This window comes from Schistocerca gregaria, chromosome 5, assembly GCF_023897955.1.
Source record: "Schistocerca gregaria isolate iqSchGreg1 chromosome 5, iqSchGreg1.2, whole genome shotgun sequence".
NCBI classification, from domain to species: Eukaryota; Metazoa; Arthropoda; class Insecta; order Orthoptera; family Acrididae; genus Schistocerca; species Schistocerca gregaria.
In genome coordinates, this window is record NC_064924.1 from 207,586,572 (window position 1) to 207,730,750 (window position 144,179).

A 144,179-nucleotide genomic window follows, 5' to 3' on the forward strand; every position below is an offset into this window, starting at 1 on the left:
GCTATCTTCAGATCTTCATTATCTGGTCTCAGTGTAATGCCTCCATTGGGCGAAGGAGCCCATGATCGCATATGTCTTCTCATAGATCTGACTGAAATTAGTAACCAGTTAAGTGTTCTTGTGTTTACGCACCCAATGTATCTGATCCTAAAACAGTATCCGACCATAGAAAACTGATAGCTTCAAATGCGTTCTCGAGTTGTGGTCTAAGTTTTGTTAATCAATTCCACCGGTGTACGGCACAGACAGTACAGAAGGTATCTATGGACTGTGGTTTGGAGTAAAAGAAGAAAGTGGAAAAGTAGAACGGAGTGTCGAAGAACTACAACAGGCAGGGAAAAAAAAACAGTTCTAACATCAGTGATTCGCTTCCGGATGATACGCTTCCGCATGACGTCGAGATTCTGCCACGACATTCACCTGAATATTATTGAATGGTTGTCAGCTGAAATATCGTTGTAAGATGTCAAGGAGATTCGATGCCATCTGGCTGCAAGACCGAAACCACAAGGAAGTTGAAACACGCTTATCAGAATAAGAGACGGTGTTGTGAAATATGCGCTGAAGCTTCCTGGGCTATTCTGGCAAGAAAGGAAACTTAAGCGAACCTTTCCAGTGACAGTAAAGAGTAGAATCACCAGCGGGAATAAACAAGCCCATCAAGACACTCCGGCATTACACAGAGATGTACACATAAGCGCAGGCCGGAGTACAACTGGCTTTTGCGAAGTAATCAAGCGGCAGGTGGCTACAAGACACTCTTTAACAGTAAGCCGTCTTTAGGAGAGCACTTTCAATTGTTCTGCACGTGTCTGGCCACCTGTTCATCAGCAGAAGCTTTCACAGCACGCAACTTCATATTGGAGCTCGTTATGAGGTTTGCCCCCCCCCCCCCTTGCAGATTTACTAATGACAAAACAATTGCTTGTACATTACTTTACACGGCTGGAGCAAATTTAATAAGTTACATCGTTTCTTCATTCGACTTTCATTTAGAAATTAATGCGAATCGAGTAGCTAGTAGAAGGTTGCGATGATACTACTCTTAATTCATTATAGGTAGAGTTTACTATTTTGATGTATCAAGCTGTATTCTTGCATCAGTCTATTTTCATTTGAAACAATCTATTTCACTTCCAATTAACTGCCGGCCGCAGTGGCCATGCGGTTCTAGGCGATACAGTCTGGAACCCCGCGACCGCTACGATCGCAGGTTCGAATCCTGCCTCGGGCATGGATGTGTGTGATGTCCTTAGGTTAGTTAGATGTACGTAGTTTTAAGTTCTAGGGGACTGATGACCAACGAAGTTACGTCCCATAGTGCTGAGAGCCATTTTTCCAATCCACTCATTTCACCCACTTAAATAAAAGCAGCATTACACGAAAAATATCCTATAAGCGTTCGTTTTTCATACACATGTCATAACCCACATTTCAGTGTTGAATGTATGAATATGTAACAGCATCTACTACCTTCGAATGGAGTAATGTCGTAATTTCACAGATATGAGTTGTATGTCCACAACAGAAAAGTACAGCACATATTAGGTCTAGTCTTCGTATCATTACAGCTAACTTATTACATCAGACAATCAGTGAGTTTCTGTATACGATAACTACGTTGTCTGGATCAGGGTGAGTATTCTTTTACGTAATGACGCAGTAGAGTCGTGAAATAATAGTACACGTAAGAGTAACATCCATTCTTGAGGAAGTTAAACAAAGAAGTACATCGACGTATACTGTAAAATAGTTCTTTTGCGTCCGTGGTGTGGAGAGCAAGATTAGGGTTCGTACCCAGTCATACAGTCATTTTTCCTTCGCTCCACCCATGAATACAGGAGGTCGGTAAGTCCCTAATTTTTGTACACAGTACACGTCACCAAGCACTGGACACCGACTCTCAGTATTGCCAGTGAGTTGCGTAAAACTTCACACCCATTTTGTTTCATAAACGGCTCAAAATACTGAAGCAAAAATACTGGCAGTCAGCGTCCTGACTGTTTTGGGTTCCTTATTGTCCCCAAAAGTCAGGACTCTGAGCCATGATATTCTTATTTTAATAGAAAAAAGAACACTGTAGTAGCTGCACTACTTGACATCTTACGAGCTCTCAAAGAAGAAAGTGAAGGAAGATCAAAATCAGTACACTAGTCTTAGAATAACCTAACATTTTTTTTTTTTTGTGAGCTTCATATAATATGTTATAATTATTATTACATACATTTATACTAGAAGTACATTCTACATTATATCAGGCACTTGCGATCTTCGCTTGTTAGGAAATCAGTGATATTTCTGCGTGGAGGTAAAAATAAGGGGAGACGGCGCTACAGAATTAACCCTGTACGATGTGCTGAAGCCGGCGTCGCCATATTAGATGCTACAAAGTTTTAGCAGACTGTTGCTTACAAAGAAATTGTTTACAATTGCTTTTCGTTCGTAATTTACGTTGTGTGAACGAGACATTTATTTTAAACAGCAAATATTACAGTGCTTCTGCTAATGACATAGTGTGAGGAAGGCATTTTGAACGAAACATATACACAATATGTTTAATGTTCATGTTTACAAAAAGAACTTACTTACTTTTCTTTGTTAGTCCATAAATGTGTGCAATAAGGAAAGAAGTAACCAAGGCATGCTGCCATGACTTGTGGACGTCAACAAAGAGAAAGATTCTTGAATGTCAAACGAAAAGAATTGAATGCAGCTATACCTCCATGCAAAACTAAGGCTTGGTTTTATTAGACTGTCAATGTGTGGAGCAGCAAGGTATATTAATATATGTATAAATCTAGACCCGTGGTCTAGAGGTAGCGTCAATGATTCGAAAACGTCTTCGGTCCCGGGTTCGATCCCCCCCACTGCCTAAATTTTGATAAAATAATCAGCATTGGCGGCCGAAAACGTCCGGCATAAGATGTCAGCCTCATTCTGCCAACGGCCTTATCAAAGAGCGCGGAGGAGCGGATAGAGGTTCAGGGCACTCTCTTGTCCTAGGGGTGGGAAATTGCCCCTAAAGGCGGAAGAATCAGCAATGATCAACGACATGAGGATGCAGATGGCAATGGAAACCACTGCATTAAAAAAAAAAAAAAAAAACGTAACGTGTATCCACAGGACATGTGGCCTGTAATTGAAGAAGTGTCATGATGATCTCTCCATTGGCAAAAGATTCCGGAATAGTCCCCCATTCGGATCTCCGGGAGGGGACTGCCAAGGGGGAGGTTACCATGAGAAAAATATTGAATAATCAACGAAAGGATAACATTCTACGAGTCGGGGCGTGGAATGTCAGAAGCTTGAACGTGGTAGGGAAACTAGAAAATCTCAAAAGGGAAATGCAAAGGCTCAATCTAGATATAGTAGGGGTCAGTGAAGTGAAGTGGAAGGAAGACAAGGATTTCTGGTCAGATGAGTATCGGGTAACATCAACAGCAGCAGAAAACGGTATAACAGGTGTAGGATTCGTTATGAATACGAAGGTAGGGAAGAGGGTCTGTTACTGTGAACAGTTCAGTGACTGGGTTGTTCTAATCAGATTCGACAGCAGACCAACACCGACAACGATAGTTCAGGTATACATGCCGACTTCGCAAGCTGAAGATGAAGAGATAGAGAAAGTGTATGAGGATATTGAAAGGGTAATGCAGTATGTAAAGGGGGACGAAAATCTTATAGTCATGGGTGACTGGAATGCAGTTGTAGGGGAAGAAGTTGAAGAAAAGGTTACAGGAGAATATGGGCTTGGGACAAGGAATGAAAGAGGAAAAAGACTAATTGAGTTATGGAACACGTTTCAGCTAGTAATAGCGAATACCCTGTTCAAGAATCATAAGAGGAGGAGGTATACTTGGAAAAGGCCGGGAGATACGGGAAGATTTCAATTAGATTACATCATGGTCAGACAGAGATTCCGAAATCAGATACTGGATGGTAAGGCGTACCCAGGACCAGATATAGACTCAGATCACAATACAGTAGTGATGAAGAGTAGGCTGAAGTTCAAGCCATTAATCAGGAAGAATCAATACGCTAAGAAGTGGGATACGGAAGTTCTAAGGAATGACGAGATACGTTTGAAGTTCTCTAACGCTATAGATACAGCAATAAGGAATAGCGCAGTAGGCAACACAGTTGAAGAGGAATGGACGTCTCTAAAAAGGGCCATCACAGAAGTTGGGAAGGAAAACATAGGTACAAAGAAGGTAGCTGCGAAGAAACCATTGGTAACAGAAGAAATACTTCACTTGATTGATGAAAGGAGGAAGTACAAACATGTTCCGGGAAAATCAGGAATACAGAAATACAAGTCGCTGAGGAATGAAATAAATAGGAAGTTCAGGGAAGCTAAGACGAAATGGCTGCAGGAAAAATGTGAAGACATCGAATAAGATATGATTGTCGGAAGGACAGACTCAGCATACAGGAAAGTCAAAACAACCTTTGGTGACATTAAAAGCAACGGAGGTAACATTAAGAGTGCAACGGGAATTCCACTGTTAAATGCTGAGGAGAGAGCAGATAGTTGGAAAGAATACATTGAAAGCCTCTATGAGGGTGAAGATTTGTCTGATGTGATAGTAGAAAAAACAGAAGTCGATTTAGAAGAGATAGGGGATCCAGTATTAGAATCAGAATTTAAAAGAGCTTTGGAGGGCTGAAGGGATATATAACATTCCATCAGAATTTCTAAAATCATTAGGGGAAGTGGCAACAAAACGACTATTCACGTTGGTGTGTAGAATATATGAGTCTGGCGACATACCATCTGACTTTCGGAAAAGCATCATCCACACAATTCCGAAAACGGCAAGAGCTAAGTGCGAGAATTATCGCACAATCAGTTTAACAACTCATGCATCGAAGCTGCTTACAAGAATAATATACAGAAGAATGAAAAAGAAAATTGAGAATGCGCTAGGTGACGATTAGTTTGGCTTTAGGAAAAGTAAAGGCACAAGAGAGGCAATTCTGACGTTACGGCTAATAATGGAAGCAAGGCTAAAGAAAAATCAAGACACTTTCATAGGATTTGTCGACCTGGAAAAAGCGTTCGACAATATAAAATGGTGCAAGCTGTTCAAGATTCTGAAAAAAGTAGGGGTAAGCTATAGGGAGAGACGGGTCATATACAGTATGTACAACAACCAAGAGGGAATAATAAGAGTGGACGATCAAGAACGAAGTGCTCGTATTAAGAAGGGAGTAAGACAAGGCTGTAGCCTTTCGCCCCTACTCTTCAATCTGTACATCGAGGAAGCAATGATGGAGATAAAAGAAAGGTTCAGGAGTGGAATTAAAATACAAGGTGAAAGGATATCAATGATACGATTCGCTGATGACATTGCAATCCTGAGTGAAAGTGAAGAAGAATTAAATGATCTGCTGAACGGAATGAACAGTCTAATGAGTATACAGTATGGTTTGAGAGTAAATCGGAGAAAGACGAAGGTAATGAGAAGTAGTAGAAATGAGAACAGCGAGAAACTTAACATCAGGATTGATGGTCACGAAGTCAGTGAAGTTAAGGAATTCTGCTACCTACGCAGTAAAATAACCAATAACGGACGGAGCAAGGAGGACATCAGAAGCAGACTCGCTATGGCAAAAAAGGCAATTATGGCCAAGAGAAGTCTACTAATATCAAATACCGGCCTTAATTTGAGGAAGAAATTTCTGAGGATGTACGTCTGGAGTACAGCATTGTACGGTAGTGAATCATGGACTGTGGGAAAACCGGATTAGAAGAGAATCGAAGCATTCGAAATGTGGTGCTATAGACGATTGTTGAAAATTAGGTGGACTGATAAGGTAAGGAATGAGGAGGTTCTACGCAGAATCGGAGAGGAAAGGACTATGTGGAAAACACTGATAAGGAGAAGGGACACGATGATAAGACATCTGCTAAGGCATGTGGGAATGACTTCCATGGTACTAGAGGGAGCTGTAGAGGGCAAAAACTGTGGAGGAAGACAGAGATTGGAATACATCCAGCAAATAATAGAGGACATATGTTGCAAGTGCTACTCTGAGATGAAGAGGTTAGCACAGGAAAGGAATTCGTGACGGGCCGCATCAAACCAGTCAGTAGACTAATGACCAAAAAAAAAAAAAAAAAGAAGCTTCCCCGTTTACAGGGACATGATAACTATTTTTGTGGTCAGCCAGAAAGCGATGGAAAACACACTGACAATAATTTCCAGTCCACAACTCCACATTTCACTTCATACTCACTCAAAGAAAATGTTCCTACTTACTATTAACTCAGCGGGATCAGAAACTGTGACTATAAATAAAATTTTTGAGTTGTAACTGATTAACATACTCAGTAAAGTTTCACGTGCACAAACGAATAATATTCCTAAAAACAATATTATGTTCCTATTGGAAACAGCACTATTAGTATTTTAGAGGTGACCTCTACAGTAAGTTCCAAGTAAAATGGTCCATCGCCCTGACTTCTAATCACAGAAAGTTAATTACTCGCCGCAGCAGTGGAAAATAATCTCGCCACTTGCCACGCCGTTTGTCAACAATACGGGCAGCACACAGAGAGTTACTTCCATGAGAAGTAAGCTATCCAGAAGAATTTACAGTCCTTACGAGCTCAGTTTCTACTTTTGCCGAAACACTTTTAGTAGCAGCCTGGTTGTGACGTCATCCGAGGCACAGTTTACTCAGGTGTTTGACTCAAGCAGACGGATTAATCTCTCGGTGCGAATTGTCTCCCCTTACTGGCTCTCTAGCTTTCTACATCTAAATTTACGTGGATACTCTACAAATCACATTTGAGTGCCTGGCAGAGGGTTCATCGAACCACCTTCACAATTTTCTATTGTTCCAATCTCGTACGGAAAGAATGAACACTTATATCTTTCCGTACTAACTCTGATTTCCCTTGTTTTATCGTGGTAATCATTTCTCCCTAAGTACTTCGGTGTCAACAAAATATTTTCGCTTTCAGAGGAGAAGGCTGGTGATTGGAATTTCGTGAGAAGATTCCGTTGCAACGAAAACCGCCTTTCTTTTAATTATGTCCAGCCAACATCCTGTATCATTTCTGTGACACTCTCTCTCATATTTCGCGACAATACAAAACATGCTGCCTTTCTTTGAACTTTTTCGATATACTCCGTCAGTGCTATCGGGTAAGCATCCCACACCGTGCAGCAGTATTCTAAAAGAGGACGGACGAGCGTAGAGTAGGCAGTCTTCTTAGTAGGTCTGTTACATTTTCTAAGTGTCCTGCCAATAAAACGCAGTCTTTGGTTAGCCTTCCCCACAACATTTTCTATGTGTTCTTTCCAATTTAAGTTGTTGGTAATTGTAGTACCTAGGTATTTAGGTACTGCCGAATGGAACATCTACTGCCAACCGCCCTAGGCAGCGGTAGCTGCACTTGTCGTGTGTCAGAGTTCAGTTTGCTTCGGACGCAGCAGTGAGGTCCGACAGCGCCAGTACTCGCCGAGGGAGCTGGCGATCCATGAACTGCCCGATGGAAGAATGTGGTGGCGAGAGTGCACGACAACGGCGAGGTCCGGATTCAGCGGGTTTAAGTTGAATGGGTCGTTGTATTCGAGTAGTGCGACTATCACTTGCGTGTGTGTCCGTCCGTCGAAGTGAAGTCATGCCATCAAGCTGTCAGTTGCCGGTTTTATACTCCTGACATGACTGGCAACGACCGATGGTTGGTCGTTCGGTCGGTCGTCTCAGTGGACGACGTGTATCTGCACTTTCGACCGTTTCTGTGTTCTTAGAGTTCATGTCTATGTGCAGTTCGTCTTATTACTGTATAGTGACCGTTTCAACATTGTTTGAGTTGTTTGTAGAATTGTCTTTTGCGGTTCCATGTGCATCTAGTCAGATTCTGAATAGGCAGTTTGGCCTTAACCCTGTCTGCGTACTAGGATTTGGTGGGGCCAAAATGCTTGTCATTTGACGATGTTAACTGTTATTCTATCGCGGTATTGGTTGTCGCATCTTAGGTGGATTTTGCGAGTGTGCTAGTCAGCGTTTAAGCGGTCCCTAGTTTCAGTTGCCATCCTGTTAAGTAAGCATAACTCTGGGCTGCTTGTCTCACCGCTTACGCAACTGTAGGGACTTTTCTCAGGCCGATCATTGGAGCAGTATCTGTGGATCTCTCTGTTCTTTATTTGGTCTGAATGTGTCAACTGTTTAAAAATAATATCTGTTTAAATTATTCCTATTGCTTGTGGCCTTCAGCCGACAAATAATTTGAATTCTTCTTAAAAAGGCCTTCAGATGTCAGAGTGGCTTGTGTTACAATCAATTTTTAAAATGATTGCTTACACATATTCTCATTTTGCAGTCTTAACTATGAAGTGCCATTCAGTGTGAGGCCAATAATAGCAAAAACGACAAATTAATTTTTGAAAGGATGTTCCAGCATTTTTTGAATCAATAATTGTCACCATTACGTAGTTTGAAATCTGATAGTCAAAGAAGGCAGGATTCGGTTACGATTGTGGACGGGGCCGTAATCAGTTACTATTGGTTGCCTTTTACAGTTACACACTATTTATTTTAAACCAGTAATTTCAACTCAACAATAAATAAAAATACCACACGTTTTTAATGAAGAAATAAACAACTGTGTAAATAATAGTGTTTTCAGTGAGTTACAATTTAGCAAATCTCTATTACATACAGATACAGCCGATAATGTTTTGAAAGCAAGCCACTGTGATCTGCCTTACACGCCACGAATGGCAATAATCTAACAATTGTTTAAAACTAGCTGCTATTTACAAATTACAGGAATTGAAATATTAAAGGCAAGTCGCCACAAACACAGGAGAAGGCATCGATCAGGTGTGGCAGTAATAAGATTTTAATGCTTACTGCTACAATACAAATACCAAATTAGAATTTTAGGGGAATGACAAGAATCACGCCTGAAGGCCATACACGTCAGAAACGAAAGTAATATAAAAATATTTAGAAACCTGCTGTAAAACAGCAAATATATTAGCAGAGGAAAACAAGCAACTGATCACCAAACTGGTGAAATAAGATGATGCAAAACTTTGTAACACAACCCTTAACATCCACTGAACACTACACTCGTAGATTTATTCCAGAAGGCGACCAGAACTATTAACTAGACATATATAACCTTTAATTTAGGCATTACAAGGTATTGTAATAAGTAATACAATAATAAAACGCAAGGACCAGTAGATAAGTTCCTTAAAGGGTACTGAGGCAGATTATGCCCACAAAAGGCGTGCACTGAAGGAGCGTTACACTGAACTACTGTCCATCAGACCTCCTTTTAGAACATACATGTCTTAGAAGAACCAAGGGGCCACAGACAGTGCTCCAGGAATCCACGTCTGAGAAGGTCCGGCAACAAACACTTTCGCGATGATGAGATAGGCATCCAAGAGTTGCATTTCCTTCACAATATGGTAACTCAGACAAGTGGCAGTCTAACGAATGACTAATGATAATCTTGCTGAAGCTACCTGACGTCCGATAAACCAAATGCAACGATGGAAGAATATGCTAAAGTCGAAACCGGAGGTCTACCCTAAGTACCCAGAATAGTTGGCTTAGAGCGCCCAGAACGAGAAAGGAGTCACTACCACTAGAGTAGTAGAATCATCTATCGGCCTACAATCAAGAAATCTTTCAAAACTACACGCCTACCCCAGAGCAGGTAACACGGGCGTTGGCGGCCACCAAGCAAGAACAATTACCGCTGGTTGAACTTAACAACTCGAACGCAGTAAATAGTAATAAGAAGTCGAGGAAAGCTAATTCGATCCGCCTTCCCCAAGAACTCCACTCGCTGCTCTTCGCCTCGGCGACACGAACCAAAGTCACTGGAGAATCGCGAGACATCGCAATGGTGGAGGTATCTCTACTCGGATGGAAATACACTCATCTTAAAGCTTGCTGGATCCGGTTTATGACGAGATCGTGCACCCTCGGGACCACAGCCCTTCCATCCAGCAGTGCATGCATGCCGCCAGCGGTCCTGACGTGTTCTCGCTCTGTGCAGACCTGGCTCCTGAGTGCCCAACTAAAGTGGCCCGCTCGCACGACCCGGAGAAAAAACGACGTCGCACCAAATACAGGGCAACAGTTACTACATATCGATAACCGCCGCTGCTGGCACTAACCGACTGGCAACCCTTGCGTAACCGAGTGGCGGCTGTCAACATGATAAGAAGACACACATCCGCAACCACGCCAACTAAACGATACCGTCTGGCCTCCAACAGAGGGTGGAAACCTACAAACAACACCAACGAGAGCCGCAGCACGGCTCATAGTTATGATGATATTTAAACTAGCAACTTCTATTTCTGATAGTGCACAAGACCACATTGTGAATAAAGGAATGGTCTCAAAAACTTGGAACCTGTAAAATGGATATTATTATTCAATAAATACGTAATTAATGTTTTAATAATGATATCCTATCCAATGTAAAGTGTACATTCTTCTTAAACAGGTGTTTCACAAATATTTTAATAGATATTTTATTAATAGCACGTAGTTTCACACTTTGTTTTACACTAAATTATTCTTTCTTTTTAATAATTTTTTATTCGCTTCATTTCCTAGAGCATTTTTTGCCAAGACCTCTCTGAGTCAATTTATCAAAAGTAACCTGCTTCATTTTCTTCTGAATTTCAGCAACTTGCAACAGCCAACATGGATTTTGAGTTGCCCAATAATGCACGTTATTCAAATTAACATTTCCATGGTTTGTGAATGTAGTCTCGTCAGTAAATAAAATTAAAGTAATAAATGTGTCGTTCCTCTGAATCTGAAGTTGAGCCCATCGGCAGAATTCACTGCGACGCATACAATCCGTACCAGTTAATTCTTTGTGGAGACTGATATGGTAAGGACAATATTTATGGCAATGCAGAGCACGAACGACACTACTCTGGCTCATGCCAGATTCCCTAGAAATTTTACGCGAAGTAACACAAGTATCTCGAACCACAGTGGCAATCGTACCAATTTCCGTTCTTCGTTAGTAACTTTCGTTTGGTGGATATGTTTCCGATGTGTTAAAGATCCAGTTGTTCTCAATTTATCATACACATATTTAAATGTAGGACGCATATGGTGAGTACGTTGAGGATATCTTTCAGCGTATAAGTCTATAGCTCTCACTGAATTTCGTTGGCATTCTCCGTAAATGAGAAGCATGTCGACTTGTTATTCAAAGGAACACATCATTCACATTCGCTTGATTCGACGATTTTAGTCTTACCGTTCCTATTAGTGTTGTGTTGCGAAACCGTCGAATGTTGTTTACATGTCAGTAGCAGGTTAGATGGATACTACGTATTCGACGAATATTTACTATTTCCACGATATAAGAGAGAGAATTATCAGAGCATGTGCTTCGATAAGTGCCGAAGTGATAAGGAATACCACTCAATCCATGATAAGGCGATTGCAGCACTGCTTTGATACCAATGGTTATCAGTTCCAACACCTTCTGTAAATGGACGTTCATGCCATCTCTGTGACCTTCGTTGACCTTCAAAGACCTCACTGTTACACATCATTGGATTGTTCTCTACAGCCACTAACAAAAAATAAGTACCAAACTATAGCATCTCATTTAAAAAAACCTCATATCTCTGACACGATCCCAACTAGCAACAAAAACACTAACGTCACATTATTGTTGTCCTTTGCAACATTTGCTCCATAAGCTTTAGGAGTTATTCTAGGTGGCAGTAGTTAGTAACTCACCGTGTATTTTAAATTCATTAAACTCTGAGATAGTTATTACAACGTAATGATTGTGTTTCGTAATATATGGTGTAGCACCCCACCCGTCACTTATCTGGTTTTGGCGTGTGTTCACCCCAGGTAATTGACTAACAGATCAACAGAGAGTGCAAAACTGCCGCAATATCGGATAATGTAAAGAAAGTAATAAGGCCCTGTGACTCCTGATTGAACTGTGGTGGTAATGTTGACATTAATTGATTCAGAATTCATCACTTTTAATTAAAAAAGGGTGCATATTGATGTTATATTCAACTATTGAACACCAGATGCAAATGTTGAACATAAAAGTAAGTTAGAAAGTGACTTGGGATTTCAACTACTTTATTGAAAACAGATGCAGTCGATTATCACAAATTTATTTTAACTCACACCCTTCAATCATCACATTACATGACTCTCCTGCCAGGCAGTGGTAATAAATTGGGTTTGCGTGGAGTAAAACGCGATAACTCAAAAGTAATTCCTATCGACTGACCCAGGCGTAATGCAAAGTGCGAGAAGAATTCTACAATACACAGCCCATGAAACCCTCGTGAAAACTTTGTCGACGTGATCCAACAAATTAATCAGTGGTCAGAGCGGGCGCAATATCATCGAATACAGTGTGGCAGAGTGGCGTCGTTGTGTGGATGTCGGCCGACCTCGTGGTGCTGCAAGGCTGCACTTGTCTATTCACTCCTAGCTATCTTGCTCAGTACATAGCTGAACCAAAACTTCCTATCTCAAAGCTCAATCCTTCCATTTGCTAAGTCCTAAACTGCAGAGATGCTCAGTTTTTTTCAGGCAAGCTGAGTAAAGAACGCCAAATCCGTCTGCACTCTAGGCAAGCTGGGAATGGAATACCTCTACGGGGACATCTCCCAGTCTGCTCTTCGCCGTAGTTTCCCTTCCAGCAAAATCACTTACGCCAATTGCACTGCAAGTCAAGTTATTTATGCATCGCTTCCCAGTGCTGACCACTGCCTGCTCTGGGAAGTGAACAAATTCCCACAAAATATCCCTTCCTCTCAACTTCTAATATTTAGCTCCTCCCAGGCCACCCATCAAGGTTAGCGTCTGCACAAAACACCAAATTTTCCAGAATTCTGACTCCCAGAAGAGTACTTCAAATTCCTTGGTCCTACATTCCCATTGGAGGCCGGCGTATTTCATTCTGTCACTCTTCACCTGATTTACTTCACTCTGCGGACCATGAATCTAGTGTGAAGTTGCTATAATCATGAACACGTATATTTTGGCCTCTGTTGACCGCTCCACTGTAGCTTTGCGCGGCTTTCTCGAATATTTCACTGAAAACGGTATGACACACATTTATCAACAGGTCTACAAATTCTCCGTCTGCTTCCTGGTACACCAGCATGGGGTCAACCACCCACTCACTGTCACTCAACTTAAGGCAGCTGGAGGCCGCGCCCCATTACCGCTTTCTCAGAGCTAGAGCCGCCCTAAGCTGCCTATTGTCGCTTCCCTTCGCCGCTCCCCCGCCAGCCATGCTCAATTCTGAATACTTCCCTGGGATAAACTAGCCTCCAGTAAATCGACGCGTTTCCACAAAGTTTTCATGCTGTGTGAATTACTTTAAAACCATCACTCAACATTAATTATTCCAATAGGTCCATACTATACCCTATACAAGATGCATTGTGCCTTGTCAGTCATTTTTGTTCAGCCCTACTGTTCGCTCAACGTGAGTTAGGTGATCTTTAATTACTTCATGTAAGGGGCATAGTTCTTGCCATCTTACAATGGACTATAAGGAATGGGTTTGCATTATAGAACACAACCACAAGCATTTTTACTTGAAGACACTGAACATCTTGCGTCAGAGCGGGACAAATGTGGTAACAGCTATGGCGCTTTCTTTTATAGCAATAAACTGTTTACTTGCTTCTCTCTGTCGGTCTCGTTTTCATTTGACTGCCACTTATATAATCATACTGACTTCTCTAATGATCAGCTCCACTTGTTAAAGGAACGAAACGGCCGTGGCTGACTCAGGAGAAATCGTCGGTGCCCAGCATTGCCGACAACTTCCCTGCTACCAACGATCCTTATATCCTTGCATGAAATGTAGCTGGTGGCGGCGTAATCTGCTAACATCCCTGCTGGATCAGTAGACTGCCACTGAGGTTTGTTTTTCCAGTGGCATGCTGTGGCACTTTTTTTTGTGACTTATACCAGTACCTTTCAAAAGCTTGTGTCTACGTTCTCTTATATCACACCATATGAAAGGGCGATCACACATTGATCTGCAGATGCCATTGTTTCTGAAATCCCTAAGCGGGTCAAAGTCTTTCATTTCAGTCATTCGCCGACCAGTCTGGTGTGCAATAAAAGGCAGCAAAACGAAAGCTGAAGTTTTAGATTTTGCTTTCAAAAATATCATTTTTGCAGGAGCATCGTACACAATGGTTCAAATAGTTCTAAGCTCTATGGGACATAACATCTGAGGTCATCAGTCCCCTAGACTTAAAACTGCTTAAACCTAACTAACCTAAGGACATCACACACATCCATACCTGAGGCAGGATTCGAACCTGTGACAGTAGCAGCAGCGCGGTTCCAGACTGAAGCACCTAGAACCGCTCGGCCACAGCGGCTGGCATCGTACAGGTGTACCATCCTCTGGCCGTGGTACAAACTCCTGTGTGGAGTACATAGCTGCAGAGATCCGTTGCGTTGAGCAGCAACCGAATCAATGGAAAACAAATCGCCAGGTCCAAACGGAATCTTAGTTCAGTTTTACAGAGAGTAGTCTATGGTACTAGCCCGTTACGTAGCTTGCATTTATGAGCGAATTTCTCTCCCAGCGTATAGTTCCAAGTCACTGGGGAAAAGCGGAGGCGACTCCTGTATATACGTATCGTAAAATTACTGACCAAAATTCTTTCCACATATCAGCACGGATTTAGAAATAATATCTTGTGTGAAGCTCTGATCGCCCTTCTCTCCTACAATGTCCTGAGAACCACAGATGACGGGCAAGATGAAAATTGTATTCGCCTGGATTTCTGTAAACCATATGACACAGAGTTCCATTGCAGCCTGTTAACAAAGGTGCGAGCATACCAAATAGGCTCTCATTCACATGGTCCAGTCACATTAACGTAACCAACGCAAATCTTCGACGTCAAAGTGGAATAACCTCTCTCTGACGGCACGTTGAACCATTAGCAGTGAAGGGAGTATAAGCCGTGTCGGTGGGGTGCGGAAAACAGTGTAGTCGTTGTTGTAATTTGGAAACGGAACGATTTATCTGATGGCATTATCATCGGATTTCCGGCCAAAAGTGGAAGCATTTCAAAAGTGACTAAAGTTGTAAACTGTTGACGTGCCGCTGTGGTTAAAGTATGCTGTGCATGGCAAAATGGCGCTGTCCAAAACCGGCTCTGAGGCAACTGTGGTGCATCGTGGGCCATAGATGATAGGGGTGAAGGACGGCTGTAAAGATCTGTATGGGCGAATAAACGTGAAACTGTTGAACAGCTGTCCACTCCAATGAACCAAGGGGCTCCCTATACCGTCTAATCAACGGCCGTTCAGCGAACGTTGCTGTGCATGGGACTCCGCAGCAGATTCCTGCTGCATGCACCCATCAGCTACGAAGGATGGAATTCGTCCATCATTACCACAACTGGACCCTAACTGAGTGACGATAGGTGGCCTTTTCACAGGAATCACTTTTTATGTCCCATCGGACAGATGAGCGATGGGGTGAGTGGCGTGAAACATCTGAAAGCAAACACGCTGCAACCGTCGTCGGTAGGTTGCAGACTGGAGGAAGGAGCATTAAGGTCTGGCATTCCCTATGTAATCTCGTCATTCTTGAGGACATAGTTAATCAACATAAGTGTACATCTATGCTTATGGACCATGTCAGTCTCCATGTAGAGTCTGTTTCTCCTCGGCACAATGCCGCCTGCCGTGTACGAGCGGTTCTAGGCGCTTCAATCTGGACCCGCGCGACCGCTACGGACGCAGCTTCGAATCCTGCCTCGGGCGTGGATGTGTGTGATCTCCTTAGGTTAGTTAGGTTTAAGTAGTTCTAAGTTCTAGGGGACTGATGATCTCAGATGTTAAGGTCCATAGCGCTCAGAGCTATTTGAATCATTCCTCGGCAAGATGCCATCAATCAACAGGACAATGCCACGCATCACTCAGCTCACCATCTACATGCGTGTTGCGAAGAGCACGATAATAAATTTACCAACCTGACCACCAAACTCCCTGGATTTGAAACCAATGTAGAATCTGTGAGAGCACTTCGATCGGGTTAGTCGCGTGATGGATCCACAACCGACATACATATCACAGTTGGCCACGGCACTTGAGTCGTCATGGCTCCAAATCCCTGTCGGTATCTTCCAGAACCTCATTGTCTCTCTTCTCTCGCGTCTCGCAGTGGTCCGTTATGGCTTTCTGAAGGTGGTTTCAGAGCACGTAAGTGGCTCGACGACATTTCAACACTCCGAGCACTAATTTCTTCGGGGTGAAAGATATTAATGTGAGGTTTAATTACTGTTGTACTTAGAAATAACAATGTGAAAAAACTGTTTCCCAGAGTTTCATTTTACAATGCGGGAGGTTTTGGGACCTACAGGGTTATTCGTAAGAACCTCCAGGGTTTGAGAAACCGACTGGGCAAGAACGACAGGACATACAGAAAACGGACACACATAGATGGCTAGAGCATCTCTCCAAATTTATAACTCACTCTACGGGTGCTCACTCAATACTGACACCATCTCTGACGGGACAAACGTCCATAAGTGTGTGTAGCTCACTGATACGAATTGTCCCGGAAATCGCGACAGGAACCTGCTTTGCTGTGCTGTTTATTCGTTTGCCTATTTGCAGGCACAGTTAATTCGAAGCAACAGTACGAAGCATAGGGTTAACACGGTAATTTAAAGATAGCTCAACCTACAGGTGCAATCTGCAATTATAAGAATTCTGTAAAACATTAGCAGGCTTAGCTTTACTAGTGGGACGCTGACAGAGAGTAATAAACGCAGCAAATTCTCACTGGTTGCTCGATAACCTGTCGTGAGACACTTACGTCCCGATGGTTAAGTAATGGAAACCAGAATACTGTCCCCGACGGTGAATGTTCATCAAAGACAAAGCTCTCATCTAGACCGCTTTGTTCTGTACACGGAGTGGACAGAAACAGTCTGAAAACCTTGTGGGGCTGTCGCAGGGTAGACTGCGAAGAAAAACAATTCGATATGCTGCGCAATTTCCGAACTGATTAGCACTGAAATTAGCTACTCAGGCAGCTATGCGCGCAAATTCAAGAGGCCCGTCAGATACAATTATAGCGGTCGTCACTAGAATACGCATCTCGAGGTCATCTCAGTCTAACAGCGTCGCCAGCTGGCGACAGTTTCAAATGTTTAAAAAAAATATTAGACATATAATTTTTTTACTACATCCTGTTGGCAAGAACAGAAGCTCTGACATAGCCGGACTGAAAAAAATGTGTGAACATTCTCGAAGTTTATATACGCATGTGATACATATTTTCTTGTAAAAACATAGCAGTATTGCGACACAAAAAATAAAGTACTGAGAAATGTGAAACTGTGTCACTTGTACAACATAAAATATCATCGCTGATGAATTTGCGTTTCGTAGATTTTGTAGAAACTTCCAGCGAGAAAGTTGTTATAAACTATGAAATTAGTTTTGGTAACATCTGAAATATCATTACTGTATCGTGTCCCGTATGAACCGATTTTATTTACGAGAAAATTTTTTATTTTATCTGTTACTGACCCTTCGTCACTGCACACATCACTCGAATCGCTGACTACGCTATACAAAAGTAACCGTAGGTAGTTTCAGGCTGCTATTTCCATTTAAGGCGAGCAAAATTTCGAACGAATTTGTGCGAATGATTTTATGAAACTCAAGTTTTATGGAAGCGTACTGTAAAGCTATTGACCTCTAAACGCGATTACTGCACTGAACACAGAACATCGTTCCTGCTGCAGCAATGAGTTTGTATTCCAATGAAAATTTTCTTCTGTCTTTACGCTTTCGGAATCAGAAACCAAGTGAGCGGAGACGACAAAGAACGTAGGTCCCTGAGCCAGAATAATTATTGTTTTCACAGAGATCACCCTGTATTTTTCAAGCTGTCGGACAGTCTGCTCTGTTGTAGTATCCAAGTACAATTCCGCGTACAAACTTTTTGATTTCTGTTCTCATTTATCCACCTTTCTTGGAGAATCAGAACACGTGCTCACATATATAGGTTCTGCCGATGTTACTGCACTATTAATACGGAATGTTGTCGATTGAGAAACATCACCAGATTTTGTTGTCAATTTGAAACTTGTGCAAGTTTTTGCTATTCCTGGTTACTTACTCCCTGCAATAGTTCATGATTCTAGGTCAACTGGAAGTACCCTATATGTTTTCTACGTCTACGTGATTACTCTGCTATTCACAATAAAGTTCAATGAACCACCTTCATGCTGTCTCTCTACCGTTCCACTCTCGAACGGCACGCGGGAAAAACGAGCACTTACATTTTTCCGTGCGAGCCCTGATTTCTCTTATTTTATACTGATGATCATTTCTCCCTATGTAGGTGGGTGCCAACAGAATGTTTTCGCAATAGAAGGAGGAAACTGGTGATTGAAATTTCATGAGAAGATCCCGTCGCAACGAAAAACGCCTTTGTTTTAATAATTGCCACTCCATTTCACGTATCATGTCTGTGACACTACGTCCCCTATTTCGCGATAATACAAAACGAGCTGCCCTTCTTTTTACTTTTTTCGATGTCATCCGTCAGTCCCACCTGATGCGGATCCCACACCGCACAGCAGTACTCCAGAATAGGGGGGACAAGGGTAGTGTAAGCAGTCTCTTTGGTAGACCTGTTGCACCTTCTAAGTGTTCTGCCAACGAATCGCAGTCTTTGGGTTGCTCTACCCACAATATTATCCATGTAATCGTTACAATTTAGGTTATTTGTAATTGTAATCCCTAAGCATTTAGTTCAATTTACAGCCTTCAGATTTGTGTGACTTATCGCGTAATCGAAATTTAGCTGATTTCTTTTAGTACTCATGTGAATAACTACACACTTTTCCTTATTCAGGGTCAATTGCCACTTTTCTAACCACACAGATATTTTATCTAAATCATTTTGCTAGTCGTTTTGATCATCTGATGACTTTACAAGACCGTAAATGACAGCATCATCTGCAAACAATCTAAGACGACGTCTCAGATTGTCTCCTATGTCGTTAATATACCGGGTGATCAAAAAGTCAGTATAAATTTGAAAACTTAATAAACCACGGAATAATGTAGATAGAGACGTAAAAACTGACACACATGCTTGGAATGACATGAGGTTTTATTAGAACAAAAAAAACACCACATATTCCTAGACGAGTGAAAGATCTCTTGCGCGCGTCGTTTGGTAATGATCGTGCGCTCAGCCGCCACTTTCGTCATGCTTGGCCTCCCAGGTCCCCAGACCTCAGTCCGCGCTATTATTGGCTTTGGTGTTACCTGAAGTCGCAAGTGTATCGTGATCGACCGACATCTCTAGGGATGCTGAAAAACAACATCCGACTTCAGTGCCTCACCATAACTCCGGACATGCTTTACAGTGCTGTTCACAACATTATTTCTCGACTTTAGCTATTGTTGAGGAATGATGGTGGACATCTTGAGCATTTCCTATAAAGACCATCATCTTTGCTTTGTCTTACTTTGTTACGCTAATTATTGCTATGCTGATCAGATAAAGCGCCATCTGTCGGACATTTTTTGAACTTTTGTATTCCTTTGGTTCTAATAAAACCCCATTTCATTCCAAGCATGTGTGTCAATTTGTACCTCTCTATCTACATTATTCCGTGATTTATTCAGTTTGTCAAATTTATAGTGACTTTTTGATCATCCGGGAGATTAGGAACAATGAGAGAGTTTGCGAATATCAAAGTATGTGGTATAAATATCCGTATCTTTTGATTGCATTGACCTAGATTATGCAATTTCACCGCCAAGGGACTGTTTACCTCGATATGCGACATAAATTTCAGTTTGATTCATTTACCAGTTCCTGAGAAAAGCGGCTTTAAACAGTGGAACGGACAGACAGGCAGACAACGAAGTATTGCTGTAAGGGTTCCCTTTTAAACGATTAAGCTATGGAACGCTAAAATCTTCTGTAGTACAAGGTACGAACGTGAATAAATCTCGGATTCGTAAGGTATTATGCCACTTATCGAAATAGTCGTCGCGTAGCTAGAGGAGAGATTTTCCAGAGACGGGCAACACGTAGTACATTTCGGACCACAAGGGATCTTTGGAGATGGACGTAGGAGAGGGGGAAACCTGGCGCCCTCGCGGCCTTGTGGGCGATGCCGCCAGCCAGGGTCGGGTGTCGGAGGCGGCGCAGGCGCGCGTCACGCCACGTGACCGTCACCTCCTGGAGGTGCCGTCATGCCTGGAGGGGGCCGAGCTGGCGGAGGGGGCGGCAAATCGCCTTATAAAGGCCTCCCGGAGGCGGCCGCCGCTCCGTCGCTTGGCGAACCACTCTCCCACCCAGCTGTCCAAGTCCTGCGCACTTAGCTGAGGTAAGAAAAGTTTCAGAGCCACCAATACATCCGCGTACTGCTCCGATAGCTAACGTGCAGATCATGTCGCAGGACATACGATATGAGCTACACCTCGCGATTTTAGAACGATGCAGAAACATTTCTCTTGGTGAAATGTTTAAAAATTAGTTAATCTTTAACCCGTTCTAGCAACGATGCCTATCTCCGGAAGGAGTGACATTTTTTCAAGATCTGAATTACCGTTACTAGCATGTCTTGATTACAGTATTTTGTCATTAATAAATGCGTCATCTGCGTCGAGTCTATCACAACTTATGAAAAATAAAGTGATCGTGCAGCATTATTCGCCGCGAGTACCCACATAATACAAATCATTCTACTTCATGCCACTTCGGCTACTTGCACATCGATGATGAAATGATGATGACAACACAAAACCCAGTCTCCGAGCAGAGAAAATATCCGACCCGGCCGGGAATCGAACAAGTGAACTCGGGGCCTAGAGACAGGAACGGTAGCGGCTAGACAACGACCTGTTGACATCACAACTGGTATTAGATTGTAAGTCATTAATATATAGGATTTCTATACATTCCTTTCGTAAAATCTAAGGAACAGCCGACCGAAGTGGCCGAGCGGTTCTAGGCGCTACAGTGTGGAACCGCGCGACCGCTACGACCGCAAGTTCTAATCCTGCCTGGGGCATGGATGTGTGTGATGTCCTTAGGTTAGTTAGGTTTAAGTAGCCAGAATGAGATTTTCAGTCTGCAGCGGAGTGTGCGCTGATATGAAACTTCCTGGCAGATTAAAACTGTGTGCCCGACCGAGACTCGAAGGAAGGTAGGAGACGGATACTGGCAGAAGTAAAGCTGTGAGTGCCGGGCGTGAGTCGTGCTTCGCTAGCTCAGATGGTAGAGCACATGCCCGCGAAAGGCAAAGGTCCCGGTCGGGCACACAGTTTTAATCTGCCAGGAAGTTTCTAGGTTTAAGTAGTTCTAAGTTCTAGGGGACTGATCACCTCAGAAGTTAAGTCCCATAGTGCTCAGAGCCATTTGAACCAACCTAAGGAACAGAGGAACAGGAACGGAGATGAGAAGAGTAAACATATGCTTCCACGTGGGCTCGGGTCTCTCTCATTTTGTCATCATGGGCCTTTCGCGAGATATACGTACATGGCAGGAATTAATACGTTTGTGGCCTCTTCTAGGAACGTACGCACTCATAACTTTAACAACAAACCACACCATTATGCAGAACGCCTCTCTTGGAGCTGAAACTAGAGTTCATTGATCATTACTGGAACGCTTTCGTGCTTACTAAATAAATCCGTAACGAAATGTCCTGTTCTTCCTTGGATATTCACTATTCCCTCTATCCGTCCTACTTGGTACGGTTCCCATACTGACGAGTAATGTTCAAGTATTGGCTGAACACCTGTTTTGAAAGCCACTTCCTTTGTTAATGGACTAAATTTCCTTGCCGGCCGCTATGGCTGAGCGGTTCTAGGCGCTTCATTTTGGAACCACGCAGCTGCAACTGCCGCAGGTTCGAATCCTGCCCGGGCATGGATGTGTGTGATGTCCTTAGGCTAGTTAGGTTTACGTAGTTCTAAGTCTAGGGAACTGATGACCCATAGTGCTTAGAGCCATTAGAACTATTTTTTGACTATATTTCCCTAAGGATTCTTCCCATGAATCTTAGTCTGACTTCCGAATAATCCCCGATTCATTTTATGCGATCATTCAATTTCAAATCGCTCCACATGCATACTCAATATTTTATGGAAGTAACTGCTTCCAATGATTGTTGCACAATCGTGTAATCATGCAATGAAGGGGTTTTCTGTCTATGTATTCGCAGTATATTACATTTCTTTATGTTGACGGTCAATTTTTCACTCCCTGCACCAAGTGTCCATCCTCGGCTGATCTTCCTGCTTTTCGCTAAAATTTTAATGAGTCGCGATTTCTCTGTACATAACAGCATCAACTGCGAAAAGTCTCTTGGAACTTCCAACGTTATGTATTATATATTATTAAAAGTAACGGGTCTATAGCACTCGCCTGGAGCACACCCAGATTTGCATTTGTGCCTGAAGACTTCTTTCCTTTCTAAATGACGTGGTGTTTTGTTTGCTAGAAACTCTTCGATCGAGTCACTAGTATTTTGTTGATTAGGTGGCAGTGTGGGAAAATTACTCAAACAGCCAAAGAAATCATAAATTAAAAACAGGAGAAAAATAATAAAGTAAAACTGTATCGAATGCCTTCCGGAAGTAAAGGAACATAGCAACAACCTGGGCGCCGGCATTTACCGCTTTCCGTGTTCCTTGGACGAACAAAGCGAGCTGGGTTTCAAACGATCGGTGTTTTCGGAACCCATGTTGATTCCTACATAGATTTCCGGCCTCCAGAAATGTGGTAATACGGGAGCATAGAACATATTCGGAAATTTCGCATCTGACTGATGTGAGAGATAAAAGGCAATAATAATTTTGTGCTTCTGTTTGACTCCCCTTCTTGAAAACGGGAGTGACCTGTGCTTGTTTCCAACTGTCGGGAACATTTCGCTCCACCAAAGGCATATGGAACACTGCTGATAGAAGACGGGCGAATTCTATTGTATGCTCTATGTAGAGTCGTACCGGTACCCAGTCAAGTCGAGTGACCTTCCCTGTGTTCAGCGATTTCAGTTGCTTTTCAGTGATAATTTAAAATAAGCGCTACAGTGCGATCTTCCTGTGTGAAAGAGTTTTGGAAAATTACGTTTAATATTTCAGCCTTTTCTCTGTCGTCTTATGTTTCAGTCTCATTATGGTCACATAGTATCTGGACAGACGGCTTCTGTCTTTTTACTGATTTAACGTAATACAAAAGCTTCTTAGGATTTTCTGTCAAGTTGGTAGTCAGAATTTTACTTTCCAATTACCTGAACGCTTCATTCATGGCGCTCCTTTCACTACTATTGGTTTCATTTAGTTTTTGTTTATCTCTGAGACTTTTGCTACGTTTAAGTTTGCAGTGGAGTTCTCTCTGCTTCTTTACCAGTTTTCTAACACAGCTGCCGAACGACGACGGGTCTTTTCCACCCTCACAGCGTTGCTCAGCACATATCTGTCTAACGCATATTGTGCAACACTCTTGAGCTTCATTAATTGATGCTCGGCGTTGTTATTGCTGGAGATGAAATTTTCGTGCTGACCACTCAGGTAATCCTAAATCTGTTTCTTGTCGCCCTTGACAAGCAGAAAAATCTTCCTGCCTTTCTTTGTATTCGTATTTACAGTTATATTCAGCGATGCCTTATGATCACTGATTCCCGGCTCTTACTCGAAAAATTTAAGTCTGTTTATCAGCAGCAGGTCTAATATATTGTCTTCTGAGTCGGTGCTTCCATTAAGTACTGATGGTAATTTTCGGATAAATCACTTAGAACAACTTCACATGTTTCTTTATCCGTACTCCACGTCCTAATCACGTGAGTCTCTATCTGTAGCTGGTAGGTTAGAATCTCCCCCTAAAACTATAAAATGACCAGAACATGTACGTGAAATATTCTCCAAGCTTCCCCTCAACTGTTCCGGCACTGCCATTACTGTGGCGGAGGGTCTATAAAGTATCCGATGACTACGTTTGATCCAGTGCTGAGCAAAATTATCGCACTCCAAATCTGTAATAATCTCACTAGATATTATTGTATTTTTTGTGGTTATAAATACGCTTTCATCACCAGCGTTCAACCAATCTTTGCTACACACATCCCAATCGGAATTTGGAATTTCATTGCTATTTCAACCAGCTTTCTTACCTTAGTACTACGTTGGCATTGTTATCGTTTATAAGCGAGATTGGTTCCAGGACCTAGATGCTCCTGCAGTCAATTAATAGTACATTAATATTTTCTTTCTGCGATGTGTTATGACTAATGCTACGACGAGGACCTGTGACGTGATTTCTCTATCCTAAAACAGCAACATGTGAACGCCACACTTTCTCTGCTACCCTACTATCCGTTGCCTGCTTGTATTGCACGTCTGACCTACTGCTTCACCCGTTAGCGGAAGTCGAAAAAGCTGCCTCCGATTCTGTCGCAGAATCGTTTGAGCCTTTTGTTTAGACCTTTCACCCCACTCCACACCAGAGAACCGCGATAGGAACGATACTGCAAAACGATAGCTCTGCTTCCGCCCTGCGGATGAGGCAATCTGTCTTCACCAAATTAGCCAGCCGTCGGTAGGAAGGTAGGAAGTCCTCTGAACCCCGGCGGCAGGCGTCGTTCGTGCCGACACGAGCCAAGGTTTGCAGTCGGATGTACTCACTGTGCTCAGTCGCTGCCAATAGGCCTTCCTCCACATCTCGTACGAGTCTCCCTGGCAGGCACACAGGCTGGTCACCGACCTAGCACTACATTTGTAAGTAACTAACGCTGTCAAAATATCCAGTATTAATATTACATGAGATGCACAGTATGGTTGTTGTTGTTGTGGTCTTCAGTCCTGAGACTGGTTTAATGCAGCTCTCCATGCTACTCTATCCTGTGCAAGCTTCTTCGTCTCCCAGTACCTATTGCAACCTACATCCTGAATCTCCTTAGTGTATTTATCTCTTGGTCTCCATCTACGATTTTTACCCTCCACGCTGCCCTACAATACTAAACTGGTGATCCCTTCATGCCTCAGAACATGTCCTACCAACCGATCCCTTCTTCTAGTCAAGTTATGCCACAAGTTTCTCTTCTCTCCAGTTCTATTCAATACCTCCTCATTAGTTATGTGATCTACCCATCTAATCTTCAGCATTCTTCTGTAGCACCACATTTCGAAAGCATCTATTATCTTCTTCTCCAAACTATTTACCGTCTATGCTTCACTTCCATACATGACTACACTCCATACAACTACTTTCAGAAACGACTTCCTGACACTTAAATCTATACTCGAGGTTAACAAATTTCTCTTCTTCAGAAAGGCTTTCTTGCCATTGCCAGTCTACGTTTTATAACGTCTCTACTTCGACCATAGTCAGTTATTTTGCTCCCCAAATAGCAAAAGTCCTTTACTACTTTAAGTGTCTCATTTCCCAATCTAATTCCCTCAGCATCACCCGACTTAATTCGACTACATTCCATCATCCTCGTTTTGCTTTTGTTAATGTTTATCTTATATCCTCCTTTCAAGACACTATCCATTCCGTTCATCTTCTCTTCCAAGTCCTTTGCTGTCTCTGGAAGAATTACAATGTTATCGGCGAACCTCAAAGTATGGCATATCACGCTTTAATCTTATTCCTCTGACAGTTGTTATCTCACTCCACTACTGTAGCAGCGATTGACTTTCAATCATTAATGCTAAAATTGGATTGGAAACCGCTTCTTTCAATGTACATTGTGCTGCTATGCTTGCTACTACTTTTATTTTGTACGGAAACTAAGATAATAATTTAAATAAAAAATTGCTGCCTCCCCATTTTGTGTGTGTGTGTGTGTGTGTGTGTGTGTGTGTGTGTGTGTGTGTGTGTGTGTGTGTGTGTATGTGTGTGTCAGAGGACAGTCACACAGAAATTACGTATCATCATTCCCTGTGTTAAGGAGTAGCACCGAGCCAGGTAGATTTAATGCAATACCTTTGAAGCTGTTGTTATTGATGGTCACCAAGATGGCTGTGGGCCGACAGGGGCACAATGATATCTTCGTGGTAGACAGTGATTATGAATAGCCAGGTATTCCAACGTATCTATAGAAATCCCTCACAACTCGCTTGTAAGACGAACATAACTTACCGTATTAACGGCCGTTCATAATGGCAATATAAATGGGTGACTACCCCGACAGCTGTTTTCTTTGTAGCATCGAGATTTCAATTAGGGCCTGGCAGAACAACTCACCCTCGCCTTTGTTGGTGTCCTGGAGCAGTCACTACGTACCGTCCACGTAGTCACTGTTTATCACAGAAAAAACTCGCGAGAGGGACCATGTTGCCGAAAGTCTGTCTTCAAGGCTACACCCAGTTGCAGGAGTACCTAGAGCCCTTTAAAATCGAATTTGACGTCTACTGTTCGTGGTACGTAAGTGAACTCATCGGAAGAAAACCGCCGGCCACCTTCTGCGTAACTTTTAATCGATGCTTGAGCCCATGTGAACCTGATATTGAATACTAGTGCTGTCTTTCCTCTCGGTCTCAGAGCTTAACATTCGTTTTCCTGGTCAAACTTTTTTCAAAATGTATTTCAATTAATGAGTCAGATTTGCATCCTCGCATTGTTATAATTGCGACACGTTTCTTCCTACTAACCTACTTCACGACGAAAAGCTTTGTTTCTTTGTTGTCCAAACCCACAACTTGATTCACACCTGTTAAGTGTGATCGAGTTAGTTGCTTCCAAGGCTTCGAGGCTCAGCAGCAAGTTTTTTATGTACCACTTGGCAGAGGAAGTTATGGGTGCGCGAAGTGTTCCACGACAAGAAGTCCTCATGAAGAGAAAGATGGTCAAAATTCCCTTCTGGCCGTTTGTGATATGCCTAAACGCCGGGATAGATGTCTTTGAACAGGACACGGCTGATTTCTTATCCATATCGAGATCAGAGCATGCTCTCTAATGAGTTTCTCGTCAGTAGGGTATTATCCCTAGGCTTCCTTCCTATTTCCATTAGGAAATGGCGTACACTTTTTCTTGCCTTGTCCAAACAAAGTTTATTGCTAAGTCAGTTTATAGATTTTTATCCGGTTGGAAATACAAAGTGTGTCGGAAACAAACTTCCTTTTTTGGAAACAGTTTTGATTACGAGTGTTCACTAGAGCACAGTGGCAACTGAGAAGTCACGGATTTCCCTTAGCTGACAGCGAACCATAATCGTTTTCTGAAAATACAGTTCATATGAATGCTAAAAGTTTCGATTAAAGGTAGTCTCTCGGGTGCTTCCCTATCGCACAGACACTATGCACTTCTCACACTTTTTTTGCATTTTCGAATAAACGCAAGCAAGAAATAAAGTAAGTATCCTATACAATCAAACGAAAGGTACTGTTATTTGAAAAGATAATGACTGTAACGTCTGAATGTCGCTTACTGTAAAAATTTATTAATTTGGATCGTATTGTGTATGTCAGAGTCTTGGTCACTTGCTACTGTATTAAAACAGAGAACCGGTTTCAGCTTTGCAGCCATCATCAGATCTAAAAAGCACAGCAGCGTCAGCGCAATCAGGTACTGACAACGCACGTACGTCCAGCTGCTGTATTTTTTAGATCCAATGATGGCTGCAAAGCCGAAACCGGTTCTCAATTTTAGTAAGGTAACATGTGATCAAGACTTTTTTTGTGTAATGTACTTGAAGGTGATGGTCACAGCTCTCCTCCGCAGATGTAAAAGGCCTCGTTCTGCGAATTCGGATTGTTTTTAATAAATCCTAATAAACGACCAATAATTCCTTCGAGCATTGCGTTTAAATCATTGAATTATTTTCTCTTTTTATTGAATCTCGACACAAATTGCTTAAAATTTTTCTTCTCGATCAGTCTTGACCCCTAGTCGATTTTCAAGTCTTCGCAATTGAACAACAGGAGCTTCTACATGCGCCAAAGACCAAGTTCGACAAAGTAACAAAGTATTCTCTGCTCAAGTTGGTCTCCTCTGTGTTACAGATGTCTGCAGATGAGATACAGCAGCTGAAGGAGTGGGTGGAGCAGCAGCCGCACCTGCCTCCAGTGCCAGGTACGGACTACCTCACTCTGGTCTCCAGCTACCAGCTGTCACCAGATTCACTGTCTGCGTCATAAAATCCCCCTGCAGTTTCATTAGTCTTCATAACACAAAGGAGTTCTGTAATCACTTTCCAGAGAGGTAACGCTGTGGTTAGCAATCGAATCTCCGTCCAGTTGTCTTGATTTGTTCATCCCTGAGGAAGTAGCATGTGCAACATCTTTTGTGGGTCGTGAAGTGACTAGTAACACCACAGATTGTGGGCATGCATCCCGCGGGTTTCATGTCCATAGTGTGTCCCTTGGAACATTCTGAGATGATGTGGTAACTACAGGGTGATGCATTTTCATTTCGAAGATGGGAGTCGTCTGAAGGGCAAACAAATCAGAGCACATGATCGGTCAGTCGCTTTTTGTTCAACAGACAGACACGTTATCGAATGTATGAATGAATCCGTTTTGTACGTAGACGTCTCCCACACCAGAGTACTTCAACCACCTTTCTGAACACTGCCCTGTTTGTAGTCGGTATCCATTGTCTCTCGTCGTTTGCGACGTGAGTGCACAATACCGTTGGAGTGAACAAATGGCTCGTCAGTACGAGAAACCTTTCCTAATGATAATGGTATTGGTCTACTGCCATGGTAGTGTCTGTAACCTATGACGTGCGATGACCAAAGGCACTTGTGAGGCATTGGTTCCTGTGCTCTATAATGACGGGGTTTCCACATGCTATGGCTACTCCCCAGTTGTTGAACAGCATTGTATTGGCGCGTGTTTTGCTGTGTCATGGCCCTACCAGCTGCTGTTACATGCGATACAACGACCCACCTCGGCAATGCAATGCTACCCACGGTAGTTGACTCCGGCGGTAAATTTCCTATATCGAAGTTCTCACAGCACATCTTTGATACTGTGGGAAATTTGCTGCCTGACAAAAGAGTGAAGCAGCACAAGATATGGTCAGATGTGAATGTAACTTCGTACACGTATAATTTGCAACTCTCTAAGAGGCTGCCAGAGTGAAAGTGCGTTGTTTGCGTTCTGTGTTGTTATTAGATCTCGTAGGGTATACTGTAAAAGGGGTGTGGACAGCGTCTGACGTTGAGTGAGCACTGTGAAGGAGATGAAGACGCCACGTGCGACCCCTCCTAAGAAAGGTCTGCATTTGAGCAGCGTGCCAATTAGTACAGTGTCCAGATTTGTGGGGCGCATCGGATGTGACAGTAGTCCAGCGTTGGACTACATGGGAACGTTCTGATTGACTGCGTCTGACAGCCACGAGGGAAGACCGCCATACTCTGCATCAAACACTACGTAGCCCCTTCAAATCTGCGTCTAGCATCCGATAACTGGCGGAGAAATCCCAGCATCATTGGCTGGAGGCTCGCAGCAACCAAACTAGAGAAATACAGCCCCAAGCGTAGAGTGCCGCTGTAAGATGGCAAGAACTATACCCCTTACATGAAGCCATTAAAGATCACCTAACTCACGTTGAGCGAACAGTAGGGCTGATCAAAAATGACTGACAAGGCACAATGCATCTTGTAGAGGGTATAGTATGGACGTATTGGAATAACTAATGTCAGGTGACGGTTTTAAAGTAATTCACACGACATGAAAACTTTGTGGAAACTTGTTGATTTACTGGAGGCTAGTTTATCCCGGGTAGCGGCGCGCGGCTGGGGAGTGAATAGACGAGCGCAGCCTTGCAGCACCACGAGGTCGGCCGACGTCCACACGACGCCACTCCGCCACGCTGTATTCGGTGATATTGCGCCCGCTCCGGCCACTGATTAATTTGTTGGATCATGTCGGCAAAGTTTCCACGAGGGTTTCATGGGCTGTGTATTGTAGAATTCTTCTCGCACTTCGCATTACGCCTGGGTCAGTAGATAGGAGTTACTTTTGAGTTATCGCGCTTTACTCCACGCAAACGTAATTTATTACCACTGTCTGATAGGACAGTCCTGTAAAGTGATTATTGAAGGTCAGGAGTTAAAATAAATTTTTGCTAATCGACTGCATCTGTTTTCAATCAAGTAGTTGAAATCCCAAGTCACTTTCTTAATTAATTTTATTTTCAACATTTGCATCTGGTGTTCAATAGCTGAATATCACATCAATGTGCAGCCCTTTTTAGTTAAAAGTGATCAATTCTGAATCAATTAATGTCAACACTGTCACCGCAGTTCAATCAGGAGTCACAGGGCCTTATTACTTTTTTTTGCGTTATCCGATATTGCGGCAGTTTTGCACTCTTTGTTGATCTGTTAGTCAATTAGCTGGGGCGAACACACGCAAAAACCAGATAAGTAACGGCTGGGGTGTTACACCGTTAACGCAAAAGAAAACGGCTGCATTTTCAGTGATTCCATGACTGAGGAGCATGGACTGCTGGTGAACGTCGTTGCACTGTGTTCTGCGATGAATCGTGGTGCTGCACTATCCTGGGTGACCATCGTCATCGTTATCGTGTGGCGGCGACCTGGGGAGAGAGCCCATTACTGCAATATTTTGGAGAGGCACTGCGGTTTTGCGCCTGGCGTCATGGTGTGGGGAGCCATCGGATGTAGCTTCCGGTCACGTCTTGTAGTGAGAGTGGGAACTCTGATGTTACAATGGTATGTCATAGACTTCATATGACAGTGACCTGGTGCAATTTTTTAGCAGGCCAACGCTCGTCCACACGTGCCACGTTTCTCTATGAACTGTCGGTATGATGCTGAGGTATTCTCGAGATCTGTCCCTAATGGAACTTGCCTGGGACCACCAGGGCCGCCAACTTTGTCACAATGCCATTGTCTGGGATATCGAGGACCAGTTACAGTGGTTGTGTGTCAGTTTGTCTCAGGAAAGGATACAACCATATTATCAACCTCTACCCAAACGAAATAGTGCACGATTTGAGATCGGAAGGGTTCTAGCGTCATACTGATAAGTAAATTTGATTCGATTTTGTTATCTCTGAAATAATATTACATGCCCTCTCAGGGCCTTGAAACTTCCCTTCTGGGTGCTTCTCAAGCAGTGTAATTAGCGACGTGCCCACACGAGTTCGGAGATGAGGAATCCCAAATGTCTGCCCACAGAAAACTGCCCTAAAATCACCCGTCTTGCCAGTAGAGCGTATGCCCGCGCTGCTGACGTAAGCCGTCACCGTGGCGAGAGGAACGCCGTTCTGCTAACAGGGCGTCTTTCTGTAATTAAATGTTTCATACACCATGTGATCAAAAGTGTCCGTACACCTGGCTCAAAATGACTTACAAGTTCGTTGCACACTCCATCGGTAATGCTGGAATTCAGTATGGTGTTGGCCCACCCGTAGCCTTGATTACAGCTTCCACTCTTGCACGCTTATGTTCAGTCAAGTGCTGCAAGGTTTCTTGGGGAATGGCAGCCCATTCTTCACGGAGTGCTGCACTGAGGAGAGGTATCCATGACGGTCGTTTAGGCCTGGCACGAAGTCGGCTTTCCAAACCATCCCAAAGGTGCTCAGGTCAGGACTCTGTGCAGGTCAGTCCATTACAGGGGCGTTATTGTAGTGTAACCACACCGCCACAGGCCGTGCATTATGAACAGGTGCTCGATCGTGTTGAAACATGCAATTGCCATCCCTGAATTCCTCTAAGAAGGTGCTTAAACCATCAATGTAGGCCTGTGCTGTGATAGCGCCACGCAAAAAACAAGGGGTGCAAGCCCCCTCCATGAAAAACACGACCACACCATAACACCACAGCCTCTGAATTTTACTGTTGGCACTGCACACGCCGGCAGATGACCTTCACCGGGCATTCACCATACCCACACCCTGCCATCGGATCGCCACATTGTGTACCGTGATTCGTCACTCCACACAACGTTTTTCCATTGTTCAATCGTCCAATGTTTACGCTCCTTACACCAAGCGAGGCGTCGTTTGGCATTCACCAGTACGATGTATAGCTTCTAAGCAGCATATCATGCAAGCAACACAAGCACCACTGATCACATTTGCTTTTTGACGTGAGCCGGACGCTGTGGCCGAGCTGTTCTAGGCGCTGCTGCTCCGGTCGCAGGTTCGAAGCCTGCCTCGGGCATGAATGTGTGTGATGTCTTTAGGTTAGTTAGGTGTAAGTAGTTCTATGTCCAGGGGACTGATGACCTCAGATGTTAAGTTCCATAATGCTTAGAGCCATTTAAAACATTCCTTTTTTTTCTGCGTGGAAACATTTTGTAGCTGGGATTTGTAATCGCATTTTAAGTGAATGCATTCTGAATTTCAAAGGCCGATATTCATGCCTCTCCTCTTCGATGTGACGTTGATACTAGACTTGACTATTCATGCCGTGGTAAAATTCGTCCCTTTATACTACAACCAAAGTACCTTACACACATTCTCATTTCATCTCTAAGTACTGTCTCTAAAACTTTTTCTGTGTCATCAGTGTCGTATATCTCTGAAAATATGATTTTTTAATGGTTATTCTATCAGATGTCATTCTCAGAAGTTCACAGAGGTATCATCTTTCGCTGAACGAAACACCCACATATGTTGCGATTATTTCCTCACTGTGAGAAGCCCATTCAACAGACCCCTAAAACAAATATTTTAACATCTACAAAGGAATTAGATACTATAATTTTCATGAACACTGTGCTTAAATGTTTCAGCATCGTATGTTAACTCTTGAGAAGTTATTTGATAGCTATTAACATTCCACATTCAAAAAATGAGAAAGAAGACTCTTTTCTACAGCTGCAAACGTCCTGATGGGTTCTTCACAACAGTTATTGGAGCCGCGATACTTATTCCATAGTATTATGATGTATTCTGCGTTAATTTTTGGTTATGACAGATCTTTTGTTCATGCCAAAGAAAGCCTTTTGTTGCCAAGAGCAGCAGTTCAGTGATGATATGTGGTCACAATTACTTCAGTTCTTCTGTTGATATCTATAAAGCCCTTTCATTCTTGCATTACATTCCTCTGGAAGTTTTCTGTCTCTGTTTATCATTAATTACCAACATTTTTGTTTAATACGAAATTCTGTCTTTTTCACTTACTCGATGGTGAACCGGTCTGAAATAGAATTTGGTATTCTGCGGAAAATACTTCACTTTGAAATTGTAAGGTAACACATTATCTCCTATCTGTGTTCATGAAAGGAATATGAGGTTCTTATTGGCTACCAAACCAAGGACCACTGACTAGAAGTTTGTGTTCCATCCAACAGGCGTAATTATTCGTTGCTTTCTTTGGAAAGAGGATGTATCGCTTATAGTATTTCTAGGTGTTTTTATACTAAATAAGAAATCAATGTTGCATCCTGGGTGCATTCATATTGCCTTGAACTTTTCTTGCAGAGAATGTGAAATTAATAAACAGATTTTGGTCAGAACACCAAGAGCTGATAGTATATCAACATTGCAGTTTCCGATTTGTTGTTGAGGTAGTGTTAAAATTACCAACAAAGAAAGGTATATCTGTAGAGGAAACATTAATTGTGACAATGATTGCTTCCTCTCAGGATCTCCTCGTTTTATAGAGAATAGCAATGATACACTGATGAATTAAGCAAGCTTATTGTGCTTAGTCGATAAAGTAAGTCTTCGAAACCAGCACCACGAATACGATGCCATGCTTTCCCTTCGCGTTTCAAAAGATGGTGTACCCTGCAATATTCTCCGTTTTTCTCAGGCATTTTTGTACAGTTTCGTGAAAATCTCGAGCTTCCTAATTTTTCTATAAATGACGGTGTTTTCCTACGGTAAAAATGACAGTCCCTGCGCACTTGCGGCATACGCATCAGACATGCGGTTATTACGAATTTGGTTTAATGTCGTTGCAAAAATCTATCAAACAATTATATCAAATCTTGTTCAGCTCCACTTCTAGAAATTCTGATGATAATTAGCATAAAATACGTATTCTTATACTTACCTGTTAAGCAACAATCATCAGGTTGAGAATGTTATACTCATTCAAAAAACACTCCTGGAAATGGAAAAAAGAACACATTGACACCGGTGTGTCAGACCCACCATACTTGCTCCGGACACTGCGAGAGGGCTGTACAAGCAATGATCACACGCACGGCACAGCGGACACACCAGGAACCGCGGTGTTGGCCGTCGAATGGCGCTAGCTGCGCAGCATTTGTGCACCGCCGCCGTCAGTGTCAGCCAGTTTGCCGTGGCATACGGAGCTCCATCGCAGTCTTTAACACTGGTAGCATGCCGCGACAGCGTGGACGTGAACCGTATGTGCAGTTGACGGACTTTGAGCGAGGGCTTATAATGGGCATGCGGGAGGCCGGATGGACGTACCGCCCAATTGCTCAACACGTGGGGCGTGAGGTCTCCACAAGTACCTCGATGTTGTCGCCAGTGGTCGGCGGAAGGTGCACGTGCCCGTCCACCTGGAACCGGACCGCAGCGACGCACGGATGCACGCCAAGACCGTAGGATCCTGCCGTAGGGGACCGCACCGCCACTTCCCAGCAAATTAGTGACACTGTTGCTCCTGGGGTATCGGCAAGGACCATTCCCAACCGTCTCCATGAAGCTGGGCTACGGTCCCGCACACCGTTAGGCCGTCTTCCGCTCACGCCCCAACATCGTGCAGCCCGCCTCCTGTGGTGTCGCGACAGTCGTGAATGGAGGGACGAATGGAAACGTGTCGTCTCCAGCGATGAGAGTCGCTTCTGCCTTGGTGCCAATGATAGTCTTATGCGTGTTTGGCGCCGTGCAGGTGAGCGCCACAATCAGGACTGCATACGACCGAGGCACACAGGGCCAACACCCGGCATCATGGTGTGGGGAGCGATCTCCTACACTGGCCATACACCTCTGGTGATCGTCGAGGGGACACTGAATAGTGCACGGTACATCCAAACCGTCATCGAACCCATCGTTCTACCATTCCTAGACCGGCAAGGGAACATGCTGTTCCAACAGGACAATGCACGTCCGCATGTATCCCGTGTCACCCAACGTGCTCTAGAAGGTGTAAGTCAACTACCCTGGCCAGCAAGATCTCCGGATCTGTCCCCCATTGAGCATGTTTGGGACTGGATGAAGCGTCGTCTCACGCGGTCTGCACGTCCAGCACGAACGCTGGTCCAACTGAGGCGCCAGGTGGAAATGGCATGGCAAGCCGTTCCACAGGACTACATCCAGCATCTCTACGATCGTCTCCATGGGAGAATAGCAGCCTGCATTGCTGCGAAAGGTGGATATACACTGTACTAGTGCCTACATTGTGCATGCTCTGTTGCCTGTGTCTATGTGCCTATGGTTCTGTCAGTGTGATCATGTGATGTATCTGACCCCAGGAATGTGTCAATAAATTTTCCCCTTCCTGGGATAATGAATTCAAGGTGTTCTTATTTCAATTTCCAGGAGTGTATGTCATCAGACACTACATTTACGTCTGCGTTCATACTCTGCAAGTCACCATATTGTGTTTGGAGGGTGGTATAACGTACCACCACTAGTCATTTCCTTTGCTATTACACTCTGAGAACAGCGAGAAAGAAGGAACTGCCTATACAAACTCCTAGTTTCTCTTATCTTGCCTATGCAACTTCTCGGTAGTATTCGCGAAAATATTGTCGTCTTCACTCCTGGGACTTCAATTTGAGTTCACGAAGGATCTCAACAATACTCGCGTGTTGATCGAATCTACAGGTAACAAATATAGGAGCACGCTTTTGAACTGCTTCGGATCGTATTTATTGGTAACACAAATACTTCGAACGAATATTATATCTTTTATAAGACAAAATGTTTCCAAAAAATTTGTACACAAAGTGATACTATTGGACTGCGTTTTACGTAAGTTTAAAAAAGAATAAAAAGAATAATAATAACTCAGGCAAACTGCATATGTCAAATCATTTAAAGCGCTTAAGTGACTAGCCGCAGGCAAAATATTCATATAAATCTAAAGCAGTTCGCTTGGCAGAAAAGTCCTGATCTTTTTTTTTTTTTTTAAATTCTTGGTAACGAGGGGATCACACGTGACGCAACAATTGTAATATACTTAAGTAAAAATTGCACAACACAGAAGTCTCTTGTTTTAGTGTGAACGATCGTCAGTGCCTTAACATCATAATAGATCAGTCCAGATGTGTGGTTTAGTACCGGTAATTACGCATAGGACGACTACTCTCTACAATATATCTACTTTCACTTCTGCCCATTCTCAAAGAAAGTCGCGTTCATGTACCCATATAGGACTACGTCTGCATTAACTTGTTATTAACGCTGGTCTGCAGCTCGAAACGGAAGGGGGTCAGGAGCCATAATCCAAATCAAACCGAAGCCCCTGACGGTCGTGAGGCATCCTTACGACTTAGGCCACTAGCAGCTCTTCTCCTGCCGCATTCACTTATTGTTGACGCGCGTACGGCTGCAGCGTCTTAGTGGGTCGTCTTCGCGACTGTCAAAAACAAAGACGCGAGCTGCACAACCGCACAAAACGCTGACAACAACATGGAGATGTTTTCATGAGCTGTAAAGCTGCTAGATAGATGGTCTCCAGACAAGATGAAAAGTCCGAATTTCTTAACCAATTTTGCCGATGTGGAAGACACATTAAAAGCAACAATTATGACAGTCCATTATATTGTACAAAGTAAGACACACCTCCGATGGGAAAGATACTATTTCCGACGGAAGTTGATTTTGTGGTATCACAAGACGGAGGGGGGGGGGGGGGGAAACTGATGGGCCAAGCAGGTTACTATATGGGAATGAATATAATGTGCAAAGATGAGAAAACATACATTCTGGGACAGACAAGGATGGAGACGAGTAATGCTCGTAAAAAGTAAAGTACGGGAGAGGATGATAACTACATGAAGTATGGAGAGAAAGTTTCGATCTAATAGGAGAATATATGTCAGGGCAGATTTCACTATGTGGGAATGGAGGTCTGAAGTTGTTCTGGGATTGGATATAGTGTTAGGTTGATGAAAAGTTGGTCGCGATTGGGGAATCATGTCAGAACTGGAACTAGAGGTGGAATGATGAGTGGTTGGACTAGAGCAAGTGAAATGTACGGAATACGCTGAAGTGTAAAAATCTAGATAACAACAGAAGTATGCAATCTACAGTTGTGTGCTTTCTTTTCCTTATTGATGTTTCTATGTAAGTTGTCTAAGTTATTTTAATTAATTCTACACGACTATCGAAAATGGCACATAGAAGTCGTAAATTTGTTAGTTTTTGTGGTTGTTCTCATAATCTATATCTACATACATATTCCGCAAGTCACCTTACGGTGCGTGGCGGAGGATACCCTGTACCCACTACTAGTCATTCCTTTTCTTATTCCAGTGGCAATTAGAGCGGGGGAAAAAATATCCACACACCTCTGTGCGAGACCTAATTTCTCTTAGCTTCGTGGTCTTTACGGGAAATATACGGTAGCGGCAGTAAATCCGTTCTGCAAGCCGAAATTTTCTTAACGGTGTTCCTCGAAAAGGACTTAGCCTTTTCTCCTGGAATAGCGATTTGAATTTCCACAGCATCTCCATGATATTTGCACGTTGTCCGAGCCACCGTTAACAAATCCAACAGCCCACCACTGTATTAGTACCTATGTACTGTAAATATAGCTTGTAGAAGCACTTGAACTGATCGAAATGGAGCTGAATTTGGAAAAGCTAGTCTGATTTATGCAGCATAGGGTAGAGGATTAAGGTGTGTCATTGTTGTTTAAGCGTACTATTAGTGTAGGAGTCGAGAGTTGAAAATGTCTTCATTGTGACAGATAATGTAGGCTAGGAATTGGAGTTTTGAATGGTGAAAAGGAATGGAAGATTTAATAGGAAAGATACAGTATGTCAAACACAGTTAAATGTCACTATTCAGTCTTGGAGTTTCAAAGTCTAAGATTTGGTACTCGGTCGTAGCGATTGTTGAGTTCAAGAGTTACAAACCTGGTAGACTTCTGGTTACTGAGGATTTTTGTATAGAATATGGTCGAAATACGAGAGTTGATCATTGGAAAACAGGTAGGGGTATAGCCTACACTGGTTTCAGTAACGTTTATGTGCTCTAATATCTTCAGGGAGTGTGGATTCGATGACCATGCTGTACAGTGTGGTAAGGATGGTGGGACGGTAGCAAAAGGGTGGAGGTTTACTTGTTTTAAGAGAAATGATGATATCTTTGGACTTCCAGTCAGGTTTGTACGAAGCCAGTTGGACGTGCCCTTCGCAAAGAAAGTTCTAGCCGTTTTTCTAGACTGATTTAGGGAAATCACATAAACCCCTAACCTGGATGGCTGAACGGGGATTTGAACCCATGTCCAAAGGAATGAGAGTCCAATGTGCTAACCACTGCGCCATCTAGTTCGATGAGACTATGGAAGATGAGTGTACAGTCGATGTCAGACAACGTAGGCTTGACCACGGGAGAAGCGGTACAGGCGATTACAGAACTTGGCGACGATTCGGATGACAAAACTGAAATATTTTCGCTACAGTAGTCACGAACAGTTCCAAGAAATATCGGTGGCAGAATGCGTGCAGTTAGCATTAGGGTTGGCGTTCACGGATGTCGGCTTCCCTTACTCCCCCTCATTTATTTTTCTGTGTCATGATTTGGTCATTTTTCCTTTGTCACAAATTACGCTGTGAAACAAAAAGTACCTCACAACTATGGAGTGACACAAAAATTTGTTGAGATAACTTACAGAATCAATAGGTGCGTCATTCTGTAGCAAACAACCTCAAGTTTGATTCACTCCTCCATTCCTCCACCAGGAGCCCTAACGTAGTACACAATTAAGATGGTTTGTTTCACTAGTAGGGAGCGTGCTCGCTGTGTTTTGGTTTCATGAAACAAACTCTGCAGCAACTGTTCCGCCTAAATTTCACCCCGAATACGCTGATGAACGTCCAAGCAGGCAACAGTTTAGTTTTGGCACAAGAAATTTGGTGAGAAGGGTTGATCGCTGTGAGATGATAAATCAGCAGGTCGCCTGCGTGTTGATGATTCAAGTGTTGTGTATTTGGATATGGTCGAAAACTTTTTAATTTCAGAGGTCGATAAAGAGATGGTTTAATACGAGCAAGACAGTGCACCATCTCATTTCCTCAGGGAAGTTCAAAGTTTCCACGACAATCGTTCCCTATGTCGGTAGATTGGCCATGAAGGACCAACTGCATGGTCAACTCGCTCCCCAGACTTGACGTCACTTTATTTCTTTCCGTGAGGTTCCATTAAAGATCGTTTTTCTGTTCCTCTTCTATCAAACAATTTAGTCGATGTGAAAAGTCGAATCCACGCTGCCAATGCACAAGTTACGCCAATTTGCTGAATCGACTGTAGGAAGAAACTGATTATCGATGAAATACTTACCCCACACAAATGGTACTCATATCGAACCAAAATGACGCCTAACACTAAAAGAATTAGGAACCAGGTTTTAATTTGTAAGACATTTCCAGGGGATGATGTGGACTCTGACCACAATCTATTGGTTATGAACCGTAGTTTAAAACTGAAGAAACTGGAAAAAGGTGGGAATTTAAGGAGATGAGACCTGGATAAACTGACTAAACCAGAGGTTGTACAGAGTTCCCGGGAGAGCATAAGGGAACAATTGACAGGAATGGGGGAAAGAAATACAGTAGAAGATGAACGGGTAGCTCTGAGGGATGAAGTAGTGAAGGCAGCAGAGGATCAAGTAGGTAAAAAGACTAGGGCTAGTAGAAATTCTTGGGTAACAGAAGAAATATTGAATTTAATTGATGAAAGGAGAAAGTATAAAAACGCAGTAAATGAAGCAGGAAAAAAGGAATACAAACGTCTCAAAAATGAGTACGACAGAAAGTGCAAAATGGCTAAGCAGGGATGGCTAGAGGACAAATGTAAGGCTGTAGAGGCATATCTCACTAGGGGTAAGATAAGGTACTGCTTACAGGAAAACTAAAGATACCTTTGGAGGAAAGAGAACCACACGTATGAATAGAGAACCACTTGTATGAAAATTAAGAGCTCGGATGGAAACTCAGTCCTAAGCAAAGAAGGGAAAGCAGAAAGGTGGAAGGGGTATACACAGGTTCTATACAAGTTCCATGTACTTGAGGACAATATTATGGAAATGGAAGGGGATGTAGATGAAGATGAAATAGGAGATACGATACTGCGTGAAGAGTTTGACAGAGCACTGAAAGACCTGAGTCGAAACAAGGCCCCAGGAATAGACAACATTCCATTAGAACTACGGACGTACCTGGGAGAGCCAGTCCTGACAAAACTCTACCATCTGGTGAACAAAATGTGTGAGACAGGTGAAATACCCTCAGACTTCAGGAAGAATATAATAATTCCAATCCCAAAGACAGCAGGTGTTGACGGGTGTGAAAATTACCGAACTATCAGTTTAATAAGTCCCAGCTGCAAAACACTAACGCGAATTCTTTACAGACGAATGGAAAAACTGGTAGAAGACGATCTCTGGAAGATCAGTTTGGATTCCGTATAAATGTTGGAACACATGAGGCAATACTGACGTTCCGACTTATCTTAGAAGCTAGATTAAGGAAAGGCAAACCTACGTTTCTAGCATTTGTAGACTTAGAGAAAGCTTTTGACAGTGTTGACTGGAATACACTCTTTCAAATTCTGAAGGGGGCAGGGATAAAATACAGGGAGCGAAAGGCTATTTATAATTTGTACAGGTACCAAGTGGCAGTTATAAAAGTCGAGGTACATGAAAGGGAAGCAGTGGTTGGGAAGGGAGTGAGACAGGGTTGTAGCCCCTCCTCGATGCTATTCAATCTGTATATTGAGCAAGCAGTGAAGGAAACAAAAGAAAAATTCGGACTAGGTATTAAAATCCAAGGAGAAGATATAAAAACTTTGAGGTTCGCCGATGACATTGTAATTCTGTCAGACACGGCAAAGGACTTGGAAGAGCAGTTGATCGGATTGGACAGTGTCTTGAAAGGAGCATATTAGATGAACATGATCAAAAGCAAAACTAGTATAATGGGATATAGTCGAATTAAGTCGGGTGATGCGGAGGGAATTCAATTAAGAAATGAGACACTTAAAGTAGTAAGCTATTTGGGGAGCAGAATAACTGATGATGGTCGAAGTAGAGAAGACATAAAATGTAGACTGGCAATGGCAAGAAAAGCGTTTCTGAAGAAGAGAAATTTGTTAACGTCGAGTATAAAGTGTCAGGAATTCGTTTTTGAAAGTATTTGTATGGATTTTTGATTGAAAGTATTTGTATGGAGTGTAGCCATGTATGGAAGCGAAACATGAACGATAAATAATTTGGACAAGAAGAGAATAGAAGCTTTCGAAATATGGTGCTACAGAAGACTGCTGAAGATTAGATGGGTAGATCACATAACTAATGAGCTATTGAATAGAATTAGGGAGAAGAGGAGTTTGTGGCACAACTTGACAAGAAGAAGGGACCGGTTGGTAGGACATGTTCTGAAGCATCAAGGGATCACAAATTTAGCATTGGAGGGCAACGTGGAGGGTAAAAATCGTAGATGGAGCCCAAGAGATGAATACACTAAGCAGATTGAGAAGGATGTTGGTTGCAGCAAATACTGGGAGATGAAGAAGCTTGCACAGGATAGAGTAGCATGGAGAGCTGCATCTAACCAGTCTCAGGACTGAAGACAACAACAAAAGCAACAACAAATCGACTTACCATGTTATTTGAAAGTTTTATATTCGGCTTCATCAGAAAGTTTTTCTTTCCATTTTTTACGGTTTCAACACAGATCAGTGTATGAACGAAAGAACTGAACAACAGTGAGTGGCCTAATATACTGTGAATTATCCCCTCACACTTCTTTTTTCCCACTCATCTCACGTTTTCTTTCGTTTACTTTCGGTATCGGTAACAGATGGTTATGCTGATGGATACTAAATCATTTTGAACTTCAGGTAAATTACCAATGTATAAGTTATTTCTCTTGATCGCAGAGTTATAAAAACATAATGGATTTCGACCGATCAGGGAATCATCTTCGGCTGTATAATAGACGGAAGATGGCATTGTTTGTAAGCTGTACTAACTACATACAACACGTACGGCATGTAAAAAGTTGCGGAGAAAAGACCAACTATTCACAGTAGGTAACTCGTCAAATGGAACACAAAACTGCAGTGCATAGTTTATGCTGCTTCGTTACACAAGAGCAAACGCCGATTCGCTAAAGGGCACTAAGATGGATATAGTTACATCACATATTGAATTGTATTAAATGAATGGAAACAGAATATTCAAGAAACGGATGTTGAAAACTGAACTGCACTGAATCATCATAAAATACGAGAAGCTTATTAGAGTAGAACCACAGCATATTCGTAGTCCACATCAGCAGATGGGGGTTTGACAATGAAAGTGTAACTGCCTGAGTCCGCCTACAGTATTTTTGTGAGTCATCAATCTTGAGATTGGTTTGATGGGGCCCGCCTCGGATTCTTCTCCTGCGCCAACCTCTTCATCTCTGATTAGCACTTGTTGCGACCTACATATTCTATTATTTGCAGAATCTATTCCAATTTCTTTCTACAGTTTTTAGTCTCTACAGCTCCCTCTAATCCATCTTAACAGATGTCCTACGATCCTAACCCTTGCTCTTGTCAGTGTTTTCCATATATTCCTTTCCTAGCCGGTTCTACAGAGAATCTCCTCACTGCTTACGTATCAGTAACTTAATTCTCAACGTTCTCCTGGAGCACCACATCTCAAATGCCTCGATTCTCTTCTGTTCCGATTCCCCCCCTCCCAGTACATCTTTAATTGCCTTACAATGCCGCACTACAAACGTGCATTCTCAAATATTTATTCCCTAAATTAAGGCCTATGGTTGATACTAACAGACATCTCTCGGCCAGGAATACCGTCTTTGTCAGTGCTAGTCTGCTTTTTATGTCCTCTTTGCTCGGTCCACCATAGGTTATTTTGCTGCCAAGGTAGCAGCATCCCATAACTTCATCTGCCTCGTAACGATCAGTCCTGATACAAGTTTCTCACTGTTCTCATTTCTGCTACTTCTCATTATTTTCATCTATTTTCTGTTTACTTTCTATCTATATTCTGTACTCATTGGGCTGTTCATTCCATTCAGCAGATCATGTAATTCTTCTTCACTTTCACTGAGAACAGCAATTTCATCAGCCAATCTTCCCATTCGCATAATTTCATCTTGAATTTTAATTTCACTCTTGAACCTTTCTTTTATTTCCGTCATTGCTTCTTTGATGTCTAGATTGAACAGTAGGGACGAGAGATTAGATCCCTGGCTTATACCTTTTCAATCTGAGCAGTTCGTGCTTGGTCTTCCACTCTTTGCTCTTATACATATTGAATATTATCCGTCTTTCCCTAAAGCTTACCCCTTTTTTAACAGAACCACCATTTTACAATATTGAATACTTTTCCCAGTTAGAGAAGAAGTATTAACGTGTCTTGATTTTTCTTTAGTCTTGCTTTCATTATCAACCACAACGTCAAACTACCTCTCTGATGTCTTTACCTTTTCTAAAGCCAAGCTGATCATCTAACAGATTCTCAATTTCCTTTTCTACTCTTCTGTATATTATTCTTGTCAGCAACTTCGATGCATTGCACACACCAACGTGGACAGTCTTTTGTTGCCACATTCCCCAACGGTCTTAGAAATTCTGATGGAATGTTATCAATCCCTTCCATTTTATTTGATCTTTAGTCTTAAAAAGTTCTTCTAAATTCTGATTCTAATACTGAATCCCCAATCTCTTCACTATCGACTCACGTTTCTTCTTCTATCATATTATCAGACTATTCATCCCCTCCTTCCCCCCTCACCCGTACCCCCCCCCCACCCCCCCTCCCCCCACCCCCCACACACACATAGAGGCCTCCAATGTGCTTTTTCCACCTATCAGCTCTCTCCTCTGCATTTAACTCCGGAATTCCCATTGCACTCTTAATTTTACCACCATCATTATTAATTTCACCGAAGGTTGTTTTGACTTTTCTTCAAGCTGAGTCCGTCTCCCCGACAGATCCCTTTTTCGAGTACTTCATATTCTTCATGCACCCGTTTCGTCTTAGTTTCCCTGCAATTTCTTTATTTCATTTCTAAGCGGTCTGTATTTCTGTGTCGCCGAGTTTCTCTGAACCTTTTTGTACTTCATTCTTTCATTGATCGACTAAAGTATTTCTTCTGTAACCCAAGATTTCCTCTCAGTTACCTTCCTTGCTCCTATATTTTTCTTCCTAGCTTGTGTGATTTCGCTTTTTACAGTGGCCCATTTGTCTACAATTAAACTGCATATTGAGTTATTGCTTATCGCAGTATCTATGCCTTAAACAACATCAAGCGTATCTTTTCATTCCTTAGCACTTCCTTGTGCATTAAACTTCAGTCTAATCTTCGTCACTAGTAAATTGTGATCTGGGCCTCCTGCGTATTCCTTAAAATCCAGTATCTGATTTCGGAATCTCTACCTGACTATGATGTAATCTAACTGAAATCCTGAGCAGGGCATTCGTTGTTATTAGCTGAAAGTTATTTCAGAACTCAGTTAGGTTTTTCATCAATCTCATTCGTTGTCCCAAGCCCCTATTCTCCCAACCCTTTCTTCTACTCCTTACCCTACAATCGGAATCCAAATTACTATCACATTTTTATTTCCCTTTACGTACTGGATTACCTATTCAGTATCATCATATAATTTCTCTGCGTCTTCATCTTCAGCTTTCGACGCTGCCATGTAGACCTGAACTATCGTTGTTGGTGTTGGTTTCCTGCCGACTGTAATAATAACTACCTTATCATTAAACTGTTCACTGTAACACACTCTCTGCCCTACCTTACTATTCTTAACGAACCCTCCTCCCGTTATACCATTTTCTGCTACTGCTGATATTATCCTACATTCCTCGCCTATTATTATGCTTCAGTTATCAACCATCAGACTCATGGATAACGTGATTGAGAATATATGGGAAGCCTCGCAACGTGCTGTTCAGAAAAGATCTCCAACCCCTCGTATTCTTACGGATTTACGGACTGATGGCGTCAGTTCCCTCCAGTACTACTTCAGACATTAGTCGAGTCCATGCCACGTTGTGTTGCGGCACTTATGAGTGCTCGTGGGGGCCCTACACGATAATAAGCAGATAACCAGTTTCTTTGGCACTTCAGTATATATGGCCTGTTTTAGCAAACAGATACCAGATTAAGCGGAAAAATCAAATCAGTAACAAACTTGGACAAAATTGTGGAAACGTCTCACACGTTTTATTTCGTTTTGTATCGTAAACAGTCTCGTCTTTCGAGGTAATACGGGCGGGATAAGCTGATTATCATTTTACGTTGTTTTTTTGCGAACATGTTTTCAGAATCTGTTGGTGCAGTAATTGCAACCTCGAGACTACGAGGTAGAAACTAGCTGCCAAGATGGCAGTTTTTACGGTGGACAGTGCAGTTGTGTCGGCACTGAGATTACGTGTGTTGTTGCAGAGGAACAGCTGCCACTGTTTCTGCGGACAGCCGACGGCGACCTGGAGAAGGCAAAGGAGGGCGTCGACCTGTACTACACGGTGCGCACCCACGCCCCAGAGGCGTTCTCCAACAGGGACCCCCAGATGCCCGAGTTAGACAACGTCGCTGCACTCTTGTAAGTATGTACGGCACGCAAGATCATGCTTTGTCAACTGTTGCACTCAGCTGCGTATAAGGTGTTCTTAATGACGAATGCGATAATAGCCTCGCTATTCATTCTGGTGATTGCTTATTTAACTTTTCGTAAAATGTCTTCCCATCACCTTCCAGAATTTATCATGGCATCCATCTGTCCATTTACGAGAGCCACTCCAAAAGAAATGAACAAAATTTTTTTTTGTCCACCTTTTATTCTACATATTTGAAAGTTTTACAGTGTGTAGATACATCCTTTAGGAACAATATTTTCATTTCTCCACATAATTTCCATCCCTTTCAACTGCCATACGCCATCTTGGAACCAGTGCCTGTATACCCGCACGGTAAAATTATGGACCAACCTGTTGGAGCCGCTGTTTGGCAGCGTGCACAAGGGAATCATCATCTTCAAACCTTGTTCCACGAACAGAACCTTTCAGTTTCCCAAAGAGATGACAGTCATATGGAGCCAGGTCAGGAATGTGAGGCGGGTGTTTCAGTGTTGTCCATCCGAGTTTTGTGATCTCTTCCATGGTTTTTTGACTGACATGTGACCGTGGATTGTCGTGCAACAGCAAAACATCCTGCTTATGCCGATGTGGTCGAACACGACTCAGTCGAGCTTTTTAAGTTTCTTCAGTGTCGTCACATATGCATCAGAATTTATGGTGGTTCATTTTGGCATCATGTCCGCAAGCAAGAGTCCTTCGGAATCGAAAAACACCGTAGCCATAATTTTTCCAGCAGAAGGTGTGGTTTTGAATTTTTTTTTTTCTTGCGTGAATTTGTATGATGTCACTCCATTGATTGCCTCTTCGTCTCTGGTGAAAAATGACGGAGTCATGTTTCATCACCTGTCAGAATTCTTCCAAGAAATTCATCTCTACCTTTTTCGTACTGTTCCAAAAGTTCGCTGCATACCGTTTTTCGTGTTTCTTTGTGAGCCACTGCCAACATCCAGGACACCAACGTGGCACAAACCCTTTTTAACGCCAACACATTTTAAGTATTCTGCAAATACTTCCTTCCCCTATCCCAACGTAGCGTGGCAATTCGTTCACTGTGATACCTCTGTCAGCAGTCACCAATTCGTTAACTCTCTGCACATTGTCTGGAGTGTGTGCACTGCGAGGCCTGCCACTGCGAGGATAATCTTCAATATTGCCGTGCCCGCTTCCATCACGTAACCTGTTTGTCCACCGACTAACTGTACTGCATTCGACAGTAGCACCTCCATACACCTTTTTCAACTTCTTGTGGATGTTTCCCACTGTCTCGTTTTCACAGCACAGGAATTATATGATAGCACGTCAAGTATAGCAGCCATCTTGAAGACATGCTGTGACGGCGCCACTCAAGGAAACAAGTTGAACTAAGTTTGAAAACAGGTGGGAAGGATGTATCTGCACACTCTAAAACTTTCACATATGCAGGATGAAAATTATATTTTTACAAAAATAGTGTGCATTTCTTCTGAAGTTACCCTCGTAACTCAGGTGTTGGTTTCATTTTTTTCAGTTAATAAACGTGAGCATGGTCTGTAGTAGGCTGTAATGCGACGTTTACTTAAATCGTACGATTAGCTAAGCGTCATTGTCAAGCACATTTGTGACATCTGCACTTCGAGTTTGACACTGTCGCTTAGTTTAAATTAACTAATAACACGATTAAATAAACGTCGCATTGTAGCCTACTACGGACCATGCTCACGTTTATTAAGTATCTAGAGGATGTGCACCCCACAAATACAATTTTTTTAGTTCTTAGGACTTATAATATTGTATGATACTTATGCTGAGGGTCTCGCAGACGATCGTGTGTGCTTCATATACATCAACTTCTTCAAGACTTTCTCTGACAGCAGCGTGGTCTCTAATGACCGACCTGATTAAAAAGTTATCATCCCACCAGAGGATAAATTTATGTCATTAGCCGTGTAGATGAAACAATGAGCAATCTAAGGAACATATTTTGTAATACAGCAAAATTAGTAAAGTATGAATTGTCGAAACTATTGAACTTTTTACTAGTGATCTTATCCTACTACTATTTGACTTTTAAAGAAAAACACTTCAAGCAAAATAAGCTATTAGCCTAGGACTGTAGTCTGGCGGCAGCATTAGCAAATATTTCCTGGATCACATGGAAAAATCCTCTTGTAAGGTAGTCAATGCTAATTGATCAGGCAAGGTGTTGTAAGCGCTATATAAATGGCTATTTTGTTCAATTGAACAAAAGGGGAGCCATCCACACTTCATCAGAAATGCAATGAACTGTACAAAACTAGAAAACGTACCACTGAATATAAAAATGAAAACTGAATAATCTTTTAAGATGTTTCAACCTGTAATGCATTTAATGTTTTCCGGAAACCGACCACATGTGACGAGATAATCGACAATACTTCATGTTCTCATGCTATGGCAGACATAATAATCCGCTTAGCACTGTCTGACAAGAACACGTAAATACAACCGAATACGTAGAAGCAAATAGCCATGCTAGAGGGACGGAGTCCTGGATGTAGACGCTGGAAAAATAAGAACTAAAAGTAGGACAGAAATAACGATAGTAAATAAAGCGAAAAAGTAGAAAACATAGTTTGCGGTCTTATCTGGTATCGGGCAAATGTCCGAGAAGATTAGTCACATATTTCCGTAAAACAAGAGCAAAAATTTGTTTCCGGACTGACAACAGAATCGGACCCGATACCCCAGTACCACCAATCGGGCACACATAAAGTGCGGCGAAACGACTGCGGTAAATATTACTGTGGACAACCGGCAGAAAAATACTTACACGGTACGAAGAACATTGTAACAAGTGTTCAGATGTGTGTGAAATCTTATAGGACTTAACTTCTAAGGTCATCAGTCCCTAAGCTTACACACGACTTAACCTAAATTATCCTAAGGACGAACACACACACCCATGCCCGAGGGACGACTCGACCCTCCGCCGGGGCCAGCCGCACAGCCCATGAGTGAAGCGCCCCAGACCGATCGGCTAATCCCGCGCAGCCAACATTGTAACACTGACAGAAGTAGACAGTTGACATTTGCTACGCGTCTAATCCCGCGCAGCCAACATTGTAACACTGACAAAACTAGACCGTTGACATTTGCTACGCGTCTAAGAGAAGAAAAGCGTGTAATGCAGAAAACTGAAAACAGTCTTATTATTTTACATAAGACATTTGGCGTGTTATTTTTTTGTGTTCCTTGGATATTGCCTGTAACTGCCACTCTGAACATCTACCTCAAGGAAGAGATGGAAACCTTTTCACATTACTCCACAAAGCCAAACTCTTTTCTGAATAAATAAATTGAACTTCAATAGAAAAACAAAAGAACATATGGAAAATTTTGGACGACACTGTGACTTTAAAATAACAAGTGACTTTAAAATAACAAAAACAGTGACTGACGCACGGAAAACAGGTCCTCTTCAAAAAGGATCGCGTATAGTTCGCTCCGACAGTTATGTCCAATTTCGATAAACGAGCGCCAGATGGTTGAAATAAAGTATGTTGCATTTGGATATTAGCGACGTTTTACGCTGACGTCTATTCGTGAATATCTGATGTTTTATTTTTTGTGCTTCTTGGAAGCTTGTCTATAATTTGGCACTCCAAACATCTACCTCATGAAGATGCGGAAATCTTTCCACATTATGCTAAAGAACTAAATTCTATTTTCAACGAACAAATTTAAATCTAACTGTAAATGAAAAGAAAAACAGACTATTTCAAAAATTGTGGACAACACTGACCGAAATAAGTGACTTTCAATCAACAAAAACAGTGATTGGCACACGGAAAATATTTTCTACATAAAGGATCGCTGGCCGAAGTGGCAGAGCGGTTCTAGGCGCTGCAGTCTGGAACCGCGCGACCGCTACGCTTGCAGGTTAGAATCCTGCCACGGGCATGGATGTGTATGATGTCCTTAGGTTTAAGTGGTTCTAAGTTCTAGTGGACTGATGACCTCAGAAATTAAGTCCCATAGTGCTCAGATGCATTTGAACCATTTTTTATATTTCTTTGCCGACAAGTAAATCCAGTTTCGACAAATCAGCGCCAGCTAACGAAAGTAAGTCTACTGTATGTAGATATCAACGATGTTTGACGCTAGCGTTTCTTCATGAATCGTTGCCGTTTTATTTTTTGTCTTCCTTGGATGACCGTCTTTACTTGCCACTCCAAACATCTATATCTGCATGACTAAACAGCATTTATAAATGTCGTAGTTTAGGAAGTGTGATCTTTCATGTATGTATGCTGCTCTTACTGCTAACAAACACTGTAAGTATTGCTTGCGTTTTTACTACAATTTTGAAAAATCGCTTTCACCTTTTTACTTTCATGCATCCATGATATAAGTACAACAGGTGCTAGAGCGAAACCGGTTGCACACCAATGAATAAATTAAACAGCATATTACCGTGTTATACGATGCCATTTCTAGAAATATGTTAAAGTAGTTTAAAGTCTACAGTTCAATTTCTTAAGATACCTACGATATTTAACGTTCGCCTCTCTTACGACATCTGCGTGTTCGTCACTTCTTTCAGTACAATAATTTACTTGGTTGTAATTTCAAAATTCTCTGTCACCAGGACCTCGTTTTTCGTAAGCGCTTGGCCACATTTGCCCTCCTTTCTTCTTTGTCCCAGAACCTCACTCAGGGTTCGAACAATGCCACCTTTCGTAACCTATCAATCACTCTTGTATACAGTCCTCCAATAAGCAAAGAAACAAAAAATTCTTATTATGATTTCAGCACACTGAGTAAGAGTTGCCATTGTTACCGAAAACGATTTTTCGTCGAGAAGCGTTTCTGAATAAAGGACCTGAAAGGGGTCGTCTGTCTTCTTGAATTCTACAGAACACATATTTGCATTTGGTACGTTAGCGTGTGATGCCTTGTTATATTTTAGCTACCCCTTTTTCGTTCTGCTGCTGAACGGCATTTCCGGAAACATTATTATCAAGTTTGTGTTACACTTGAACTTCTAGTTTTATTATTATCGTAGTATTTGCACACATAAATGCTACGTTATAAGTTTTTTGTTAAATTTTCTTAAACATTTTTTTGTCATGTGTTTAATATCATGACAACAGCCATGTACCCAGGAGTTTTAGAATTTAGCTGACGGGAAGTGATACAAACTCATAATTTTGAGAACATGTAATGTCTACAATACTCAGCGTTTGCAGCCAAATGAGTTCGATGCCTCTCAGTGAGGTGCTGATGCATCTCGCTGTCTATGTGGAGTCAGGACAGGGTATCCCAGGGATAGGAGAGCGTGAATTCAGCAGCCAGTACGATAGTCCATGAGGAGTCATAGGTGTCAGACTGGGCTATAATGCATGGAACCTGAGGGCGTGGAAATAGCACGGAGCTTTGGTCGTTGACTTCCAGTTACTTCCAGTTGTGTGGAAGTACTAATGATTAGAGTTCCCCTTTCACAGAGAAGGTAATTATGAAGCACGGATGACCGCTGTCTCCGGTTTAAAAATATAGATTTATAACAAAAACGGCCGAGATTAAGATTATAAATTCTAAAATGAAAATATTCTTCAGGCAATAATAACGCACTCTTACGTTCTTGGACAATGGTGGCTGTGTATTTGTTGTACATAACTTGCAGAACGGCGAACGCAGCTTACTGCAAGTACAACGTCTTGTATGGTTCTGTAGGGAGTCTCACAATTCGTTATGGCAGTGTCATTACGATAGTTTATTATATACTGGTGTCCATCATTCAGGTCTACGCTCCATCGTTTGCACATTATCATGAAGAGGTAGAATGCCTCGACAAAGAGTTACAGAAAATATTAATGACAGCAATTACCATTAGAATATAACAATGGGGATTTTCACTTTAAAATTTGGGGAAAAAGCTAAAGAGTAATTCACCACTGGAGAACATAGGTTGCGTCAGCAAATTAACAGAGCGCATATATTTTATCAAACAGCAAACAAGTCTTATAGCATGAGATGATCTTAAACTATTTTAAATTTCAAGTAGCCTTAGACTTAACGCAGAGAGAAAAGTAGACAGAAAGCTTGAAACAAACACACTCATCCGACAGCGCATAATAAATACAAATTATAGCAATTTGTTCAACAAAATGGCTCAAATGGCTCTGAGCACTATGGGACTTAACGTCTGAGGTCATCAGTCCCCTGTAACTTAGAACTACTTAAACCTAACTAACCTAAGGACATCACACACATCCATGCCCGAGGCAGGATTCGAACCTGCGACCGTAGTGGTCGCGCGATTCCAGATTGTAGCGCCTAGAACCGATCGGCCACACCGGCCGATTTGTTCAACAATATGACTTCAAATTAAGCGACAACTTCAATGTCTTAAAATAAAAATTAAACATAGAAGAAGGTTACTTAACATAGGCACTTAGAGGAACATTCGAAGCAGATATGAAGAACACAAATGAACAGAAAATCTCAAACTGTTCAAAGTAACTATTGAGGATAGATTTGCGGTAAATGGTAAGGGCAACATGATATAACTTGCTCAACTAAACAGAATTACTTCCGAACAAGTCTTGAAGGCCCAACGGTACCGATAGACAGCCGTGTCATCCTCACCCCACGAGCGTCACTGGATGCAGTTGTGTAGGGACATGTGGTCAGTATACCGTCTCCCGACCGTTGCCAGTTTCGTGACCGGAGCCGCTACTTCCCAGTCAAATAGCTCCTCAATTGGCCTCACAAGGGTTGAGTGCAACCCGCTTGCCAACAGCGTTCGGCAGACCGAATGGTCACCCATTCCAAGCGCTTAACGTCGGTGATCTGACTGGAACCTGTGTTGCCACTGCGGTAAGGCCATTGGCTCAGCTACATAAATCTATTCGAAATCTGTCTGAGTGGATGTGAAAAGTACAATGAAAATATGACAACAGAAACAGCTGAAAATAGCTCTGGGGAAGAGATTATACAAACATTAGAATATTTATTTGCAAGAACTTAATGAGAAGCACGGGTAGTTAATAATAGATAAATTGAAATTTTCGAAGTAATGCCAGATGAAAATAAAGTCATTCAGGGTGTGAAGAGGGAAAAGACTGTGGAGTCAATGGCACTGCAATATACTCCATTCAAGCTAGAGGAAAAGTAACACAAAAGGATCTATCTCCACTGACACATCGAAACAAAATTGAACAAATTAACTATTAACTCTCGGAAAAAACTGACGAATTTCGAACTAGTGATGTCGAACCCTTTCACTGGATAGACGTTATAACAAACAGAATACTACAAATAGCCTTACGTTCCTTTAATAAACCGAGTTCAGTCTCCTGTGGTTCTGATACGGATAGCTCGCCTTCAAAGCATTTTAACAACGTGGAGCTATGGCAGTGAGATGTGTGTCATTTGGCTGATGATAATGATACGCATAAAGGTTACCGAAATGTGGTAGGAGTGAACTCACAGTAGAGATTCGCCGTTTTAACTGCATTCGAATGTTTTAATGAGAAGCGCAAACATATTACTCATGGCAGTGACTGCACATTTTTTTCCACATTAAACCACCCATTGATTCAAAGTGGAGACCAAAGCTACCGAAATGTAACAGTGTCTCCTACATTCTAACAAACATTACAACAGGAGCTGACATTTTGCTTGGCTAAGTACCTCAAACATTTAGATTTATAAGTTAGTTCTGGTACTTTTTAATACATCCCTATAGGCTACTTGTCATTCAAATAAACGCCAAAAGAAGTACAGAGAAAAAATTGATGGGTTTCATTTAAAAAATCTGTTGTTTCTTAATATTTAGATAGGTAGTAAAGTTGCTATTAGTAATCATACAGCAAAGTACTAGCCCCTTACCTATTATCTCTTAATACACCTCTCATTTTAATAAAATGTTAAGTTTATATAAATGCCATGAGACCTGATTATTCAATGTTACCGTGCCAGAGCACTCATTTACTGTGAGCAGTCTTTGAGACACTGCTCACTCTACCACAAAGAGTCGATAGAAACGACGGTTCTGAATAAGTAGAACTCAGAAAGTAAAATAATGATATATCTGCATGTTTAGTACGTAGAGTTTAACCTACGAGAAAATATTTACATACTTGACAATACTTTGGTTAAGCCAGCATTCTGAGATATGCAGGGGTTTAACACACTGGACTCGCGTTCGGGAGGACGGTTCAATCCCGCGTCCGGCCATCCTGATTTGGTTTTTCCGTGATTTCCCTACATCGCTCCAGGCAATTGCCGGGATGGTTCCTTTGAAAGGGCACGGCCCAGTTCCTTCCACGTCCTTCCCTAATCCGATGAGACCGATGACCTCGCAGTGTGGTCTCCTCCTCCACAACAACCTCAACCTCAATATGCACGGGAGACAGACATAGAGTTTTAATTATCACCGCAAGAAATAAAGTAGGTAGTTATTATTTTATTTTCTTAGATTAGTGGTTCAAATGGCTGTGAGCACTATGGGACTCAAACTACTGTGTTCATTAGTCCCCTAGAACTTAGAACTACTTAAACCTAACTAACCTAAGGACATCACACACATCCATGCCCGAGGCAGGATTCGAACCTGCGTCCGTAGCAGTCGCACGGATCCGGACTGCGCGCCTAGAACCGCGAGACCACCGCGGCTGGCTTAGATTAGTGTCTGCAGTTCTGATACAAAACGAAACAGCCCCCGACAGTACCGTAGCTCGTCACTACTGGAGCCAACAAAACGGCGCAGCCCATTGATATGGTGCACTGATTCCTTTTGGGCAGCAGAGGAAATTTTTCAGCACTGTCAGAACAATCCAGACGGCTAAAGCACACAAGACGTACTTTTTCGAGGTGATAATTAAACCTCTAGGACAAGCCCTCTACAGTGCACTTACTATGTGTGTCAGTTACCCCGTAGTACAGATTAATAGGCTGTAAGCAACTATAGTAAAGCATATGAGAAACCGAAAACGTGATTTGTGTGTACGACTTTTCTAGCAATGTAACCCGTCCCGCAGATCGCGAAGAAAACAAAACCATCCGTCTTGGCCGCTTGGAAGGACTGAGGTCACAGTGCCGCTTCCCTTTCGCTGCTTTGGCACGCTCAGCCGAGGGCTAACAAAACCGTGCTTTATCCATGTGTAACACCCGCCCCGCCCGCCGTCCACTATCTGCGGTCGTAAACAGGCCGCTCTTTACACGCGGCCACAGAGCAAATCGCCCGTCCGCGCCGCTCCATATGCGGCCTGGCAGCTGTTCAGCGCTGAATATTTAACTTCTTGTGCTACGTAAATCCCATTTTGTCCTCTCCCGTTTCGCAAGTTTTTGTCGACCGTAAAGTTTCTTACTTGGAACGACGTCTGCCGCGAGGAAAGAGTGGTGCGCGCGGACTGTGATCCAGTAGGTCTCATAAAACCGTTTCTCTGTCGCTGACTGGGGATGCCTTTTTAAACAGTCAGCGCCACTTTTTAGAGAGCATTACCACTTGAGTTTTGGCGTCGGGTTCCACTTGCGAGGGAACAAAATGCTTAAGGAAGGTATCTCAGGATTTCTCCGGTAGCAGTGATAGATATCGAAGCTGTCTCAAAGACCCTACCGAACCGTCAAAAATTTCAGAATCCTTCTTGCAACCTTCGGAACGATGAAACGTGTTATAAATCGTAGTGCTATCGAAATTTGTGTTGCAGCGAAGGAGAAGGAGTGAAAAGGGGAAGAGGGGTGTCAAACCTGGATTATTAGCGGAGAACTATCTCGCAAGTTGACCCGCGGTTAGCCGAGAACGCTAATGCGCTGCTTCCTGGACTTTGGTAGGCGCACCGGCCCCCGGATCGAATCCGCCCGGCAGATTACCGTCGTCGGTCGGTGTGCCGGCCAGTCTCGATGTGGTTTTTAGGCGGTTTTCCACATCCCGCTAGGTGAATACCGGGCTGGTCCCCACGTTCCACCTCAGTTACACGACTCGCAGACATCTGAACACGCTCAGACTATTCCATTACTTACACTCTACGCAGACAGTAGGGTTACACTAATTCCGTCCTGTGGGGGGGGTGGGGGGGGGGGTGTATGGGGTGTCGGCAGGAAGGGCATCTGGCCACCCAATTATCAGTGTGCTGAATTCGATTAATGTACTACACTTGGTGTGATGCGCAATGGACCCTCAAATTAAATACACAGAACACACACACATATCACATAAATTTTTTGCCGTGTTAAAAAGTCTCCAAACAACATAATATTTACCAAGACATGTAAGCCTCACCTAAATTGCGTAAATTAGTGTTATGCTCAAAGTGTAAGTATGTCCATGAGTAAAATGTATGCGAAAACGTTTGAGTAACACAATGATTACATCAAGAATCCCAAGGTTGTTTCCATACATAAAATACGCAAAGGGGTGCAACTTACAGTGCCTCCACATCTAAATTGTTCTATAACTCTACAGAACGTAAGTGCTCTGCTAAAATAACATGCTAAACAGGGCTAGGACTAAAGCAGACAAACCTGACCAAGCGACATTTTAGGGGGAAGAAGGTAACACATAATATTCTAGACTATAAAAATGTAATTGATGATACTGATTAGATAGCATAGATTCTCATTGTATAGTATAGATTCTCATTTGAACTAGGTTATGTATATATAAATATGAACTTGTGAGAAAGGCTTCGAAATTTACCAACCGGAACTATGGTGCTAAAGCTCTCTAAAACTACAATCAACATCTAAATAACACCAAAATCTAATCATAACGAATCAAATACAAGATGTAAAACACAAAACAGCCACAGACAAACAAACTGACCAAGCACTATTTATGGGAGAAAAGGCATTTTGTCGAAATCTTAGATATTTCTGTAATATGGAAAAATAGCTTAATAATTGTTATAATATGAGATGTAAATACAACATGGCCAATAGCTGGACAGCCTTCCACACAGAGAGACAGTAACATTCAGTATCTCGAAAACCTGAGCTCTGCTCCAAAATGAAATTATTTATCAAATCAGTAAAATTTAGAGTATAAAATATCTACTGGTATCTTATTGTAATATTCAAGCGTAATAACAGATCTCTCATCGTGAACGAAAATTCGATCTTTGCACGAAAATAAAATAATTTATGAAAAACCGCAACGATTTTGAGTATGAAACACACATGTCACTCCTACCGTAGCTTGATTGTCCTATAATATTTTAAAAACTACGCACACCTTGTGTAATAGAACTGCTTAAACTTAAAGATTAAACAGCACTTCTCGACAACTTAAATTAAGAATATGTATCACACTCTGAAAGACACAATGAACCATCAAATGAAATATTTTGACATCAAAATTCTGTGTAGTAGATACCACACAATAGTACCAATGAGAAAAGTTAAGCAGCACTTATTGATGACAGAAGTTATATACCAGTGGAACACTTTGTAAGGCACATTCGACCATCAAATTACATATTTCCAAATCTGAATTGTCTTTGTTACTCACCAAAATACATGTGGCTGTCATAACAGCACAGCAGTCAAAACTTGACTGCTTCGGAGCACTTGTTGACGACTAAAGTTCCCTTCCTGTACCACAGTTTTCAAGGTAGAATGGACTCTAAAATTAAATATTTTCACATCTAATTTGTTTGTATTACTTATCAAAATACTCACAGCTTACTTATTAACAATACTGATTCAATTTATACTTACGCAGTGCTTATCGACGACTAAGGTGTGATATATGTACCACATTTTTCAAAACGTAATTGGACCTCAAATTAAGTACTTCACCTTCAAATTTTTCTGCGTACCAAAGTACATGTGGCTCACTTATTAGGAATACTGAGATAACTTCCAGCATAAGGTGCATTTGTCGATGAGTATTTATTCATCATGATATTGCTTTGTTTAAATTGTTTGTACTAGGGTATTAACTTTATCTTAGAGTACCAAACATTTGTCATCTTCTGCTGATAATGCTACCTTATCCTATTGCACTGTGGAAGCTGCAGTGCTAAGCAGACAAAGCAGTGATACTTGACGCAAACAAGTAGGCGCTCAGAACTGAAGTAGAATTCTAAAACCAAAATCTGACTGTGTATCAGTGTAATCTTATAATCGGTGTCAGCTTCCGGATATTAATACTGTATTGTAACAGCAGAAGATTACAGTATATGTGTCATAATGTAACAGACGGTGTATGCTACAAGGGATCTCAAATAGTATTGCAAAACCAGAAGATGACAGTACATATGTCATAATGTAACGGTGGTGGCTGTGCTATTAGGTATCTCAAACAGTATTCTAACGCAGAGGCTCACTGTGTATGTTCTACAACTTAACATGAATCTCAGCTACTGAATCTCAAATAGCATTCTAACGCCAGAAGCTGACAGTTAATGTGCCATTACTTGACAGTGATACCAGCTACTGTGTTTCAGCCTTACACCAGAAGCTGACTGTGAACGTACCACAGCATGACAACTGGTATTCTAACACCAGGAGATGGCAGAGTGTACATGCCAATAACTAAAAATGGAGGTCCTCACAATGTATTGTGTCGTAAACTTGTTCTGACAAGTTGTGATATGTCCCATCACACAAAAGCAATTCGTCAGCAAGCTGAGACTTATTGATGTCAGCTAGCAAAGATTTGTTCCAAGGAGCAAAATGCTGAGTCAGAAAGTTGAGACTGCTAAGCATACATACACATTCTAGCACAGCCTCCTAACTATACACATATCGAGTGAGGGGGAGGGAAGCAGATACATACAGATAATACTAGGGAGACAGTGCTGAATGGGTACATACGCTTAGTCTATAGTCTCAATTTGATGAACAACCATTTCACTTTTTGGAACAAGTCTTGACTTGCTGGCATCGACAAGTCTCAGCTTGCTAACTAATCCCTTTTCCTTGTTGGAATAAGATGCAAATTATCAAAAAGAGGCCATGGTGCACACACAGTGAGCTTTTTGTGTTAAAATACAGTTTTAAGATGCAGTTGCGACACCGATGGTTAGGCTACAGTACATACACACTCAGTTTCTGCTTTTAGAATGCTATTTGAGATCCAGTACCACCCACTGTCATATTATGGCACATATACGTTTAGCTTCTGGTGTTACAGTAGAGTTTTAAGATTCATTAGTTGACATCACAGTCAATTTACGGATACTGTTAGCCTCTGGTGTTACAGTTCGGTTTTAAGATTCCTTTCCTGAAATTACTGTCAATTTATGGCGCACACGGCACAGCACTGGTTTTAGAAGACAATTACAGATCTCAGTACCTATCTGTTTGTGTCGAATATCACTGTCTTGTGTTCCTGGCGTTCTACTTTCCACTGTGCGATAGCATAAGTTAGTTATCATCAGAGGATAACAATCATTTTGTAGTGTAAGATAAATACTGTAGCGTGGAACCACTATAACGTTTTGCTGACTTTGAAGAGTAGTTGAAAGTGGACTGTCATTTCTTATGTATGCTAATCTGTCTTATTACTCTTAAGTATGATATTTCATCAAGTCATTGTGTGACAGCATTAGTTAGCACTACCAGCAGAAGATGACAAATTCTTTTTTACTGCAGGGTCAATTTAATACCCTAACATGGGGGTTACTGCAATATTTGGCTGAACCAAGATAAGTTTTTGAAAAATAATACAGAGAATTTAGAAGTGGATATAACATTGCTTACTTTGGTATTATGATCAAACTATACTAGTTGACAAACGCACTCTATGAAGTTACATCAGTAGTGCCACTGAGAGAGCTGCGTGTATTTTAATAAAGAACTTCAGACAAGTTGGATGTGGAAACATTTAATTTGGTAATCCATTGTACCCTGAAAAATGTGGTACAGACGTCAAGTGATGCTTAATCTGTAAGTTTTGTCAGTAGTGCTGTTACGTGAGCTGAGTCGAATTTTATAAGTAATGCACACAAATTAAATTTCATAAGTAACACAGACAATTTAGATGTGGAAATACTTAATATGAGACTCCATTGGGCCTTCTTAAATCTGGTAGAGAACTCGAAATTTAGTCGTTGACAATATTGGAGATTAACCTGTAGGTTTTATAAACAGTGCTCTTATGGAAGCCATGAGTACACTTTTTAATATTGCAGAACTATTAATTTACAACGGTAGCGGCATGTGTATTTTCTATTCGAATTCTTAACATACGAGGTGCATTCAAGTTCTAAGGCCTCCGATTTTCTTTCTCCGGACTGGAAAGAGACAGAAACATGCGCATTGTTTTAAAATGAGGCCGCGTTCATTTTCAATACGTCCCAGAGATGGCAGCACCGTACGGCAGATGGAATTTTACCGTTATCGGTGAGATGAGAACTGTTTTAAATACTTAAAATGGCGACGTTTTCCTTACTTGAATAGCGTGCAATCATTCGTTTTCTGAATTTGCGTGGTGTGAAACCAACTGAAATTCATCGACAGTTGAAGGAGGCATGTGGTGATGGAGTTATGGATGTGTCGAAAGTGCGTTCGTGGGTACGACAGTTTAATGAAGGCAAACATCGTGTGACAAAAAACCGAAACATCCTCGGGCGCGCACAAGCCAGTCTGACGACATGATCGAGAAAGTGGAGAGAATTGTTTTCGGGGATCGCCGAATGACTGTTGAACAGATCTCCTCCAGAGTTGGCATTTATGTGGGTTCTGTGCACACAATCCTGCATGACGACCTGAAAATGCGAAAAGTGTCATCTAGGTTTGTGCCACGAATGCTGACGGACGACCACATGGCTGCCCATGTGGCATGGCCAAGCAATGTTGACGCGCAACAAAAGCGTGAATGGGACTTTCTTTTCGTCGGTTGTGACAATGGATGAGACGTGGATGCAATTTTTCAATCCAGAAGCAAAGCGCCAGTCAGCTCAATGGAAGCACACAGATTCACCGCCATCAAAAAAATTACGGGTAAGCGCCAGTGCTGAAAGACACTCTCCGTGGCCGCACATTCACCAGCCGTGCTGCTATTGCCTCAGCTATTTTCCAGTGGGCAAAACAGACTCCTAAAGAAGCCTTCGCCGCTGCCATGGAATCATTGCGTCAGCGTTGTGAAAAATGTGTACGTCTGCAGGGCGATTACGTCGAGAAGTAACGCCAGTTTCATCGATTTCGGGTGAGTAGTTAATTTAAAAAAAAAAATCGGAGGCCTTAGAACTTGAATGCACCTCGTATATTGCAAATAATTTTGTTCTTGTGCAGCGACCGTATTTTTCAGGTACTGATATTTGCTGTCTATGTGTGGAAGGTTATACATCTTTTTGTTTGGCTGTTTCGTATGTTTACATCGCATGTTATGATCATTATGAAGTTACTTTTGCGTACCACGAAGATGTGTAGTTTAAGTGAAACAACAACTTAATAATTTCATTATAATGCCTTCTTCCCCTTTTCAATAGTGCTTAGTCAGCTCGTTTCTCTTAGGCTATGTTGCATGTTGTATTTGATGCATTGTGATTGCATTTTCTTATTATTCAATAGTTATTAATGGAAATACAATTTGAAAAACCTTCAAAAGAGCCTTGGCACCATAGTTCCGATCGTTAAATATTGCAGTTTCACTCGAAAGCTGTAAACATAGATAAAATTTAATATAAAGCAATAGTAAGCAGTCAGTATCATCGATTACATTCCTGTAGTGTAGAAGTTAGTTCATCATATTCTTACCCCTATAATGGTGCTTGAAGGGGTGAAACATCACTGAAAGACCTCTCAAAATGTCAAGAGCTCATACTTCGATTTTTTCACGACTAGCAACATAACCTAAAGTAATCCTACTATCGAAATGGCAACATTCTTTGCGTATTTTGACTTACTATAGACATGGAGCTATCACTCTAACACGAGACATAAATGTTCTATGTGTTGCTGAGACGGTTTTCACATAAATTTTAGACACAGAAGTACTATATACTACACTTTCTATGTACTTCGATGTACTTTCTTAAACATGAGAAATCAGCTTGAGGCTTTACGTAAACATTATGTGATTCGCTATTTTCTTCGTGCCTTATTTTGTTGTAACACGTTGCTTGCTCAGGTTTGTCTCATTTAAGTCTCAGATGCATTGTCACATGCCTGCTTAAGGGGGTAGGACGTGAAACGGGTGGCTTTGAAGCCGGAGAGGCAGCACAGGATATTTTAATTTGCACTGTCTATACTTATACAAATGAATTAATAAAACTTTGTCACCATGACCAGGTTGGATTCAGGATTCACACTCATAGAAGTGGAAGTTCAAAAACATAGCAAAAGGATTTTTTTAACGTGTGAAATTTCATCATTTTTTTTCACTTAGTATTGGCTGTATTTGTTGCTTTAGGTACACTTTTCTTTATAAGTAAGAGAGATTCTTCGATAGATTTTGCATAGCATGCAAACCATACTTACAGGTGTATGAAACTCTAGAATTTCCCAAATATGTTAAAAACTGTGGTAAAAATTGAGATAACTAACTATAAAACTCGAATTTTCTCTAAACATGAAGTTTAAAATGAAACAGTTCATTCATTTTTTCATAGATTCAATAAATTCTAGAGTTTCATACACCAGTGAGTATGGTTTGTAAGCTGTGCAAAATTCATCGAAGATTCTCTCTTACTTATGAAGAAAAGTATACCTATAGCAACAAATGCAGCCAACAGTAAGTGAAAAAAATCATGAAATTTCAGGTGTAAAAAAATTATTTTCACATGGTTTTTAACTTCCATTGGGCCTTCTTAAATCTGGTAGAGAACTCGAAATTTAGTCGTTGACAATATTGGAGATTAACCTGTAGGTTTTATAAACAGTGCTCTTATGGAAGCCATGAGTACACTTTTTAATATTGCAGAACTATTAATTTACAACGGTAGCGGCATGTGTATTTTCTATTCGAATTCTTAACATACGAGGTGCATTCAAGTTCTAAGGCCTCCGATTTTCTTTCTCCGGACTGGAAAGAGACAGAAACATGCGCATTGTTTTAAAATGAGGCCGCGTTCATTTTCAATACGTCCCAGAGATGGCAGCACCGTACGGCAGATGGAATTTTACCGTTATCGGTGAGATGAGAACTGTTTTAAATACTTAAAATGGCGACGTTTTCCTTACTTGAATAGCGTGCAATCATTCGTTTTCTGAATTTGCGTGGTGTGAAACCAACTGAAATTCATCGACAGTTGAAGGAGGCATGTGGTGATGGAGTTATGGATGTGTCGAAAGTGCGTTCGTGGGTACGACAGTTTAATGAAGGCAAACATCGTGTGACAAAAAACCGAAACATCCTCGGGCGCGCACAAGCCAGTCTGACGACATGATCGAGAAAGTGGAGAGAATTGTTTTCGGGGATCGCCGAATGACTGTTGAACAGATCTCCTCCAGAGTTGGCATTTATGTGGGTTCTGTGCACACAATCCTGCATGACGACCTGAAAATGCGAAAAGTGTCATCTAGGTTTGTGCCACGAATGCTGACGGACGACCACATGGCTGCCCATGTGGCATGGCCAAGCAATGTTGACGCGCAACAAAAGCGTGAATGGGACTTTCTTTTCGTCAGTTGTGACAATGGATGAGACGTGGATGCAATTTTTCAATCCAGAAGCAAAGCGCCAGTCAGCTCAATGGAAGCACACAGATTCACCGCCATCAAAAAAATTACGGGTAAGCGCCAGTGCTGAAAGACACTCTCCGTGGCCGCACATTCACCAGCCGTGCTGCTATTGCCTCAGCTATTTTCCAGTGGGCAAAACAGACTCCTAAAGAAGCCTTCGCCGCTGCCATGGAATCATTGCGTCAGCGTTGTGAAAAATGTGTACGTCTGCAGGGCGATTACGTCGAGAAGTAACGCCAGTTTCATCGATTTCGGGTGAGTAGTTAATTTAAAAAAAAAATCGGAGGCCTTAGAACTTGAATGCACCTCGTATATTGCAAATAATTTTGTTCTTGTGCAGCGACCGTATTTTTCAGGTACTGATATTTGCTGTCTATGTGTGGAAGGTTATACATCTTTTTGTTTGGCTGTTTCGTATGTTTACATCGCATGTTATGATCATTATGAAGTTACTTTTGCGTACCACGAAGATGTGTAGCTTAAGTGAAACAACAACTTAATAATTTCATTAAAATGCCTTCTTCCCCTTTTCAATAGTGCTTAGTCAGCTCGTTTCTCTTAGGCTATGTTGCATGTTGTATTTGATGCATTGTGATTGCATTTTCTTATTATTCAATAGTTATTAATGGAAATACAATTTGAAAAACCTTCAAAAGAGCCTTGGCACCATAGTTCCGATCGTTAAATATTGCAGTTTCACTCGAAAGCTGTAAACATAGATAAAATTTAATATAAAGCAATAGTAAGCAGTCAGTATCATCGATTACATTCCTGTAGTGTAGAAGTTAGTTCATCATATTCTTACCCCTATAATGGTGCTTGAAGGGGTGAAACATCACTGAAAGACCTCTCAAAATGTCAAGAGCTCATACTTCGATTTTTTCACGACTAGCAACATAACCTAAAGTAATCCTACTATCGAAATGGCAACATTCTTTGCGTATTTTGACTTACTATAGACATGGAGCTATCACTCTAACACGAGACATAAATGTTCTATGTGTTGCTGAGACGGTTTTCACATAAATTTTAGACACAGAAGTACTATATACTACACTTTCTATGTACTTCGATGTACTTTCTTAAACATGAGAAATCAGCTTGAGGCTTTACGTAAACATTATGTGATTCGCTATTTTCTTCATGCCTTATTTTGTTGTAACACGTTGCTTGCTCAGGTTTGTCTCATTTAAGTCTCAGATGCATTGTCACATGCCTGCTTAAGGGGGTAGGACGTGAAACGGGTGGCTCTGAAGCCGGAGAGGCAGCACAGGATATTTTAATTTGCACTGTCTATACTTATACAAATGAATTAATAAAACTTTGTCACCATGACCAGGTTGGATTCAGGATTCACACTCATAGAAGTGGAAGTTCAAAAACATAGCAAAAGGATTTTTTTAACGTGTGAAATTTCATCATTTTTTTTCACTTAGTATTGGCTGTATTTGTTGCTTTAGGTACACTTTTCTTTATAAGTAAGAGAGATTCTTCGATAGATTTTGCATAGCATGCAAACCATACTTACAGGTGTATGAAACTCTAGAATTTCCCAAATATGTTAAAAACTGTGGTAAAAATTGAGATAACTAACTATAAAACTCGAATTTTCTCTAAACATGAAGTTTAAAATGAAACAGTTCATTCATTTTTTCATAGATTCAATAAATTCTAGAGTTTCATACACCAGTGAGTATGGTTTGTAAGCTGTGCAAAATTCATCGAAGATTCTCTCTTACTTATGAAGAAAAGTATACCTATAGCAACAAATGCAGCCAACAGTAAGTGAAAAAAATCATGAAATTTCAGGTGTAAAAAAATTATTTTCACATGGTTTTTAACTTCCATTGGGCCTTCTTAAATCTGGTAGAGAACTCGAAATTTAGTCGTTGACAATATTGGAGATTAACCTGTAGGTTTTATAAACAGTGCTCTTATGGAAGCCATGAGTACACTTTTTAATATTGCAGAACTATTAATTTACAACGGTAGCGGCATGTGTATTTTCTATTCGAATTCTTAACATACGAGGTGCATTCAAGTTCTAAGGCCTCCGATTTTCTTTCTCCGGACTGGAAAGAGACAGAAACATGCGCATTGTTTTAAAATGAGGCCGCGTTCATTTTCAATACGTCCCAGAGATGGCAGCACCGTACGGCAGATGGAATTTTACCGTTATCGGTGAGATGAGAACTGTTTTAAATACTTAAAATGGCGACGTTTTCCTTACTTGAATAGCGTGCAATCATTCGTTTTCTGAATTTGCGTGGTGTGAAACCAACTGAAATTCATCGACAGTTGAAGGAGGCATGTGGTGATGGAGTTATGGATGTGTCGAAAGTGCGTTCGTGGGTACGACAGTTTAATGAAGGCAAACATCGTGTGACAAAAAACCGAAACATCCTCGGGCGCGCACAAGCCAGTCTGACGACATGATCGAGAAAGTGGAGAGAATTGTTTTCGGGGATCGCCGAATGACTGTTGAACAGATCTCCTCCAGAGTTGGCATTTATGTGGGTTCTGTGCACACAATCCTGCATGACGACCTGAAAATGCGAAAAGTGTCATCTAGGTTTGTGCCACGAATGCTGACGGACGACCACATGGCTGCCCATGTGGCATGGCCAAGCAATGTTGACGCGCAACAAAAGCGTGAATGGGACTTTCTTTTCGTCGGTTGTGACAATGGATGAGACGTGGATGCAATTTTTCAATCCAGAAGCAAAGCGCCAGTCAGCTCAATGGAAGCACACAGATTCACCGCCATCAAAAAAATTACGGGTAAGCGCCAGTGCTGAAAGACACTCTCCGTGGCCGCACATTCACCAGCCGTGCTGCTATTGCCTCAGCTATTTTCCAGTGGGCAAAACCGACTCCTAAAGAAGCCTTCGCCGCTGCCATGGAATCATTGCGTCAGCGTTGTGAAAAATGTGTACGTCTGCAGGGCGATTACGTCGAGAAGTAACGCCAGTTTCATCGATTTCGGGTGAGTAGTTAATTTAAAAAAAAAAATCGGAGGCCTTAGAACTTGAATGCACCTCGTATATTGCAAATAATTTTGTTCTTGTGCAGCGACCGTATTTTTCAGGTACTGATATTTGCTGTCTATGTGTGGAAGGTTATACATCTTTTTGTTTGGCTGTTTCGTATGTTTACATCGCATGTTATGATCATTATGAAGTTACTTTTGCGTACCACGAAGATGTGTAGTTTAAGTGAAACAACAACTTAATAATTTCATTAAAATGCCTTCTTCCCCTTTTCAATAGTGCTTAGTCAGCTCGTTTCTCTTAGGCTATGTTGCATGTTGTATTTGATGCATTGTGATTGCATTTTCTTATTATTCAATAGTTATTAATGGAAATACAATTTGAAAAACCTTCAAAAGAGCCTTGGCACCATAGTTCCGATCGTTAAATATTGCAGTTTCACTCGAAAGCTGTAAACATAGATAAAATTTAATATAAAGCAATAGTAAGCAGTCAGTATCATCGATTACATTCCTGTAGTGTAGAAGTTAGTTCATCATATTCTTACCCCTATAATGGTGCTTGAAGGGGTGAAACATCACTGAAAGACCTCTCAAAATGTCAAGAGCTCATACTTCGATTTTTTCACGACTAGCAACATAACCTAAAGTAATCCTACTATCGAAATGGCAACATTCTTTGCGTATTTTGACTTACTATAGACATGGAGCTATCACTCTAACACGAGACATAAATGTTCTATGTGTTGCTGAGACGGTTTTCACATAAATTTTAGACACAGAAGTACTATATACTACACTTTCTATGTACTTCGATGTACTTTCTTAAACATGAGAAATCAGCTTGAGACTTTACGTAAACATTATGTGATTCGCTATTTTCTTCATGCCTTATTTTGTTGTAACACGTTGCTTGCTCAGGTTTGTCTCATTTAAGTCTCAGATGCATTGTCACATGCCTGCTTAAGGGGGTAGGACGTGAAACGGGTGGCTTTGAAGCCGGAGAGGCAGCACAGGATATTTTAATTTGCACTGTCTATACTTATACAAATGAATTAATAAAACTTTGTCACCATGACCAGGTTGGATTCAGGATTCACACTCATAGAAGTGGAAGTTCAAAAACATAGCAAAAGGATTTTTTTAACGTGTGAAATTTCATCATTTTTTTTCACTTAGTATTGGCTGTATTTGTTGCTTTAGGTACACTTTTCTTTATAAGTAAGAGAGATTCTTCGATAGATTTTGCATAGCATGCAAACCATACTTACAGGTGTATGAAACTCTAGAATTTCCCAAATATGTTAAAAACTGTGGTAAAAATTGAGATAACTAACTATAAAACTCGAATTTTCTCTAAACATGAAGTTTAAAATGAAACAGTTCATTCATTTTTTCATAGATTCAATAAATTCTAGAGTTTCATACACCAGTGAGTATGGTTTGTAAGCTGTGCAAAATTCATCGAAGATTCTCTCTTACTTATGAAGAAAAGTATACCTATAGCAACAAATGCAGCCAACAGTAAGTGAAAAAAATCATGAAATTTCAGGTGTAAAAAAATTATTTTCACATGGTTTTTAACTTCCACTGCAATGTTTGTGACAAATGTAATGTATTGCGAATACATAGAAAGAAGGATCCTTTATTGTATTATTATATGATAGCGGAACAAACAATGGTAGCAGTTACTTCTATAAAATATCTGGGAGTATGCGTGCGGAACGATTTGAAGTGGAATGATCATATAAAATTAATTGTTGGTAAGGCAGGTACCAGATTGAGATTCATTGGGAGAGTCCTTAGAAAATGTAGTCCATCAACAAAGGAGGTGGCTTACAAAACACTCGTTCGACATATACTTGAGTATTGCTCATCAGTGTGGGGTCCGTACCAGATGGGGTAGACGGAGGAAATAGAGAAGATCCAAAGAAGAGCGGCGCGTTTCGTCACAGGGTTATTTGGTAACCGTGATAGCGTTACGGAGGTGTTTAGCAAACTCAATGGCAGACTCAGCAAGAGAGGCGCTCTGCATCGCGGTGTAGCTTGCTGTCTAGGTTTCGAGAGGGTGCGTTTCAGGATGAGGTATCGAATATATTGCTTCCTCCTACTTATACCTCCCGAGGAGATCACGAATGTAAAATTAGAGAGATTCGAGTGCTCACGGAGGCTTTCAGACAGTCGTTCATCCCGCGAACCATACGCGATTGGAACAGAAAAGGGAAGTAATGGCAGTGGCACGTAAAGTGCCCTCCGCCACACACCGTTGGGTGGCTTGCGGAGTATAAATGTAGATGTAGATGTAGAACCCTGAATCCTTCCTGGTCATGCTGACAAAGTTTTATGTATTTATTTGTAAAAGCATAGACAGTGCAAATTAAAATGTCCTGTGGTGCCTGTTCTTCTCGAAGACGGCCCGTTTGACGTCATAACCCCCCCCCCCCTTAACACATTATTTTAGCAGAGCACTTGTGTTTTATGCAGGTATAGAATATTTGGGTGTGACAATACTATTAAGTTTCGCCCTTTACATATTAACACAATTTTGAGCGCTTAAGGTACACCAGTAGTGGTTCAGAGACGGAAGGGATGATGGTAAACGTTGAGCACTGAATGGCCGCTCTGAGCCTGCGTGATAACGTGGCTCATGGCCGCTGTCAGCGGCGCTGTGAGGATGCGGCCCGATGCGGCCTCGTTATTGGCGACCCTTCAATCGGCCGCCAAGCTCCGCCAGAGGTCGGCGAACCGCGCTGTTGGCAGAGGACGGCTCGCGGCGTGAAACCGCGCCAAAGGTCGGGGGTCGTACAGCCTCCCCATTAGCGCGTCCCCTCCCCCCTCCCCACTTCCTGCCCCTCCCCATCAGCCTTCCCAACAACCCTACCCGCGGCAACGCCGGCAGCGAGGTAACGGGGGGGGGGGGGGGGGGGGGGGCACACACTGTGCTGTAATCACACTCGTCGATAATGCCGGACGCGGCACTGCGATCACAAACGTCACCTGGCTTTTCTGTCATCTGGAAACTTTTCGCTCCACACATTCAGACCACGATCCAGCTGTCACAATACGTGCCAGCCTTTCGGTGCACCGTATTCTGAAAACAAAAGAAATGTGTTCGTAGTGACATCATTAACAAACTGTCTCAGATGAGATGTTTTTCTCCACAACATAGCACAGTGTGGCGCAAAGTAGGTGTTAGAGAATGTTTGTCTGTTGTGCTTCGATCGTAAGCCATAAATGAGTCTCCTTGTGATATTGTGTTGTAGCTCCGAAAGTTATGAATCTCACTCAACAGTATCTCATTTCACCTTTCAGAAAGGAAGCACGAACATTGGAACAGTGTTTGTTTCCGGATGTATTATTATACATCCGAGGCACATTTAATCCAGGAAGAGCACAATGCGGAATGAATACTTTTCCGCGAGGTTGTAGTACTGAGAGGACATCCAATTACGCTGACAAAATTTAAGCAACCTCTGTTGTGGACTTTGAGGAAGTGTTCCTTGTTTTGTTTAACATGTTGATGAATCGTGTTGAACGTCTGGATTCCTACATGACTCAAGGAAGGTCCAGCCTCAGCCTCAACGCTGGACAATATGAAGCAAGTACGGACCGTATTCAGTGAAGAGCCTACTACATCAAAGAAAACATTCAGCACTGCAACTCAAGATGTCACAACTGTCCCTCCCAAGGATAATGAAACAGAAACTTAACATTTTCCGTTAAAAACTCAACTGTTAGAACTTTCGGAAGACAGCGATATTCTTTTGGAATGAGATGGTTGATGCCTTTGAAAATGGAACAATTGTTAATCATCTGGTTTTGTGATGAGGCACACTCCCATCTCTAACAGGACGTCAACGAATTCGTGAGTTCTGTGAATCCAAAGGTTCAAACTGCTGCACACTCCCGCTTTTACTCCTAATCTCCACTGGTGGGATTATCTAAAGGGCAGAGTCTTCGAAAACTGTAACACTCCAGGATCCTCACTTCAATTTAGAGAAAAACGGTGATCCTCAGTAATTTATCACAGAAAGTTCAAGACACTACACACTGGGAAGCACTTTGAAAACCTTTTCTACCAAATTTCAGGGTGACTGCTATAGCATAAATATGATAACAAGAATCTCCACCCTGTATTATGTTGTACTATACAAAAGCTAGACTATTATTTTCATCTGTCCTATACCTGATGCATTTGAATAAACTGTGTACAAATCAAACCAAATTTCTATCGATTTTATTTAAGGAGCTACAAAGGTTCAAACTTTCAGACGTGAATGTAACATGCTGTACGTAATAGCCTGCCTTCAGATAGCTTTTTGTGGCGAAATGTTCATTTAAGAGAGGTGTTCACATGTGTGCTCATTTTCATGAAAGCACAGCTCAGCCCGCCTTCTAAACGACCTATGGATGAGATGTAAAATTACTGCTGTCACGGAGCGACAATCTTCCTTGTCGCGTTGTCTGAAGTCGTGTTCGATTGTTTTATACACTCCACCCTTACACAGCCGCATGTTACAAAGATCGAAATGCACAAACAGCCAAGATTGGTTAACGAATGAACGTCGTGCACACGTCCGGCGAGAAGGCTGACATGTTACTGATGATCGTCGACTGAAGATACGGTGACAACAAACAATCCATGACTCATTCCATGAGATATCTAGGTGCAGCCATTACATGTTTGCGTGCTGGACAATGGTTTCGAGAAACGAGGAATTTGAGAACACGCTTCGGCAATAGACGAAGATCGGCAAGAAGCTAGGATGTAGATGTAGCTTTTTTTTCATGTAATACATCGTGGTCCAGAGGTCACATACAAGAAGCCAGTACAATCACTTGTATCAGACTTGCACATACTGGATGGTTCACAATGAATCATATATTCTGATGAATACGAGTTCAAAATTATGGTGCCATAAACCGTCATAATATGCTTTACTGGGCCATATAATATCCTAGGTCGTGTCAGTCGATCGTCAAAGGAAAAGGGTCCCTTAACGTGTACTCTTGAATCCCTGGAGGTGGTATCGATGTCCACACTACTTCGTGGGCACTCTGACGGGTCGGATGTATCGAGCTTTTATCGGTTACAGTTTACGTTTTCTCGTTGAGTGTCGCTCTAGACTCTCGAGGCCGTATTTAGATGCACCAAGATGTTTGGTCAGCATGCGCTTCATGTTGTGCAAGAACTAAACAATAAATATTGTGTAAAATGGTTCAGTCGCTGCTGTTCGGAGGAATAGCCCTCACCTTCGTCCCATTTAACACCAGTAGTTTTCTTATTCTGAAAACTTCTGAGGAATCGTGTTTATCTCACCGAAGCCAAAACCCCTGATGACTTCAAACATCACACGGAGGAACCTTACGGCGCCAGGTCGTAGAGAAGATGCTGTGAATTATGCCTTCATTAAAACAGTCACTTTTTGAACACATTACTTAAATGAACATTCCGCCACCACAAATGTCATCTCAACACAGCCACCTTAGTACAAAATGTTAGATCCACAGCTCAAACTTCGAATGGTTGTAGTTTCCTAATTAAAATTGATAGAAATTCTATTTATACAGATTTGCACACAGTGTGATTTAAGAATGTCATTGATTTAATTTACTTAGTTAAATTTCTTAAGAAATAAAAAGTTAATAGAAGAGTTAAACTTCCAGTTTTATGTTTTCAAAACTTATGTTTTTAATAAACTAGTTAACTTATTTAATGCTTATTACTTAATTAATTTAACTCATCTATTTGCTACATGATCATTAATTAAGAAACACATAAAATTAATGACTGTTAGAATCTGTCCTGTTATAATATAAGGTTCTTAAACTGGGCGTTTTCCAATTCATGTTAATAAACAAAGAGCAACTACCATAACACAAAACAAGATATTATTAATAGGGTAAAACTGAATATCCCGAAATGGTGAATAATTGAAAAATGGTGAAATTATTAAGAGGACGCTGACGTGATTGAAATACTTGACCTAAAGTACAGGAAGAATGTTATACTAAAAAAATTGGCTAGTAACTGCAACTCTCTGGAAAACAGAAAAATAAACTACATTCAAAAACTCTGTTTCTTATGTAAACTTTTTTAAGTAAGTTTAAGTTGCAGAGAAATGCAACTTATCTGAAACTCCCGGTATCATAAAATAAAATTCAGCTACACTTTTGCAAGTATTTTCTTGAAGGGGATGACACTAAACACTGCAAATTTTCGTTCATTACACTTATTCAAACTACTTTCCAATACTTCATCGGTCGATAAAAAATAATTCAACGAGTCTTTTCCAAATACTTTCCTACTGCTGTTGTGCAGATTACGCAATTATTAAAGATCATGGCACACATAAACCTTTTCAGTTTTTCAGAAGGATTAATAACAGTGTACATTCTTCTTCAGAGAGGAACTTTCGAAATCTGTGGCTTAGCCTTTCGCCACGAAATTGTTTCTCTGCGGAAGGAAGTCCGAGGTCTATGAAGCTCTGAAAGTGGGCAAAAGACGCTCTCATGTTGTTAACAGGCCTTGGATAAATCTGACGGTAAGAGCGAAGAGAAAACTTCGCTAAGACAAACAGCTTCCTTTGAACAAACCCTTAAGCTAACACAGCACTCTCTCCAGCATTTTTAAGTGTTGTCGCGGCTGACTAGAGCCAGTTGAGTCGAGTACACCGTTTGTTAGTCTTCTTACTGTGATTACCATTGAATGTAAAATCACCATTCTGCCTGAAATAACTTCTCCAATTTTCTACTGATAGCGTCGGTAATCTAGAACAAACAACGGAAATGAATAAGCTTTCTCGAAAATATCAATCGTGGTCAAGATTTCGATTCATCTCGCTAGGGTTTCGCTTTTCCGATATGGGACAAAAGAAATGATTTATTAATATAAGTCTCCTGTCAAAGCCAGTTTCGCCTGGTCCTGTTTATGCATTTGGAATTGTGTGCTGTCGCCTCGCTAGAGGAAGTGTCCTTGTTTTCATCCATGACAGGAATCAGCTGGTGATTGGTGCAATATCTTTTTCTTGCTCTTTGGGAAACATTATGATAAATTGTTTGTAAGTACAAATATTTCATAGGTTTGGCGGAGAAAAGGCGTGAGACTTTCCTTCCACTAACCGTCTTTCGGACTAGTTACTTTTGGTCTTGTCCATTATGACTGATTTGGAATAACTGTTTATTTGTCGCTACAGCAAGACCACACTGATTGCCTCAGTGATTTGTGACAGTCTACTTCAAAATACATTTAATTCTGATACGTTCTCTAGTACATGTTCCGAACGGCAGTTTCATGTCTTCTTTTAATTTTGCTTTCTAACTATCCTCATGGGGAAATCGATGGTTAAGCATTGTCTACTGAAGTGCTAGTATCTTCTTCTCTGCACCTAACTTCCTCCAAGTACCCAGAAGTATCTACCTGCAGTGACTGAAGGTAGAACGATCACATCTAATTATGTGGAAGGAAGTAGGGAAGAACATATTTACTGGAGTAACTCTAAGTAAGTAATTCTAAGGAAGTAGCAGTAAGGAAAAGATCGTTTACAAAAAACGTTCGATTAATTCCAAGTTGATGCTCGTCGTATTGGAACCCTTGACAGATTTTGTTAACGACAGAGATATGAGTGATTCAAATAAGAACTGCACGTTTAGTCGTGGAATATTTTAGTCAGGTGCGAGATAAACGTAGGATTACGCGAGTAAATACCATATTACCGACCAAACTACTCATCTTAGATCAAAGAAAAGTAGACCTGCATTTATAGCAGACTGCAGTCATAAGAGTCGAAGGGCGTGAAAAGCAGTAGTTGAGTGGGGAGTGAGGTGGGGCTGTAACCTACTCCCAATGTTATTCAGTCTGTACATTGAGAAAACAGTAAAAGCAACCAAGAAGAAATTAGAGGGAATTAAAGTTCAAGGAGCAGAAACTAAATTTTTGAGGTTTGGTGATAGCACTGTAATTCTGTCAGAGACAGCGAAGGACTCTGAACGGAATAGATAGTATCCTGAGAAGAGGTTGTAAGATTAACATCAATGAAAGTAAAACAAGGGTGACACAATATAGTTGAATTAAATAAGGCGATACTAAGGGAATTGCTAGCGAGAAATGAGACGCTAAATTTAGTGGAATGCGTTTTGCTACTTGAGCAGCAAAATAAAGGTGACGGCCGAAGAAATTTGGTGCTACAGAAGAATGCTGACGATTGTATGGGTAGATCTAATAACTAACGATCCATCGAAATCCGGAAGAAATTTCTGCCACAACTCGGCTTAAAGTGGGGATCGCTGATGAGACGCATCTTGAGGCGTCGAGGAAATTATATAAAAATAAGCGAATAACTGAGGCGTTTAGAAGCATTAGGGCCTGAAGCACACCGTCATCGATTTTGAGACTGTAGCACGTATGAATTCTTCTGATGACTGTTGATGTCGTGGTGGTCCAGCTTTATTTGCATCTGTAACCCCACACTGTACATATGAACATTCACGAGAAGCTGTCTCACTCCTTTGTCGCCTATTTATTTTCAGAAGGGTCCAAAACAATGAGTTGCTCTCTGCCGCTCAGTTGTTACCTAGGATTGGCGACATGATTTAGTGTGTACATCAAGTATATAGCAATAATACCTCACAATCGTAGGTGCAATGGCAGTTTTCTCTGAACCTAAATCTTAATGAAAATGACTAGAAAGTTTCACAGATCGGAACAACATTCAAGAAAGGCACTAGTGATAATCCACTAAATTACAGACCCAAATCGTTAACGTCGATATGCAAAAGGATTTTGGAACATGTATTGCGTCCATACATTGTGAGTTACCTCGAAGAGAACGGTCTATTGTCACATAGTCAATACGGATTAAGAAAACATCGTTACTGTGAAACACAACTATCGTTTTACTCACACGAAGTTCTGAGTGCTATCTACAAATGATTTCAAATTGATTCCATATTTCTAGATTTACAAGAAACGTTTAACACTGCACCTCACAACAAGCTTGTAATCAAGTTGCGTACTTATGAAATATCGTCTGAGTTATGCGACTGGGTTTGTGATTTCTGCCAGACAGGTCACAGTTCGTAGTAGTTGACGAAGGTCAAGTACAATCATCAGACATCAAAACAAATTGCAAAACGATTTTGAAAAGTTATCTGTGTGGAGCGAAAATTGTAAAGTGTCCCTTTATAATGAAAAGCTGGAGGTAGTCCACACGAGTGGAAAAAGGAATCCGTTAAACTTCGATTACACGATAAATCAGTCGAATCTAAAGCCCAAATATACAACTAAATACCGGGTACATAAAGTCCGGGAACACTTCCAATTATTTATTGCATAAGAATTAAACACTGTACAGATGTCATAGATAACTATGAAAGTCTTTTTCACAAGCATTTGATATGAGTACCATGAGTGATCCGGTAGACGTCAATACGGTAATCCAATTTATGTCATACGCATCCCAGCATGGCGTCGTCGACTGTGACAGTCGCTTCCCGTATTCCCTCCCGGAGCTCTGCTGCATCACGTAGTAAAGGCGGTACACACACCAGATCTTCAATGTGTCCCCACAGAAAACATAGTCACACGGAGTGAGATCTGGTGATCAGGGAAGCTATTTCACGAAACAGCTCACTCCGCATCTGAACACGCCATGTTTGCGACTAGCGCTGGCTATCGGCAAATTACCAAACTATTCTGTGGCGGTATACAAGGAAAAAAATTGCAGGGTTATCTTCAAAATGACATATGTATGATATCTGTACAATGTTTTGATGTAGTGCAGTAAATAATTGACAGAGTTCCCAGACTTTATGTACACCCTGCACTTAGAAATTACAATTACGAACAACTTAAATTGAAAATAACTTACAAATAATGTTATGGGGAAGGCAAACCAAATACTATACGATGTATTGACAGAATACTTAGAAGATTCAACAGATATACTAAAGAGACTCCCTACACCACGCTTGTCAGTCGTTTGGAGTACTGCTGCGCGGTGTGGGATCCTTACCAGACAGGATTGTCGGAGTACATCGAGAAAGTTCAAAGAAGAGCAGCAGGTTTGGTATTATCGAGAGTCACTGACATGATACAGGATTTGGGTTGGACGTCATCAAAACAAAGGCTTTTTCCGTTGAGGCGGAATCTTCTCACGGAATTTCAATTATCAACTTTCTCCTCCAAATGTGCTGGATCTACATAAGGAGAAATTACCATTATATTGTTTATTAGTCATTTTTAAAACATTCCTCGTCGACAGTGTTCTGATTCTAATATCACTTTCATTACACAGTCAAAATCAAGGCTCGCACGGAAAGATATAGGTGTTCGTTTCTTCGCGGGCTGTTCGAGACTGGAATAATTGAAAAATATTGTGAAAGTGCCTCAATGCACTCTCTGCCAGGCACTTAAATGTGAATTTCAGAGTATCCATCTGGATGGAGACGATGACGAGGACCATGAAGGGTGGGAATAGGTCAGAATTATGTGTATGCTGCTTTTAGTGTGTATTGTTTATTAGTAATTTTTATCATATTACTCGTGAACAATGGTCTTATTCTAATATCACTTTCATTTTACACAGTCAACATATATTATCGTCCCTAGCCTGCAGATGGAAACTTTGTCACCTAAGCTTAATAATTAATATAATCTTAGATATTAATTAATCTTTTCAAACAAAACGCGTACATTATTTTTTCATTGGAAGTAAGGATGTTGAAACATGGTTAAAAAACAGTTTCGACCTATGAGACTATTGATTTGTCTATAAATTTTATTTTCAGAAACATCTATTTCTCGCAAAACATTGCTCCTGTGCATTAAGCCTATGAGATTCTCAGTGCCTCAGATATAAGAGATAATTAATGTAAAAATGCATTAGTCTCAACGCGCCATTACCGTGTACCACACAGATTTATGCGGCGATAAGCAAAGAAACATTTTTTATGTGACGTCGTATCATGTATCATTGTTTCTCCGCTAGAGGTCTATGAAGGTTCTGGCACTTCTGATGTTCAGAGCCGGTTTCTTAACGGCCGTTTCATGAATATTGTTTTAGAGATGTTGCGCAAAGTGTCATCCGTTTATGCAGTTGTATGTGTGTATACCGTCAGCATGAAACGTGTTAAAAATAGAGTAGCAATGAATAAGTAATAAATTAAGCTATCATGCCTGACGGTAAAGTTTTACTGCATAAAAATCGAAAATGTAGTAGATGATAAACTTATGTTTTGCCTTTCATTATTTTGTGTATGTGTGTGTGTGTGTGTGTGTGTGTGTGTGTGTGTGTGTGTGTGTGTGTGTGTGAGTTAGTGGTGGGAGGGGGCAGGGAGGGGGAAGGTGAGGTGAGAAATGGTTTCATAAAGGTTTGAAATTGTGTGTTAAGTAAATGAATCCAAAGCAGCCAACCAGTTGTAACAGAAGGTGGTTTCATTCAAGCTTTGACTTCTTCTTCAGCAATACATATAACCTGAGGACAATGTAACAGCAATAACTACAAACCTGGAAACATCCATATCAAAATTATATTATACAGCGCCTAGATACCACAAAGAGGTGGGAATATCTGATATATCACAAAACATAACCAAAAGAATAAAACTATGGAAAAACATTGAATAACAAAGCCATCAGTAGTGGGGCAACCTTCATACGGCCCCACTCTGCATTGCTGCCAGATTTATTCAAGATGGCGGATCGAAGATGGCGACATTAGATTTGGCAGGAAGTTCAAATTTTGGCGGACAAATAGGTCAATTCGGCCTAACCCCCCCTCCCCATCCATGAAAATGGTGGGAGATTCAAATTTTGGCAGGGAAAAAAGGTCACTTGGGCTACTTCCACTAACCTATGTCATACGACCATCACCTCTTCCTTGGAATTGGCAGTAAAAGGACTTGAAGTGTGGTTTATTTTGCATACTTTGTTTATCTCAACAATTTGAGATGTCATAGGCAATAGCTCTGAGGTCTGGAGTCCAACTGACCTAGTACACACTACTGCCACCAGTGGGTGCTGTTGTCTCATGGCAGTCCACGGAAAAATGGCGGGAAAGGACTCTGTGTCCAGCTCCTGGGGAGAGGAAAGAAGTGTACTTTATTTATTTTGAAACAGTTTATTTAGGAATGGAATTCACATAGTGTGTTTATAAGACTGAAATAACACATTCGACCTGACGTGAATGGGGTCTCACTACATAGCCTACAGACCTGAAAACTACTTGTAAATCACCGAAATAATCCAGTACACTGATGTACAGAAACGCAAAATCATGCACGTAAAATGCTCTGCAAATATGCTTGCTAATTGTCAACTGTCGAAATTATGCAATGCACAGCCTGCACACCTGTTCACAAAATAATGCAACAGACATGTAAACAATTCATAAATTGTCAAGAAATAATGCATGTGTAATGCTATGCAAACACACTCCCAACACTTAAACAACTGAAAATAATACAGTGCACAAACACTCATTGCACATAAAATACACTTTCAAACTATCGTCCATCACAAGATATCAGTGAACTGCTTCCTACAGTGGCTTCAATGAGCGCACACGCTGATGCCAGCCAGAAGATGGCCAGCGCCCATGATACGAACACTGAGGAGAGAGGGAGAGAGCCATTGCTCTCATGTTGCTGCCGCCGGCAGCCAGAAGTTTTTGGGTATACAGTTAGAGTGCCAATGCTTCCCAGAATAATACACGATGCATTCTCCCCAGCAATGCTAACGGGACAACCCATTCCATGCGCAAAAGGTGTCTAACTGCATTTATATGTATACCTGCCTACATGGCTGACAAATTGCTGCGAAATGTTCGCATAGCGATTGGCACAACTGAAAGATTCTCAATATTATACTGATGTCACATGGCTATGTAAATAAGAACCAAGTCTACCTCTTGTAAATAGTAAAGTGCTGCAAAAGTAGTTCATGGTCGCGTTTGTAGGAGCTTTCGTGATGTCTCAGCATGTCTGCATGGAAATTCTTGCACTAACAGGCCCTTTTTACGAAAATAGCTTAGAATAACACTGAATGCATTCTTCCTTGTGGTGCTAACGCTGCAGGCACCCCATCCATCAGTGTTATTCTTCCAGGAAATTGTGAAGTCCTGCTTTCAACAAACATCTCCAAAATGGCAATGATAGTTCGAAAATGTATTTTACATGCAATGAGTGCTTGTGCCTTGTATTATTTTCAGCTGTTTAAGCGTTTTGAGCATGTTTGCATAGCATAAACAAGCATTATTTCTTGACAATTTACGAGTTGTTTTCCTGTCTGTTTCATCATTTGGTGAACAGGTGTGCAGGCTGTGGAATGCATAACTTCGACAGTAGACAATTATCAAGCGTATTTGCAGAGCATTTTACATGCATTATTTTGACCATTTATAAGTCGTTTGCTTGTCTGTACATCAGTGTACTGCGTTATTTCAGTAATTTACGAGTAGTTTGCAAATCTTTGGGTTGTCCAATGCATTATATCGGAAGTTTGCAATCAGTGAGTGTGTTCGCTGAGTGTTAATCTGCATTATTTTTTTACAATTTACATTAGTGTACTGCATTGTTTCGGTGAACAGGTCTGTAGCCTGTGCAATGCATTATTTCGACAGTTTACAATTAGTGAGTGTGTTTGCAGAGCCTTTTACATGCATTATTTTCACAATTTAGGAGTTGTTTGGATGTCTGCACATCAGTGTACTGCAATATTTTGCTGATTTACGAGTAGCTTGCATGTCTGCAGGCTATATGGTGTGACCCTAAGCATGTCAGGGCTAGTGTTTTGTATCAGTCTCACAAATATACTGCAGGAAATGAATCCCTAAGTAAACTGTTTCAAAATAAATAAAGTACACTCCTTCCTCTCCCCAACAGCTGTACACCGCCCTTTTCCCACCATTTTTCCACAGACCACCATGGGTAACAGCACCGTATGGTGGCAGTACGGTGTACTAGGTCAGATGGACTCTGGACCCCATGGTGAACACACTGGATGGAGCAACTGCCTATAACAACTCAAATTGTTTAAATAAAGAATGCCTGCAAAATAAAGGCTTATGTCCATCCTACCTAGCAGCCCAGCACAGGCTGAGTCCTTTTCCCACCAAGCAAGAGGTGGCGGTCAGATGACTTAGGTTAGTAGAAGTAGCCCAAGTGACTTTTTCTACCGCCATTTTCTTAGGTTAGTGGAGGTAGCCCAAGTGACCTTATTTCCCAGCCAAAATTTGAACCTATCACCATTTTCATGGGTGGGGATGCGGGTAGAGGAGGGAGGGTGTTAGGTTAGTGAAGGCACCCCAGTTGAACTATTTTCCCGCCAAAAATTGAACTTTCCACCATGACATCATTGCGATGTTGCCATCTCGAATAAATTTGGCAACAATGCAGAGTGGGGCTGTATGAAGGTTGTGCCACTACTGACATCTGACATTTGTCTAATGAAAACAAGCTGTCAGTGCAGATCATTGTACACATTATTAATTGTGCTGACTTCTATGATGAGGGCTTATCAAATAAGAATAATTAAAATTCAGAAATAAAGCCAATGAAATAAAGTGTCAGGTGATGTTATGAGCAGCACGCCATCTGACAAGAAATGGACAATGTGAGCACCAGGAAATCAAGGCAGGTGATGTGTGTGCCAAGATCAACCTCCGCTGCTGGATAAATGGCTAATCAGTGAAAATTCAGGGCGTGGATGGGCAGTGAGAGAACAGTGGGAAATACAGAGTGTTAGAGGATGCTATTATCAAGTAATAAGCTAACTTACATTAAAGATCTTGTAAGACCACAAGTACATGTACGAACAGTAAAAAAGACAGTGCATGAACACATTGTGATAAACGTGACAATGAAAGAGATGAGTGCATCAGTCATTGATAGCGTAAAACACGTAGTAACGAGAGTAAAACAACCTATTGTTACAACTGATTGGCTGTGTTAGATTTATTTACGGATCTCTAGCCATTGCTGAAGCGCAGCAGTGTTCAACATATTATCTGTTAAGTTTGCTGGAAGTCGCTAAGAGCCCTCATTTTCAGATTCTGGGAGAATATAGTCAGAGTAATTTCTGTTTGGTGAGGTACACTGCCTCAAGACATATTCATAGTATTTGCCATTTAGTATGTCAGGAAGTCGTTTCTGAACGTATTCGTAAGGAGTGTAGCCATGTATGGAAGTGAAACGTGGACGATAAACAGTTTGGACAAGAAGAGAATAGAAGCTTTCGAAATGTAGTGCTACAGAAGAATGCTGAAGATAAGATGGGTAGATCACATAACTAATGAGGAAGTATCGAATAGAATTGAGGAGAAGAGGAGTTTGTGGCACAACTTGTCTAGAAGAAGGGATCAGTTGGTAGGACATGTTCTGAGGCATCAAAGGATCACCAATTTTGTATTGGAGGGCAGCGTGGAGGCTAAAAATCTTAGAGGGAGACCAAGAGACACTAAACAGACTCAGAAGGATGTAGGTAGCAGTAGGTACTGGAAGATGAATAATCTTGCACAGGATAGAGTAGCATGGAGAGCTGCATCAAACCGGACTCTGGACTGAGGACCACAACAAACATCATTAATCTCAATCCATTGTGGCAAGGTGCCACAACAACCTTGTATTTTGATTAATATTGAAAGACAGTCCTCGGTCGTACAGTGTTCTTTACTGATTCAAGAACGACGTGTTTCATCCGATTTCGGCATCACAAGTTATATCGTGCAACGTTGATCGTCAGTAGAATAAGACAGAGCTCGTAAACTGTAATCATGACCCCGGAACAAACTGCTGGCGCCGATCCGCGCCCACACAATATATACAACAAAATGACATGATAGTTGACCGTCATCTCCCGAGATAAGCTGGTGCTCTTCGCGACTAAAACGCGTAGTTCAATGAATGTTCAAATGTGTGTGCAATCCTATGGGACTCAACTGATAAGGCCATCAGTCCCTAAGCTTACACACTGCTTAACCTAAATTATCCTAAGGACAAAGACACGCACCCATGCCAGAGGGAGGACTCGTACCTCTGCCGGGACCAGCCGCACAGCCCCTTAGACCGTTCGGCTAAACCCAAGCGGCGTTCAATAAACACACTACTGGCTAATAAAATTACTACACCAAGAAGAAATGCAGATGATAAAGGGGTATTCATTGAACAAATATATTATACTAGAACTGACATGTGATTACATTTTCACGCAGTTTGGGTTAGTAGATCCTGAGAAATCAGTACCCCGAACAACCACCTCTGGTCATAAAAACGACCTTGATACTCCTGTGCATTGAGTCAAACAGACCACAGCTCATCAAGACTAGTGACTGGCGTATTGTGATGAGCCAATTTCTCGGCCACCATTGACCAGACGTTTTCAATTGGTGAGAGATCTGGTTGATGTGCTGGCCAGAGCAGTAGTCGAACATTTTCTGTAGCCAGAAAGGCCCGTACAGGACCTGCAACATGCGGTCGTGCATTATACTGCTGAAATGTAGGTTTCGCAGGGATCGAATGAGGGGTAGAGCCACGGGTCGTAACACACCTGAAATGTAACGTCCACTGTTCAAACTGCCGTCAATGCGAACAAGAGGTGACCGAGACTCGTAAGCAATGGCACCCCATACCATCACGCCGGGTGATACCCTAGTATAGCGATGACGAATACACGCTTCCAATGTGCGTTGAAAAAAAATTGTTCAAATGTGTGTGAAATCTTAATGGGACTTAACTGCTAAGTTCATCAGTCCCTAAGCTTACACACTACTTAACCTAAATTATCCTAAGGACAAACACATACACCCATGCCCGAGGGAGGACTCGAACCTCCACCGGGACCATCCGAAAATGTGCGTTCACCGCGATGTCGCCAAACACGGATGCGACCATCATGATGCTGTAAACAGAACCTGGATTCATCCGAAAAAATGACGTTTTGCTATTCGTGCACCCAGGTTCGTCGCTGAGTACACCAACGCAGGCGCTCCTGTCTGTGATGCAGCTTCAAGGGTAACCGCAGCCATGGTCTCCGAACTGATAGTCCATGCTGCTGCAAACGTCATCGAACTGTTCGTGCAGATGGTTGTTGACACAGAGATGGAGGCGTGGCTGCACGATCCGTTACAGTAATGCGGATAAGGTGCCTGTCATCTCGACTGCTAGTGATACGAGGCCCCTGAACCCACCGATATCATATTCTGCTAAGAGTCATGGGATCTCGAGCAACGCGAGCAGCGATGTCGCGATACGATAAACTGCAACAGTGATAGGCTACAATCCGGCCTTTATCAAAGTCAGCCATGTGATGGTACGCATTTCTCCTCCTTACACGAGGCATCACAACAACGTTTCTCCAGGCAACGCCCGTCAACTGCTGTTTGTGTATGAGAAATCGGTTGGAAACTTTCCTCGTGTCAGCATGTTTTAAGTGTCGCCACCGGCGACAACCTTTTGTGAATGCTCTGAAAAGCTAATAATTTGCATATCACAGCATCTTCTTCCTGTCGGTTAAATTTCGCGTCTGTAGCACGTCATCTTCGTGGTGTAGCAATTTTAATGGCCAGTAGTGTAACACAGTGCAACCTAAGACTGATTGTTAATATTAATAAGTCTCCAAATTTAACATTTGGCTTACCGTGTTGAACCTTTGTCGTAAGATTATACCTCTTAATGAACAGATTATGACAGTATTGATAATTTTTAAATTCGGCCAATAACCACATGATACACTGAAAATCATGTTTAGTTTCCTCCGGTACCCGTTAGATAGGCAACCTGCAACTTGCAAAGGGCGCCCGGTTCAGCCGTTTAGTAGTACAGATTAGGACTCTGCCGACTTGGACGTCTACCATGCAAAGAAGAGCTCGGGAAAGACAAACAGCAAGGCAGTGAGTGTGGTTGGCGTTGCAGCCACGTGGCGGCGTCGCCGGTGCTGCACCCTGACGGCTACATCGTGCTGTTCGCGCGCCTGCTGCCCGACACGGCGGACCGCTTCGTGCACGCGGACGCCCTCAAGTTCTACTGGATGTGCGAGGACCTGGCCCTGCGCGAGCACCCGGCCGCCACCGGCTTCCTCTTCGTGTTCGACCTGAGCGGCATGTCGCTGCCGCACCTGGCGCGCCTCAACCTCGTGCTGCTCAGGCAATACCTCGTCTACACGCAGGTGAGTGCTGAGGAACCCCATGTAACAAATAGCACCTACGGACGAACCCAAACAACTGTACCGAGACGCCACAGCCGAGCGGTGATTGGATTATCTACGTCTACATCTATATGTACATCTACTTGTATACTCCGCAAGTCGCCGAACGGTGTGTGGGGAGGGCACTTTACGTGCCACAGTCATTACCCCCTTTCCTGTTCCAGTCGCGTATGGTTCGCGTTAAGAACGACTGTCTGAAAGCCTCCGTGCGCGCTCGAATCTCTCTAATTTTACATTCGTGATCTCCTCGGCACGTATAAGTAGGGGGAAGCAACATATTCGATACCTCATCCAGAAACGCACCTTCTCGAATCCTGGCGAGCAAGCTATACCGCGATGCAGAGCGCCTCTCTTGCAGAGTCTGCCACTTGAGTTTGCTACACATCTCCGTAACGCTATCGCGGTTACCAAATAACCCTATGACTAAACGGACCTCTCTTCTTTGGATCTTCTCTATCTCCTCCATCAACCCGATCTGGTACGGATCCCACACCTATGAGCAATACTCAAGTATAGATCGAACGAGTGTTTCGTAAGCCACCTCCTTTGTTGATGGACTACATTTTCTAGGGACTCTCCCAATGAATCTCAACCTGGTACTCGCCTTACCAACAATTAATTTTATATGATCATTCAACTTCAAATCGTTCCGCACGCATACTCCCAGATATTTTACAGAAGTGACTTGTACCAGTGTTTGTTCCACTTTCCTATAATCATACAATAAAGGATCCTTCTTTCTATGTATTCGCAATACATTACATTTGTCTATGTTAAGGGTCAGTTGCCACTCCCTGCAACAAGTGCCTGTCCACCGCAGATCTTCCTGCATTTCGCTACAATTTTCTAATGCTGCAATTTTTCTGTATACTACAGTATCATCCGCGAAAAGACGCATGGAACTTCCGACACTATCTACTAGGTCATTTATATACACTCCTGGAAATGGAAAAAAGAACACATTGACACCGGTGTGTCAGACCCACCATACATGCTCCGGACACTGCGAGAGGGCTGTACAGGCAATGATCACACGCACGGCACAGCGGACACACCAGGAACCGCGGTGTTGGCCGTCGAATGGCGCTAGCTGCGCAGCATTTGTGCACCGCCGCCGTCAGTGTCAGCCAGTTTGCCGTGGCATGCGGAGCTCCATCGCAGTCTTTAACACTGCTAGCATGCCGCGATAGCGTGGACGTGAACCGTATGTGCAGTTGACGGACTTTGAGCGAGGGCGTATAGTGGGCATGCGGGAGGCCGGGTGGACGTACCGCCGAATTGCTCAACACGTGGGGCGTGAGGTCTCCACAGTACATCGATGTTGTCGCCAGTGGTCGGCGGAAGGTGCACGTGCCCGTCGACCTGGGACCGGACCGCAGCGAACGCACGGATGCACGCCAAGACCGTAGTATCCTACGCAGTGCCGTAGGGGACCGCACCGCCACTTCCCAGCAAATTAGGGACACTGTTGCTCCTGGGGTATCGGCGAGGACCATTCGCAACCGTCTCCATGAAGCTGGGCTACGGTACCGCACACCGTTGGGCCGTCTTCTGCTCACGCCCCAACATCGTGCAGCCCGCCTCCAGTGGTGTCGCGACAGGCGTGAATGGAGGGACGAATTGAGACGTGTCGTCTTCAGCGATGAGAGTCGCTTCTGCCTTGGTGCCAGTGATGGTCGTATGCGTGTTTGGCGCCGTGCAGGTGAGCGCCACAATCAGGACTGCATACGACCGAGGCACACAGGGCCAACACCCGGCATCATGGTGTGGGGAGCGATCTCCTACACTGGCCGTACACCTCTGGTGATTGTCGAGGGGACACTGAATAGTGCACGGTACATCCAAACCGTCATCGAACCCATCGTTCTACCATTCCTAGATCGGCAAGGGAACTTGCTGTTCCAACAGGACAGTGCACGTCCGCATGTATCCCGTGCCACCCAACGTGCTCTAGAAGGTGTAAGTCAATACCCTGGCCAGCAAGAACTCCGGATCTGTCCCCCATTGAGCATGTTTGGGACTGGATGAAGCGTCGTCTCACGCGGACTGCACGTCCAGCACGAACGCTGGTCCAACTGAAGCGCTAGGTGGAAATGGCATGGCAAGCCGTTCCACAGGACTACATCCAGCATCTCTACGATCGTCTCCATGGGAGAATAGCAGCCTGCATTGCTGCGAAAGGTGGATATACACTGTACTAGTGCCGACATTGTGCATGCTCTGTTGCCTGTGTCTATGTGCCTGTGGTTCTGTCAGTGTGATCATGTGATGTATCTGACCCCAGGAATGTGTCAATAAAGTTTCCCCTTCCTGGAACAATGAATTCACGGTGTTCTTATTTCAATTTCCAGGACTGTATGTTGTAAAAAGCTATGGTCCCATAACACTCCCCGGTGACACGCCAGAGGTTACTTTAACGTCTGGAGACGTCTCTCCATTGTTAACAACATGCTGTTTTCTGTTTGCTAAAAACTCTTCAATCCAGCTACACAGCTGGTCTGATTACTTTGTTTATCAGGCGACAGTGCGGAACTGTTACGAACGCCTTCCGGAATTCAAGGAAAATAACATCTACCTGGGAGCCTGTATCTAATATTTTCTGGGTCTCATGACAAATAAAGCGAGTTGGGTCTCACACGATCGCTGTTTCCGGAATCCATGTTGATTCCTACAGAGTAGATCCTGGGTTTCCAAAAACGACATGATACTCGAGCAAAAAACATGTTCTAAAATTCTACGACAGATCGACGTCAGAGATATAGGTCTATAGTTTTTGCGCATCTGCTCGACGACCCTTCTTGAAGACTGGGACTACTTGTGCTCTTTTCTAATCATTTGGAACCTTTCTTTCCTCTAGAGACTTGCGGTACACGGCTGTTAGAAGGGGGCAAGTTCTTTTGCGTACTTATGAAGGAGTCAACACCAAAAGTCTTGTGTGACTCATAAAATGAGGGAGTTTCTATTCGATATATGCGTGAGGCTAGTTAACGGAGGCAACACATACAGTTGTTTATCCAGAAATGAGATGAAAACTATTGAGAATACGCAAGAGCTGTGCGATTTATTTGGCAACAGTCTTGCTGCAGTGGCTACACCGGTTCCCGTGAGATCACCGAAGCTAAGCGCTGTCGCGCGTGGTCGGCACTTTGATGGGTGACCATCCAGGCTGCCTTGCGCTATTGCCATTTTTCGGGGTGCACTTAGCCTCGTGATGTCAATTGAGGAGCTACTCGACCGAATAGTAGCGGCTTCGGTCAAGAATACCATCATAACGACCGGGAGAGCGGTGTGCTGACCCCACGCCCCTCCTATCAGCATCCTCCCTGAGGATGACACGGCGGTCGGATGGTCTCGGTAGGCCACTCGTGGCCTGAAGACAGAGTGTGCGATTTATTTTGTTCATGTCATATACAGGATGATTTAGCTGTCCCTACACATGGGTTTTATGCAACCCACAATACCTTCAAATACCACACACGATTTTCACATTGTCTTCTCACTCTCTACATTCAACCATAATCGTAAGAAAAAATGAACATGATATTTTTGAAGAAAATGTCTTAAATTTACAGAGATACGTTTTCGCTAGAGGCTGTAGTTTTCGAATTATTAAAGGAAAACACGCAAAAGTAATATTCAAATGCGTTTTCTTGAATTAATCGAAAACCGTGCTCTCCAGCAAAAACGCATCCCAAGTACAAAATTTAGCTGCGTGAAATTTCCCATATAAAGGTCCTGTTCCTTTCTTCTGTGCTTAGCCAGTGAGACTATGAAAACCTCACACATAATTTTTGAAGGCATTGGAGTCTGCATAAAACCTATCGGTAGGGGCAGCTGAATCACTCTTCATGCTATTACAAAAACCACATTTATGAATGCAGTTGCTCACATATTTGTAAATGCGTGTTTTCCTGAGTATGAAATGTTCAGAATATTTGCAGCATTTTGCATTGTACTGTACCTATTTTGTAAAACATTTACACATTCCCAAATACTGTTTAATATAAAAGCACTGAGGCCTGCACACTGGTGTGGCTTCGTCCACACAACTTACTGTTTCCAGCACACCTTCGACAACGAATTCAGTTACGTACTGTTAATGGTTGCTTAAAATCAGAAAACAATTCTCTTTTTCAAGTTTCAATATTTTCCTTAAAACGATACAAGTATATGGCACCAAATCACTGATGTCTCAGTTGAATATTTCAGAATGCCTTCACTTAGGTTTGCAACTACACAGTCTAACTGAGAAGTCAGCATATCATCTCTAACCAACAGTTCGTTAAAATCATCACAGTTTAAGCTTTTAAGCAGTGAGTAACTAGCGTAACCTGCAATTTATATCAGCAATGCAGCACTAGAAGCTGCATCTTCGAGATCAGTTTGATTACTTTGAATACTTCAGTAAATCTACCAATAGGGCTACAGCTGCAGTAATTATGGTCAATAACGCTGCTATTTACTGGTATAGAACTAACGACGATCCTCCTAATAAGGTCAATGTGCATTAAACTTTGTGCCTGTCCTTTAGGATAAAGATGGGAGTTCATCGAGAAAAGCGATGAAAGATAATGTTCAAATGTATGTGAATTCTAGTGAGGTCATCGTTTCCTAGACTTACACACTACCTAAACTAACTTATGCTAAGAAAAACATACACACCCATGCCCGAGGTAGGAATCGAACCTCCGGTGGGAGGTACTGTGCAGTCCCTGGCATGGTCCTTCAAACCGCGCAGCCACTCCGCGCGGCTAGCGATGAAAACAGCTGAAAACAAAGAGCATGGATTTTGCAGCAGGGAATATTAGGTTACCCTTTTCATGGCCAAAAAACGAGGAAATAATCAATTTGCCTTCATTTCAAGCGAGCAATGGTTGGCTACGGCTTTTTAAAGGAAGGCACAATAATCGCGAGTTGCATTTAAGTTGTGAAAAACTATCAATAGACCCTACAGCAGCATAAAAGTTTACTGAAAAATTCAAAAGTGAAGCATAATCTTATGATCCTGAATTTTTATACAACGCATTGAGAGAGGCCTTATTTGGAATGTTTTACCTGCAACAACGTTAGCTTCTAAAAGGGAAACTAGTTCTCCTGTGGTTAAGGTTAGTATAGACCGTGTTACCGTGCCAAAATTTTGTAACTCTAGGGGGGAAACTCTAAATACCCCTTTTATTGATACGATAACCGAAAAACTCCCGGGCTTTCATATATGTTAAAAAACCTGCCATGTATTACAAGAACCAACCAAAGACCTAGATCACTACTGCTTTGTGCTGAAAAATGATACGAGTCGTCATACATAAAGTAAAAAAACACAAAGAGGTCACAGGGAAGAAGGCAGTGAGGTGTTGTTAATTCTAGACCACGCACACAACCAGGCCACAAAAAGCATTCTTGATAGAGGAGACGGATATTTAAAAGCACTGTTCCTGCCGCCAAACGTAAAGAGTTTGCTGCACCCAATGGACCAGTCGGTTATCGAAACTTTGAAGAGGCATTACTGAAGACAATTGTTGAGGAACCTTCTGATAGAAGGCGGAAATGAAGAAGTCATGGTGGCTCATCGCCATAACTTGATTTAAAAGACTGCTCTTACGTTGTGGTGGGAACATGGAATTTGGTGAATACAACCACATTAAAAGGAGCTTGGAATAATTTGAAAGACATTTCAACCAACGATGCGGTCCAGAAAGACGAAGATGAGAAGAAGAAGCGTGATAAGGAAGGCGAAGAAGGAGAAGCGGCAGAGAATCAAATAGCACTTTGAAGATATAACAAAGATGCTTTTGAAAATACCAGACCGTTTCGACTGCATCTGAGAGGATATAGGTGAGTGGCTTGCCTGTGACTCTTCGGAACCTGGATTCCAAAATATCAGCGCTGATTAAATCATTCAAAACGTTCGAGGAGGATCTGATGAAGAGGAGCATGATGTGGCCACTAAGACAGATATAAAACCGTCAGCTGGCATGGCGTTTGCGTGTCTTGACTCTGCGCTAACACGGATGGAGCGGCATCCTGAGTGTGACTATATACAGCTACTCACCGTTGAGCGGATGCGAAACTCGGCTGCACGATAGCGACTGAATACAGCAAAACTGACATTGACTGATATGTTCAAGAATTGACATTGTGTGTAAGTTGAAACGTCCCCTTTGAAAAATTAAGAATGACTGTGCTGGTAAAATTCTACCTTATTTGATTTTCAAACAGCTGAGCAAAACTCGACGTACTCAGACAGTGTTCTCTTTACTGATTCTCATCAACACTAAACTAACACACAATATTTTTTGCGCAACGCAATCTGACTTTCAACTATCCCTACAAAATAATGGCCCTGACTAACAATAACCTATACCTTTCATGAATCGCTTACCTCACAAAAATCTTCGTTACTCGAACTACTGTAATACAGCGAGCGCCACTACTGCCAGCTAAATAAAAGATTTTAACTACTGAAGGCACTAACTACTGATAGGCATAGTTAGCAAATGAAAGATTTTTATAGAGAACAAACAATGTATTTACCTTGATAGCGTTCAAAAATAATAACATATACAGAGTGGTCCAAAAAATGTATCCACTGTTTGAAAGTCCATAACTTGCAATCTAATTGACAGAGTTGTCTCATTTTTGGTGAAAGTGTAGCTTAAAGTCCAACTTGAAGATATCACGGTAGGTGTTCTAAATGGTCACCATTAACATTCACACACAAACGCTGCCGCCGAACTGCAGTACGAACTACTGGCTGCAACGTGTTCAGTTGGATATTTACACATGAATGTACGATGGATTTTCGAAGTTCATCCAGTGTGCGTGGCTTTTGTCGATAAACGAGGGCCTTTAGTGTTCCCCACAGGTAAAAGTCCAGAGGATTTAGATCTGGGGAACGTGTTGAATATTCCACAGCACCTCTACGGCCTATCCATCTTCCTGGCAGATTTTGGTAGTGGGCTGGGGCACCTTGTTGTTAAAAGTAAACTCTTCCGTCTCCATAGAAGTCTCGGATGGCAGGTAAAATGGATGTCTGGAACACCTGTAACTGTGCCGTCAAAGAAGAATGGCCCATTTAAGCCCCGGTAAGACGACCCACACCACACATTTACTCCTGGCAAATTCGCGGTTTTCTCTACATGGACGTTCGGCGGCCCAGTAGATGCAATTGTGATGATTTACTGTACCATTGAGTCTGAACTGTGCCTCATCAGACCACACATCATCTCTGCAAACTCTTCGTCGTTGCACACAATGTTAGTAAACCACTCGCAGTACTCCATTCTTCGATCTGGGTCGTCCTCGTTCATTGCGTGTAGCAATCGTGGGATGTAGAACTTCCACTTTGCTGTCTTCAAAATTCGACGAACACTTGAGCGACTCACTCCAGTTTCACGGGCGCACTGTCTCGCAGACTTCTGTGGCGAGCGAGTGAATTGTTGTAACAAACGGCGGGAGTTAGATGGACTTGTTACTGTTACGGGTCGTCCAGATCGTTGTTTGTGTACATCCTTAACACAGCCTTCGGCTTCAAATTTGTCTCGAACGCAACGAATCGTTAAACGTGTCGGTGGCTCTGTTTGATAATCATTTCGCCATTGCCGCTGAACCTCATTAATGTTTTCGTACTTAAAATACCACTTCAAAACTGACTGCCTTTCATCGAATGTAAGCCTTGCGCCAGCCATGTTTACTCGAGTATCTAGGTGCAACTAAGAACAAAACACTATCTGGCGACTGTCATCTGACAAAACAAAACAACGCAGTACAACGCTTGTGTGGCGATTGCCGGGACTACAAACTGTTACACTGCCAAAGATGAGACAAGTCCATCAATTAGTTTACCAGTTATGGACTTTAAAACAGTGGACTCATTTTCTGGACCCTTCTGCATATCAGTTCATGACGACCAGTCCTACAAATTTCCTTTTTCTGACGGACACCCGTCCAGGTCGTGCGCTCTCAAACTCTGGTATCTCTCCCCCCACATCCACCACTGCTGGCGGCTAACCTCCAACTGCCCAACATAACACTAGCGAATATTCCAACAATGAGACCAAACAGCCACGGACTGCACACAGCGCAGTCAGCGATTTTCATACAGAACACTACATGGCATTGGCCGGTGTGGCCGAGCGGTTCTAGGCGCTTCAGTCTGGAACCGCGCGACCGCTACGGTCGCAGGTTCGAATCCTGCCTCGGGCATGGATGTGTTTGACGTCCTTAGGTTAATAAGGTTTAAGTAGTTCAAAGTTCTAGGGGACTGATGACCTTAGATGTTAAGTCCCATAGTGCTCAGAGCCATTTTGAACTACATCGCATTACCAACATAAAAACCTAAACAGCCTACTTACAAAGTAAAGTACTGTACAGAATCGAAAGAACATTATTTTGCAGTCGTGAGCTTAACATTACAGCAGTATGTACATACAAACTTAGCTTTTCTTCCATGATTTATGCAGTTATCCCGACATTTGACTATACGGATCAGATCTAGTCCAGAGACTTCCGCATAATTGGAACCAAACGGTAGTAACAAAACAAAATTACAGTCCGGTCGTAGAGTTCCTCTGCGGCAGTACGCTTTGTTTGTTGTATACGTTATGGCATACAGCTCTTTACAGTCCACCTGTAACGGAACACCAGTCTTGTACAGACTGGGAAATACAGCGGAACAGATTCGCTCTGCTGAAAAGACTCATCACATTTATTCGCTGTACCTACATTTTGTACACGTCTGGTTTACCCCGCTTCCTCGAAAGAGGAGACTACTTAATTTCTGAGCAGCGAAAGGCAAGTTTTAATTAATTAATGTTTCAGGATGCCCTGCCGTCAAAGGTAATTGGTAACCACATGGTTAACGTCGTCCCGGCGACGGAGACGTTGATTAATATCATGAAGCCCATAATGAAGAAGGAGCTCTCCGACAAGGTAAGGGCCGTCACTTTTACTACGTCGCCGGCGCTTTATTAATTTAATGAAAGAGCTACAGCAAGCCATCCCTGAGGTATTAGGAACAGCCCCGCAGCGCTACACGATTCTTTGCCTGCATAACACGCTTTCCGAACCCCACCATCACGCATACAAAGCGAATATTGTTAGCGGGGCATTACGGCTGCTTCCACGTCCACAATGTTGGGTTTACTTGAATATATATTGTTCTCTAACAAAGGGGCAGCGTAAAACACACACGAGTACACATTTGTGACAAAATAAATATGCTTACGAACAGGCAATAAATATAGCGGAATCCGAAAAACAAAAATTTTCTTGAGCAGTAGCTTAATGTGATCAGTGTTTGGAGCTAATCTCTTACTTAAAATGTAAAAATTTATCCCATAGGAAAAAAGTCAATAATATGCTTAACAACCCACAGCGCTGTTATAATCAAAACTGTGCTCTATCTCTCTCTCTCTCTCTCTCTCTCTCTCTCTATCTCTATCTCATACACACATACACATACATACAATCAAACACACGATATCAGTTAAATCTAATAATAATAATAATAATTAAAAATGGTGGTACTGCCACTGTTGGCAGTAGTATTTCATACGATCTATGCACTTATTGGTTTAATATTCACATTTTGCTTATTTCAGTGTATACAAAGTATACGTGACATAGACACAATAGAAAAAAGCCGCTATTTACAATTTTATTACTGTACATACACGGTGATACTTATTGAAATGTATGAAATAAAATTGTCATAACTTCTGACCGGTTTGCGTTAGGACTTTCAAACTGCATTGTTGGCCGCGGGGCATGGTGGGAATTAATGCGCGCATACATGGTTCGGTTTAGCGGCGAAGCACACTTTAATTTGCATGGGTTTGTCAATAAGCAAAACAGGCTTGAGAATCCTCTTCACCTTCAACGGATGACTGTATGGTATGCAGTGTTCAGTCACGGAATAATCGTGCAACGTTCTTTGATGGCACGGTAATTAACGAAGCTGTGATGTGCTTTTGGGAGATGATTTCATCCCCATTATCCAAAGTCACCATAATTTCGACAAGATGTAGTTCATGCAAGGCGGAGCTCGACCCCATCGAAGCAGGGGAATGGTGTTCTGGAAGAGCCCTTTGGGGACCGCTGCATGGGCCACGATTGGTCGTCATATTCTCCGCATCTGAACACATGCGACTCCTTTTTGTGGGGCTACTTTGAAGATAAGGTATACAGCAATAACACCAAAACTATTGCGGACCTAAAAACCGTAATTCAGGAGGTCATCGACACTTCAGCGGGTCATGAAGAATTTCGCTATTTGTCTGCGTCACATCGTCGCCAATAATGGCAGGTATATCGAACATGTCATAACCTAAATTCGAACATCTGCAGTGACGTTTTCATGTTGAATAAAGTGTGTGCAGGCCGTAGTTTAAACTAATTTATGTTTATTTTCATATAATTCAATAATTGTCACCCTGTACTTGCAGTCAGAGACCTCCACAAAACTTGGAAACTTGTACTGAAATAGCGTTTTGTTTTTTCTTGTCTTCTGCTACCAGGAACCCAGATGGTGTACATACGAAAGATACGAGTACATATAATATGTTAACTAACATGAATCTTCTTTATGATGCAGATTTAACACTCCAAAAGCAGTAGTGGAAATAATATATAAATATCATGCTTTTTCACGATCACAAACGATAATTTTTTGTGTGTACCTAAAACTCGGGAGCAATTGAATAAGCCGTGTACTAGCAATAAGCAAACCTATGTGACTGTGAGTAGCGGCCTTAAACATGTGTTGCGTTCGGGTTCCATGTTCGTTTACATATTGTACTTGACTCTTCATATCACAAGTAACTGTAATAAATTTGCTGTTTTTTTATGTAATTTACAAAGGCTGACTCATTTACCCATTACTTGTGTCGTTTTGTAAGATAATACTTATTTCCCATGACTAAAATCTAATTAGTTTTCTTCGGGAGTGTACATCTCGGCTTGTTCGAGGGCAAGAGCAAAGTTCTTACTCTAATAGTTACTGGATTTGGAAGCATGTCGTCATTATACTAGCTTACATGTCGTGTTATTTGGCGGCTTCTTTATCTTATTTCTATGTTGAATCAGCACTGAAATGTATGACTACCGGCGTAATTTCGTAGACGTATTTGTCATGACATTTTCAAAAAGTTAATGGGCCAATTAATAGAAAAATTATGTCGTCGAAACAGGTAGGCACTGCATACAATTTCCTTCCTGAGACTCTAAGTAGTAGGGTAAAAATAGCTCAATATGACACAAGTGAAGACAAGTTGGCTTTAGAAATGATGAGATTCACCGACAGGCACCTGGAAATAGATGCAATATAATATGAAAACCAGTTTTCATGTATAGACATTGTAAAATATTTTCTAAACGTAAATAAAGTGCAACGTAATGAAAAATTTGGTGGAAATAATAATAAAATGGTAGAGCAAGTAAAGCATTTAATTAAGCTGGTTATGATATTACATATCTGTTTGAAAAGAACAACGAGAAGGAAGCAGCAAAATTTACAATGCATGTGGAACAACAAACAGGGGCTTGACAGGTGAAATATAGAGACACGATTGACAATTTTGTAAGCCCAGAGTTACTCCTACATTGCTGTATGGAAATAATGTGTCAAAACGTACAAGTAATTGTAATTCAACTGGGGGAAAGTGACTTTTCTCAGGACAGTAAAAGGGTGTAGCAGATTGAATAGAAATATGAATGACAGCATCAATTATGAATGAAGCGTCTATCCTTATGGGACAAGGTCCATGAAAAAAGAACTAATCGAGTGACTACATTAAATTAATAAATGCGCAAAAATTGTCACCTCTCAAAATCTTCTTACGGAGAAAAAGTCAAGGAGTAAGGGGGAAGATGGGTACCGCACCAAAAAGTAAATGATAATGTCTGAATAATCGGCTTAAGATCAATTTACTGTGGTATTATTCATAAGATATTTGTCCTCTATGGGATATGGATTGTGATCCTGTGAGTAAATCAGTACGTAGTCATGATCACCGCTACGAGTGTAGACTCCTGTACAGAGATGAAGGAGACCTATCTGCGACTTTGTTAGTGTGAATGGTCGGTCATCCCGTAACGAACTTATCACAGACGAACCCTGGTCAGTACATAGTTTCATACAATGCGAAAGATAAACATACATAAATCAAAGTGCTTTAGACCAGGAGGTAAAGGTCGAAAGTATTAAGCTATCTCTATGGAAGACATTGCTCTTAGAACGTAAGATTACCTGATACATAGGTACATACAAATGTGAATCGCTGAAATTAAATGCTCATTACTCATTCCTAAGGTTAGCAGTTGCTTACTATTTAAATTTCAAGTACTGCTGCATACCAGCATTTTCTGATACAATAACAGGGATAACTGTGTTCAATTCTGTCGAAAATATGGAGTGGTTACAACGCACGCACTGACAGATACTTTGTTTGTGGTGCACGACGACGGAATTCACCTCAGCTTCTAAGCTAGTTTAGCCATTCACCGTTTCAGGCAGAAAACGAAGCCCTTCGTTGGTAGTATTAATTGGAAAGATCTGCAGGAGAACCAGTTACGTTCTTATGAGTAACAACAGGTTTCGTACCCGTGCAACAATATTACTCCAAAGTGACGGAACTCCAGCTAGCTGTAGCAACATTATTCGAGACCATCTGGTAGCAGCGTTTGGTGAAATGTGAATCGAAGGAGGAGGACACATAGAACTTCCATCAAGATTACCAGCTGGGGCCCAGGTCGACTATATTTTGTAGAAGCATGGGAGTAATTTGATATATTCTTAAGCTATAGAGGCAGTGAAAACACTCTCGTGGGTAGCACTTTTGGGGTTTCCGCAATTATCAAGATTTTCCAAGAATCGTTATTGGCTCAGAATTCCCTTTTCAACACATTTGATTGCTGTTTCAATGAGGTAACATGAAATTTTCGAACCATTTTTGTTCTAATAATTTTTTCATAAGTAAAATATACTCAGAATGCGAAGATTTGTGTTGTTATTTTATTTTCCGGTAATAGTTTGACATTTTTGACAAAAATGGTAAAACACTAGTTTCCAGTTATTATTTTTAATTTAACATATTTTATTTTTGTGTATTTTATAATTCCTAAAAATCAGTGAAAACGGATCTTTTTTCATGTTCTATATAGTACATTACATTAATTACACACTGTCGTGTAAATATCAACTATAAAATGCTTTATACATAAAAGTTTCATATTGATATTCATTCAAAAAACTATCAATAATGCTTTGCTATAATTTTTCAGCTTTTTGTCCATTCTAAGGACATGGAGGAATTTTACAAACACGTGCCCAAATCAGTTCTGCCCAAGGATTATGGTGGTGAACTGGACAACCTCGAAGTCTACCACAGTAAGTCACTGATGGAGAAACAGCTATGTCAGCGAAAATGGTCTCTGAATACTGATTTCTGACATTCTTCCTCGGATCATCTTAGAATCTCAGAAATCAAATGAACTGTGAAAGTACAATCTCTGATAGCAATTTACGTTCCATGGTAAGAACATATCTCACTTCCACTTAACAATCGTAGCCCGGTCCCTTCTCGAAACCCTCTCCCACATGGGTACTAGCTCAAGGTACTAACACAGGGCAGGAGGAACTGGGTAATTTGTTCAAGAGAAAGAGTCTCACAAATTGAGCAAGTTAGAAATGCGTTGACCCACATCTGGCCCTTATGACAGGACAGGAATCTCACTGATTGTAGTAAGATTGTCTTCACTGATGAGATCCGCTTCGAACTGAGCCTGATGACCAGAGGAAACGTGTCTCAAGAAGCCGCGGACACTGGTGGGATACCAACCTGACTCTTGCCCACCACACGGCCCAACAGACTGATGACGAGCGGAAACGTGTCTGGAGACGCCCCTGTCACTGGTGAGATACCTACCTGACTCTTGCACTAATCTATCAAAATACACGGCGGAATTGTAATGGCAGCCTCGGACAATATCTGGAAAGGTGAGTTATTCGGCGAATATAGCTGGTTGGGAGAGTCTGGCATCCACGAACATCCAGGCTGGGTTTACTTTCTACTTGCATCAAAATATGACTGGGCAGAACGGGACACTATCCCATTCTGCCCCGTCCCGTTCCGTCCCAAGAGCACTTTTTAGGTTAACAATTTTTATGGAGTGTAATAACTGACGTATTTAAACGTATTAAATAGCTAAAGTATAACAAAGGCCATGCACTTTAAGGGAATGTGTCATTTTAGGGTATACAATTAACAATTAACAGCTTACGTGGTGTTGGAATTCACCAAACGTTAGAACAACGCAAGCGGTAACGTGACGGACAACAATTCACTTAGATCTCTCACTTCAAACTAAATCAGAATAGCTGCCCTCACTTCCCTTCCATTTCTAGAAATAGTTACATGCCCACACAACAGGTTGCAACACTGTCCAGTCTAGAAAAGAACAATTTCCCATTGTGCCACGCTATTCCGTTCTGCCCCGAGTTGCCCTACGAGTGACATTCTAGACGCAAAGAACGTTTTGATCTGTGAGACACACTATTTTCCACCAGCCCTGGTCACGGTTTATAGACCTTCCTAATCGTTGGCATCAGTGTGGTGGTAATAGCAGGCTGCAACGGTCGTCTCTGATACGTGCGTGATTTTAAATTGTGTGGCAAAACATTACATTCCACCAACTGATGATCGTCGTATGACACATAACCGAAATTTACAAATAGATAAACGTAATTTATATAAATGGTATCAATGAAGCTTCATTTCGAAAATAGTGTAGAACGATTATGCTGCCGACCTTTCAGCTGTGACAATTCAAAACAATTATTGAGGAAGAAAATGCAGTACTGTATTCGTTTGGCGATTAGTTCTTTTTAAAACTGTTTGTGGCGACTAGGATTAGATAAAAGTGTGTCCCAGGTGGGTGTCTCGACTTTTTGCAGACGAACACAAAAAAATTACGAGTGGGAGCTCCATTGCTTTTTTTCACTCGGTACGAGAGGGGTAGTGAGGAATTTTTGAACTACGTTGTTACCGGTGGAGAGACGTGGGTTTCCCATAAAAGTCCAGAAACAAAGCCCTAGTCATGGCGTCATTCACGATACCCAACAAAACAAAAACAGAATCAGGCTAATTCTTAGCGCTATAAAGGTTATGGACACATTGTTTCCGGGCGTCCTTTTCATTGACTTTATGCCGAGAAGACCAAAGTGCGGTGGTGTACTGTCAGAACCTTCAGCGGCAACTCCGCGCGGTTCAAAACAAACGGCGTAGAATGCTGTCCAGCAACATTGTGCTTCTTCACTATACCGCTCACCCACATTCTGATGCTTTTAAGGAGGACTGTCTTCAACAGTTTAAGTTGGACGTTGCTGAGCATCCACTATGTACTCCACACTTGGTCCCATTTCATCACTATCTTTTTCCCCAATTGAAGGATCTTTCGGGCAGAAAGCTCTGTGGAAACGACAGAGAAATGAGAAAAGACACTAATGACTAATTTGCCAATTTGGTGGCCACAGAGTATGCAGAAGGCATAGTAAATGTTTTGGAGAGCTGAGACAAACGCCGATTACGTAGAAAAATACCTAAGATATGGGAAAACAGGCTTTCTTGGGGAATTTCATCGGTACAGTTTTTCGGGTTGTCATCCAATCCGCGGCGTTCTGCTATCGCAACTGTTTGACAATTTTCCTACTCGTCTTCTTTAGGCGAAGTGTCGGGCTCATTTTCTATAAGTTCTATTAGAGCCTCTATATCACAAAATCCGTTTCCGAGGAATCAGTGGGTTGGCCAGTAGCTTGCGTCCGGAAGAGATATGCCGGTAGTATCGGCCCCCGGCGGGCTAGTGAGGGGTCCAGTCGTCGAGTCGTGGTGCTGTAGAAGCAGCGGGCGAAACAGACAGGCAGCAACAGGAGTCCTCGATGCTTAAACCCACCCCCACCCCATCGTGAGGTTCCCACTGCCAGCTGCGACAGTTCTTCTCGAGGTATGCGATGGGCCACCCATCAGGCCTTCGGCGGCTACGGACAAACGAACTGGACAAGAACCTGACACTTCACCTGAAGATGTCGAGTAGGAAACTCGTCGAAACGTTGTGACAACGCGACGCCACGACTCGTCCGATAATCAGGAAAAGTTCCATCAATAGAGAACATTTAAAAAAAATGTATTTTCACTTCGCTATCTAGAATAAAAACATCTGTAGAAACAAACGTTTTTTACGCTTAGAATGGCCATTTTTTATAACATGTTATAACACTCCTGTCCGCTACTGCTATACCATAACCTTCAAGTTGGAGGCAGGTCGTGAAATAAAAACTATCTTGTTAAAGTAATTATGGTATAAAGCAACAGAGCAGCGTTACCCTCCGAGAGGAATTTTGTTATATTGACCGTGTTGTACCTAACGGAGGTGGCTTATCGGAAGTGAAAATCAGAATTACGTAAATATTCAAACAGTAACAAACAATAATTTACTTATCCACACTGTTCAAAGAATATAAAAAAAGGTCGCCTACCTAATTAGGCATGAAAATGATTAACATTCTTGTTTAAGAAAGTAGGTATGAGTAACTTCAATTGACAAACACAACCTATATTTTGCCACACGCGAGTGCAATGAACTCTGGCACCTGCGTATGTTTACGTTAAAGAAAGTGCTAACAGTTATAAAAGCAGATGGCTATTTGCATAAATACAACCTTATAACACTACACACTATTACCTACAGGGCTTAGTCAAACTTAATGGTCTTTATAACATTACTATTAATACTCGCTGTAGAATCATAAATTGGACGTAGGTTCAGAATTACTTTTCAAACATTTTCCTAGCTGACATAAAATTGTAAATGTAGTTCACTGCAAAATTATGAACTGGTCATAAGTTAAGTCTCTCTCTCTCACCTAAATACTTTTCTATTTAGGATGGAAGTTAAATGTATTTCACTAACAAATAATTTCTTACTGAATTCTGAATAAAAGCAGTTACTGTTTTCACAGATAGTGGTCTTTCTATTAATCGTTATCTAGCATGAGCACAATAGACAAACTGTTGGTCCTATTACGCCATTAATATGCACATTTAATAGACAAGAGGAGACCAATATTGTACAGAATTTGACTTGAATAGCAAGAGTAATTAAAAGCTTTCTATAATTAAGTAACTTTGTACATTTGAACTACTTTCAATGGAGGGGGGCCCTTAATCTTGACCACTGTAGCAGAGCAAACTAAACACACTTTCAATACACTATAGAAACAAGGTATTAGTTCTCAACTCTTACTGCAGTAAAACACAACTTCATATATCTGACAGAAACTGACTCACCTTTTGCGATTTGCAACAAGCAGCAATGTGATCATTTACTAAGCAAAACTTCACCATACTCAGTTTCAAGCACTTTTAATTTTGAAATTGGCAACAACATATTAATAAGCAGTTTTAATAGAAAAATTATTTTCAGCAAGCATCACGCACTTAACTTCACTCTCTTGCCACATTAAGTTTAACTTTCTTTCAATAAAGGACACTCGGTAAGCACTTTAGCGTGGGAGGGCCCATAAGTGGATAAGTGACTGGGAATAAATCACGGTAGGTACAAGAGTTCAGTTATAAATTACCTATATTTGAGCACACTAACAAATCCAGTAAGCTGATCCTTCACTGTACATTACTACAGTGTTCCATTACAGTGATTGCGCAATGTGGTGGCAGTTGAATGTTGGTAGGTGGATTTGCAGGTAGAATTACTGGACTCTGTCATTTCTAGGTGGCGATGATAGATACCAATTCCAGAATAGTTCCAGCTATTTATTCATCCACCGGCGGCATTAGAAAGCATCAGGAAAAGCCTCTCTCGAAACCAGCACAATACACAACATTTACTTCAGCATTTGATAGTTTAGATGCTCGTCCCTGACTGACTCTTTGTTCCACCTTTTCTACCTAGGCCAACCACAATTTGCGCGCGCTACACAGTTCCGTTCCCGAGGGGAACCACAACAACTTTTACATACGACATAACTAAGAACCCTAAGTGAAGGCCGGCAGTTTAAATAACAACAAACAAACATTTTAAATAAAACTGAACCTTTACACACATCAGCATTTGTACAAAAATTATTTAAACAAAATTATTCAATCTCTAAGATAACCAAAGGCATTAAGTGAGAAAGATAAACAAATCATTTGCTCATATCGTACATATTACATAAGTCAAACTTCCCACATTCTAAAAGACATCAAGTTTATAACAGAGAAAAGAATAAACACTCTCATGGTATCTAATCAATTAAACACATTTACAGAAGCTCAACGATGTAACATTAAATAAAATAAAGAGGAAAAATAAATCAGTAGAGCATTAGAGCTATGGTGTTGCAATGCGTCCGCCGCTGTGTTCCAGACGAGACGCGGCAGCGGCTGAAGGAGCATCGAGAGTGGTTCCTGTCGGAGCAGGCGCTACGGGTGGACGAGTCCCGCAGACCCGGGCGCGGTCTCACCGCTACCGACGTCTTCGGCATGGAGGGCTCCTTCCGCGCACTCTCCATCGACTGAGCGCGCCGCGCCTCACTCGGCCTTCTGCCGCTGTCTCGCTGCTCGCTTCCGCGGCTATTAGGTTTCACCCGCAATTACCTTAACTCGAGGATTTTGTTGTGTAGCCAGTTACCGGCACGGCGCAGCTCATTTATAACCTGAGGCGGCTTACACTCTAGTGCACCATCAACCTTAGGAGGATTACTTCAACAATAATCACGATTCTTCGCTTTCACTAGCGATTGGATGCCCGCATATCTCAAGATTATCTAGTCGCCCTTCTAAACACACCAATATTATGTCATTACTAGTTTGTACAAAAAGAAAGTTTGTACAAAAATAAAATGGGAAGTGTAGCAAAATTCTAGGAAACGAAGTTACCTGGCGCAGGAAATGGTGAGAGTGGCAACTGACAGGTTGTTGGTATGCATAATTCTTCAACAATTCTTTCTTTCTTTCTTTTTCTTATGCCGGTTTTCCCGTGGATACGCAGGTTCGTCATGGTTAATCGGATGTGGCAATGTTAGTTGAAGGGGTGGCCGAATGCCCTTCCAGCCGCCACCCCGTACCCCCAGGGATGGAATTAGTGCACCCCAACTGTCTGCGACGAGTGTAATCCATCGTATAGAGCGTGTAATTGAGGCGGGACCTAGGGACCAGCCCGGTATTCACCTAGGGGGATGTGGAAAACCGCCTAAAAACCACATCCAGGCTGGCCGGCACACCGGCCGTCGTCGTTAATCCGCCGGGCGGAGTCGATCTGGGACCGGCGCGCCTACCCGAGTCCAGGAAGCATCGCGTTAGCGCGCTCGGCTAACCTGGTGGGTGCGTAATTCCTTAACAATGTTTACATTTATTTACTGATCAATTTCAGCTTCTTCGAGTGCGTGCGCATGGTGACTGAAGCTAGGTGTTCAGCGCTCAGACTGCCAAAACGCAAAAGCTTAATTTCTAACACAATGAAGCAGACGATGAAATAAACTGCCCCCTTGGATTTCACTAACTTTACAATAACGATGGCCAATTTTATATTTTACCGAAAATAATAACACAACAGTAAAAGACGAGCAGGAAATCACAATAATCAGTTTCATCTGGAATACCAAAGCTTAAAATATAACCAACCTAAAGCTGACAACATAACTAGCAGTACAAGCGTTTGACGAGAGAGATAAAATCAGCTGTCCAACACACGAGCCCAAGCTACCCACTGCTGTACGTCAGAAATGAAAAAAAAAAACAGTGAATGCTGACAAAAAGGGGAGATTGAAATTCCACTGAACACAACAATATAAAATAGCTTTCCCATTGTTTCTGCACTAACGACAAGTGAGTGGCTGTAGTTGAAAAGCATGATCTCTTGGTAATTTACTTTGGCCAGCCTTAGCCATACTCGTTTCCATTACATGACTGCACTATACTTTATAATTTATAATTTTGAAAAAAATGTTTATTGTTTTCAGTGAAGTCTTCTACCACATTCCATATATGTTTTAAACTTTTCAGTTAAACTTAACAATTTACGTTTCTGTAGCAGAGGTCACATTCCCCAATGAATACCGTATTCAATATATTGAGGTTCAGGGCCTAACTTGCACATCCTCAAAAAGTATTCCCAGAGAAAGTCAACAACAATGAACGGAAGTTATATTTTTTGTGTGGTTTTCATGAAATCTGCAGAACATGTAACTGAAAGTACATTGATAATGCTAAGAGTGTGCTACAAAGTATTGGCAGGTTCTGGACCATACTTACACATCAGCACCTCTTTAAAAAGTTGTTGCTAATGTAATTCAGCAACAATTAACAATCTTTTTTTTTGGTGGACATGAAGTACCCAACCCTCATTTGCAATGCGCCTTACGCAAAGTGCCTTGGTATTGTTAGGGTTCACCGTCGTAGCTGAATGTACACTGCAGCTAACAACACTAGACTCTGCGCTCCCTGGATCGACGAAACCAACTGCCGTCCTCTCCTCCACACCGGAATGATTTCCCACATTGACAGGAAGCCAGCGAGAGCCCCGACTCCAAGTCCTCCAGGCTTGCTCGGCAACTTCCTGCTTTGCTATGTCCAGCCAGTGCTTTGGTATGTCCAGCCAGCTCCCCAACTTGGAAGTTGCTAGGTGTGTTGCCTTCTATCTGGACATCATTCCACTGTCGTCTCCGCTCTGACTCCCTGTGACTCTTCCAACCACACATGGTCGCTTTTTCAGTAGCCAACAGCCTCGACTGCCACGCTAGGACATATACAAGCTCAGCCGCCACACCGTGTGTGGCCTGGCGTCGAACCCAAGTCTCATGCGCCGCTGTCGAAGTCGCTGTTGCCAGTTCTCTCCCGTCCATCAGACAGCTCCTCGCTGTGACAGGACGCTGATCCACGCCTCGTCTTGATACGCAAGCAGCAATTTTTGCTGGTGCTGTTGCGCTCTTCTGCGGCGGAAGGCAACTCAAGCACTGGTTCCAGTAGCCAAGCGAGGCAAGAAAATTACTGTGACGTTTATCACTAATCCGAGGTACAACAATAAATCGAACTACCCTCAAAAACACAACTATACATACCTGAATAAGTTACTTATACAAACGCATACAATCGTACATACACGTTAGTTTCCTTTGTAATTTAGATTTCTAGAATTTTACTAGCACCCTCTTTGTTTCTTTTTAAGCAGCTCATCTGATCATAGCAATTAAGTCGATATCGATAATAATATCATTTTATTATTAACTTACAACATGCTTTCTGTGTTCCCGTAAGGCTGTATACCCAGTCTGTATAAAACTACTGCCTTGAAGGTTTCCGTTCACTTCCAACGACTTTCGTAAGTCTAGATAAGGTCTGGCAACGTAGTCCTGCTTCGAAGTATTGCCACAGTTCAATACATTTCGTTCCATAGGCGTGATATATTTTTTAGAATTATTTTGTTGAATTGTAGATTTAAAACATTGTTGCTACGACAAACCAATAGTATCTTATCTCAGTACGTTATGAATATGGCTCTGGGCAGCGTGAAAGAAAATATCTTTACTATTGATCTCATTCTCGTAGACAGCGTTACATGTAAATTGTAGAGACCGTATTTTTTCCCTAAAACATGATCTGTGATAGAAACGGTTTCCTGTTGGAAATACTTTTTACACACTTAATCGCCAATGATAGTTTCATACTCTGTACAAAATGCAATACGAATCACCACAGTGGTTTAGACGAAAGTGACCTTCATAAACCAACAGTTCTTATCGAACAAGAAAAACTCTTAATGACGTGTACAGTGGCCTATAAACATGGTCGCAACATCACTGAGCTGCAACTCTGCCATAGCGCCATAGCGGCCGTGGTAATCTCTTTCTCTAGATTAAGGCACCACTTGTCGTCTTACATGTTCTGCCACATGTAACATAAAGTTCAAGATGAATTCACCTGAAATTAATTACTTCAACAATTTATCTCAGTTGCCGTAGCTCGAGAACAGAGAACATTTCATCTGGTAACTACTTTAGTTCTTTATTTTTTCACTTTCTCCAAATAAAAATAATTTTCGCAGGATGTTAGCTGTGCATTTCATTCTGGCAAAAAATGGCATAATTATTTCACTTGATTGGGTAATATTAGAGAAAAGTATTTCTGACTGCGCTTGAGTGTTCTTACAGGTGCACGAACCTAACAGTACCTTGCATGTAACATATAACAGCCGTTTTGTCACTTGAATTTTGTACGGAACTATGCATATCTTCACAAATGCTAATAAGAATTCACTGATGAAGACTTTTTTGTTTTTACTTCATAAATTTACTAAAATGTACGAGTAATGGACGGTTTGATTCATTCATCAACTAACAAAATGAACATAAATTCGTATTTTAAGAAGTTGTGTTATGAACTACGTTGTTTCTGAGAAAAATTTTGATTTATTAAACTACTGCCCAGCTTAGAGTCAGGATCACTCTCATGTCGACTTCCAAGAAATCATATCGAACTTGTAATTGTTTTCTGTAAATTTGCAAAGTATCACCGCGTCGAAAATTCAGAAATTCGATTAAACTTACTTATCCCCATTTAAAGATAACATGAGTAAATTCGTTATGATTTTCAGCTATTATACATAAATAGACTACGTGTGACTTTTTGTTACACGCATGGCATGAAAGTAGGTCAGCAGATTATTTGCTTGGTAAGAAACATTTTGCTGTAAAAGATTTTTTTCACATATCTTCTATCAGAAGTGGCAAACCATGAAAATAATGTAGGTATAATCTATAGTGTTTGTACACCTTTGTCCGAGAGACATTTTGTAACAGGAAAGAGTGTTCTTCATGTTTACATGAGAAAGAAGTGTTTTCCTTTTATATTACTCTGTCAAAATATTCATTTGGGAGCATTTAATAAAAAAATCCAATATTATTTTTCTTTAATAAACATTACTTATATTGTATCTCTCGCTTTATATGAAATGTATTTTCTGTTGTACAGGCGAGAAACCTATTAAATATTGATGCAAAGTTTTCTGGTCGTTTTTTTCACCGTCATTTGTTATTTCCCTTCAAGCGGAACATACGACGATAGCGGCATGAGTATAACGTGGTTCGTAACTATATTTTAGACAATAGGAACTAATTTCTAGAAGTACAATGGGACTGTTAACTGTTTCCATTTCGTTCTTCTCTTTTCTTTTGTTTCCAAGCGTTGGGTTTCAACTTGGTTTCATTTGGGAATGTCCTTCTATAATCTTTCCATTTTCTTGCTTGGCTGCCATCCAGCTGTGCCTTTGTCGAAGCCCAGCTGATGCAACCCTATAGCATTTATCTGGCTCTAAAACACACACACACACACAAACACAGTCACGGAAAAATCTGTCTTCGCTGGCTTATATTTTAGGTGAAATGAAGCTGAAGATAATTTGTGGAGAAAATTAGGAAAAACTACGTTAAATACCTTGATGGCGTAGTAGGTACGTTTAAAAGATGTTTTACACATTCTGCGAGTTCTTTGCTGTAGAATGACGAGCTAATTTCATTTAATAGGTTTCCTTTATTTCCTAATATACGTCACTATTTACTTTACAAAAGAGTTTTAAAGGCTGAAGAATAAGAGTTCTAATAGAGGGATGATTTAACTTTTAAAGATGTAAAAGTTTGAGTTCGCTAGAAAAAGCTTATCCTGTTCGCAATTGGGAACAAGTTTAGCTCTTCATGCCAAAAAAAATTAATTTTACGAGAAAAATTTTGGTTGAATTTCCTTTACAGTTTTAATTCCAAGAGTAAAGAATTTTTAAGAGTGCAAGATTTACTTTCCGAAGAAAGATAAATAATAAGAAACGAAAAATACTGAATGAATTGCTCAAAATTATGAGTACTATATGCCGTTAATTCGTCTCCTACGTACCGCGGTAGAAATTTGGCTTGGTATGTGTCAGAAAGTAGCGTCACTGTAAAGGGAACTCGAACGTTAGGAGAAGCGTCAATCGTCAAGTAACACGCTGCAATGAGCTGCGTCTCCGTGAATCACAGCCTGGCAACAGTCAGTTAAGAGAAGTTGTTAGCTGCCCATGTATTACATATTAATGACTTATCGAATGATATAAGTTGTAACATTCGACTTTGTGCAAGTACGGGGTTAACAGTGAGAGAGCCTGTTCCGATAAAAGTTGTGCTAATAACCGGAAAAAATTGAGAACGTAAGTGACTGCAGCAAAGAGAAATCGTTATTAAGAGCAATATTAAGTAATAGACTTCACGAAACGTAAAACAATAGAGGTCTTTGAAGACAGGACCGATAACACAAATGAAACATGTCTTGTCAAACTAATACTTGAATCACATATGATCAGTTTCAAGCAAACTGAGAGGTTTCTGTCAACGAAGATTCTCTCTCGCCTAAGAGCAGCGTAAATGGAAACAAGTTTTTGGGTGCTAGTGGCGAATTGTAAAAAAAAAGTAATTCAGTTGGCTGACATAAAAAATGACTCACAATTTCTTTTTAAATTTCCATTAGCAAAGAACTGGTTCTTGGGGCAGAACCTGTGAAAATTCTGCCGCCCCACAGTATCACGTCTTCACAGACCTTGAAACAATGCCAAAGTTCCCATAGAGGCATAGAACTTAATCCAGAAATTTATCCGTGAATTAAATGGAGAGTAATCTTAATACGTAGCACAACAACTGTGGGGACTCGCTAAACAACGTTTCCAAACATGTCGAAAATATCTCTGCAATGTTAATGGCAGGTGTTACAAAGCTTTCATGAGACAGGCGTCTGCACAAATAAAGTTGTATGTTATGTGACGTTAAGATACATTCTAATTGTTCTCTCATATTTTCTGGTGCAGTAACTCAGGAAAAATGACGTGGGTGGGAACTGTTGGCATTTCTGAGATGTCCACGATACGTATAGAGGACTTACACTTCGATTCCGAGTACCTCCACGACAAAATTTCTTCGTGTGTAACGAACTCCTCACGCTCATTTGCATTCTTTAGGCAAAAGTATCAGCTTACTGTCCGTATACTAGATTTTGGAACTTAGAGTAGAACTTAGAAGAAATAATTGGTTACATAACAAGCACATAGGTGATTTCTAGCGAGAAAGTTTAATATTAAGGCTTCTCAGGTGCTGCAACCTGCTAGTGACGCTACAATGACAACTAAAATTGAGCTCAAATATTTAAAGAAACCACTGTCTTTGTAAGTTAGGGAGATAAGGACGTCAACCGCTAGAACGCAGATAAACGCATTAACTTACATGTTTTATTATATTTTTCTCAAATTTAATGCCACAACTCTGAAAAATGGAACACTTAGAAGTGAGATCTCAGGTAGTTATCACTAGGAAAAATCAATCATTTGTTTAGTTAAGACTGTTTATTTACTAATATTTTGACATATTTCTAATAAAAAAGTCCTCTCTAGTCTTGGTACATATTTCTTTAATACCATTCATCAGATTTCAATGTACACTACTGGCCATTAAAATTACTACACCACGATGATGACGTGCTAAAGACGCGAAATTTAACCGACAGGAAGAAGATGTTCTGACATTCAAATGTGCAAATGATAAGCTTTTCAGAGCATTCATACAAGGTTAGCGCCCGTGGCGACACCTACTTCCAACCGATTTCTCATACACAAACAGCAGTTGACCGGCGTTGCCTGGTGAAACGTTGTTGTGACGCCTCGTGAAAGGAGGAGAATTGCGTACCATCTAGTTTTCGACTTTGATAAAGGTCGGATTGTAGCCTATCGCGATTGCGGTTTATCGTATCGCGACATTGCTGCTCGCGGTGGTCGAGATCCAATGACTGTTAGCAGAATATGGAATCGGTGGGTTCAGGAGGGCAATACGGAATGCCGTGCTGGATCCCAACGGCCTCGTATCACTAACAGTCGAGATGACATGCATCTTATCCGCATGGCTGTAAAGGATCGTGCGGCCACGTCTCGATCCCTGAGACAACAGATGGGGACGTTTGCAACACAACCACCATCTGCACGAACAGTTCGACGACGTTTGCAGGACATGGACTGTCAGCTCGGAGACCATGGCTGCGGTTACCCTAGACGCTGCATCACAGACAGGAGCGCCTGCGATGGTGTATTCAACGGCGAACCTGGGTGCACGAATGGCAAAACGTCATTTTTTCGGATGGATCAAGGTTCTGTTTACAGCACCATGATGGTCGCATCCGTGTTTGGCGACATCGCGGTGAACGCACATTCGAAGCGTGTATTTGTCATCGCCGTACTGGCATACCACCCGGGGTGATGGTATGTAATACCATTGGTTACACATCTCGGTCACCTCTTGTTCGCATTGACGGCACTTTCAACAGTGGACGTTACATTTCAGATGTGTTACGACCCGTGGCTCTACCCTTCATTAGGTCCCTTGAAACCCTACATTTTAGCAGGATAATGCACGACCGCATGTTGCAGGTCCTGTACAGGCCTTTCTGGATACGGAAAGTGTTGGACTGCTGCCCTGGCCAGCACATTCTCCAGATCTCTCACCAATTGAAAACGTCGGTCTATGGTGGCCGAGCAACTGGCTCGTCACAATACACCCGCAATACACCCGTCACTACTCTTAATTAGCTGTGGTATCGTGTTGAAGCTGCATGGGCAGCTGTACCTGTACACGCCATCCACGCTCTGTTTGACTCAATGCCCAGGTGTATCAAGCCCGTTATTAAGGCCAGAGATGGTTGTTCTGGGTACTGATTTCTCAGGATCTATGCACCCAATTTGCGCGAAAATGGAATCACATGTTAGTTCTAGTATAATATATTTGTCCAATGAATACCCGTTTATCATCTGCATTTCTTCTTGGTGTAGCAATTTTAATGGCCAGTAGTGTACTTTGCTGAGGACATGTATGACATACATACCTCCCATAAAACCTAGAAGTGTTTTTAATTCAAATGTAAATGAGTCTATAACAGCATTTGAAGTTATTGTACGATGAAAATATTCATTTTTCTGGCATCATCACGTGCATTTCTCAAAATACTTCATCAAAACAAATAATTCTAAAGCTATGAGTTCACATTCTGGCATCTGATAACTGCTGAAACTTGCAGTCTGGTGGGAATATGCTTTCAGTAATCATGAGTATCTAAAGCTACAAAAACTGATATTTGGGAGAATCACTTTAATGTTAAATGCAGTGTTCACATACTGTTAAAACGCTCCTAGTTCATAATGATTTGCCTCCTCTGAGTCATCATCGAGGTCTTTTTATTTACCGTTTTTGACATCTTTGCTACTTTAGGTGTTTACAAAACGTCCCTTTTTGATTTCACGACACGTTCTCAGTCGAAGACTAGAAATTATGAAGAGCAGCTGTTTCCTTGTTTTACACCTATTCTACTCAAAACAAATTTCCTGGCCTGAACTCTGTCACCACAAACATTGTTTCTAGTAGACTTTTCCAAATATACTGGTTGAAGTTTTGATTCTGGTTCTGCGTGCAGGCAAGTGGGCGCTTGGAGAGTACAGTTCTATTTCCAGTGTCTCTGTATATGCGTTTTATTATACATCCATCAGAGCCGCTAGCAGGGAATGTTTGTTGATACACATCTCCTGCGGAAATCTTTGTCTGGTATCCACACCAAGAATCTAAACCTGTTAGGCACAATGCATGTATTGGGTTCTCCTCTGTGGGAAACTTCAGTATTAGTTCTTATGGCCTTGCCATAATATGTCTGAAGGTTATCTCTTTCACCATCCGTTAGCCTTCTCTTCCCTTTGATGGTTTTCCCATCTGGCAGTTTCTTCCCTTAGAGCTTTTGTTGCGGTTTTTGCAGTCCTCAAAAACCACAATAATATCTTTGCACCCACAGTTTGCTGGAATGCACTCCTCTGCAGCTGTTTCTTCCAGGCTACCTCGAGAGGAACCCGAGAGTTTGGTGCCAGGCATTACTGTAACTACAGCCGCTTATGAACAAACAAAGGAAACATTACGTGCACATTACGGTGACAGAAACATAATTATCAACTTAACATTTACTCAACGTAAGAAACCCATTCAAGCTCCACATGCACTAAGGGAGAACGTAGCAGCTTATGGCCGAGTTTCAGTTCCAAAGGTACCCCCCAGTTTTCCTGAATACATATAGAGGCCCTGGATAATTCATATGAAGAGAGCACAATTTTCAGAATGGAATATCCTGAAACTGATACAATTTGGTCAGACGAGGTAGATGGTGCAATGACAGCTAAAAGGAACAACTAACACTGCATTGACTACAGCAGCTGTCAACGTCCGACCACGTTAGTCAGTGCAGGAAGTGGAAGCCTGTTGTGTGTTTTATGAACAGTGTGGTCACTGGGCACAATACTGTGAGAAGATAAAGGACGTCCATGATCGCCTCAAGATATTTCGATCTAGCAATCGGCGCTTCTTCTTTGCTTCAGGCAGGGTCACATAGTAAAAAGTTGTAGAAAAATGGAGAAACCTGGTAGTCAAGGGAAGGCACGATTCGGTTACGATTGTGGACAGGGCCCTAATCAGTTACCATTGGTTGCCTTTTTCAGTTACACACAATTTATTTTAAACCACTAATTCCAGACTCAACAATAAATAAAAAATACCACTCGCTATAAATGAAGGAATAAACAACTGTGTAAATAATAGTGTTTTCAGTGAGTTACAAGTTAGCAAAACACCATTAAATACAAATACAGCAGATAATGTTTTAAAAGCAAGCCACTGTGATCAGGGCAGAAGGCCTTACACGCCACGAAGGGCAATAAATTATCAGTTGGTTAAAACTTGCTACAACTTACAAATTACAGATATTGAAATATTGAAGGTAAGTCGCCAGAAACACAGCAGAAGGCGTCAGACGACAGGAATGGCAGTAAATAAGGTTTTAAGGCTTACTGCTAAAATACAAATACCAAATCAGAATTTTAAGCCTATTGACCACAATCACCGCTGAAGTCCTTACACGGAAGGAAGGGCAATAATATAAAAAAATTTAGAAACCTGCTGTAAAACAGCAAATACAGTAGCAAAGATTAATTAAAAAACAAGCAACTGATCACCAAACGAGTGAAATAAGATGATAGTGAACTTTGTAACGCAGTACACCGGTAGATTTATTCCTGAAGGTGACCAGAACTATTAACTAGACGTATACAACCTTTAATGTGGGCACTAAAAGGTATTGTAATAATAAATACAATAATAAAACACAAGGACCAGTACAGCAGTTCCTTAAGGGTATTGAGGCAGATTATACCCGCAGAAGGCGTGGGCTGAAAGAGCGTTACAGTGAACTACTGGCTATCAGACCTCCTTTTAGAACACACATGTCTTACAAGAACGAATTGGCCACAGATGGTGCACCAGGAATCGACCTCTGAGAAGGTCCGTTAACAAACACTTTCGCGAGCAATGAGATAAGCAGCCAAGAGTTGCATTTTCACAAGATGGCAACACAGACTAGTGGCAGTCTAACGAAAGACTATTGATAATCTTGCTGAAGCTACCTGACGTCCGATAAACCAAATGCAAGGATGGAACAATACGCCATAGCCGTAACCGACGGTCTGCACTACGTACCCAGAATACTGTGTTTAGAGCATCCGGAACGAGAAAGGAACCTCTACCACCAGTGTAGAAGAAGGAAACCAGGAAACGTTCACTGCCGTTACATACACAAACCCCCAGGGCAGGTAACTGGAACGTTAGCGGCCATGAGGCAAGAAAAATTACCGCTGGTTGAACTTAACAAATTGTAACAAGTTGAACGCAGTAAATAGTAATAAGAAGTCGAGGAGAGCTAATCAGATCCGCCTTCCCCAAGCACTCCACTCGCTGCTCTTTGCCTTGGCGACACTACGAGAAGCAACGCGAAACCCGGTCACTGGAGAATAGCGAGATATCACAATGGTGGAGGTTTCTCTCCTTGGATTGAAATGCAGTCATCTTAAAGCTTGCTGGATCCGGTTTACGACGAGTTCGTGCACCCTCGTGACCACAGGCCTTCCATCCGACAGTCCATGCGTGTTCTCCACTGCGCGGACCTGGCTCTTCCTGAGCCCCCAACCGAACTGGCCCACTCACACGACCCGGAAAAACAACGACTTCGCCCCAAAGATAGGGGAACAGTTACTACATATCGATAACCGCCGCTGCTGCCGCTAGCGGACAGGACACGATTGCATAACCAAGTGGCGCCAGTCAACACGAGAAAAAGACAAACAATCGCAACCATGCCAAGTAAACGATACCGTCTGTTCTCCAAGAGAGGGCGGAAACCTACAAACAGCACCAACGTGAGCCTCACCACGGCTCAAAGGGGAAACTATTTTGTCTCTTTTGCGAGAAAGACAGCCTGCAGCACTTATGAACATTTTTCTTCGTCGGTTGTTTCTACCGAAGATATTTCAGACGACAACGTGAACACCGGATGTTTAGGATTCACATACCGGCAGACGGCCCTTGGGTACCACAGATGTAAGTAGACGTATAAGTTGCATTTTAGATAGTGGTAGCCAGTCTAGCTTCATATGCAGATCATTGATCGAATGTTTAAAATTGTAAGTTGTTGCGAATCACTGACGGTTCCTCTGAGTGCTCATTCACTACGTCACACTCTGGTCATTTGGTCCGCCTAATAGTGAGATGCGCATGGAATAATGCTCATGCGCTACAGTTACCGCACTTGAGAGTTTTCACTCATTTTAGAGGCATCTGTCCGTGCCCCAAGAGTTCAATAGGCAACACGTTAGTGATTTACAACTGGGCTACGTCGGAAACGAACATAATGATCTTTCCACTGAGTTACTAATTGGAGAAGATCGCTACTGGAAAATTGTGAAGGACACTATGCTGATACTCGAATCACCGTCACAGGCTTCACTGCCTTCGAAATTCGGATACATCCTTAGAAGAACCAGCCAAGGATTTCCGTAAATCAGGCTGTCGTTAACCTCATTAACCTGCCGTCACTCATGCACTTTGCAACGCAGTCTGAAACTTCTGGGATTTAAAGACAATATGAATACGCTTGAAGTTCTCTAAGGCTGTTAATACAGCAATAAGGAATAGCTCAGTAGGCAGTACAGTTGAAGAGGAATGGATATCTCTAAAACGGGCCATCACAGAAACTGGAAAGTGAAAGATAGGTACAAAGAAGGTAGCTGTGAAGAAACCATTGGTAATAGAAGATATACTTCATTTGATTGATGAAAGGAGGAACTATAAAAGTGTTCCAGGAAACTCAGGAATACAGAAATACAAGTCGCTGAGGAATGAAGTAAATAGGAAGTGCAGGGAAGCTAAGACGAAATGGCTGCACGAAAAATGTGAAGACATCGAAAAAGAAATGATTGTGGGAAGGACAGACTCAGCATACCGACAAGTCAAAACGACCTTCCGTGACATTGAAGCAAGGGTGATAACATTATGAATGCGACGGGAATTCCACTGTTAAATGCAGAGGAGAGAGCAGATAGATGGAATGAATACATTGAAAGCCTCTGTGAGGGAGAAGATTTGTCTGATGTGATGGAAGCAGAAATAGGAGTCTGTTTAGAAGAGTTAAGGGACCCAGTATTAGAAGCAGAGTTTAAAAGAGCTTTGGAGGTCAAATGAAGCAGAATGGATAGATAGCATTCCATCAGAATTTCTAAAATCACCGGGGAAAATGGCAACAAAACGACTATTCACGTTGGCGTGTAGAATATATGAGTCTGGCGACCATCTGACTTTCGGAAGCGCATCATCCGCACAATTCTGAAGACGGCAAGAGCTGACAAGTGCGAGAATTATCGCACAATCAGCTTAACAGCTCATGCATCAAAGTTGCTGACAAGAATAATATACAAAAGAATGGAAAAGAAAATTGAGTATGCGCTAGATGACGATCAGTTTGGCTTTAGGAAAGGTAAAGACACGAGGGAGGCAATTCTGACGTTTCGGTTAGTAATGGAATCAAGACTAAGGAAAATCAAGACACTTTCATAGGATTTGTCGACCTGGAAGAAATATTCGATAATGCAAAATGGTGCAAGATATTCCACATTCTGAGAAAAATAGGGGTAAGCTGTAGGGAGAGACGGGTAGTACAGTATGTACAAGGGCCAAGAGGGAATAATAAGAGTGGACGGTCAAGAGCGAAGTGCTCAGATTAAAAAGGGTGTAAGACAAGGATGTAGTCTTTTCCCTCTACTCTTCAATCTGTACATCGAAGAAACAATGATGGAAAGGAAAGAAAGGTTCGGGAGTGGAATTAAAATTCAAAGGGGAAAGGATATTAGTGATACGATTCGCTGATGACATTGCTATCCTGAGTGAAAGTGAAGAAGAATTACGTGATCTGCTGAAAGGAATTAACAATCTAATGAGTACACAATATGGACTGAGGGTAAATCGAAGAAAGACAAAAGTAATGAGAAGTAGCAGAAATGAGAACGGCGAGAAACTTAACATCAGAATTGACAGTCACAAAGTAGATGAAATTAAAGAATTCTGCTACCTAGGCAGTAAAGTAACCAATGACGAACGGAGCAAGGAGGACATCGAAAGTAGACTAGCAGCGGCAAAAAGATGATTCCTGGTCAAGAGAAGTCTCTTAGTATCAAACATAAGCCTTAATTTGAGGTAGAAATTTCTGAGGACGTACGTCCGGAGTACAGCATTGTATGGTAGAAAACATAGACTGTGGGAAAACCGGAACAGAAAATAATCGAAGCATTTGAGATGTGATGCTACAGACGAATGTTGAAAATTAAGTGGGCTGATAAGGTAAGGAATAAGGAGGTTCTGCACAGAATCGGAGAGGGTAGGAGTATGTGGAAAATTCTGATAGGACAGGATGATAGGACATCTGTTAAGACATGATGGACTGACTTCCAAGGTACTAGCAGGAATTGTAGAAGGCAAAAACTGTAGAGAAAGACAGAGATTAGAATACATTCAGCAAATAATTGAGGACGTAGGTTGCATTTGCTATTCTGGGATGAAGCGGTTACCACAGGAGAGGAATTCGTGGCTGGCCGCATCAAAGCAGGCAAAAGACTGATGACGCAAAAAAAAAAAGGAAAGGAAAGAAAGAAATAATACGCGTCGATCACGGAGTGTGAAGGATTCAGCACTTCTTGAGGAGCTTCGCGCTTCCTATTCTATTGAGGATCAGTAAAACATAGTCAGAATCCCACGAAAATCGGCATCCGTTCTTCCAAATAATATCCCCAATGCTGAAAACGCCTCCTCACTTTGCAGAGACCTCTAGAGAAGAACGATGTCCTTAGTGCCGCATGTGACACTCAGATGTCAAAGCAGATCAGAAATGATCTCGTCGAACTCGCTCCACTACCAAATTCAGCCGACACCTTATGTTTCTATCATCAATTGATGACGAGAAAGAGACACGCAAGCACCATGTGGCGAATAGTATTCGACAGACGTTCGCACGGAAAGGGTTCTCCCTCGCTTAATGACGGCTTGAAAACAGTGCTTAAACTTCTTGCCCAAGTACTGCAGTACTCATGCGCTTTAGAATGCACCATTTTTCCGTCATCTCAGATGACCGCAAGTGCTTTTCCAATAAGTTCAAGCTCTGAAGGACATCACTCCACCATCCAAAAATGTGTGTGAAATCTTACGGGACTTAACTGCTATGCTCATCAGTCCCTAAGCTTACACACTACTTAACCTAACACACCTATGCCCGAGGGAGGACTCAAACCTCCGCTGGGACCAGCCGCACAGTCCATCCCGCGCGGCTCACTCCACCATCCAATGAATCCTCATATTTTATGATGACAATTTGTTGCGTCTAGGTGGACGTCTATATTACACCAAAATAACCACGTAAGAACGACATCCACTTATCCTCGACGGGAACACCATTACTGAACAAAGTTTTTAACTCTAGATAGTCACATGCGTTGACATCAACTTGAAATTAGAATTGTGCTTCCTAGAGCTTCGCATCTCCTTCTTGCGCCGCCCACCATGGAAAATACCCGCTGTGTAGCTGATCAAGAAATACTTTCTAAGAGAGTAAACAGGTAAATCATATCAAAAGGGTTGGTTTGGAGCTGAAAAGGAAGTGTGTCCTAAGACGGGCGAATATTCAGAATTTACTTATCCATTATTTGAGACTGATAACACTTAGTGACTTGCGACAAACTTTATACATAATTTCAAGCCTTTACGAAACTTGCTTTCGCTGACAACCCCCACAAAATAATGAAAGGAAAATTATGTATCGCTTTTTATGTTTTTGCTATTGATGGAGGAAAAGTGCTCCATGATGCTTGATTTTTAAATTTATTACTTCTTTGCTACCAGCTCTACTCGCAGCCCATTTCGCAGACAGCGGCCACAAGTACTGCTGGAAACATTCGTAAAATTATATAATTGTACAGCACTTAATTTAGGAGATACAAGTGACATAAATGATGTTGCGTGAAAATGATACTGCAGGGCGAAATTCGCCAGATATATGGAATAAAAATGGGTAGAGTAACATATGAAATATCTCAAATATATTTGAGATATATGCATATGTGAGCAAAACCGTGGATAAAATGTTCGCCCTAAGTCTCTGGAACGATTTCACTCAAATTTGATACACATATAAGTTATTACATGGAAAGTGTGAGGTAGTAAGAACCACCAGCCTCCTTTTGGGATGGATGTGATAACAAGGAGAGAGAAGGGGTGTGAAGAAGATGGACAGAGGAGATGGACAGAGAGAGGTGGAGGGGAACTGACAAAGGGAAGTGAGAGGAAGAGACGCACAGAGAAAGAAAAGAGAAGGAGTTGGAAAGAGAGAGGGAATAAGAGATGGGCAGAGAGATGGGGAAAGAAGAGATGAACAGACAGAGGGGGAGGAGTAAATGGACAGAGAAATGGAAGAGGGGCAGAGAAAGGAAAGAGGACGAGTTAGGGAGGTGTAGGAAGAGACAGGCAGAGAGAGAGGGTAAGAGGAGAGGGACAGGGAGAGGCAGGAGGAGGATGAAGGAGCAGATACACAGAGGGGGAGGAGCAAATGGTTAGGGGAGGAGCACATGGACAGAGTACAGGTGAAGATCAAAAGGACAGAGAGAGGGTCAGGAGAAGATCGACAGAGATTGGTGGGGTGGAGGGGGGGGGGGGGGAGGTGCTGTGAAAACGAGCGGGACAGCACAGTGAGTAGCATACGGGACTCGCATTCGGGAAGACGACAGTTCAAGCCTGTGTTCGCCCACCCTGATTTAGGTTTCTTGTTATTTCTCAAAATAGCCTAAAGCAAATGCCGGGATGGTTCCTTCGAAAAGGCAAGACCGATTTCCTTCTCCATCCTTCCCTAATCCGAGTTTATGCTCCGTCTCTAATGACCTCGCGGCCAACGGGGCGTTAAACACTAATCTCATTCTTCTCCTCCTCTGGGGTCAGGGGGTGGAGGAAGTGGACAGAAGGGGTAGAAGAGATGGACAGAGGCGGGGAAGAAGATGGACTGGGAGAGAGGGGGAGGGAGCAGGTGGACTAATAGAAGTTTGGAATAAATACGTACTCGGGAAACATCTGGTACTCAAATACTGACTATACAAACGGGGCAGAAATGGATGGGGAATCATTCTAGTGACAATATGTGTGCAAGTGCAGTATTCACCTGATATAAGCAGCTATGAAAAAGTGTACATTTTTATGGTCCGGCGCCTAGAAACGAGCATCTCGGAAATAGCGACGCAGGTCTGTTGTTCCTGACGGTGGCATGCACGGAAACTCGTAGGAGGACAGTGGCGTCACGAGCAAGCTAGAAGTTGCTGGACGTCCAAGCCTTTTCACAGAACGTGGAGCTTGAAGGGTTGCCCGCTCTTAAAGCGAGGGAGGCGGTGTTCTGTGGCAGATACGAGCACAGAGTACTATTCTGATGCAGACACAAGCGCTTCTCAACACACCCATCAGCACACATTGCTGAATGTGTGTCTCTTTTTTCTTGTTACAGCAAGTCGATGATCATGTCCAGATGAGCTACTCGAAAGAAGCACCTCGTCCCTCGTCGCGGATGCTGACCGCTGTGTGTGTGTCTGGAAGGGGGGGGGGGGGGGGGAGAGGAGGGGGGCAGCAGTATTAAGCCAAGTGCACACATAGCAACAAAGTTCTGGAAACGAATCTCGGGGCAAGCTGCAGGGCTGTTCCGCGATGTTTTATTCGTGTTCCTCGACTGTCGTAATAAAATGTGGCGCGACTGTTCGCATACAATGTCGCGCAATTTTGTCACTGGGCAGGATTGTGCCATTATGCTATAGGAAGTGCCCGCCCGGTTGGCTGTGAAGTCTAACGCCGGCCAGTCTGTAGATGGTTTTTAGGCGGTTTTCCATCTGCCATGGCGAATGCGGGCTGGTTCCCCCTATTCCGCCTCAGTTACACTGTTTCGGCGATTGCTGCGCAAACAAGTTCTCCACGTACGCGTCCACCACCATTATTCTACCACGCAAACATAGTGGTTACACTCGTCTGGTGTGAGACGTTCCCTGGGGGGATCCACCGGGGACCGAACCGCACAGTAACCCTGGGTTCGGTGTGGGACGGCGGAGGGATGAAGTGGACTACGGTAGTCGTCGTGGCGTTGTGGACCACTGCGGCTGTGGCAGGAACTGAGCCTCTCCGTCGTTTCTAGGCCCCCGGTTACATACAGTACAATACGTACAATGGTATAGGCAAAATTCAGTTGGGATTCCATGGAATCTGTGGAACTATTCAAATGGAGTATAACAGTTGTGGACTATTTGAACGTTATTTTTTCGTGTTTAATGTATTCCCCGACGGCGATGGCACCTTCTATCAAGATAACTATTAGTGTCACAAGGCCAGAATCATGTTTTGCAGTGGTTAGAGGAGCATGATAGTGAACTCACAATGATGCGCTGGCCATCTATTTCGCCTGATGTTAACCTATTGGGACGTTATCGGGCGCCAGTTTCGCGTCCACAGAACATCGGTCACTAACGTACGGGAAGTGCCTGAGTATGAATGGATTGGACTACACGACTCAATAAATATAAAAAAGACTTGTCAAATACATACCATTCGGGATCACTGCTTTTTCTCGTGGAGCATTTACGCCAGTATGGAGTTGGTCACATTATGAGGGAGTGCTAAAAAGTAATAAATCCAATTTGTAAAAATGAAAACTCCTAAAGCCTTTTAAATAGAATAAACGTCGTGAACTCTCTACATTTTCATTCTCATGTCTACATATTTATCTGTCACCAAAATCACCCTTGAGACGAACACATTATCCTCGTTTTGCTTTTGTTGATGTTCATCTTACATCCTCCTTTCAAGACACTGTCCATTCTGCTAAACTGCTCTTCCAAGTCCTTTGCTGTCTCTGATAGAATTACAATGTCATCGACGAACCTCAAAGTTTTGCATTTCTTCTCCATGGATTTTAATACCAGCTCCGAACTTTTCTAATGTTTCCTTTACTGCTTGCTCAACATACAGATTGAATAACACCGGGTGGAGGCTACAACCCTGTCTCACTCCCAACCAATGCTTCCCTTTCACGTCCCTCGACTCTTATAACTGCCATCTGGTTTCTATAAAAATTGTAAATAGCCTTTCGCTCTCTGTATTTTACCCCTGCCACCTTATATACCGGTGTTTAAAAACAAGTGTCACGTATTCCGACGAGAAGTACAGGTAGTAGTGCTCAAAACTAGAAAACAATGTCCCATAACGTTCTGTAAGGAAATCAGTTCGTATTGAGATATGGTCTATTGAAAATCCGCATTCACAGCCTGCACAGCTAAGTTTGAAAACTGTTTTCATGCTGTGCTTGTCAAAATGACACTATCCAAAACCGCCACTGAGGCAACTGTGGTGCACCGCGGGCCATACATGACAGGTGTGAACGACGGCTGTGGAGACGTGTGCGGACGAATAGACGTGCAACTCTTCAGCAGCTGACCACCCTGATAAACCGAAGAAATACCAACAGTGTTTCCTCAACGACAGTCCGGCAAACGTTGCTGCATATGGGCCCCTGGAGTAAGTACCTGGTTCATGCACCCATGCTGACTACTGTTCATCGATGAAGAAGGCTGGACTTTCTACCCCAAAGAAAGCAGGTGTTGACATATGTGTGAAAATTATCGAACTATCAGTTTAATAAGTCACGGCTGCAAAATACTAACACGAATTCTTTACAGGCGAATGGAAAAACTGGTAGAAGCGGATCTCGGGGAAAAACAGTTTGGATTCCGAAGAAATGTTGGAACACGCGAGGCAATACTGACCCTATTACTTATCTTAGAAGATAGATTAAGGAAAGTCAAACCTACGTTCTAGCATTTGTAGACTTAAGAGAAAGCTTTTGACAATGTCGAGTGGAATACTCTGTTTCAAATTTTGAAGGTGGTAGGGGTAAAATACAGGGAGCGAAAGGCTATTTACAATTTGTACAGGAACCAGATGTCAGTTATAAGAGTCGAGGGGCATGAAAGGGAAGGAGTGATTGGGAAGGGAGTCAGACGGGGCTGTAGCTTATCCCCGATGTTATTCAATCTGTAAACTGAGCAAGTAGTAAAGGAAACAAAAGAAAAATTCGGAGCAAGAATTAAAATCCACGGCAAATAAATAAAAACTTTGAAGTTTACCAATGACATTATAATTCCGTCAGAGACAGCAAAAGACCTGGAAGAGCAGTTGAACGGAATGGACAGTGTCTTGAAAGGAGGATATAAGATGAACATCAACAAAAGCAAAACGAGGATAATGGAATGTAGTAGAATTAAATCGGGTGATGCTGCCGGAATTACATTAGGAAATGAGACACTTAAAGTAGTAAATGAGTTTTGCTATTTTGGGAGCAAAATAACTGATGATGGTCGAAGTAGAGAGGATATAAAATGTAGACTGGCAATGGCAAGTTAAGTGTTTCTGAAGAAGTGAGATTTGTTAACATCGAGTATAGATTTAAATGTCAGGAAGTCGTTTCTGAAAGTATTTGTATGGAGTGTAGCCATGTATGGAAGTGAAATGTGGACGATAAATAGTTTAGACAAGAAGAGAATAGAAGCTTACGAAATGTAGGGCTACAGAAAAATGCTGAAGATTAGATGGGTAGATCACATAACTAATGAGGAGGTATTGAATAGAATTGGAGGGAAGAGAAATTTGTTGCACAACTTGACAAGAAGAAGGTATCGGTTGGTAGGGCATATTCTGAGGCATGAAGGTATCACCAATTTAGCATTGGAGAGCAGCGTGGAGGGTAAAAATCGTAGAAGGAAACCAAGAGATGAATACACTAAACAGATTCAGAAGGATGTAGGTTGCAGTGGGTACTGGGAGATGAAGAAGCTTGCACAGGATAGAGTAACATGGAGAGCTGCATCAAACCAGTCTCAGGACTGAAGACCACAACAACAACAACATCATAGCTGAACGTCCGAGTCGCAATAGCTAACCTTTTCAGATGAACCACATTTGAAGCTCCATCGGAGTGAAACATCTGGAAGCAAACACCCTGCTACAATCGCCGGAAGGGTCCAGGTTGGAGGAAAGAGAGAGCATTATGGTCTGGTAAATTTTTTGTGGCATCCCTGGAAAGCACAATGGATCAACACAAGCATGCATCTTTCCTTGAGGACCATGTCCACTCCTACACAGACTTTGCTTGTCTCCGACACGATGGCGTCTACCAGCAGGCCAATGCAACTCGTCACACAGTTCGATTTGTACGTGCGTGGTTCGAAGTGCACCAGGATGGGTTTACTGTACTATCCTGGCCACGAAAGTCCTCGGATTCCAATGCAATCGGGAATGATCAGAACCACCTTGATCGGCCTTTCGCGCCATGGATCTACATCCGAGAAACCTAGCACAACTGTCCGCGGCGCTGGAATCGTCATGGTTCCATATCTACATCCACATCTACATCTATACTCCGCAAGCCACCTGACAGTGTGTGGCGGAGGGTACGTTGAGCTGGAATCGTCATGGTTCCATATCTACATCCACATCTACATCTATACTCCGCAAGCCACCTGACAGTGTGTGGCGGAGGGTACGTTGAGCTGGAATCGTCATGGTTCCATATCTACATCCACATCTACATCTATACTCCGCAAGCCACCTGACAGTGTGTGGCGGAGGGTACGTTGAGCTGGAATCGTCATGGTTCCATATCTACATCCACATCTACATCTATACTCCGCAAGCCACCTGACAGTGTGTAGCGGAGGGTACGTTGAGTACCTCTATCAGTTCTCCCTTCTATCCTGTCTGTACCTTCCAGAATGTGTTAGAGCGGTCCGTGATGCAAATTTTGGTTACTCGGACTCTTGACGGGAGGTCACATTAATGTGACTGGACAGTGTATTTTATGACGAGGCATGACTCACGAGAAATGGCATAGTAAATTCCCACGTGTGTACAGATGCAAATCCTCGAGCACTCACAAAGGTCAGGCATCGCTATGGCTTGAGTATAATTACACGACGCGGAATTGTCCGTGATAAACTCATACTGTTATACATTCCACCAAACTAATAAACATGTACTGTGAATTATCGCTTTCACAAAGCTGAGCTACAGCAGTACGGGGGAACGTCACTCTTGCAGAAAGACAACAGTCGTGGTTTATGAACGAAGGGGAACCACTCCATTTTCTATGGATCGTGCGACAGTGCCTCACCGCAACCTTTCGCGGGCAGTGGATTTATCGAGGATGCACGGCCTTCCTGTTCACTGGACCTGAATATGTCAGATATCTGGTTACGGGAACACTTTCCCAACCCGTCGACAATGTGTAGACGTTACACTACCGTGCGACCAATACTTGTAACGCGGTTCGAATGAAGGCAGGTGTATATGAAAGACTGCGTGATTCACTGTGAAGAAGGGCTAAAGGTAATGTCAGGATGGCCGGCCGCGGTGGTCTCGCGGTTCTAGGCGCGCAGTCCGGAACCGTGCGACTGCTACGGTCGCAGGTTCGAATCCCGCCTCGGGCATGGATGTGTGTGATGTCCTTTGGTTAGTTAGATTTAAGTAGTTCTAAGTTCTAGGGGACTGATGACCACAGCAGTTGAGTCCCACAGTGCTCAGAGCCATTTGAACCATTTAATGTCAAGATGCTTGATAACCACAAGGAGCACTGCGTAGTTTGTCTGCTTCTACATAAAAGACAAATGGGAATGAGAGGACAGATTATCCCACATCTCAACAGATATTGGTTTCCAGATATATCGTTATAGGAACTTTTCTTCTAGTTTTGACGAACAGCCGGCCTTAGTGACCGAGCGGTTCTAGGCGCTACAGTCTGGAACCGCGCGACCGCTACTGTCGCAGGTTCGAATCCTGTCTCGAGCATGGATGTGTGTGATGTCCTTAGGTTAGTTAGGTTTAAGTAGTTCTAAGTTCTAGGGGACTGATGACCTCAGCAGGTAAGTCCCATAGTTCTCAGAGCCATTTGAACCATTTTTTTACGACACTGTGTCCTATATGAATATGTGATACATTTTTTCTAGGCACTGGTTTTTACCTACCTGAATTTACGAGTGGAACGAAAGGAATGACTAGAAATTGTTCAAGGTACCCTTCGCCATGCACCGTTCGATGGTTTGCAGAGTAGGTGTGTAGATGTAGCTACTGAAGCGTTAATCTTCAGAATAAACGCAGAAATCATGGTGTTTAGGTGGAAACTGAAAAGATGGTTTACTAGAACGTCTTTGAAGAATTATGAGTTTGTTGACTGAGAATACTGGTAGGTCTGTGCAATACAATTACCAAGTATACTCAGCAATTTGACGCCAGTATTATGTTAGATGGGAAAAAGAATTGCTAGGTTAACGTGTACAAGCAGTAGCAAGAAACTTGGTGTGCAGTGTATTATGATTACCAGAGGATTTAAAATAAAACAGACATTTAGTTTCAACCATTTGGATTGATAAGATTGCAACTCCTTTTGCACACTGACGGACATTATAGGCACGCTCGTGAGACATCATATGTTGGCATGAGACAACTTCATTTCTTCTTCCCTGTCGTGGTCTCGAATAGTTAGAATACATTCTGTGCATCAACAGCCCACTCTCTGTTTCTACATGCCATTTACATGTCACATAAAAAAATATAAACACAAATGAAATAAATATTCATCGAGTCAATGAAGAAATTAAAATAGAGTGTGGAAAATGTGAGTGAAAAATAAACGCTGTTAAAAATGTTATAATGGAGAACATATATCTGCTATATATACTCGCAACACATGCGCTCGGAACGGCTCCAGTTGTGCGCAAAAAACGCGTGACGGCCACGGCGTGTAGTGTTTATACAACAGCGCGGCGCAGTGCAGCGATTGTCGCTAATCACGGCAGGTAATGTTATCAACGCGATTGTCAGGCTATGTTCCGGAAAGCGCAGCGGGCTGTGTGGCTGCCGAGGGAACCAGCATCCCCCGCGGCTGCGGCAGCTCCAGGTGCGCCGCCGCGATAATGTATGGAACAATTATGTTAGCTGTCCTAATCCCCACCCCCGCGACCGCCGCCTGCGCCAAATAATTTATGCATGGCCAGCCGTAGGCCGTGCCGATCAACAAACAGCCGCGCCTCTGTCCGTCGCCGTACGGCGCCACGCAGCTACCGGATAGCCACAGAGGCGCTGCCTGGCGGATGCTCGGCTAACTGCTTGATGCCTAGCAGCGAAAAGCACTCGTCCCTTCCCGTGCCAGCGCGCTGTGTAACTATCTTCTCGATTTCATTTAGTACGTCTGCTACCAGTTCCGTGGTCGCTAAAACCAACAACTTTTTTCTTTTCTGATTAAATAAAAGATTTTAAATTTACCTTTCGTTTATTCCAAAAGCACTGTCAGTAGCGATTTGCAGCTTTCACGTCTGTGTTGTGATGAAACTGTTTCTAGATTCTTGTACGGTAGTCTATATTTACAGCACCTGCATTAATTAATATTCATTTTTTTTAACTTCAGGCGTCACTGGTTAGCAAAAAGCATAATTTGTATATGAAAGTGGTCTGGAAACAACTTCCTGCGGTGTGCTAATAAACAATGAAATTACCCAACGTAACACAGGTGTAAGAAATGATGTGAGAAAATGGCGACTGCTGTGCTTCCATAATAAATGAAGCAAAACACCCATAACTAACATCATCATCATATATATATATATATATATATATATATATATATATATATATATATATATATATAAATTGAGGGTTGGGGGGGGGGGGGGGGGGTAGGGAAAGGAAAAGAAAGGAAAAAATGCATACGGACTGTACGAGGAATCAGCCGCAACGAGTGAAAACGTGTGCCAGCCCCGTACTCGAACCTGAGATCTCCTGTTTGCTAGACAGCTGCATTAACAATTGAGCCATCATGTGTTTTGGCTAGGCATACAGAAGTAAAGAGGTGTATAGTATAAAGATGTAGGATGGAAAGATGCATGAATGGCTAAAGAGGAAAGGGAAAGAGGAGAAGACTGAAAAGTACATGGGAGTGAGGTTGTTTAACGTAGGTTTAGTCCAGGGGGATGGCGGGATGAAAGGATGTGCTGGAGTGCAAGTTCCCATCTCCGCAGTTCAGAGGGACTGGTGTTGGATGGGAGAAGCCAAATAGCACATACAGTGTAGCAGGTTCCTAGGTTCCTAGAATTATGCTGGAGGGCATGCTCCGCTACTGGGTATTGGACATCTCCTAGGCGGACAGTTCGTCTGTGACCGTTCATGCGCTCAACCAGTTTAGTTGTTGTCATACCGATGTAAAAGGCTGTGCAGTGCAGGCATGTCAGCTGATAAATGACATGTGTAGTCCCACACGTGGCCCTGCCTTGAATTGTGTATGTTTTCCTAGTAGCGGGGGCTACAGAAGTAAAGAGGTGTTTTTTTTTTTTTTCTTCGTTATTGCTCGGAGCGGACGTCCCCTGACACCTGCGCAAGTTCATCGTTGTTCCATTCACTCAGTTTTTTCTTTTTTTTATTAGAGAGAGCTCCTGTCCCTCTGACCGAACATGTTGAGCTACCGCCCCGGCTTCCTTCAGGATACAGTGTTCATCGCAAAGCGCGGAATACCTCGACGCGCTACCCGGACGACTCGCATTCCCACCTAGCGCCACCTAACCGCAGTCCCGTCCATTTCCTCCATGCTCGCTAATTTGTATTCCCCCTGGTGGTCGAACGAAATGTGAATCTGAAGATTGTGGATTCATTGCCAATCGAGACAAATCAGTTATATCAAGGCATGGTGTCTGTTCTTTTGGACATGTCTGAAACAACTGACGCCACGCGTTGATACAACCATTTTTTTATTTTCTTGAAAAGTCAAGTCTAATTTAAAAGGAAAACTATAATTAACTTATTAACGACCTCGAGGTAAGGCACTCGGGGAATAAAAAGAAATCTTTGTTAACTCGAAGTAGCAAAGTAACTTCTCAAGCATATACACTGTCCACTCACCTTAATGGGTCCAACTGTCAGAAGCCTGAATAATCATATTTTGCAGTGCAGACTGCTGTGAGATGAGCTAGAGGAGAGTCAGTGGGATTTCTAGAAGGTATATAGTGATGGACATGATCCTCTAGGATAGATTGTAAGATAGTGTGATAGCCTTATAATTTTAAATCATTCACTAATCGAGCAGTCGCTCGGCAACAGCTACAGCTAGCAAATAATGTTGCGAGAATGTAAAAGGTGAACGTCCTGTGACGTAAAGTGTTTATTGTCGAAGCGCCGCCGGAGATGCAGTGGGTTAATGGCTTTGAAAACTGCGGCGCGAAAAACGGACAGAAGAAGAACAGTTTTACACATTCTTTTGATGTATGAGATATTCTCGATGAACAGTTACTTAGTTGATAATTTTTATTTTTTCTTGTCTCTTGTAATTTGTGTCGGACGTGCATGTCTTGCCGCCGTATTATTTTTGTTAAAAATAGTATTATTTTAGTGTAAAGTAAAAGTGCAATACTAAGGGTGCAATACTGCATAGCAGTAGATTTATTGTGCGACGTGTATGTGAAAACATCAAAGGAATTATTTTCATTACAAGAAGAGAAGTCCCAGTCAAAACCGCCTCTATGTTAAATCCTTCATTGCAGCGTAAGTTCATCTGTTAAATACCATAAATTCAGAGTTAGCCGGCCGGAGTGGCCGTGCGGTTCTAGGCGCTACAATCTGGAGCCGAGCGACCACTCCGGTCGCAGGTTCGAATCCTGCCTCGGGCATGGATGTGTGTGATGTCCTTAGGTTAGTTAGGTTTAATTAGTTCTACGTTCTAGGAGACTGATGACCTCAGAAGTTAAGTCGCATAGTGCTCAGAGCTATTTTAGAGTTAAATGGAACTGTTTTATGGACTATTTATTTAGTACAGAATCTATGTCTCACTCGTTCATGAAGTTATTTAATTTTCTTTATGTTTCTGCCAAATAGAGAGTTCACAGTCACGAATTCTTTCGTCGAAATAGGACGGAAGTTGCATGTGGCGAAATATTTTCTCCGCGCCATATTCTACTGGCAAATGCATGATAAACTACGGTCCCTTAGGAAATTTGCCTTGAGCTATCCAAAAATAATTATGTTTTGAATAGGCATTTATTCTCCTCAGCAATGCAACCTCCGACTCATCAGACGATCCAACAAGAAACAGCCACACACGGTAGGCGTTCGCAAATATATTTCCACCACTGATTATAGCTATATGTTACAGCACAAAAGTAAACATATTGTTATAATTATAGACTACGAACGGGGACATTTATAACTGTATGTTTATCTATACGCTTTGAAACGTCCCCTTAGAAAAATTATACAAGGCTGTGCTTAAACTGACACACAATATTTTTTAGCGCAACTCAATCTGACTTCCAGTAATCCCTACAAGAGAATGGCCCTGACTAACATTAACCTATACACTTCACAAATCACTTACCTCACAAAAATCTTCGTTACTCAAGCTACTGCAATACAGCGAGCGCCACTACTGCCAGCTAAATAAAAGATTCGAACTACTGAAGGCACTAACTACTGATAGGCATAGTTAGCAAATGAAAGATTTTGATAGAGAACAAACAATGTATTTACCTTACTAGTGCTCAAAATCATAATGTATATAGCAGTTCATGACATCCAGTCTTACAAATTTCAAAACTCCGCCATCTCTCTCCCCACATCCACCACTGCTGGCGGCTCACCTCCAACTGCGCAACGCTACGCGCTGTTAACAGCCAACAGCCCAACACTACAATGGCAGACAACAATGCAACTAGCCACAGACTGCACACAGCATAGCCAGTGTTTTTTATACAGAGCGCTACATGGCGTTACCAACAGGAAAACCTAAACGGCTTGCTTACAACATTACGTAAATATATGGTTATAAGATAGAAATTTGTTTTTTATGCCTTCCAGAATGACTACATCACCCACGGAATCTCACGAAAACGTTCCCCAGACCATAACGTTCTCTTCTCCGGCCAATGACTGTTGCAGATTATTTTCTTTCAGACGTTACATGCTGCTGAGGCTATCTGTCCGATTGAGCATGAATCGTGATTTATCTGAGAAGCCCACCTGTCGCCATTCAATGAACGTCTAGTTGCTGTACTGGTACGCAAGTTCAAGCTTTCGTCACCAACGAACAGTAGTCAGCAAGGTTGCAACAACCAGGCGCCTGCAATGGAGGCTCGCATGCGGCAACATTCGCTGAACAGGCGTTGAAGAGACACTGTTGGTGACCCCTTGTTTCATCTGGGCGGTCAGTTGCTAAACAGTTGCACGTATATTTACCTGAACACATCGCGGCTGCTGTAGTGAAGTTCGTCCCTATCACCTATGGCCCTTGGTGCACCACAGCTGGCTGGGCACCACTTTCGGATAGCATCATTCTGCCGTCCACGATATACTGTACTTTAACCTCGGAGGCAAGCGAACAGTTTACAAACTTATCCATTCCGGCAATGCTTCCACCCTTGGCCCGAAAGCCAATAATCAAGCCCTTTTAGACGTCAGATAAAGCGCTCCATTTCCGCATGACGACGACTGCACTGCCTTTCATGTCCCTCGGTATGCTTTATATTCCTTCCGATGCTAGTGCCGACTGTGAGGGATTATTCCAAGTTGACGATGAACATTGACGGTGGTCATATTAATGTGGCAGTGGATATGAACACTTCTGACCACTTTCCAGAGTTCTTTCAGGACATTTTGCTTATTTTTCGTGAGGAATATGCAGTCCTATTATGGTCACCCGACGCTCTAAGTGGGTTTACCAACATAAAAACCTAAACAGCCTATTTACAGAACGACTAGTCTTTGGCCACAATAAATGATTCACCTTTTTTACTGGCGCTGCCGATAGCAGAGAAAGTCACCATTAGCTGCGAGATATTCATTTGTCTCCCAGTGCTGCCAATATTTTCACGTTTGACACTTAGTGAGGTCAATACTAAACTGGAGAGTCTACTACACGAGGCAAAACCGTGACGCGTGATGCACAGCTGCCATGATAACCTGCGACAAGCTGTCACACTGCTCTGCTATGCTGAAAAAATACATTTACCGTTTAAGGATACTATGCGACATAGTCTGGGTATAGTTTGTAGTTCACTGTTAATATTATTGTACCAGCTAATGCTTCAGTACAAGACCAATATCATAGTCACTCTTCTCTGTTTGCATTTGTTATTTTTTGTATCTGTGCTAAAGATGGTCCCAAATTATATAACTCAAAAGCCATACTTGCGTATAAGACATTTTTAATTATCAATTTTCGTACTTAATTTCCCAAATGACGAGACTATATGGCGACATAAAATGAAGAGTTTTCAATATATTTGTATAGCATTACGTCATTACATGCAAAACACTTCTGTCACTGTACCTGACGAAAAAGGTACTGTATACATCATTCAGCAACCAAATTGCTAAACCTTTGCTTTTTATCTCATTCCACATATATAGCTGCAAACATACAGAAAAGCTGAAGCATTTTTACTAATTACGTAACACGTGCAGCTATAGAAACAATTTTCAGACAAGAATATTAGAATAAGAAGGAGGTTGCAAACTAAAGCATGTAAAGAGTACATTTCATTCTGTATTTATTATTTCGTTTCATTCAATAAATATTTACAACAGGTCATATATTGACAAAAATAATTAGTTTGCTCAATCTTTGCCTCATACCAGAATAATTACTCTTTGCAGCAGGTGTTGCATTCTTTGTGTGTGTTTTCAATCGAATGTGAAGACACACTGTAACAAACCGTCGTATTAACTATGATTTATACATGTCTTCCTCCATACATGTCTTCACAATCAACTGCAGATACCAGCATATGTGCTTTGTCAAATACACTGGCTTGTACAGCAAATAAATAACACACAGAATCAATAAGTCTATCATAAAAATCTTTACGTTCGAAGAAAATGTCACCAAAGAAGAATGAGAGTAAATTCTGTAGTTAATACACTATATGCCTGGATTGCCTTTTAGCCACATTACATTTACACTTTAGAGAATGTCATTTAGACAGTTTCTTTTCTTCATCATTGCAATCAGGTCTGATATTGTTTCTACGTTTATCACGTCACGTAAGTATCGTCTGCAATATTCTAATTATTTTCCTTAGGGCCATAATTTCTTGAGACATTTCAGTCAGAACACTTCCGTCATATTTAGCATGACTGCCATCGTGTTCTCTCAAAGTATCTATTGTTTGTATCTCATTCATTTCTATGTCGTGCTCTGATTGTTCCATCTACCAAGGGGCATATTTTAACAAAAATACAGAATACAACAAAGAAGAAAAGTTACAGCGTGCATGAATGCATTTCGCAGGGACAAGAACATTTATAGCAACAGTAAGAAGGAGTGGATAGTCTAGCTGTTGAATCTGTCCTACGTTAAGGATCAGAACTACAGATTACAAATGCTACCCTCAAAAGGAAAACAATATTTGTGGAAATGGACTAACTACGAAGGATTGCCAGAATATCAAGAATCGATAAAAAATAAATGATGAAGTAAGAGCTAGAATGAGGGCAAATGGGATAGGAATACACAGAATTGAAAGAAATTTATTAAAACGGTATGAGCATTTGTTGAGAATGCCCGATCATCAAAGGTCGCAGAACATTTTTGAGTGGTAACCACCTGGCAGACGTAAACGCAGCAAACTACGACGGTCTAGCAAAGACCACACTAACAAGATAATGGAGCATCGCGGTGTATGAAAGGACAATAATAATCTTATTCATTTCCTAAAACTAAATTAAAACAACTCATCACCTGTATTTATGAGCTATCATAAAGATACATGACAAGCACTTTATATCCTTGTTGCAAGTTAAATAGATCGTTTTACTTCAGAGATTTTTGGTTTATTCTGAAGAATTTTGTCATCACTGTTTGATTTTCAGTTCAGAATTTACGTAAAATTAAATACACTACATACACTGTCACCTTTCAGCAGTTACACGTCAGCTCCTGGTCGAAATACATTGCCATCGTTTGAAAGATCGTTGCTTCGTTGCTGTAAATAATGCATATTCCGCCGATGTCCAGTTTCTCTCCCCCTCCCCCCCCCCCTCTTTTATTTAGAAATTCTGGGCACAAGTGATTATTTAAATCCGGTAAACGTCTATGAAAGAATGAATCATTTTCATTGCGCCGACATGATTGGTAAGCTTCATATTCCAAGGACCATGTAAGGAATTTTAACAATGAACAACATGCAGTTCATTGTTGACAGCCATCTGAATCAGTTCGTCATAAGAATAAACCTGATGTAAACATTGCACTATGTATCCCTCCGCGTTTGCTGGAACCTCATTGGATTTCTGTTTCACGTAGGACTGCAGCCAAGCTGTTTTGTGCGTTACGCGCACATCGAGTTAGCGGTAATACGGAACAACAGCCCTAGCGGCACATTTAAGTTGGACAGCACTGGCCGGTCAGCTGGAGCTGTTAGCCTGCAGTGATATGGCCAGATGCAGTTCATACGTAAAAAGAGACGAGCAGAGGAGCAATACAGTTTCGAATTTTTAAGCAGCATGAAATAATACACTGTAAATCTCCCACAATACGCTCCTTAGACGACTAAACGAACATCGCGACACGTTATCGTTTTTAGGGTGTAATTAAAAACAAGAATGATGAAAATTCCTGATTTAAACACAGGGTAATTTTTCTGCATAAGCTGTGCCTACCGTAAGAGAGTATTGAAAGATTTCACCGTATAGTTAAACATTGAAGCCACTGAACATATTACTTACAATCAGTCGTCTGGTAATCTCCTAGTTCCTTCTTTATCCGACCCGAGAAATACATTTCAGTTCTGGAAGTGTGACCTGCTACGTTGATAACGAGCCTATCAACAACAGAATCCACGAAGCTAACCAGGACAGCGTTTACTCTTATTCTTTTATGATGAGCCGTTGCATATCCAGCCAAAGTTCGGCAGTGACGTGAAAAAGCTGCGTGCGTTAGTTCCAGTACGTCTGTCAGCTTAACAGTCTTGTTACTTCTCGGGCCATATCCCGCACCTCAGCTTCAGATCAGTTCTGTTGGGTTCATATTGTAATGGTACCGTAGCAAATGTAAAAATAAAGCATTTGTATGATGTATTCGTTGCTGCGAAAAAGATTATTTTTCATGTTTCTACGATACTCATCTACCTCTGTGGTATAAAACAATGGACATTGCCTTTAAAAATTAAATTGTTTTGTTTTCTTGATTTAAAAAACTTTTATGAACAGTCTTTCATAAAACATCAATAATTAAGAATGTGTGTTTGAAATGGAATTTCGCGTTCAACACGTAATTAGAAACAAGATGTACATTATTCATAAAAAATGATGACGAGTCTTATAATTACGAGATGTAGGTGTTTCGACGAGCAAAAAGAAAACGATAATGAATAGATTTGAACAAACGCACGAATAACCGCATTTTATCTCCATTCCCAACTGCGCTATATGTTCTGTGTGGCTTTACGTATCAAATGCAGTATACACAACGCCGGGAACACTTCAAAGTCCACTATCTCCGCAAATTTATGAAAAACATTAAAAACAGTCTATTTGTCCCCACTTTTTAGCCGTGTTCCACACGCGTGTTTCACTACGGAACAGAAAGCAGCCTCGGCCATTTTCGTATTGCGCAGTAACAGAGCGACGATCAGAGCCCAGCGCAGCAGAGGCTGTGACGGTACACGGTTTTTCAAATTAAAACTACGTAGCTAGGGCGTGATTAAGAAAAACGTTGATGGCTGTTAATACATTTCAGTATCTTAAAGTTTCATTTAAAGTAACTTCGTAATAAGATATCTAATACATAAGTAGGACCTACTTCCAAGAGCGTAATAACACCAGTGTACGTGTGCTACGGCTTCTGACGAATCATCGGGTTTGTTTTGTTTATTCTTATGATCAACGGATTATAGTCATTATGTCAAGTGCTATTGAAAATTGAGAAAACCGTGTTGTTATAAAACATTTTCATTTGGGCTGCCGCACAAATCAAAACAGGATTGGACGAAGTTCACATGGATCATTGAAAATCATTTACTTTTGGATTAATGAATTTAAAAGTGATTGGAGAAGCACTGAAGAGGAAGCGCGCTCTGGCCGTTCACTTGAGTTCGCCATACAGGAAACCACTGACAGAATCCATAATATGGTACCTCCGAATAATAATTCTTGAAATTGCTGAGCCTGTAGGCACCTCAACTGAGCGAATGCATAATATCATCCACGGAGTATTAGCTATGGAGAAATTGTGTGTGAGGTGGGTTGCACGATTGCTCACTGTCGACCAAAAGCGCATCGGGCACATTTCAGCACGAATTCTAGCGAAATTTAATAGCAACCCTTAAGACTTTTCGTGCCGATTAATCACTCCTCAAACGACATAGAGCCATCATTACAGACCAGATTCTAGACTTCAGTCAAAACAATGTACAAATCCTGATCAAAGCGCATCAAGGAGGCAAAGATAATCTGCCAGCTGGTAAGGTGATGCCCAATGTTAAAAACAAGGAATAATCCTCATCGATTACTCGAAAAAAGGGATAGCCATTATAGCACGCTACCTGTCTGACTCCCTTCCCGTCCACTGCTTCCCTTTCATGTCCATCGACTCTTATAACTGCCATCTGGTTTCAGTATTAATTCTAAATAGCCTTTCGCTCCCTGTATTTTACCCCTGCCACCTTCAGAATTTGAAAAAGAGTATTCCAGTCAACATTGTCAAAAGCTTTCTCTAAGTCTACAAATGCTAGAAACGCAAGTTTGTCTTTCCTTAATCTTTCTTCTTCGATAAGTCGTAGGGTCAGTATTGCCTCACGTCTTCCAACATTTCTGCAGAATCCAAACTGATCTCCCCCGAGGTTGGCTTCTACCAGTTTTTCCATTCGTCTGTAAAGAATTCGCGTTAGTATTTTGCAGCTGTGACTTATTAAACTGATTGTTCGGTAATTTTCACATCTGTCAGCGCCTACTTTCTTTGGGATTGGAATTATTCTTCTTGAAGTCTGAGGGAATTTCCCCTGTCTCATACATCTTGCTCACCAGATGTAGAGTTTTGCCAGGACTGGCTCTCCCAAGGCCATCAGTAGTTCCAATGAAATGTTGTCTACTCCGGGGGCCTTGTTTCGACTCAGGTGTTTCAGGGCTCTGTCAAACTCTTCACGCAGTATCGTATCTCCCATTTCATCTTCATCTACCTCCTCTCCCATTTCCATAATATTGTCCTCAAGAACATCGCCCCTGTATAGACCCTGTATATACTCCTTCCACCTTTCTGCCTTCCCTTCTTTGCTTAGAACTGGGTTTCCATCTGAGCTCTTGATAGTCATACAAGTGGTTCTTTTTTCTCCAAAGGTCTCTTTAATTTTCCTATAGGCAGTATCTATCCTACCCCTCATGAGATAAGCCTCTACATCCTTACATTTGCCATCCCTGCTTAGCCATTTTGCACTTCCTGTCGATCTCATTTTTGAGACGTTTGTATTCCTTTTTGCTTGCTTCACTTACTGCATTTTGGCATTTTCTCTTTTCGATAATTAAATTCAGTATCTCTTCTGTTGCCCAAGGATTTCTACTAGTCCTCGTCTTTTTACCTACTTGATCCTTTGATGCCTTCACTACTTCATCCCTCAGAGCTACCCATTCTTCTTCTACTGTGTTTCTTTCCCCCATTCCTGTCAATTCTTCCCTTATGCTCTCCTTGAAACTCTGTACAACCTCTGGTTCTTTCAGCTTATCCAGATCCCATGTCCTTAAATTCCCACCTTTTTGCAGTTTCTTCAGTTTTAACCTACAGGTCATAGCCAATAGATTGTGGCCAGAGTCCACATCTGCCCCTGGAAATGTCTTACAATTTAAAATCTGGTTCCTAAATCTCTGTCTTACCATTATATAATCTATCTGATACCTTTTAGTATCTCCAGGGTTCTTCCATGTATACAACCTTCTTTCATGATTCTTGAACCAAGTGTTAGCTATGATTAAGTTATGCTCTGTGCAAAATTCTACCAGGCGGCTTCCTCTTTCATTTCTTAGCCCCCATCCATATTCACTTACTACGTTTCGTTCTCTTCCTTTTCCTACTGTCGAATTCCAGTCACCCATGACTATTAAATTTTCGTCTGCCTTCGCTATCTGAATAATTTATTTTATTTCATCATACATTTCTTCAATTTCTTCATCATCTGGAGAGCTAGCTGGCATATAAACTTGTACTTCTGTAGTAGGCGTAAGCTTCGTGTCTATCTTGGCCACAATAATGCGTTCACTAAGCTGTTTGTCGAATTACGTCGGGTGATGCTCAGGGGATTAGATTAGGAAATTAGGCACTTACAGTAGTAAAGGAGTTTTGCTATCTGGGGAGAAAAATAACTGATGATGGTCGAAGTAGAGAGGATATAAATTGTAGACTGGCGACGACGGTTCAATCCCGTCTCCAGCCATCCTGGTTTAGGTTTTCCGTGATTTCCCTAAATCGTTTCAGGCAAATGCCGGTATGGTTCGTTTGAAAGGGCACGGCCGATTTCCTTCCCCATCCATCCCTAACCGAAGCTTGCGCTCCGTCTCTAATGACCTCGTTGTCGACGGGACGTTAAAAAGCTCTAACCTAACCTAACCTAGACTGGCAATGGCAAGGAAAGCGTTTCTGAAGAAGAGAAATTTGTTAACATCGAGTATTGATTTAAGTGTCAGGAAATCGTTTCTGAAAGTATTTGTATGGAGTGTAGCCATGTATGGAAGTGAAACATGGTCGATAAATAGGTTAGGCAAGAAGAGAATAGAAGCTTTCGAAATGTGGTACTTCAGAAGAATGCTGAAATTAGATGGGTAGATCACATACCTAATGAGGAGGTACTGAACAGAACTGAGGAGAAGAGGAGTCTGTGGCACAACTTGACTAGAAGAAGGGATCGGTTGGCAGGACATGTTCTGAGGCATCAAGGGATCACCAATCTGGTATTGGAGGGCAGCGTGGAGGGTAAAAATCGTAGAGGGAGACCAAGAGATGACTACACTAAGCGGATTCAGAAGGATGTAGGTTGCAGTAGGTACTTGGAGATGAAGCTCGCACAGGATAGAGTAGCATGGAGAGCTTCATCAAACCAGTCTCAGGACTAAAGACCACAACAATAACATCCCTTCGTCACTGGTCTGTTTCGAAAATGCATTGGTTGAAAAAAAAGGTGAAGATGGGCAAGTAAAAACTGCTCTTTGACCGCAACAGCGACAACAGTGAATAATGTGCATGAATTCAGCTCATCCACCCTATTCACCATAAGTGGCCAAAAGTACTACTTCCTGTTCCCTAACTTGATACTTTGGATTACCGGGAGGAAATTTTCGTTAAATGGCAAGTGCAGTGAACGAGCTGACTGCAACAATTTTTCCAAAAGGATGGAAAAGCAGGAGGATCATTGGGTCAAGTGTATGTTCCTCAAAGGTTACTATGTCGAGAAATAAGTTTAACTGTTGGCGAATCAAATATTTTTCTTTCTTTTTAACAAACTTCTCAAACCAATCTGATATATACAACACAACTTTTCGTGATTTTTGGTAAACAAAAAGACCGAATTCGTCAGACTCACTCTAAAGTCGCAAACAGAAAAACAACGAACAACTATGAACGCCTTTTCTCATCTGGCTGCTTCATCCAATATCGACACGGTTTTCTAGGCAAAGATGCATTCGAGTAATCTCTCCAGTTTAGTACAGAGTTCACCGTATCACATCTCCTTTCGTATAAGCAGAACAACGGTAATGGTGCCAGCGCTGAGGGATGAAGTCGGCACTGTCTTCCCCTTACCGCTCATCTCCCCCCACCAATCCTATGGTGCGAGGACAAATGACATCCCCAGCCGTTCTGTACAGATTTGACGTGTAAAGTGAACTGACGGTTCTATGTTGTACATCTGTTCTTTGCGTCATATATGTTACCTGAAGTGAAAAAGATGCTTTATTTATTGAATGTGAATATTCAGCACGGACTCGTATCTTTTATTTTTGTGAATGTAGAAAAACCGTAAGTCATTATTATACAGCGGACCTGCGAGTGCCAGCGATGATGCGCTACCGTAACTGAGACGACAATACTCTTTGCTATGAAAAAGAGCATCTATGCCTTTTCTAATTTTGGAGATAAGGAATGGCTATTGGATATTGGTTTTTAAGGGTCAGATACGTAGTTTGCACATAGACGTAATTTGAAGTGCAGAGCAGATACAAATTGTAATCGCAAGTATCAAGAATAAAAAAAAATTCTGAAAATGAAGGTAAATATCATTTATGAACTTTTATTCATTGTTGAATGCCCAAACCTACATAAAACGATTAATATATTTAGTAATATAGTGCATAATGATTTCTTCGCAAATGAACAATCACGGTCCAAACGACGCGAAATATTTTGTCGTCAGTTTGTGTGTTAAAGACGTTTCCTAAACGACCAGTTGGTTAATAAGAATATATTATACTGCCGCTATTGCTCAACCTTGTCAATCTGAAAGTGTTTCCAAAAAATCTTACGGCTACCGTGAGTAGGTACTTTAGCTGCCACGAGAGACGGAATTTTCATCGCGAGTTGTAGCAGTTTTCTCCGATTTTGCCTGGTGTTCTCTGAGAACCAGGGAAACGGAAACCTCCGACAGCCAACTCATCCTGTACCTAACCCGTTCTCTTCTTACAGCAGTCATGAAGAAAATATATTCATCTATAGGCAAATTATTTTACAGATTTTTATATTAGACAGGTCAAAATTTTAAAATCTATGCATCTAGGCAAAAAATTAAAAGACAGTTTAAACGCAGTACCTGTCTCATCCGTCTCAAAGATCAAGTTCATTAATTTCATTATACACATGTTGGGTTAACTTAGCGCTGCCAAATGATACCGACAGTGGCTAAATAAGTATGCCGAAATAAACGTCTCTTAACTTAATATACACTGTCTCCTTCCATATTTCGACCTGATAATGCTAGCAGATAAACATACACTGTTCATCATCCGATCGGACGGACGTTTCAAAAGCAACCCACCTATGAGGCAGGGAATATATTACCGTTACCTGGGATTCTGCCAATGGGTTTGAGTGTGGTATATCCCTTTTCCCACGCCGTGTTTTGCGACTATATATTCGTTCCATCTTAAATCATCGCTTGATCCGCAACGTTGTCAGCATGCAATATAGAGGCTTTCAGGTTATTTACGCGCATTTCATAACTTTATGTTGTTTCATGCCCTGTTAACACGATACATGGGTGAAGAGGTACAGAAGCTAAGCTTTACAGGCAACTAAGTGTTAAAAGTTTTTGACGGGTTAAGTTACAATTACTCTGAATTTTTCTAAAAGGTCAGAAACGTTAGGGATCATCATTTATTAACACCACATTATAGTCTAATTTCTGAATGAAAATTAACGTTTGAATATTTAATTCAACGAACCTTGCCAACCACGGACATATTACGTTAGAATTAGTGCATAATTAACTCAGTTCTTACCTGTAATTTTGCAGTCAGTCACATCGGTAACAATCGGCTGCTTTCGTCTTCTGTCGGTACCCATACATCAATTCATTTATGTACCGGCTTTACAGCTGTAACAGACAAACATAAGCGCCCTACCAAAGTTTATCAGAGTCACAAAATACGGCTGTAAGTGACTTAGAAAATAACGATAAAAGCTTGTCTTCGACTACTTTTCTTAACTTTAATGAATAATAAACGTATTTCCGTACGTTTAGATTAGTATTTTTCACTTAAAGATTACACAAGATCAGCTATATCGTAGTAACAGTCCACATTAGCATGAAGTGTCGCGACGTATCCTTGACAGAAATCTTCAAGTGGGAGTGCTGTGCTTACCAATATGTCGACTTGATAGCGCTTAATCCAGTGTCGATATTAATTCAGGAAATGTATCAAAAAATAACATTCAGCGTAGTTAATTAGCAAAATGAAGTTGACTTCAGAGGCCAAGACACGAGCAATAACGCTCACAGTAGACTGTGTAACGACACAAAGAATTTTATGTTCTTAAATATAAAGTTATTTCAAACAAATGGAAGATCAGAGGTTAATATCCCCTCGAAAACGAGGTCGTTATCAGCCTCCGATATGGGAAGGACTGAGAAGAAAATTGGCCGTTGCCTCTCAAAGGAACCATCCGAGTATTTACCTTAAACTATTTAGGGAAATCCCAGGAAAGCTACATGTCTATGGACGGACATGCGCTTGAACAGTCGTCCTAACGAATGCAAGTCCAGTGAGCTAAAGACTGTGCCACCTCGCTCGGTAAAATGATTCGAACACCGCTATATTTGCCATTCAACTTTCCTCTATAGAAAACTGGTGCAACTGAGTCTGTTCTCTATTTGTGCTTGTAGTGGGACACCCTCCTTTAATATTACCTTTTTTTTATAGAAATAACCGATAACATGTATACTATCGATTCTGGTATAGGTGAATATTCTCGGCTGTTTCACTGAAATAATTTCATTTGATTTTTATACACTGTATTATATTTCAGGCTAAAATGTATAAAGGGAAACTGATTTGTAACGCTATGTGTGTACGGTTGGAATTCTTCTTCTTTTAAAAATATTTGAAATTAGGAAATGTCTGGCATACTTAAAATTTGTATTATTAATTGCACAATCTAACGCTAATTATTAAATTTATTTCTGGATTCATTTATAAAATAATGTATCTTGGTGATGATTCTTCTTTTGTCAAGAAAGTTTGTAAACTCTTTTGCTTTGTAAACTCTGGAATGTAGCGAGTACCGCAGAATGTAAGGAGTGGTGGGCATGCATCTGATGGAGACAGACGTGTTTTTTATTGTGTCACTAATAATGTAATTTGGAATATCCCTAGACGCGACAACTGCAGTCAATAAAAACAGAAAATGAAGATAAGTAAAAAGTTTTTCTTTTGTTATATCTTACGCCTCTCGAAGCTTAGCTACAATACTGTTAAACATTTTTTATTGGTAATGTAGCAATGACAGTGTGCCAAAGGCCTTGCAGCAATGTTAACACCGGTTCCCGTCATATCATCGAAGTCAAGCGCTGTGGGGCTGGGCTAGAACTTGGGTGGATGACCATCCGGTCTGCCGAGCCCTGTTGGCAAGATGGACGCACTCAGCCCTTGTGAGGCAAACTGAGGAGTTACTTGATTGAGAAGTAGCGGCTCCGGTCTCGTAAACTAACATACGACCTGGAGAGCAGTGTTCTGACCACATCCCCCTCCATATCTGCATCCAGTGACGCCTGTGGTCTGAGGATGACACGGTAGCCGATCGGTACCGTTGGGACTCCCAAGGCCAGTTCGGACGGAGTTTAGTTTAGGTTTTTTTTTTAGCAATGATGGTATGAGCACATTAACTTTAACCTCCATTCCCCACTTGTAACTTTCGAGATCACCCTCCTTCCCTCACCGAAGACTTTCCAACCGCTCGCTGTAGGCCACTTGGGCTATGTTTATTTACTACTACAATCCATATGCATTCGAACGTACTTACTGTGATCTACTCCCTCTGCAATTTTTGCCCCTCACACTCCCCTCCATTACTAAACTGGCGATTCCTTGATGCCTCATGTCGTGTCCTATCAGCCCATCCCCTTAATTTAGACAAGTTGTTTCCCAAATTTCTTTTTTACCACACTCTATTCAGTAGGGTAGAGTGATTTACCTAGAGGACAGTGAACCTAGGAACACTAGTTCCCTATAGCCTGGCAGTCCAAATCACCTGATCTTAATCCATGTGACTTCTGGTTGTGGGGTTATCTCAAAGGTAATGTGTTTAGTGCTCCGATTACGTACATAGCACCGATGAAGACACGCAATGAGCAATGCAATAGTGTGTAATTCTTAGACACTCCGATCTATTGTGAAATATGTTGTTTCCAGATTTCAACTTGTGGCAGAAAACAGTGGTCAGTATATTGAACGTATTTTGTGCCATTCTCAGGACAATAAAAAAGGGATTTCAAGACAGTTCAAATCCGACTTAATTGCTTTACGTGGTTTTTGGCCTTAATACAATTTCTACCGATGCCATTGTTGCTATTTGCGCTGTTCTTGGCCCCAGGGCAATTGAAAACTGATTCTTACCAT

The 144,179-nt window shown here is 41.9% G+C and overlaps 1 protein-coding gene across 1 annotated transcript; it reads left to right on the forward strand.

Moving 5' to 3' along the window:
* The first annotated feature begins 20,295 nt into the window (after nt 1–20,295).
* Nucleotides 20,296–107,585, forward strand: LOC126272541 (alpha-tocopherol transfer protein-like). Its single transcript, XM_049975458.1, has 7 exons — nt 20,296–20,402; nt 28,024–28,093; nt 45,565–45,721; nt 84,244–84,496; nt 93,353–93,463; nt 97,814–97,919; nt 102,953–107,585. Exons 2-7 carry the CDS (start codon nt 28,024–28,026, stop codon nt 103,102–103,104), a joined length of 849 nt encoding a protein of 282 aa, XP_049831415.1. The 5' UTR covers nt 20,296–20,402; the 3' UTR covers nt 103,105–107,585.
* The last annotated feature ends 36,594 nt before the right edge of the window (nt 107,586–144,179 follow it).

Coding starts and splice junctions, on each gene's coding strand:
- LOC126272541 (XM_049975458.1), top strand. CDS start 28,024: ATGTCTGCAGATGAGATACAGCAGCTGAAGGAGTGGGTGGAGCAGCAG. Junction 45,722..84,243: donor GACAACGTCGCTGCACTCTT/GTAAGTATGTAC, acceptor TTGGCGTTGCAG/CCACGTGGCGGCGTCGCCGG. Junction 93,464..97,813: donor AGAAGGAGCTCTCCGACAAG/GTAAGGGCCGTC, acceptor ATAATTTTTCAG/CTTTTTGTCCATTCTAAGGA.